This window comes from Somniosus microcephalus, chromosome 13 (assembly GCF_052327205.1).
Source record: "Somniosus microcephalus isolate GS21.2 chromosome 13, FLI_Smic_1.0, whole genome shotgun sequence".
NCBI lineage: Eukaryota > Metazoa > Chordata > Chondrichthyes > Squaliformes > Somniosidae > Somniosus > Somniosus microcephalus.
Window position 1 is genome coordinate 174,154,779 of NC_140999.1, and position 144,179 is coordinate 174,298,957.

The 144,179-nt window shown below is 45.2% G+C and overlaps 3 long non-coding RNA genes across 5 annotated transcripts; 1 reads left to right on the forward strand and 2 right to left on the reverse strand.

Annotated features, from left to right (window-relative positions):
- Positions 1-55,209: 55,209 nt before the first annotated feature.
- Positions 55,210-70,155, reverse strand: LOC147108784 (uncharacterized). The gene is made up of 3 exons (XR_015080647.1): positions 69,602-70,155; positions 67,942-68,313; positions 55,210-55,693 (listed from the first exon to the last, which is right to left on the reverse strand). It is a non-coding gene; the product is annotated as an uncharacterized LOC147108784 (long non-coding RNA).
- Positions 70,156-70,264: 109 nt separating this feature from the next.
- LOC147108785 (uncharacterized) lies at positions 70,265-96,135 on the forward strand. 2 transcript variants are annotated; one of them, XR_015080649.1, is made up of 3 exons: positions 70,265-70,868; positions 94,575-94,810; positions 95,433-96,135. It is a non-coding gene; the product is annotated as an uncharacterized LOC147108785 (long non-coding RNA). The 2 variants fall into 2 exon arrangements; XR_015080648.1 differs by lacking the exon at positions 70,265-70,868 and adding an exon at positions 71,314-71,885 and having other exon boundaries at positions 95,433-96,134.
- Positions 96,136-106,772: 10,637 nt separating this feature from the next.
- Positions 106,773-112,314, reverse strand: LOC147108786 (uncharacterized). Of its 2 annotated transcripts, XR_015080650.1 has the most exons (4): positions 112,228-112,314; positions 110,693-110,832; positions 108,703-108,767; positions 106,773-106,871 (listed from the first exon to the last, which is right to left on the reverse strand). It is a non-coding gene; the product is annotated as an uncharacterized LOC147108786 (long non-coding RNA). The 2 variants fall into 2 exon arrangements; XR_015080651.1 differs by lacking the exon at positions 110,693-110,832 and having other exon boundaries at positions 112,228-112,310.
- Positions 112,315-144,179: the final 31,865 nt, after the last annotated feature.

Here is a 144,179-nt window from a genome sequence, read left to right on the forward strand (position 1 = left end):
TGAAGTGTTTCGAGAGACTGGTCCTGGCTCACATCAAAGCCAGTGTTCCCACCTCTCTTGACCAGCACCAGTTTGCCTATCATGCAAACAGATCAACGGAGGATGCAATCACAACTGCTCTACATTCGGCACTGAATCACTTAGATGGTAAAGAGACCTACATCAGAATGCTGTTCATAGACTACAGCTCAGCATTCAACACTATCGTCCCCAACAAGCTGGCCACCAAACTCCAAACTCTTGGCCTGAACACTTCCCTCTGCAACTGGACCCTGGACTTCCTAACAAACAGACCCCAGTCTGTCAAATTAGGTAACCACACCTCCCCCCCCGCCGACCCTGAACACGGGGGCCCCACAAGGATGTGTGCTGAGCCCCCTCCTCTACTCCCTCTTCACCCGCGACTGTGTGGCTGTTCATGGTTCCAACACCATCATCAAGTTTGCGGATGATACCACGGTAGTAGGCCAGATCACCAACAACGATGAGTCAGCCTACAGGGAGGAGGTCCAGCATCTCGTGAAGTGGTGCGCCGATAACAACCTGGCCCTTAACATCAAGAAAACCAAAGAAATCATTGCGGACTTCAGGAAGTCTAAAGGCGGAAGTCACACCCCCATCCACATCAATGGGGCTGTGGTGGAAAGGGTGGACAGCTTTAAGTTCCTCGGAGTCCACATCACGGAAGACCTCTCCTGGTCCCTCAATACCTCCTCTCTGGTGAAGAAGGCCCAGCAGCGCCTATATTTCCTAAGGAGGCTGAAGGGATGTAACCTGTCACCCCTGATCCTCTCTAACTTTTACCGCTGCACAATAGAGAGCATCCTGACAAACTGTATCACAGTATGGTATGGCAGCTGTAGCTACTATGACCGGAAAGCCCTGCAGCGGGTAGTCAAAACTGCCCAACGCATTACCGGCACCCGGCTACCGACCATAGAGCACATATACCAGAAACGCTGTTTACGGAGGTCACGGTCCATCATCAAAGACCCTACCCACCCCAGCCACAGTCTGTTCACCCTCCTGCCATCTGGGAGATGCTACAGATGCATTCGCACCCGTACGACCAGATTTAGGAACAACTTCTTTCCCAGGGCTGTCATCCTACTGAACTCCACAAATAAACTCTAAAGCCTGCACATCTGCCAATGCACTTTATTATGGTTATGTTTATGTTAATGTATTACAAGCCAAATGTATGTTGAATGTTTAAATGTCTTCATCTACATGTACACTCTCGGGAGCCGCAAGCCTACATTTCGTTGTACTGCACTTGTGCCCTAACAATGACAATAAAAGTTGATTTGATTTTGATTTGATTTGATTTGATTCTGAGTCAACTACTTCATTCTCCATCTTAATGAAGAATTCGATCATATTATGATCGCTCCGACCCAAGGGGCCTCGTACAACAAGATTGCTACCTTGCACCTCAATCCATCCCTCTCTATCTACATTATCACTTCCCCATCTCACTATCCACCCCTCACACTCACGCTCATCCTAGTGCAATCATACCAACCAGCAACACACAAGGGTAGGCACTTGTGTGTTTTATGCAATGTTCATATAAAGTTTCTGTTAATGTGGTGTCAAACATTGAAACCTTTATTTTCAACACTTTGCGTTCTTGGACAGATCTGTGTGCACCTTTGGAAGTGGCTTAGTGAGTTGCAGTGAATGGTGAGACATAACGGTACCCCCTGCAATAGTGGTGAGTGTGAAAGGAATGGCTTGGACATTGTCGGGATACTTTATGGTGTTGGTGTGGGGTGGTGCCAACCTGGTGCATCATGTGGCAGCCAGAGTGTACAGCGTCAAGTGAAGTAAATGTGGCCATGATGAGGCCATCCCTGGCCTCTAGGGCAGCAATGTGATCGGGTGCTGATGCCCTTTATCCTGTGCAGTTGACTGTGGAGGAGGATGGTGCTGTTGTTGGTGCTGCTGGTGTGCCTGGTTCTGCTGGTGTTGGGGCTGATTGTGGTGGGATTCTGAGGACAAAGGTGATCCAAGTTTCAAGGGCACCGATGCTGATGTACAGGAAACTCTTTTTTATCCGGCATCGACAGGACCGGCGTGGTGCCGGTTGATCAAAAAGTCCGGATTACAGAGAGGTACACTTACCAAGGTATGAGAGCCCCATACACGGCCACTTCTGCAGGAGTCTCGGTTACATGGCCACAGATCCAGGTGTCCCTGTTGCACGGCCACAGGTGCAGGAGCCTCGGTTACACGGCCACAGATCCAGGAGTCCCTGTTACACGGCCACAGGTGCAGGAACCCTGGTTACATGGCCACTAATATATAGTAAAACTTACCTGAACCTACTCCTGAATTTTGCCGGTTAAGAGCGATTTCCAGATATTTAGGTGCCGGTTAAAAGAGAGTTTCCTGTAATAGATGTCAAGTGAAGTAGAGATGACAGAAGCGATCTGTCACTGGCGAGAGAGGTTGTTCCAATGAGGTGACGCAGGATAGAGTTTTTACTCCAAACACCTGCAACCTGCATAAAGCACAATCTGTCTTCCAAATGCAGTAAGCAACAGCTTTTGAGCTTGGAAAGTGAACAGCTGTGAGTTGGGAGCTTTTATAGCACATTTGCAGCTGTCAAGTAATGAGATGATTCCATGGGCATATAACTCCTGACCTGCTTACCTAACGTGATCCCCGCGCAGCATGGATCCTGTGGGTGTCCTCATAAAATGTAAAGGTGAGCTCAAAATACTTCTTAATGGGCTGTTAACAAGGTCATAATGACCTGAATTGCCTCCCCCGCCGCTCCGTGTTGGGTCTGGTCAGCGCTGACAGACTTGACATCTGGGAAAGGCCTGTGGCGGCCGGTTGGCAGCGGGTTCCCAACCCGCTGTCTAAAAAAAACATTTCCCACCCAACCCACCACCAAACGTGCCCGCTGACCCCCCGAAAAATTTCCCCCCAGGGATCAGTCTCATGTCTCCTCTCTGTACTCCAGTGCCTGACTGTTTCCCTTATGTCCTGGTGCTAGAACTGATGTTCTTACTCGAAGTGTGGTTTGACCAGAACACTGTGCAGTTTAAGCATGATTTCCTCCAATTTGTATTCTACTGTTTTCACTGTATATATCATGCCTGATATTAGTTGATCATTGCTTGATGAATGGTCCAACCCAAAACAATATACTATTTTTCTCTTTCGAATTGCTGATAGACTCACTGTGCATTTCCTGAATTTTCAGTTACTATTTCAAATTTCCAGCATGTATGGTATTTCTTTTCATTATTAAAATGAACACTTGTTGAATTGATTGCAAACAACAACAACAACAACTTGCATTTATATAGTGACTTAAAGGTAGTAAAATGTCTCAAGGCGCTTCACAGGAGTTTTATCAAACAAAATTTGACACCGAGCTACATAAGGAGATATTAGGACATGTGACCAAAAGCTTGGTCAAAGAGATAGGTTTTAAGGAGCGTCTTAAAGGAGGAGAAAGAGGTGGAGAGGTTTAGGGAGGGAATTTGGGGCCTAGGCAGCTGAAGGCAATGGTGGAGCAATCAAAATCAGGGATGCGCAAGAGCACCAAGATCTCAAAGGGTAGGAGAGCTGGAGGAGGTTACAGAGACAGGATGGGGCGAGGCCATGGAGGGATTTGAAAACAAGGGCGAGAATTTTAAAATCGAGGCGTTGCCAGGCCGGGAGCCAATGTAGGTTAGCAAGCACAGGGGTGATGGGTGAACAGGACTCGGTGCGAGTTAGAATACTGTCAGAGCAGTTTTGGATGAACTCAAGTTTACAGTGGGTGGGAGGTCAGCCAGCAGAGCATTTGAATCATTTAGTCTATGGGTAACAAAGGCATTTAATAAAACCAGCATTTTATTATTAGTTAATTGAAGTATGAATCAAAGGCTTCACTGCAGGGATGAAGTAAATGAGTAAAAAAATGAAACTAAAGGTGAGGATGTATTTTCAATTTCCACGGTGTAATGTTGAAGCCTATGAATATTTGACTTAGTTCTCCTGATTACTGTTGTATCAAGAAGTTGCTTAAGATAAGGCTCCTTGTCAACAATGTTTAAGTCAGAACTTGGCTGGGTAATGATCGATTAGCACCAGGCATGTATGGAATTTGTTTCTGAAATAAAGATCAGTGTCAGATTTGAGGAGCTAATTTGGCCATTGGTTAATTATGCTCAGAAATCGATTTCAAAGTAGTCCAAGGTCAGATAAAAGAATTCCTTCCTTTCAGTATTGTCTGAGCACAGATGCTTCTTCAGAGAAAACAAACAGCATCACTCTCGCTTTTAAATTCAGTTTCATTGATTTTGCTGCATGTGGATTGACAGAGGCAGACTCTGGACTAGTTGAACCTAGACTGATACCAGCAATGTCCAATTTATAGCAGGGTTCGGCTATAGTTAACCTCCAAGTGTTGATTATATGTTGGTACTGTACTGACTTCAAATGAAAAGCAATGCTACAGCAACTCTGATTCAATTTATATAATGGGGTGACATATTTCCTGTTCATGTATGACATACAAATTATTCAGTAAGAAAATTTCTAATTATTCTAATCTGCGGTGATTAAATATAGCCTCTGAGAAAGCCTGTGTTGCAGACACTAGTGGCTGAAAATGACAGAATAGTTTATGAGTTACTTTAATGTTTAATATCCTATGCTAAAACTGTCTGCTTTATTCAATACGACATCCATCATTGGTGAATAAAAGCCCATCAATGACCTGAGTATGCCAATTAATGTTACTGGCCAGTGGTACAATTTTAAACATTGGATGGAGCCAGGATATTGGTAAAAGGTGGAGAACATATTAAAGTGATATCAGGGTTGCCAACGCTTGTGGTAAATTAGCCCCGATTTTAACTCCAAGTGGATTCTCCGCTCGGGCTGGAGTTAAAATTACAGTCAGGTCTCAATGATGTCATCGGGTCACAACATGCATATGTAAAGAAGGACCCTGTTGGCTCCGGGCGTGTGTCCTTGCTGCCTGCTCAGGAGAGTAGGTTAAAATTGCAGATGTTGCGATCATGGCAGCTTTCGGACAGGTAAGAGCCAGGGCGATTTTAACTGCCCATCCCCCATGTTCCTGCTGAGCGAGTAGGGTTAAAATCGCCCCAAATATGTTGATTTTGAACTATTGTTTTACTGTGTACAATACACAGAGATAGAGAGGAGAGCAATTTATAGTTTCTCTCTCTCTCTCCCTCCTAGCCCCGCTTCAGGACTTGAGCAGATAAGCTCAGCTGATGCAGTGCAGTACTGAAGGAACGCAACATTGTTAGAAGTGCTGCCTTTCAGATGAGATGTTAAACCAAGGCTTGTTAAGGCGGATGTAAAAGATCCCGTACCCCTTTTTGAAGAATAGGGATTTCTCAGGGTGTCTTGGCTAGCATTTCTCTATGAACCAACATCAACAAAAATAGCTCAACTGGTCAATTATCTCACTTGCTGTTTGCTGGACCTTGCTGTGCACAAAATGGCTGCCATTCTTTCCTGTTTAACAACAGTGACTACACTTCAAAAAGTTATCTGTTGGATGTGAAATGTTTTCGGACATCCTGAGAATATTATAAGGGTATTTATAAGGTGGTGTTGAGGGAGAAATGTTGCTCAGGACACTGGGATACTCCCTGGTCTTCTTTCTTTCTTTATTCTCCATGAATCACGTGCATCAATACAATAGTGCAAAATCAATAAATTGTTAATGGAATTGTGCGTGTTAACAAAGCTAGTGTTAAAATGTCAGAAATGTATTCACAGAAGTTTCTGTGGAAATTAAAGAAAGCACTTGATACCTTTTAATGTCATTTATTTTCATAATTAATGATCCCTAACCCTCTATTAAATATCAATTAACAACAACAACAACTTGCATTTATATAGCGCCTTTAATGTAGTAAAAATATTCCAAGGTGCTTCACAGGAACGTTAGCAGACAAAATTTGACACTGAGCCAAATAAGGAGAGATTAGGGGAGACGACCAAATGCTTGATCAGAGGTAGGTTTTAAGGAGCATCTTAAAGTAGGAGAGAGAGGTAACCGAGGGCAAAACAGACATACAGGTGAAGATAGGTCTTTGTCAGAATTTAACAAAAATCATATCCACTTCTATCAATCATTCTGGATTTGATTCTTTTTAAAATCAGTAAATGCCTAATAAAACACAAGTATGATCCATGTATTAGTTTCCTTTTGTTTCTCCACTTTTTAACTGTATAAAAAGCTTTGAGTAGCTCCTCACCCTAGTGCAGAAGGCTGTATATACAGATAGACATGCACACAGCAGCTGACAGACTCCCATTTCTACATCATTTATATATAAAGCCTGTAGCAACTTCCCCCATGCTTAAGCTTTCTTTGATACTCTTTTATATAGAAGAGGAATGTTGGAAAGATTGTTTTTATTTCAGAGTTCCAGCATTTGCAGTTTTTTTTTCTTTTTCTATCAGTCTTGCTTTTTGTTTTACTCAATATAGCTTCTGGTAAATGGACTTAAAATGTTTTCCCTCTAAAACAGTTAGCAGTGGCACAGTGACAGACCATGTTGGTATTTTTGGCATAGTTCACCCTGGAGCATTCCAGTCCCGGTTCCCAATCTTGATCGTAGCATTAAGGCACAAAGCTGAGGTCAGGCACTTCCCCACAGGGAGAGAGGAAGGCAGAGAAATAGCATGAGAAGACCTACTGGGTTTCCTATTACTAAAGGTGTTGAGTGTTAAATGGAATTAGCACTCTATATCACTTCAAGCAAATTTTTTGTGATATCGTGCTGTATAACATAGAAACATAGAAGATAGGAGCAGGAGTAGGCCATTCGGCCCCTCGAGCCTGCTCCGCCATTCAATTCGATCATGGCTGATCATCCAAATTCAGTACCCGGTCCCTGCTTTCTCCCCATACCCCTTGATCCCTTTAGCCTTAAGAAATATATCCAACTCCTTCTTGAATATATTTAATGAATTGGCCTCCACTGCCTTCTGTGGTAGAGAATTCCACAGGTTCACCACTCTCTGGGTGAAGAAATTCCTCCTCATTTCTGTCCTAAATGGCTTACCCCTTATCCTTAGACTGTGTCCCCTGGTTCTGGACTCCCCAACCATCGGGAACATCCTTCCTGCATCTAGTCTGTCCAATCCTGTCGGAATTTTATAAGTTTCAATGAGATCCCCTCTCATTTGTACAAGATCAGTATAAATGTGAAAATGTGCGCATGATTCGTTCGAAAGTCACCTGTTCCACAATGGCTGCCATATGACAATTTAAAACATACACATTGACCTTTTTCGGCTTTGCTTATGGATAAAAGTAAAATTTGTGTCCCAGACCAGTTAGTCTAACATCAGTAGTAGGGAAAATGCTAGAGTCTATTATAAAGGATGTGATAACAGGACACTTAGAAAATATCGACAGGATTAGACAAAGTCAACATGGATTTATGAAAGGGAAATCGTGTTTGACAAGCCTACTGGAGTTTTTTGAGGATGTAACTGGTAGAATAGATAAGGGAGAACCAGTGGATGTGGTGTATTTGGATTTTCAGAAGGCCTTTGATAAAGTCCCACATAAGAGGTTAGTGTGCAAAATTAAAGCACATGGGATTGGGGGTAATGTACTGGCATGGATTGAAAATTGGTTAACAGACAGGAAACAGAGAGTAGGAATAAATGGGTCTTTTTCAGGGTGACAGGTGGTGTCTAGTGGGGTATCGCAGGGATCAGTGCTTGGGCCCCAGCTATTCACAATATATATCAATGATTTGGATGAGGGAACCAAATGTAATATTTCCAAGTTTGCTGACGACACAAAACTAAGCGGAATTTTGAGTTGTGAGGAGGATGCAAAGAGGTTTTAAGGCGATTTAGACAAGTTGAGTGAGTGGGCAAATACATGGGAGATGCAGTATAATGTGGATAAATGTGAAGTTATCCACTTTGGTAGGAAAAACAGAAAGGTAGAGTATTATTTAAATGGTGATAAATTGGGAAATGCTGATGTACAAAGGGACCTGGGTGTCCTTGTACACCAGTCACTGAAAGCAAACATGCAGGTGCAGCAAGCAGTTAGGAAGGCAAGTGGTATGTTGGCCTTCATTGCAAGAGGATTTGAGGACAGGAACAAGGATGTTTTCCTACAGTTGTACAGGGCCTTGATGAGATCACACCTGGAGTACTGTGTGCAGTTTTGGTCTCCTTACCTAAGAAAAGATATACTTTCCATAGAGGGAGTGCAGCAAAGGTTCACCAGACTGATTCCTGGGATGGCAGGACTGTTGTATGAGGAGAGATTGGGTCGACTAGGCCTGTATTCACCAGAGTTTAGAAGAATGAGAGGGGATCTCATTGAAACGTATAAAATTCTGACAGGGCTAGACAGACTGGATGCAGGAAGGATGTTTCCCCTGGCTGGGGGGGTCTAGCACAAGGGGTCACAGTCTCAGGATACGGGGTAGGGCATTTAGGACTGAGATGAGGAGAAATTTCTTCACTCAGAGGGTGGTGAACCTGTGGAATTCTCTACTGCAGAAGGCTGTGGAGGCCAAGTCACTGAATATATTTAAGAAAGAGATAGATAGATTTCTAGACTCAAAAGGCATCAAGGGGTATAGGGGAGAGAGCAGGAATATGGTATTGAGATAGAGGATCAGCCATGATCATATTGAATGGCAGAGCAGGCTCAAAGGGCCGAATGGCCTACTCCTGCTCCTATTTTTCTATGTTTCTATGTTTATGTTCCCATTTTATCTATCTCTCTTTTTTTCCTTGCTTCTGTCTGTATGGGTGTGAGTCAGCTTTTCCTCATGTTGTCCCTGTATCTATCCACCATCAAATCCTTTTCCTGTTTTCTGTAAGTCTGTCCTTCCCTTTTTCTCTTCTCTCTTCTGTACATGGTTCACTCTCAGTGTAGCTGTGCCACGAGGTTTGTGTGTCTGCTAGGATTGCCAAATCTGATTGGAGGTATTCCTGGGGGTTTGATCACGTGACATCGGGCCATGTGACACCTGCTCACATGACATCTGATCATGTAACGTCTGCGAGTGTTAGTGTGTTTATCTGGGTTGGGTCTCCAGTAGTTGAGTAGCTTTGCTCGTGGTTTACTGCCAGCAGCTATTGTGCAAGAAGTTCCGATAACCAGGAGGCCATGAACAAGCAGGCGAAGAAGGGAAACCGAGGGCGGGGGAGGGATTATCAGGGCGAAAGCAGAGGTGAGAGGAACTTTGATTCCACCAGTAACTAATAGTAACCCACTAAAATTGCACCAATAACTAATAGTAATACTGGTAACACTCAAATTCAACTCACAACCAACAGTAATACCATACCTCACTGATAGTCCATATGTTACTGGTAGTAATAGGTGTAACATTTAGGACTGAGATGAGGAGAAATCCTATTACCTACTGATATTTATCCTGTAACTACTGCCAGAATTCCCCGGTGTGGTCAGGCTTCTCAGTCGATGCCACTTTTAACAGGCCCCCATCTCTCTCCCTACCTCCTTGGTCTCTGATTTGGACACAGATTCTGTATGAAGCTGACAACTCAGAACTGGGAGCCTCAGCCAGAGCCAAGCAATACTTGGTCTTCATACGTCGAAAGTGGCCGGCACAGACCGACCTGAACCAAACTGAGAGATCGCACAAAGGGCAACGGGCTTCCTGTTTGGGTACTTCTCTGGCTACATCGTCCTAAACTCAGCTCAGCAACAACATTTCTAAAACACACCCTGGGCTGAGTTTCAATAAAAGAGAATGATTGGAGGAGGCCATTTCACCCCTGGTACCTGCGCCAATGTTGGCGTTCTTTCCTGTAACAGTATTGCTCCCAGATCCTTTTATATTTCTCATTTTCAAATACTTATCCCATCCCCTTTTAAAGGATGTTCTAGTCTCTGTCTCAATAACCACTTGTGCTGAAACAGCCTGTTGTAACCTGGGAGGTTATGAGTAACCTGATCCACCAGGTGGTGCTGTGGCAATTGCTCTCCTGAGTTAAGTCTGATCTGTACTGGTTGTACTCTTTGTTTTTGCTGCCTCATGGCAGAAGTTTTTATGTGCAAGTGTTGATTAAACCATGTTAAGGAGTTAACCTGTGTCTGTCTCCATCTATGGCCACCTCAAGGTACCACATATGGCAACGAGAATAAAGGACGGAAGAGTTTTGGAGTATTCGGAAGAGGTGCTCGGGTTGGTTAGCAAACTAGTCGGAAAAGCACGAGGCTAGGCCGCAGGAGTCGAAACGGAGTTTGATTTTTTGGCTGAAGTGACCGGACTCCAAGAATGGCAGGAACAGTAGGCTCCGTGGCACCTTTTGACAGCAAGTCGCAGTTTTGGGAGGAGTATTGTGAAATACTGGGCCATTTCTTTATGGCAAACGAGGTGGACAGTGCTGAAAAGAAAAGGGCCATTTTACTGAGTTGTGTGGGAGCGCAAACCTATACACGGATGAGGAATCTGCTGAGCCCGGAGCGGCCAGGAGAAAAATCTTTTGACGAGTTGGTGAGTCTACTAAAGAATCATTTCAATCCGAAACCTAGTGAAATAGTACAGAGATGGAAATTCAATTCGAGGATTAGGAGGCCAGAAGAAAGCGTTACTGAGTACGTGGAGGAGCTTCGGAAGCTCGCACTGGACTGTAATTTTGGAAATGCGCTCACAGTCATGTTAAGGGACAGACTAGTATGCGAAGTTAATGACGACAGTATACAGCAAAGGTTGCTGTCAGAAGAAGGATTAACGTTTGAGACGGCACTTAAAAAAGCACAAGCCATGGAGACGGCTAACAAGGACATTGAGGACTTAAACAGTATGAGCAAGGAGAAATGGAGTAAACCAGTGGGAGGAGCTGTTTTCAAGATGGAAGCTGGCGCGAAAAGTCCACCAGTCGGGGTTGGGGATTGCTACCGATGTGGCGGGACGAGCCATTATGCAAAGGACTGCAGGTTTGCAAAGACAAAGTGCCACAATTGTGGAAAAATAGGGCACTTAAAGAAAGTCTGTAAAAGGGCAGTGAGTGAGAGAAGCAGTGCTAAAGGGGCAAAGCATGCTAAAGGGGGGAGGGAGAAGTACACAAAGCGGGCAAATTACATACAAGAGGAGGAAGAATCTAGTGAGGAGGTTTTCACTATATACAGTATAGACACTTCAAGGCCCAACGTACCCCCTCTCACTCAGTATTTGATAGTGAACGGAGGTCAAGTAAAGTTTGAGATTGACACCGGATGTAGTGTAACCATAATGTTGCAGACTGAGTACACCAAGCTATGGGGGGAAGCAAAAGTACCAGAGCTAGGTACATGCCCCATTAGTCTCAAAACCTACACAGGACAGAAGGTGGACATTTTGGGGGCGGCCGAAGTACAAGTGGAACACAAAGGAGTCACCAAAGAACTTATGGTGGTAGTGGTAGCAGGGTCAGGGCCAAACCTGTTAGGGCGAGGGTGGATCAGTGAGTTGAGTGTGGACTGGCAGGCAATGAATAAAATGGAGGACAGTACAGAGGCACTGCAAGAAGTGCTGATGAAGCATGAGTTAGTGTTCAAGGACGAACTGGGCACCTTAAGGGGAGCCACAACCAAGATTCATGTAGCCAGTGATGCCACGCCTCGTTTCGTTAAACCAAGGTCGGTACCTTTTGCAATGAAAACCAAGGTTGAGGCGGAACTAGATCGCCTGCTAAAGGACAAAGTAATAGAACCAGTGAAATTTTCAGACTGGGCGGCACCAATAGTCCCGGTATTGAAGCCCGACGGTAACATAAGGGTGTGTGGTGACTATAAGTTAACAGTGAACAGAGTATCATCACTGGAACAGTACCCCATTCCGAGAATGGAGGACATGTTAACATCGCTCGCTGGGGGAGAAAGATTCAGCAAACTGGACATGAGTCATGCGTATCAGCAGATATTGCTAGATGAAGAATCAAAAAAGTTTGTCACGGTGAACACGCACAAGGGGCTGTTCACGTATGCCAGGTTACCATTTGGTGTCAGTTCTAGCCCAGCAATATTCCAACGGACTATGGAGAGCATTCTGCAGGGCATTCCAAAGGTGGCCGTGTACTTAGATGATATTCTGCTAACAGGAAGTGACGATCAGGATCACTTAAAAACACTGGACAAAGTGCTACAGCGGCTGGAAGAGGCGGGGCTATGCCTGAAACGGAGTAAGTGTAGTTTCATGGAGAAGGAAGTTACATTCCTGGGACATCGGGTGGATGCCACAGGCCTCCATCCATTACCAGGGAAAGTGCGGGCAGTGCAGGATGCACCGGCACCCACCTCAGTGACTGAACTGAAAGCCTATCTAGGGCTCCTGAATTATTATAACCGGTTTCTTCCAAACTTATCGATGCTGCTGGCACCCCTGCACAAACTGCTGAGAAAGGAGGAGCCATGGCGTTGGGGGCCAGAGCAAGCGAAAGCGTTTCAGCAGTCAAAGGAGCTACTTCAGTCCAGCAGGGTGTTAGTGCATTACGACGAGAAGAAGGAGCTAATAATGTCCTGCAACGCATCACCCTATGGAGTGGGGGCAGTGTTGGCCCACCGCATGCCAGATGGAGCGGAAAGGCCCATCGGGTTTGTTTCACGCACGCTCACAGCTGCGGAAAAGAACTATTCACAACTTGATAAAGAGGGGTTGGCCATTATATTTGGAGTAAAGAAATTCCATAAGTACATATATGGGAGGAAGTTTGTAATCAGTACTGACCACAAGCCTCTTATTAGCTTACTGAATGAGATGAAAGCAGTGCCTCAAATGGCATCACAGAGAATAATGAGATGGGCAGTAATACTAAGAGCCTATGAATATGTGATCACGTACAGAGCCGGCAAGGAAAACGGGAACGCGGATGCTCTCAGCTGCCTGCCCCTCTCAAAATCTCCTTGCAGTACTCCCCCTGAGGAGCACGTCCTGATGCTGGATCAGGGGATCAATCCCCTGATGACTTCAGCGCAAATCCAGGGCTGGACAGCCAAGGACCCCGTTCTGTCAAGGGTCCGTGAGTATGTGTTGAAAGGCTGGCCAGATCACCGTGAGGGACCGGAGTTCGCGCCGTACAGACAGAGACAGCACGAGCTCAGTGTCCAAGATGGATGTGTGCTATGGGGAGCACGCATCATAGTCCCAGAGCGGGGACGCTCTACTTTGATGGAACAGTTGCATCAATCGCACCCAGGAATGACTAGAATGAAAGGACTGGCTAGGAGCTACCTGTGGTGGCCTAACTTGGATGCTGAAATTGAGTCAAAGGTAAAGTCATGCACTATATGTCAGGAACAGAGGAAGGCACCTGCCGGGGCACCACTCCATCCCTGGGAGTGGCCCAGCAAACCCTGGAGGAGAATTCACATAGAATATGCGGGACCTTTTATGGGCAAAATGTTTTTGGTGCTGGTTGACGCTCACTCAAAGTGGATCGACGTTTATCCAGTGAGCTCTGCAACGACTGATGCCACACTGAATTGTCTCAGGAACAGCTTCAGCACGCATGGTATTCCAGAAATGATTGTATCCGACAATGCACAGTGTTTTGTTAGTGAAGGAAGCAAAGAATTCATGGTAAGGAATGGAATCACACATGTCACCTCGGCTCCATATCACCCAGCCTCAAATGGGTTAGCCGAGCGAGCCGTGCAGACTTTTAAGGAGCTCATGAGGAAGAGCTCAGGTGACACCCTGGAGACCAAGCTCAATAGAGCCTTGTTTAGTTATCGTATAACACCCCAAGCTACCACGGGGCTTTCTCCGGCTGAGTTGATGATGGGGAGAAAGTTGCGGTGCACATTAGACCTGATACACCCAGATCTCAAAAGCAAGGTTGAGACAAAACAAACAAACCAAAAAGCGTACCATGACAAACATACTAAAGCTCGCCATTTCGCCATAGGGGACTCTGTGTACACCCGGAACTTCGGTTATGGACCGAAATGGATACCGGGACTAATCCAGGACATTACAGGACCTGTGTCGTACTCCGTGTTACTAGGGGATGGTCGAGGGGTTTGTCGGCATGTGGATCAGCTTTTCAGCCGGCAGCAGGGGGAACTGCCTCAGATGGAACAAAGGGCAGTAGAGGAGGCTGTTCCAGGACCCAGCACGGCTTATAAGGTGCCAGTGGACACTGGTACTGCCAGGCCAAAGTGGGACAGAGTAAAACCAACATCAGAGACTACTCCAATCTCAAGTGCGAATGAATCTGAGAATCCACCACAAGTGGAATTAAGACGTTCACAAAGGATTCACAAGCAACCAGAAAGACTTATACAAACCTGTTAAATTAGTCAGGGGTTAACCATGGTTAGAGCATACTGGTTAATTAAAACGTAGTACCTAGTAAGGGTTATTGTTTAAGAATTGCATATGGCAATCTTAAGGGGGGAGGAGTGTAGTAACCTGGGAGGTTATGAGTAACCTGATCCACCAGGTGGTGCTGTGGCAATTGCTCTCCTGAGTTAAGTCTGATCTGTACTGTGGTACTCTTTGTTTTTGCTGCCTCATGGCAGAAGCTTTTATGTGCAAGTGTTGATTAAACCATGTTAAGGAGTTAACCTGTGTCTATCTCCATCTATGGCCACCTCAAGATACCACACAGCCCATGGTCCAATAGCCCTCATTTCAAGAACATTCCTTCTCCCTTGGTTTTTTTCAGTGAGAATCCTGAGCCTCCATCTCCTTTTCACTCACCCCTTTACTGGCTGCTCTTCTCCTGGTGCCGCTCCCACTCCCCACGTTGCTGTTGCTCCCAGCTCTGTAGGAAATACTGGGCTTCATGCCCACCCCAGTACCCAGTCTCCTTCTCCGCCCCCCCCACCCCCCCTGCCTGAGACCCAATCCCCATTCGCCAGTCTCCCTCTCTACCTTTGACCCTCAGTCTTCTGTCTCCATTTCCCATGCTTCCCCAGTCCGTTATGATTGATCATAAACCAATTTGAACACGATGCTAAATATTTGTAGATGATTCAGGAAAACATCATTGAATTTCTCAAAAGTAGCTCAAAAGGAAATATATTTGTGTTTGGTGGAACAGCCTATGTACAAATTTGCAAAAAGGGGAGGTGTTCCTTTAAGATCTCTGGCCTCTTTCCACATTATCTACATACAAATGAAGACTTGCGCAAGAAAAGAAACTTCATGCAGATTGAGTGAAGGGGTGATTAAGGTTTTTGATGGTCTTCTGAGTGTGAAGATCTTTAAATGGTGTAAATATCAGAACCTTGACAATGCTGCTGGTGCTAAAGCAAGGAGGAATGTTCAATATTCCACTGGGAAAAGCTGCTCGGGGAAAGCCGAGAACAGATCACTGCTGTGATCAGCCCAATTATTGCAGTCAATGACAAATGTTCCCCCGTGTGCTATATCTCACAACTGGAGAAAGGAACTGGCGTCCCCTGTAATTTTTTCAGCATTTTTTTTTTAAAGAACTCTTGTGGTTCTTTAAGGAATGAGAACATTAGGGGCTGTGTATAAAGAAGACCAATGGTCTGTGATTTTGGGAGTAGTGGGTTTCACTTCAAGCAAGGTCGTGGTAGTGCATTAACCTTTACTAGTTAATTTGCTGGATGAGATTTGTTATGGCAACTTGTCAATGACAGCATGCCATGATTAATTGTATATTAAATGCTTCATATGGCAGCTTGTTATTTAGTAAGTTGTCATCACTATTTCATAAGATTGTGTAATAAACAGGCATCTTGGGGATAATACAGATGCAAAAAGATGCTTAAGAGTGTTCAGTTTCCTAAAGTGCCAACTCAATGACCAAATTACTTTGCTCCTTGGCCCCAGTGGTGCATCAGAACTTGATTTTATTGGGACACCTACTAGTAAAATTTTCATTAACTTCTTTTCGCAAGAGGAGCACCTCTCTGAGGAACTGACTATTATATACAATTCATTACTGTTTAATTAATATCATTGTACTGTGGTTGCATTCCATTCTATAGGCTATATTTTTATTGAGCTCCTGAAACCCAATAGATTGGTAAATGGGGTCACTGGGTTTCTAAGACTAATGAAGGCCTTTGCATCCAGCTGTGAAAATTATTTGCTGTGATCTTATTCCCAGATATTAAATAAATGCACTTCGAAGCTTAGAAAAACAAACGCCATAATTTCTTAATGATTTTATTTTAAAATGCTCCCACACTCTTATTGAAAATGTTCAACATTTCACTGATTTTTAAAAAAATCTGTAAACTGTAAAATCTGTAAAACTATTTGTCCTTAGATGTATAATCCTGTTTTATTAACTTTGAAATACGTATAGTTTGTGTATTTTTAGTAGACCAGTAAATCAGATAAATAACAATTTGAACACCTAGTGCTGCAGTTCAAAGGCTACAAGGTAAGAAGATCAGTGAGTGGAAGAAACATTGCCCAAATTCCCCAGTAAACTCATTCAAGTTTGTTTATTCAACTCGGCAGGTGGTAGTTGTCTGGATTTCAATTAAACAATTATTTGGTTAGAACTGTGGGAAAACCGTTTGGTTTGGAGAAAGCTAGAAAGTCTTGCGTCAAACTGATTAGTATTTCTTGCACGAGACTAGAGGGAATGCACCTGACAACCTGCTTGGGCCTGAGGTTTCAGTCCTTTTATGCTACTGGAGTAAATTTGTAATTGTTGTCATGGATTTTTTCCACACCATTTTTCCACCCTCCCTGCTTCTCCTGATGACTGCTTATTTCCACTTCTGCAACACTGTTCATCACCACTCAGTCCCTTTGCTGCCGAAACCCTCATACATGCCTTCAATAACCCCAGACTTGAGTACTCCAAGGTTGTCCTGACTGGCCTCCCTTCTTCTACCTTCCGTAAACTCCAATATGTGGAAATCTCGGCCACAAGCATCCTGCCCTGCACTATCTTGCTCGCTGATCACACCTATCCTCACTGACCTACATTTGCTTCCCGTTCCCAACGCTTTAATTTTATAATCCTTGTTGTCATCTGTAAATCGCTTTATTGCCTTCCTCCAGGTGCCTTACCCCACTCTGACTCTGCAATCTCCTCCACCCATATATTTCCCCTACCCCCGAACATCCCATTCATCTGAATCTGGTCTTTTATGCATTCTCCCCTTCTTTCGTCTTCCCATTGACAACAGAGATTTCAGTTGCCTGGGTCCTATTCTCTGGAATTCCCTCCCTGAACCTCTCCGCCTCTATCTCCCTCCTCCTTTAAAAACCTTTCAAAAACATGTCCTTTTGACTAAGGTCCTGGTCACACCTCTAACTGCTTCCTTCCTAGCTTGGCATCCATTTTCCTTATGCCCATTTGTGAAACACCGCAAGATGGGGTAGATTTTGACTCTGTGCGATAGTGTAAAGCGGGTGATAGGGAGTCGGCAGCCCATTTTACATCCACTGCCTTCGCTGTCAGTAGAGAATGGGCTACCAGTGGGCCAGATGTTTTTTGTGGGGCCTGGAGGAGCACTCCTGAGAGGTTGGTTAGGCCTCTCAATGCCTGAAGAAATGGGACTAGCATGCTTCACCCATTTCTTCTTAAAAATTACAATTGGGATCCTACAATGGGTGTAGGACCTCGATTTGTATATCTAAACAGCCTCCCACCTGTTTTGGATGGGAGGGCTGGGTGGCCATTTAATGGCCTGGGCAAAATGGGTGCACAAGATCCCCACCAGACTTTCAACTGTTGATCGCCTGTTTTTCAGGTGAGAAACAGGTGGCCAGCAGTTGAAAGTCTCCCCCATAATTTCTGATTACTGTCAGGTGTCAAAACAAGCAGGTTATTATGATGGGGTAACTGCCAGATACAAGCCATTTTTCCTTTGTCGACAAGTGTGTGAAGACTATTAGGGGGAGAAATTCAGTCTCGCCCGTTTGGGGTGCTAATTTTTGAAATGATGAAAAATTAGCGCCAGGGGCTAAGGATTCTGAGCTTCTCCTAAATTGGCTGTTAGCACTCCAGGAAAGACCTGGAGCGCTAAATCAAGCACTTAATGACCTCTGTAGGGCGCTACAGAGGCGCTACCAGCAGAGCGATAATGAGTTTCAGGTGCAATGCAATCAGGAATGATCCTTCACACTGGCTACTTCCAGCTCTTAAAGGGGAGGTTGCATCATTGTGCCGATCCTCATTATCAGCATTGCGGGCTGTGAAGGTGACCTGCAACCAACTCAACCCCCTGATCATGAATGCTGCTCCCACTCCTGGGGAGAGAGCTCGTTGTTTCACAGACGAGGCATTGGAGGCATTGGTCGCGGGAGTGGAGCGAAGGAGGGCAGTGCTGTTCCCGGACACTGGAAGGAGGCCATTGCCCCAGGTCTTCAGGGCAATGTGGAGGGAAGTGGCCCAGGTGGTCTCGGCCAGTAGTGTGGTGGAACGCAGCCTGACACAGTGCCAGAAGAAATTCAACGACCTCACTCGGGTGGTCAAGGTGAGTACATGCTTCAACAGGTCCTACATACCAGCATCTGAATCTCAGTCTGCACACACTGCACAAACCACCACACACCCAACACTCATCCACGAAGCATCTGCACCTACTCAAATTCACATCCACAACCTACGCCTTGCCTACAATCACAGCTATTCAACTATGGCAGGCATATCTCCCAAGCACATAGCTGAACTCTGACTCACACACATTTGTTTCTCTTGCAGGCCAAGGTGGCCCACAATAGGAGGGAGCAGCAGAGAACAGAGGCAGGGGTGATGCGCAGCTCCAGCAGCTCTCAGACCTGGAGGAGCGAGTGCTGTGACTCACTGGGCACCGTGACCGTCAGCAACGTCGACCCCCTTGGGGGCAACAACGGTATGTTCAGCCCCTCTCCTTCTCTCATCCCACTTCCCCCTCACACCACAAACCTTTCTCACTTTCCACCTCCTGAGAATGTCTGCATTCCTTGCTCCATTCCTGCCCCCTGCCCACACCTTAACGCGAGTGTTGTGCCTTTACACTTTCAGAGAATCAGCAACCAGATGACCAGCCTGTCCCTGAGCCCCCCACTGAGAGTGAGGAAGGAGAAGAGGAGGAGGAGCAAAGCACCGCGTCACTGCATCTCTCACCCACAGGCGTCACCTCAGATACTGGCACTACACGATCTTTAGAGGCAAGTTTAGCAGAGGGGTCTGCACTGAGTGATGCACCGGGGACGAGCAGGCTGCAGCAAGGCCAAGGGGAAAGGGTAGCTCGGGGCCAGCTCCCTGGAGGGCGAGTTCGCGCACGAGTTCTGCTGCACAGGTCTCAGATGAGGACCTCGATGGGCAGGCATTCACAAGAAGGGTGGTGGCCATGCACGTCGAGATGATAGGTGCAAAGGTAAGGGTGCCCGAAAGCCTCTCGGCAATGGTAAGGAGCGTGGAGGAGTCCACCTCCAACATTGCACAGATCTCTGTGCACACCATGGAGCCCATCATTTACATAAGACATAAGAACACAAGGGCCCAGTAATTCCTCTCCCAACGCGTGAGTACGGACGGGGTACTCACGCGTGTGCCCGGAGGAATTGCCGGTTTTCAGCATGCACAGCGCATGCGGGGAAAACCGGCATTTCCTCTCCTCTGACCCAAGGGGTTAAGAGGCTGAACGCGTGCGACTACACAGGCAGCGCGTGCGACTTGGACTTCCTTTATTTTTAGAGAGTTGCGCATGTGTAAAGGCCTCCGGTTTTTACGCATTGAAAAACCACACGTAAGTACTTAGTTTTACAGGTAAGTGGTCTATTAATACAATTTATAATTTTTTTTTCCACAGGTTTATTATTTTTAAAGAATTTACAGTAAGGTAAGTTTAGTTTTAGCCCCGATTTTTTTATATAATAATTTTTTTCAAATTTTAAAATTATTGTTTAAAATAGTTTTTTACAGTTATTTATGGTTCATTTAAGTAGTGCAATGTTTTTTTTAAATTTTCTTTCAAGTTTATGTAGTGTTTTGGGGCCAGGAGTTTTCATGAGTTTGACAGCTCTCACTATCAAACTCATGAATGAACTTTTGCAACCTCCCATTGGTTGCCCTGTGCTCACGTGATCCCAGCCGGCTCATCGCACTAAGTACGCCATTGGGTCACGCACGCACAGCGCGGCAGGACCTCAAGCGGGCCAGTGAGAGGAAATGCAATGCGGGCCAGGATTGAAATGTCAGAGCGCCGGGTAAGTGCACATCGGGGGCTTGCACGCGCGGCGAGCTCCCGATCCTAATTTCAGGGCCAAGATGTATGAGCAGGAGTAGGTCATTTGCCCCTCGAGCCTGCTCCGCCATTCAATAAGATCATGGCTGATCTGATCTTGGCCTCAACTCCACTTCCCTGCTCGCTCCCCGTAACCCTTGACTCCCTTGCCATTCAAAAATCTGTCTATTTCTACCTTAAATATATTCAATGACCCAGCCTCCACAGCTCTGAGAAAGAGAATTCCAAAGATTCACGACCCTCTGAGAGAAGAAATTCCTCCTCATTTCCGTTTTAAAAGGGTGCCCCCTCATTCTGAAATTATGTCCCCAAGTTCTAGATTCCCCCACGAGGGGAAACATCCTCTCTGCATCTACCCTGTCAAGCCCCTTCAGAATCTTACATGTTCAATAAGATCCCCTAAGATTTCCACTCTGCAGAGGATGGTGGACTCCCAAAGAGACCGTGTGGATCCAGACCTCCTAACGCGTGTCATGGAACCGGTTCTGGGGGAGATGGGACCAGTACAAAATAGACGGATTGCACCTGGGCAGGGCCGGGACCGATGTCCTAGGGGGAGTGTTTGCTAATGCTCTGGGGGAGGGTTTAAACTAAAATGGCAGGGGGTTGGGAACCTGAGCAGTGAAACAGAGGAAAGGGAAACAAGGATAAAAGCAAAAGACAGGAAGGAGAAAAACAAAAGTGACAGGCAGAGAAATCAAGGGTTTAAATCAAACATGGCCACAGTAAATAATAATTCTAAAAGATCTAAGAGCATTAAAAAAACAAGCCTGAAGGCTTTGTGTCTTAATGCGAGGAGCATTCGTAATAAGGTGGATGAATTAGCTGCGCAAATAGAGGTAAACGAATATGATGTGATTGGGATTACGGAAACATGGCTCCAGGATGGCCAAGCCTGGGAACTCAACATCCAGGGGTATTCAATATTCAGGAAAGATAGGCAGAAAGGAAAAGGAGGTGGGGTAGCATTGCTGGTTAAAGAGGGGATTAACACAATTGAAAGGAAGGGTATTAGCTCTGATGATGTGGAATCTGTATGGGTAGAACTGAGAAATACCAAGGGGCAGAAAATGTTAGTGGGAGTGGTATATAGACCTCCAAACAGTAATGCGGAGGTCGGGGATGGCATTAAACGGGAAGTTAGAGAAGCGTGCAATAAGGGCACAGCAGGTATCATGGGTGACTTTAATCTACATATAGATTGGGCTAACCAAATTAGTAACAATACTGTGGAGGAGGAATTCCTAGAGTGTATACAGGATGGTTTCCTGGACCAATATGTCAAGGAACCAACTAGAGATCAGGCCATCTTAGACTGGGTATTATGTAATGAGAAAGGATTAATTAGCAATCTTGTTGTGTGAGGCCCCTTGGGTCGGAGCAACCATAATATAATAGAATTCTTCATTAAGATGGAGAATGAAATAGTTGACTCAGAGACTAGGGTCCTGAATTTAAATAAAGGAGACTACGATGGTATGAGGTGGGAGTTGGGTAGGATTGATTGGGGAATGTCACTCAAAGGGTTGATGGTGGATGGGCAATGGCAAATATTCAAAGATCGCATGGATGAACGACAGAATTTGTTCATCCCAGTTTGGCATAAAAATAAAACAAAAAAGGTGACTCAACCGTGGCTAACAAGGGAAATTAGGGATAGCATAAGATCCAAAGAGAGGACATATAAATTGGCCAGAAAAAGCAGTAAACCTGAGGATTGGGAGCAGTTTAGGATTCAACAAAGGAGGACAAAGGGATTAATTAATTGGGGGAAAATAGAGTATGAGAGTAAGCTTGCAGAGAACAAAAAAACTGACTGTAAAAGCTTTTATAGATATGTGAAGAGAAAAAGATTGGTGAAGTCAAGCGTAGGTCCCTTGCAGTCAGAATATGGGGAATTTTTAATGGGGAACAAAGAAATGGAAGACCAATTAAATACATACTTTGGTTCTGTCTTCACAAAGGAGGACACAAATAATCTCCCAAAGATGTTGGGGAACATAGGCCTAGAAATTCATTGACGCCACTTTTGGGGCGCTAAAGTGCGGCGTCCGCTAAAGTTTGCGGCCGCCGCCAAATCTAGGCCACTTCTCCGATATTCATTTGCTTCGCCCTACTAGTTCGGGCGAGCGCTAAAACTGCTGTTGGACGCCTCTCTTTGGGTGCTAAGCCGGAGGTGGTTATCGATAGCGCCGAGGCCGGGCGCAGCGCAGGTGCGGCCATCTCATGACCGACAGCAGACACCCTGGCGCCGACCAGCTCTTAAGGGGGAAGGGTCGACTGTGTCTGCTGCCATGCCCTGGATAGTGGAGCCCTCCAGCTAGGCCTGAACACTGCTGCTGGACCCAAATAGCGCCTGAAGACATGGAGAAGGCCCGTGAACGTGTGCAGCGCTTCTCAGAGCGTGATCTGAGTGTGCTGCTTGCTGCTGTGGAGAAGAAGTGCCATGTTTTGGACCCGGACAATGGCAAGAAGGCGACGGTCCGCGTCTACAGGAGAGCCTGGAGGCATGTCGCCAGCAAGCTGTCAGCCAACAGCGACGTCCCCAGGACCGGTGCCCAATGCCGCAAAAAGATAAATGACCTCACACGCATTGTCAGGGTGAGTACCCTTTCCAATGACCTCCTCATCCTTGCATGTGCACCTCACATTATGGGCAAAGGGACCTGAAAGCTCTAATGGCCAGCCTTCATCCAGCAGCTATGGCACAGGCATGAACATCAATTGCACATTCTGCACTGAACACACTGGCCAAGCTATTCCACCATGGGAGGCAGTGCACACCAGATCATGGCGACACACTGGCCAGGCTATTCCACCATGGGAGGCAGTGCACACCAGATCATGGCGACACACTGGCCAGGCTATTCCACCATGGGAGGCAGTGCACACCAGATCATGGCGACACACTGGCCAGGCTATTCCACCATGGGAGGCAGTGCACACAAGATCACGGCGACACACTGTACTTAGAGGCCGTCCTTTCTCTTGCAGGCCAAGCTGGCGAATAATCGCAAGAGCCGGACTGCGACCGGGGGAGGACGACCCCATATCCAGCCACTCACCGACCTGCAACATCGCGTGGAGCGCCTCTTGGGTGGCCGGGTGATTGGGCCCGTTGCATGTGGAGATGCCGACCCTGTTCTGGGAAGCAATGGTAAGGACATCACCTTTTGCACCTCTCTCGTCCCACTTGCGCATCAGATCTACATCCTTTGCCACTCTCCGACCAATGCGCTGAATGCCACCACTCATGCATCCCGCACTGACGCCCTCTCCTCACTCTAAAGCTACTCTTGTGCCTTCCTGCTTTCAGATGGTCAAGAGGAGGTCCCTCAACTTGCCAGTGACAGACCCTCCGAGGAGGAGCAGGAGGAGGAGCAAGAGGAAGGCGGCCCATCAGGGGAACCCTCAGCCGCGGCCACCCAGGCCAATGTAGGGGACACGTCTTCCCTGGAGGGCAGCGTGGCGGAAGTGTCGAAGGGGAGGGGAGCTCCTGGGACCTGCGTGCTGCAGAAAGGCGGGAAGGGGGTGGAAGCTCGGCGGCCTTCTCCCCAGAGGGGGGATGCATCGGAGGGGAGTCCAATTGCTGGGCCCAGCGGCCTCCAGCAACGCAGGAAGGGTCGGCCAGCTCGGCGGCCTTCCCCCCAGAGGGAGAGTCCGGCCTCCAGTCAGGAGATGCTCTTCGCCGAGGAGATGGAACGCCTCGAAGACTTGTCCGCGGACTCGGAGCGCCGGCACACGGAGCTCATGGCGGCAGTGGCACGGTTGCCTGAGTCCATCGATTCCCTCTCTCGGAGTGTGGCCGAGTTCGGGCCCTTAGAGGCCACCAGTCGGGCGGAATACCGGGCAGATCTTTCAGCGACTGGCCAGGTGATTAGTGGTGCCGTCCAGTCACTGGCTGCTCTGCTGCGGTCAGTGAACAGGTCAACACGGGCACTCACTGCTGCCACACTCGCTGTGTCAGCCAGGCATTGCCAGGGCACCCGGCGCGCTGCAGCAGCACATCGGTCTGTCCCTCGGCAGATTGGTGCGCATGCTGCAGTGCTGGCCCGGGCGAGTGCCAGTGTCTCAGGCGACCAGCGAGCGCCTGCCATCCGCCAGCTTGCCGCCATTCCTCCAGCGGCCACTGCCACTCCCCCAGTGGAGCTGCCAGGAGCTGCTGCAGCGACTGATGCTGGCCAGCCACAGCTGCAGCAATCAACAGCCGGCCGCTCGACGCCCAGACCTCGACTAGGCCGACCCCCAAGGGCATCTGCCGTCACGACATGTGCCCCTCAGGAACCTGCCCCCAGCCTTGCAGCAGGCAATGGCCTTACTTTGAGGCGGAGCAGCAGGGCGGGCAGGGGCCACCCAAAGATGGCCAAGGCATCGCCCTAGCGGGCCAAATAGTCGAATGTGTGGCCATTTGTGTTTGTTTCTTGAGGCCGAGAATTGGATGTTTGTTTTTTGAAGGCCGATGATGTGATGTTTGTTTTGGACGAAGGCCGAGAATGACGGCCATTTTAGTTGCCCTATTTTGTTAATCCTCCCCAGGTTGTGGGAGCGAGTAATGTGTTTGAGTGTTTTTTGGGGGTTTCCTCTGTTTTTGGTTTTCATGTGGGAAGGGCCCAGAGTTTGTACAATAAAGCATTTTATTTATTCACATTGTCCATGTTTGATCTTTGAAGTGTTTGTTGCCTTAACCGGCTGAGGGCTGCGGAGCGGCTGCAATCATGTTCTATCATTGGCACAAGCCATTCCCTGACAGGGGGCCTAGAAGTGACGTTCAATAAGCCGCCGACGGGTGGCCCTTGGACCTTGTGCGTCCCTCCTGGGCTGGTACTCCTTGTCCTCGTCGTCCTCATGTTCCTCCTGCTCCTCCTCCTGAGGTGGTGGTCCAACGTGAGGTGGCAGTGCCTGAGTCCTGCGGATAGCCAGGTTGTGCAGCATGCAGCAAACGACGACGAATTGGGAGACTCGATCCTGCGAATACTGGAGGGCTCCCCCGGAGCGGTCGAGACAGCGGAACCGTTGCTTGAGCACGCCGATTGTTTGTTCTATGAGGCTCCTCGTCGCTTGATGGCTCTCGTTGTATGCCTCTTCAGCAGGGGTCGTGGGCGCGCGGAGCGGGGTCATGAGCCAGGTACACAAAGGATAGCCTTTGTCCCCGATAAGCCATCCTCTTGGGGGAGGCTGTGCCTGGAACATGTCAGCCACAGTTGTCTGTCGCAGGATAAAGGCATCGTGGCTGCTGCCTGGAAAGCGGGTATTGACAGCTAGGATGCGCTGCCTGTGGTCACACACCAGCTGTACATTGAGGGAATGGTAACCCTTCCGGTTGCGGTAATCCTCGGCATGCTCAAGAGGTGCCCGCAAAGCCACATGCGTGCAGTCAATGGCGCCCTGCACCATGGGGAAGCCCGCTATTCTTGCAAACCCCACTGCACGCTGCTGCTGCTTGTCCGGGGTCATGGGGAAGGAGATGAATTGATGTCTCCTTCTGAAAAGGGCTTCGGTCACCTGGCGGATGCAGCAATGCACGGCGAACTGGGAGACGTTAGCGATGTCCCCAGTAGCGGATTGGAAGGAGCCGGAGGCATAGAAGTTGAGAGCCACCGTCACCTTCACTGCCACCGACAGAGACGTCCTGCACATCAGCTGTGGCTGCAGATCTCTCTGAAGCAGCCGGCAGATGTCTGCAACCACCTCCCTTCGGAATCGCAGCCTCCTAACACACATCGCGGCAGACATGGTCAGATAGGAGGTCTGCTGGCGGTATACCCTGCGTGGGTAAGGCCTCAGTTGGCGACGCCTGTTGCCCCCTCTGCGTCTAGCCAGGGCTGCCACTCTCTCACGGCGTCTGTAAGCCCTTCTGGCATAAGGCTGAAATTCAGCGTTGCCACCCAATGCAGCCCCCATTATATGCTGGCAAACACTGAGCTCTGAATGAAGGCTAAGATAATTGGTAAGCTCTGGCCTGAGCCAAAAATACCTGTCCAAGTGTTGGTCCAAACCAGTAAACTCTCCTCCTTGGTCTCTGTCCAAAAAACCGTTGCACAAGAGTGAATGCTGCAAAATGGCTGGCCTTTATACTGCTGGGTAAGTGCCCTTTAATTAGCGCTCCCCCCGGCCCGGCTGGCCTGTTTACCGTTCCACTTCACAGTCGCTCGGGACGCCCGGCGCACAATGGGCCGGCGCGAGTGAAGTTCCGGTTTGGGGCGCACAAAGGGCGTTGCACTATTATATGATGTCATGATCTGCGCGCGCAGCAGGGCGCGCGCTAAGACTTTGCGCCGGCGCTAAATGTGTCCTGAAGTTGGGGAGAGGCGCAGATCGCGCTGCGCCCGGGCGATAAGCGCCTAGCGCTCGAGATCTACTCCCCCTAAGGCGCTAACGGCTGGCGCGCCCAACTGAATTTCTAGGCCATAGGGTCTAATGAAAGGGAGGAACTGATAGAAATCAGTATTTGTAGGGAAATGGTGTTAGGGAAATTGATGGGATTGAAGGCCGATAAATCCCCAGGGCCTGATAATCTACATCCTAGGGTACTTAAGGAAGTGGCCCTAGAAATAATAGATGCGTTGCTGGTCATCTTCCAAAATTCGATAGATTCTGGAACAGTACCCATGGATTGGTGGGTAGCTAATGTTACCCCACTGTTCAAAAAGGGTGGTAGAGAGAAAACGGGGAATTATAGACCGGTAAGTCTGACATCGGTAGTGGGAACAATGCTAGAGTCCATTATAAAGGATGTAATAGCAGAGCACTTGGAAAAAAGTGACCGGATCGGACAAAGTCAACATGGCTTTACAAAAGGTAAATCGTGCTTGACTAATCTACTGGAATTTTTTGAGGATGTAACTGGTAAAATAGATAAGGGAGAACCAGTGGATGTGATGTATTTGGATTTTCAAAAGGCTTTCGATAAGGTCCCGCATAAGAGAATAGCGTGTAAAATTAAGGCACATGGTATTGGGGGCAAGGTATTGACTTGGATAGAGAACTGGTTGGCAGCCAGAAAGCAAAGAGTTGGAATAAACGGCTCTTTTTCCGAGTGGCAGGCAGTGACTAGTGGGGTACTGCAGGGATCGGTCCTTGGATGCCAGCTATTCACAATATATATTAATGATGATCTGGACGAGGGAACTAGATGTAATATTTCCAAGCTTGCAGATGACACAAAGCTGGGTGGGCGTGTGTGCTGTGAGGAGGATGCCGAGAAGCTCCAGTATGATTTGGACAGGTTGGTGTAGTGTATGTACCTTTAAGAGCCCCTGTGTACTGTGAAACCGGTAGTGCCCACTCAGGTATATAAGCCTGTGTAGTGTCTTGTATCTTTTAGTTCACCTCCAGACTTTGTTCAGTAAACACCTGTTAAACCAACTCCTGCATTCCATGTCTCCATTAACACACGGATACAACAGTGGCGACGAATTGGAATCGGACTTACCTGCAATTCGGCAGCACCTCAAGGAGATCGATTCCTCAGACGAAGGTCGAAGAGAAAAACAAAACAAAACTGTGGTTTCACCAGCTAGCCAGGCTGGTGGCAGGTACTGCACTAACCCTTCCTGGTCAGCGGGCTGGGGCTCGATCGGGTGGCTCTGCAGCGGGACCGAGCAGCGAGTCGGAAGGCGGAGGCAAACAGAGACGGAGGGTGGAGCACTCGGGAGACGGCCGGCGCTACAAAGCAGGTCAGCGTTTGGACCAAGCAGAGGGAGGGAAAAGTCCCAGAGAGTCCGGCGGGAACGAGTCTCCAACTATTAAAAATATCTGTGTAAATAAAAACCGCGGAGAACAGCGTTGTCAGCAGCGGCAGCGGCGGGAAAGCGCGGGAGGCGCCATTTTTTTCTCGGCAGGGAAGAAAGGAAAGCGCGGGAGGCGCCATTTTTGATTTTCAGGATGCCTAAGACTGGCAATATTACTGCTTTCGATAGTGATATAGAGGATTGGACCACATATGTGGAAAGAGTGGAGGTATATTGCACAGCGAATGAAGTAGAGGATGATAAAAAGGCATCGGTACTTCTAAATCTGATGGGCGCAAGGACATACGGGCTGTTACGAAACTTAATCACTCCAGCCAAACCGATGGACAAGAATTTTAAGGAGATTGTTGATACCCTACAGGAGGACTTAAACCCAACACCGCTGCTGATAGCGGAATGATTCAAATTCTTCAGGAGGAATCAGCACAAGAATGAAAGTAACGCTGATTACCTCACCGAATTAAGAAAGCTGTCAAAGCACCGCCAATTCGGGGCAGGACTGGCAGATTCTCTACGAGACAAATTCATCTGTGGTCTCCTAAGTGAAGGAACACAGAAAAGGCTACTTTCTGAGAAAGATTTGACACTGGACAAGGCTTTCAGTGTGGCTGTATCATATGAAGCAGCAGCAAGAGGAGCTGCAGAGAAAGAGCAAAAGCCACAGGACTTCGGCACCCATGAAATGACACAGGGTTTCGAGAGATGTTATCACTGCGGCAGATCCACCCATGACCAGAGGGACTGCTGGTTCAAGGACAAAGCATGCAGGCAATGCGGAAAGATGGGACACATTGCACGTGTATGCTGATCTGGAAACAAAAAATCCACTGACAAAAAAAAATCAATAAGAAAAAGTACAGAAAGGTACAAATGATGACGGACAGTAGCTCCGAAGACCAGAAGAGCGATAGCGACTCCGGAAACAAGAGACTAAGCTGCCTCAAATTACATAATGTAATTGCCAAAGAAGATTACCAGACCGTTTGGGTTACCCTCACGATAGCGGGGTCCCCAGTTAAAATGGAGCCAGATACAGGATCAGCTCTGACCGTCATAAGTCGACGGGATTACGAGCGGCTATTTCCGCATATACCTTTGAAAGACACATCCATTATCTTGAAGACATATACGGGGCAGAAAGTATACCCCAGAAGGAAAATAAGGGTGTCTGTTGTATACAACGGCAAGGAAATACAGAAGTTGTATTTATACGTTCTGCAAGATGGTGGTCCACCGCTGTTGGGACGTGAATGGATCAGGAAGATACGTTTAGACTGGCACTCCATTCAGGCACTGACGGTGACCATTAAGAAAAAAAATGATGATGATGTCATACCTGAACGATTAAAAGACATCTTGGCCAACGCCAAAGAAGTGTTTCAACAGGAACTAGGAACCTTGAAAGGCGTCACCGCCTCAATAAAAGTGGAAGATGCGGCAATTCCCAAGTTTTTTAAGGCAAGGCCGGTGCCATACGCAATTCGTCCAGCAGTCGAGGCAGAGCTGGAGAATTTGGAAAAGGCAGGCGTGTTATCCAAGGTAGATTGGAGCGAGTGGGCAACACCCATCGTCCCGGTCATGAAGAAAATGTTGAATAATGATAAATCTGAAGAACAGAGAAAAATTCGCATCTGTGGGGACTTCAAGGTGACTGTAAACCCGGTCCTTCACACGGTACAGTATCCTCTTCCGAGGATAGAAGATATTTTCGCCTCACTATCCGGAGGGAAACGTTTCACCAAAATTGACTTGGCACAGGCATATCTACATATGGAGGTTGAGGAGGCCTCTAAAAAGTATCTCACGATAAACACACACAAAGGCCTGTACCAGTACAATCGACTGGTTTTCGGAGTAGCATCAGCTCCAGCTATCTGGCAAAGAGCTATGGAGCAAGTCCTGCAAGGGATTCCGGGGACTCAATGCTACCTAGACGACATCCTTGTAACAGGAGAAAACGACAACGAGCACCTTGCCAATTTGGAGCAGGTGCTCACTAGGCTGAGAGAACGGGGCCTACGAGCAAATCGCCCCAAGTGCGAATTTTTCCAGAAACAAATATCATATTGTGGCCATATAATTAACGAAGAAGGGTTGCATAAGTCACCTGAAAAAATTGAAGCGGTCATAAAAGCCCCAGCACCTGAAAATGTCTCACAATTAAAGTCGTTCCTGGGATTGATAAATTACTATCATAAATTTTTACCGAACTTGTCAACTGTTCTGCACCCTCTTAACGCACTGCTACAAACGGGAGTAATTTGGAAAAGGAGCGAAGACTGTAAACGTGACTTCCATAAATGCAAAGGCTTGATCACGTCCAAGGAAGTGTTGGCTCATTACAACCCATCACTGCCAATCAGACTGGCATGCGATGCATCCCCTTACAGCATAGGAGCGGTATTATCGCATAGATTCCCTGATGGCTCGGAGCGGCCGATAGCTTTTGCGTCACGCTCATTGAACTCAGCTGAGCGTAACTATGCCCAGATCGACAGGGAAGCACTCAGACTGGTGTGGGGGGTGAAGAAATTCAACCATTACCTACACGGACAAAAATTTACCTTGTTGACTGACCATCAACCCCTCGTCTCCATAGTCAACCCTAAAAAGGGCGTTCCCATTATGACAGCACAAAGGCTACAGAGGTGGCCCTTTTCCTAGGGGCACACCAATATGACATAGAATACAAAGGATCAAAACAGCATGGGAATGCTGACAGTTTATCGCGCCTACCATTGCCAACGGTAGAAGAGGCACCTACAGTGGACCCAGTGGAGATGTTCCACTCAACCATAGTGGAATGTCTACCAGTAACAAACTCTACCATTGAAAAGGAAACGAGAAATGACCCGACTCTCTCACGAGTCTACGATTTAACGGTGAAGGGATGGCCAGCACATGGCGAACCACTGTTGCCATCATTCTCGCAAAGAAGAGAACAGCTGTCAGTGTGCCGAGGAACCTTGATGTGTGGATCCAGAGTGGTGATTCCACCCAAACTCCAGGATAAAGTGCTAAAGGAGCTTCACGAGGGGCATCTGGGTGGAGTGAAAATGAAGAACCTAGCCAGAGTGTTTGTGCGGTGGCCAGGTATCGATGGAGACATCGAAGAAATGAACAAGAGCTGTCTAGGATGCCAGAAGGTCCAAAACGCCCCACCACAAGCCCCTCTACATCCATGGGAGTGGCCCTCATCTCCATGGCAAAGGGTACATATCGACTTTGCTGGTCCATTTATGGACTCAATGGCCTAGAAATTCAGTTGGGCGCGCCAGCCGTTAGCGCCTTAGGGGGAGTAGATCTCGAGCGCTAGGCGCTTATCGCCCGGGCGCAGCGCGATCTGCGCCTCTCCCCAACTTCAGGACACATTTAGCGCCGGCGCAAAGTCTTAGCGCGCGCCCTGCTGCGCGCGCAGATCATGACGTCATATAATAGTGCAACGCCCTTTCTGCGCCCCAAACCGGAACTTCACTCGCGCCGGCCCATTGTGCGCCGGGCGTCCCAAGCGACTGTGAAGTGGAATAGTACACTGGCCAGCCGGGCCGGGGGGAGCGCTAATTAAAGGGCACTTACCCAGCAGTATAAAGGCCAGCCATTTTGCAGCATTCGCTCTTGTGCAACGGTTTTTTGGACAGAGACCAAGGAGGAGAGTTTACTGGTTTGGACCAACACTTGGACAGGTATTTTTGGCTCAGGCCAGAGCTTACCAATTATCTTAGCCTTCATTCAGAGCTCAGTGTTTGCCAGCATATAATGGGGGCTGCATTGGGTGGCAACGCTGAATTTCAGCCTTATGCCAGAAGGGCTTACAGACGCCGTGAGAGAGTGGCAGCCCTGGCTAGACGCAGAGGGGGCAACAGGCGTCGCCAACGGAGGCCTTACCCACGCAGGGTATACCGCCAGCAGACCTCCTATCTGACCATGTCTGCCGCGATGTGTGTTAGGAGGCTGCGATTCCGAAGGGAGGTGGTTGCAGACATCTGCCGGCTGCTTCAGAGAGATCTGCAGCCACAGCTGATGCGCAGGACGTCTCTGTCGGTGGCAGTGAAGGTGACGGTGGCTCTCAACTTCTATGCCTCCGGCTCCTTCCAATCCGCAACTGGGGACATCGCTAACATCTCCCAGTTCGCCGTGCATTGCTGCATCCGCCAGGTGACCGAAGCCCTTTTCAGAAGGAGACATCAATTCATCTCCTTCCCCATGACCCTGGACAAGCAGCAGCAGCGTGCAGTGGGGTTTGCAAGAATAGCGGGCTTCCCCATGGTGCAGGGCGCCATTGACTGCACGCATGTGGCTTTGCGGGCACCTCTTGAGCATGCCGAGGATTACCGCAACCGGAAGGGCTACCATTCCCTCAATGTACAGCTGGTGTGTGACCACAGGCAGCGCATCCTAGCTGTCAATGCCCGCTTTCCAGGCAGCAGCCACGATGCCTTTATCCTGCGACAGACAACTGTGGCTGACATGTTCCAGGCACAGCCTCCCCCAAGAGGATGGCTTATCGGGGACAAAGGCTATCCTTTGTGTACCTGGCTCATGACCCCGCTCCGCGCGCCCATGACCCCTGCTGAAGAGGCATACAACGAGAGCCATCAAGCGACGAGGAGCCTCATAGAACAAACAATCGGCGTGCTCAAGCAACGGTTCCGCTGTCTCGACCGCTCCGGGGGAGCCCTCCAGTATTCGCAGGATCGAGTCTCCCAATTCGTCGTCGTTTGCTGCATGCTGCACAACCTGGCTATCCGCAGGACTCAGGCACTGCCACCTCACGTTGGACCACCACCTCAGGAGGAGGAGCAGGAGGAGCATGAGGATGACGAGGACGAGGAGTACCAGCCCAGGAGGGATGCACAAGGTCCAAGGGCCGCCCGTCGGCGGCTTATTGAACGTCACTTCTAGGCCCCCTGTCAGGGAATGGCTTGTGCCAATGATAGAACATGATTGCAGCCGCTCCGCAAGCCCTCAGCCGGTTAAGGCAACAAACACTTCAAAGATCAAACATGGACAATGTGAATAAATAAAATGCTTTATTGTACAAACTCTGGGCCCTTCCCACATGAAAACCAAAAACAGAGGAAACCCCCAAAAAACACCCAAACACATTACTCGCTCCCACAACCTGGGGAGGATTAACAAAATAGGGCAACTAAAATGGCCGTCATTCTCGGCCTTTGTCCAAAACAAACATCACATCATCGGCCTTCAAAAAACAAACATCCAATTCTCGGCCTCAAGAAACAAACACAAATGGCCACACATTCGACTATTTGGCCCGCTAGGGCGATGCCTTGGCCATCTTTGGGTGGCCCCTGCCCGCCCTGCTGCTCCGCCTCAAAGTAAGGCCATTGCCTGCTGCAAGGCTGGGGGCAGGTTCCTGAGGGGCACATGTCGTGACGGCAGATGCCCTTGGGGGTCGGCCTAGTCGAGGTCTGGGCGTCGAGCGGCCGGCTGTTGATTGCTGCAGCTGTGGCTGGCCAGCATCAGTCGCTGCAGCAGCTCCTGGCAGCTCCACTGGGGGAGTGGCAGTGGCGGCTGGAGGAATGGCGGCAAGCTGGCGGATGGCAGGCGCTCGCTGGTCGCCTGAGACACTGGCACTCGCCCGGGCCAGCACTGCAGCATGCGCACCAATCTGCCGAGGGACAGACCGATGTGCTGCTGCAGCGCGCCGGGTGCCCTGGCAATGCCTGGCTGACACAGCGAGTGTGGCAGCAGTGAGTGCCCATGTTGACCTGTTCACTGACCGCAGCAGAGCAGCCAGTGACTGGACGGCACCACTAATCACCTGGCCAGTCGCTGAAAGATCTGCCCGGTATTCCGCCCGACTGGTGGCCTCTAAGGGCCCGAACTCGGCCACACTCCAAGAGAGGGAATCGATGGACTCAGGCAACCGTGCCACTGCCGCCATGAGCTCCGTGTGCCGGCGCTCCGAGTCCGCGGACAAGTCTTCGAGGCGTTCCATCTCCTCGGCGAAGAGCATCTCCTGACTGGAGGCCGGACTCTCCCTCTGGGGAGAAGGCCGCCGAGCTGGCCGACCCTTCCTGCATTGCTGGAGGCCGCTGGGCCCAGCAATTGGACTCCCCTCCGACGCATCCCCCCTCTGGGGAGAAGGCCGCCGAGCTTCCACCCCCCTCCCGCCTTTCTGCAGCACGCAGGTCCCAGGAGCTCCCCTCCCCTTCGACACTTCCGCCACGCTGCCCTCCAGGGAAGACGTGTCCCCTACATTGGCCTGGGTGGCCGCGGCTGAGGGTTCCCCTGATGGGCCGCCTTCCTCTTGCTCCTCCTCCTGCTCCTCCTCGGAGGGTCTGTCACTGGCAAGTTGAGGGACCTCCTCTTGACCACCTGAAAGCAGGAAGGCACAAGAGTAGCTTTAGAGTGAGGAGAGGGCGTCAGTGCGGGATGCATGAGTGGTGGCATCAGCGCATTGGTCGGACAGTGGCAAAGGATGTAGATCTGATGCGCAAGTGGGACGAGAGAGGTGCAAAAGGTGATGTCCTTACCATTGCTTCCCAGAACAGGGTCGGCATCTCCACATGCAACGGGCCCAATCACCCGGCCACCCAAGAGGCGCTCCACGCGATGTTGCAGGTCGGTGAGTGGCTGGACATGGGGTCGTCCTCCCCCGGTCGCAGTCCAGCTCTTGCGATTATTCGCCAGCTTGGCCTGCAAGAGAAAGGACGGCCTCTAAGTACAGTGTGTCACCGTGATCTTGTGTGCACTGCCTCCCATGGTGGAATAGCCTGGCCAGTGTGTCGCCATGATCTGGTGTGCACTGCCTCCCATGGTGGAATAGCCTGGCCAGTGTGTCGCCATGATCTGGTGTGCACTGCCTCCCATGGTGAAATAGCCTGGCCAGTGTGTCGCCATGATCTGCTGTGCACTGCCTCCCATGGTGGAATAGCCTGGCCAGTGTGTCGCCATGATCTGCTGTGCACTGCCTCCCATGGTGGAATAGCTTGGCCAGTGTGTTCAGTGCAGAATGTGCAATTGATGCTCATGCCTGTGCCATAGCTGCTGGATGAAGGCTGGCCATTAGAGCTTTCACGTCCCTTTGCCCATAATGTGAGGTGCACATGCAAGGATGAGGAGGTCACTGGAAAGGGTACTCACCCTGACAATGTGTGTGAGGTCATTTAACTTTTTGCGGCATTGGGCACCGGTCCTGGGGACGTCGCTGTTGGCTGACAGCTTGCTGGCGACATGCCTCCAGGCTCTCCTGTAGACGCGGACCGTCGCCTTCTTGCCATTGTCCGGGTACAAAACATGGCGCCTCTTCTCCACAGCAGCAAGCAGCACACTCAGATCACGCTCTGAGAAGCGCTGCGCACGTTCACGGGCCTTCTCCATGTCTTCAGGCGCTATTTGGGTCCAGCAGCAGTGTTCAGGCCTAGCTGGAGGGCTCCACTATCCAGGGCATGGCAGCAGACACAGTCGACCCTTCCCCCTTAAGAGCTGGCCGGCGCCAGGGTGTCTGATGTCAGTCACGAGATGGCCGCACCTGCGCTGCGCCCGGCCTCGGCGCTATCGAGCACCACCTCCGGCTTAGCGCCCAAAGAGAGGTGTCCAACAGCAGTTTTAGCGCTCGCCCGAACTAGTAGGGCGAAGCTAATGAATATCGGAGAAGTGGCCTAGATTTTGCGGCGGCCGCAAACTTTAGCAGACGCCCCACTTTAGCGCCCCAAAAGTGGCGTCAATGAATTTCTAGGCCAATGTTCTTGATCGCGGTTGATGCACACTCCAAGTGGCCGAAGGTAATAAAGATGTCCTCCACCACCACGGAAAAAACCATCACAGTATTAAGGACCATATTTGCCAGGAATGGGCTGCCTGAACAGATCTGTTCTGATAATGGACCGCAATTTGTGTCCGAAGAATTCAGGAAGTTCTTAAAAAACAATGCGGTTAAGCACTACACGTCCGCCCCATACCATCCCGCCACCAATGGATTAGCTGAAAGGTTTGTCCAGACCTTCAAGAAGGCCATAAAGGCCATGGGTAATGAAGACATAAATCTACAACATAAGGTAGATAGCTTCTTGTTTGTGTACAGGAATGCAACACATGTGGTTACAAACCAAACTCCCGCCATGATGTTTTTCAATAGAAGACTAAGATGCCGGCTGGATTTGATCAAGCCAAACATCAGAAGGGACGTAGAGAACCGGCAATTTCAAGGCATGAATGAAAGGCCAACTAGAACCTTCCAGATAGGTCAACAAGTTTTGGCCCGGGACTACCGTACCGAGAAATGGCAGCCTGGAACTATTTGCACACGACTAGGACCGCTGATGTATACCGTGGACATTGGAGAAAGTATAATAAGGCGCCATGCTGACCAGATCATAGAGTCATCCGAAAAGGGACAACCTACACCACAACTCTATACGCCTAATGATGAAGCAGAGATACCCATAGTATCTACCTCCGATCCGGTGATACTGGAACCAGATGAACCCGACACTGGCATTCAAGCCGAATCGACCTTGCCAAAAGAACCTACTACACCACCAAAAACTACTACACCACCGAGGCGTTATCCGGACCGAGTCAGGAAGCATCCAGAGAGACTGACTTATAATTGATTAACTGCAGCAAATGTGTAGATTATTGTTCTTGTAAACATGTTAATTAATGATTACTTAAAATGTTATGTACCAATTATCTAGGAGGGGAGGAATTGTAGTGTATGTACCTTTAAGAGCCCCTGTCTACTGTGATACCGGTAGTGACCACTCGGGTATGTAAGCCTGTATAGTGTCTTGTATCTTTTAGTTCACCTCCAGACTTTGTTCAGTAAACACCTGTTAAACCAACTCCTGCATTCCGTGTCTCCATTAACACACGGATACAACAGTTGGGTGATTGGGCAGAAGCATGGCAGATGCAATGTAATGTGGATAAATGTGAGGTTATCCACTTTGGTGTCAAAAACAGGAAGGCAGATTATTATCTGAATGACAATAGATTGGGAGAAGGGGAAGTGCAACGAGACCTGGGCGTCCTTGTGCACCAGTCGCTGAAAGTAAGCATGCAGGTGCAGCAGGCGGTTAAGAAGGCAAATGGTATGTTGGCCTTCATAGTGAGAGGGTTTGAGTACAGGAACAAGGATGTCTTGCTGCAGTTGTACAGGGCCTTGGTGAGGCCACATCTTGAGTATTGTGTGCAGTTTTGGTCGCCTTATCTGAGGAAGGATGTTCTTGCCATGGAAGGAGTGCAGCGAAGATTCACCAGGCTGATACCTGGGATGGCAGGAATGACGTATGAGGAGAGATTGGGTCGATTGGGCTTGTACTCGCTGGAGTTTAGAAGAATGAGAGGGGATCTCATTGAAACTTATAAAATTCTAACAGGACTAGACAGACTAGATGCTGGAAGGATGTTCCCGATGGTCGGGGAGTCCAGAACCAGGGGTCACAGTCTAAGGATAAGGGGTAAGCCATTTAGGACAGAGATGAGGAGGAATTTCTTCACCCAGAGAGTGGTGAACCTGTGGAATTCTCTGCCAAAGAAGGCAGTAGAGGCCAATTCATTCAATATATTCAAAAAGGAGTTGGATATATTTCTTAAGGCTAAAGGGATCAAGGGATATGGGGAGAAGGCAGGAACAGGGTACTGAATTTGGATGATCAGCCATGATCTCATTGAATGGCGGAGCAGGCACGAGGGGCCGAATGGCCTACTCCTGCTCCTATCTTCTGTGTTTCTATGTGATGTGGCAGCTTAAATTGCAGCACAGGCAGATGCGACGCAACGTCTTAGTGCTGTAATGCAGTCAATGGTTGCTGCCATCGAGTCTCAGACTGCTCTCATGCAGTCTCAGCTTGATGCAACGCAAGCTCTGGCTGCTGCCATCATCTCTGGGTCCATCACAGTCCACCAGGGATCTCACTGTGTTGCAGCAGGCCAGCAATCTGTGCTCCAACAGATTGGTAGGGATGAGGAGGTGCTGCCCCAGGGGCAGTGGCAGTGGGTCAGTGGAGCAGGAACCTCCTGTCCTCTCTCAGGATGACAGCATTCCTGATCCCACCACTGCCACCCCGCCATTGCACTTGCCGCTGCCTGCCATCCAGCCAGCCCAGACTGCCCCCGCCCATCCTGAGATGGTACAGTGTAGAGCCGGGCCTTCTGGTCAAGGGTGTTCTGCAAGGCCATCTGTAGTCTCTGGCACCAACACTCAGCAGCTTTCCACCAACTCTTCCGCTAGCCACTGGGGAGTCACTACAGAGGAGCAGCACATTAGGAAAAGGCACTGTAAGGAGGGGAAGTAATTGTTTGCATAAGGGTGATTCGTTCATTTTGTTGTTGTATATATGTGATTTCTGATTTTGGATAAATTTAATGTTGCAGAAATGGTGATGTGTCTCATTTCAGCTTTGGGGTGTGGCATGGAATGAGAAATTGATGGATTGATGGGGACAGGCTGAGCAACCAAGAAGTGGCCTCGAAATCATTGGAACCGAAGTTTGATGAGGCAGTCACAGACCGCCCTTCCACAAGGCTGATGGAGTAGCTGGCTTCTCTGTCGCTGCTGTTCGTGCTCCTGTTCCTCCTCTTCCTCATCCTCCTGAGGTGGTGGAGTGATGCCTGGTGGCAATGGCTGCATCCTCATGATAGCCAAGTTGTGGAGCATGCAGCAGAGCACCACGAAAAGGGACACCCGCTCAGCCGAGTACTGGAGGGCTCCTCCCGAGCAGTCAAGGCAGCGGAAACGTTGCTTGAGCACTCTGATAGCCTGTTTGATGATGTTCCTGGTGGCGGCATGGCTCTCATTGTATGAGTGCTGGGTACGAGTGTTGGGGTTGCGGAGGGGAGTCATGAGCCAAGTGGAGAGCAGCAGCAGGCTGGAAGGGTGCTGGATGAAGGTATCGTGGCTGCTGCCAGGATAGTGAGCATTGACGGTGAGGATTTGCTGTGTGTGGTCGCTCACCAACTGCACATTAAGTGAGTGGTAGCCTTTGCGGTTACGGAATACCTCAGGATTGTTATGCGGTGCCCGCAAAGCCACGTGGGTGCAGTCAATGGTGCCCTGCACCATGGGGAAGCCTGCTACCCTGGCAAAGCCACATGCAAGCTCGCACTGCTTCTCTCTGATCATGGGGAAGGAAATGTAATCCCTTCTCCTGCTGTAGAGAGCACCTGTGACCTCAAACGGATGGCGAACTGCGATATGTTAGACATGTCTCCTGTTGCACACTGGAAGGGCGACGGTGACCTTGACTGCCACTGAGAGAGCCGTGGTGCTCCTGTTGTGAGGCTCCAGGTCTGGCTGCAGGCAGTGGCAGAGCTCTCTGACCACGTCCTTGGTGAAGCGGAGCCTTCCATGACACTGTTCCTCAGTGAAATTGACGTAGGAGAAATGCTGCCAGTATATCCTGGGAGTGTAAGGCCTCCTGTTGAGAGCCCTGTTGGCCCTCCTCCCTCTGGCCATATTTTGCAATCTTTCTCTCTGCCTCCGCTGCCTCCGACGTTGACACTGGAGGGCGAAGTCCAGTGCCAGTACAGACCCGTTAAAGTATGGAAATGTTGCACTTTAAAATCTCACCTAACTGAAACTGAATAATATTTCTGAGGCAGAAGACTCCTTCAAGTGAAAAACGCTGAAATCGCTCAACACACCTGTTTGCCTATGTCAAACTGACAAGGCAGCGTTCTTTGCCAACTAAAAATAAACCGGATGTTGACAGCTTTATATAGCGCTCCTCCAGTGCTTATCCGACTGCAGACTGCCTCCTCTGCCTGTCGTTGCTAACGGTAGGCGCTCAGGCAGGGGGCGAGAGTGATTTTCTGAGCTGGGGCATTACCAGGGCACTGCGCAACTGGATGATGTCACGATCTCCGGGTGCAGGAGAGCGTGGCGCTAGCGGTTACCTCCACCGCAAACCTCCACATCAATTTCGCAGGCGTCAGTACTATCGCCGCGCCCGGTTGCAAAGCTGGTAGCACCCCGTTTCCGCCCCCGGAGGCGCTAACGGGAGGCACTAAGGTACCAAATTTCTCCCCCCTTAGTATTTTCTTTGGCTGACTACTTTAAAAGAATTGATTTATTCAAACGTCTCCTGTTCTTACATCGTGGCTATCGTTTTCTTAGCTGCTACTAGCTGGTGTAATGGGAAGACAGGTCACTGAAATAGAAAGTGAAACCAAAGTTGTTTCTCAGATTACCATTAAAAAATGACTGTGAAGGCCACATAAATGGGGAGAGTGTGAGGGATACATGCAGAAAAGAATGTACTTGTTATAAGACCAACCTTCAACTGCTTTCATCTCCATTCCCAGTTGTGCTTACATTCTATGGGGAAAATGATGTGGTGGGTTGGTAGTACTGCTGACCAATCCCCTTTTTGATCAGCTCAACCCTTTCCCAAACTCTACTGGTAGTTTCTTATCATGACTGCTAGAGAGAGCAGATAAACTGGTAACTTGCTTTTACCTCTTCTGCCACTCCCTATCCCTCCTACCACCATCAGAACTATTTAATCCCATGCTTATCCCTCTGAGTCAGAAAGTTGTGGGTTCAAGTCCCACTCCAGAGACTTGAGCACAAAAAGTTAGGCTGACACTCCAGTGCAGTGCTGAGGGAGTGTTGCACTGTCGGAGCTGCTGTCTTTCGGATGAGACATTAAACTGAGGCCCTGTCTGCCCTCTCTGAGGTGGATGTGAAAGATCCCATGGCACTATTTTGAAGAAGAGCAGGGGAGTTATCCCCGGTGTCCTGGCCAATATTTATCCCTCAATCAACGTCACTAAAAACAGATTATCTGGTCATTATCCCATTGCTGTTTGTGGGAGCTTGCTGAGTGCAAATTGGCTGCCGTGTTTCCTACATTACAACAGTGACTACACTTCAAAAAAGTACTTCACTGGTTGTAAAGCGCTTTGGGATGTTTGGTGGTCGTGAAAGGCGCTATAGAAATGCAAGTCTTCCTTTTTCTTTTTTTCTCTTATATCATAAACTGTGCAGACGCGTCTTTATTCATCAGGTTTAAGGTTCATGGCCAACCCCAGACTCCTGTGTTATGAGATGACAAAGTTTGAACTTTCACGCATAACCATTCAGGCAGTGAATTACCAATCTGAAACGTGCTGTTGTTTGGGAGGCACAGAGCATTTTCCCACAGACAGGAAAAATGGGAAGGTGAGTCTCCCATGAGCCTGGACTGCTCCTGGGGATGAAGCCAAGTCCAAAGTGACATCGATGGGGTCCTGGAAACATGTTGCCTGCCTGTCCTCTGGACCAATGCTGGTGTAATGCATGAAAAAAAGAAAGAAAAAGAGGAGAAAATACCTCAAATGCTGGTATATTCTACGGGTAATTTAACATTGCCTAGCTCATACACTGAACTATCGCAGAAAAGATTAAAAATGCAGCGTGAGTATACTGAATTAGTCACCATAAGCCAAAAGAAAATTATATTTGTACAAATTTAAAGCACAATCAGAACTTTTGACTTTCAAAACCGAGCATGGGTTTGTCATAAGACATGAAGCATTTTAGAAAAGTTTAATTTAATCTTTGTACCTACAGGTCTCAGAGTCTGAAGCTGCAGTCAGTGAAATCCTATATTTGATGATTTGGCAGAGTACGATCCAAGTTTAGGTAGTTATAAAAACGGCAAAAGAAACAAAGTGGAGATCACAGCTTTCATTATAAAAGCGGTGCATGTTGTATCACCTATATACTGCAAGCAAAACTGATCATGTTTAATCAGCTTGTTGTAACTGCAAATTAAATCAAGATGACATGTCACTTGCACTAACCATTTATGGAGATAATAAGATTATAGTAATTCTCATTAACTCATTAGTATCACATCAATGCTCATTACAGTTGGACTTGGACTATGTTTCACTTACAAATCACCAGCTTTGGTACCCAAGTTGTGTACATTATATGAAGCGGAAGCCAAGCGCAGGCAGCGCAAGGAGCGCACGTCAACCCAAGCACCCCACCCACCCACCCCTTCAACCACTGCCTGCCCCACCTGTGACAGAGACTGTTGGTCCCACATTGGACTAATCAGTCACCTGCGAGCTCATTTTTAATGTGGAAGCAAGTCATCCTCGGTTCCGAGGGACTGCCTAAGAAGAAGAAGAAGATTATAATATGTTATAAGAACACACTGAGATACTTTCCTCATATTGAGGGTGTCTCTCAAGAGCTCCGCCTATCCAGAGGTGGCAAACATCAACTGAGCAGTTCATGAAATGAAGCCTCTCTCACTGTTAGAAATGTTTTTCTTATTTTAAAAAATATATATAAATTGTTGCTAACAAAATAAATAAGATTGATTCTAAAATCACTTGAACTTCATTCAAACATATTATCCAAGACCTTTGGAAAATAAACTCTGTCCTCAAAGATTGTCATGAGTGTTCAGCAGTCCTTGATTAAATCATTACATGGTCAGATTGAGAGCTGGCATAGAACTGGGATGCATTCTGTGCAAGAGTCTACGGCCGGAATTTTGCCGGTCCTCAGAGTGCGGGATTGGAGGCGGGACCGCTGTCAAAATCACAAAGATCGACAGCGGGTAGGAAACCCGCTGTCAACCCGCCTCCAATCAATCTTCCCAAGTGTCGGGTCCCCGGTTTACGCATGGACCCGACACCTAGCGGCGGGAAGAGGATTTTAGCCACTTACCTGACTGTTAATAGGTACTTGATACTTGTTAATGTAGTGTATGTACTTTGCAGAAGGAACTATATTCTGCAGCCCCTGTATACTGCAGTACCAGTAGTGACCACCCCTGTATATAAGCTTGTGTAGTAACATTTGCATAGTAGTTCCAGGTTGTCTCCATTCAGTAAAGACCTGTTATAACCAACTCCTGCCGTCCGTGTCTCAATTATACACGGACATAATACTGGCGACGAGCAGATACGAACTTACCTGCAGTCTGCACCACCTCATGGGTATCCATCCCTGAAGCGAAGTTATCAGAGGTCGAGGCCAGAAGGAAGAAAGAAACAGAAGAAACGGGCGTCGACCGTGGGCATCCGCCTCTGAGTCAGCAGAGTTGAAGATTTGCAGGAGAGGCTGTCGAGAGCGGGGCTTGGTTATCCTGTCGATGGTGCTTCAGCTAATCGGGCTGGTGGCAGGTAGTACACTGATCCTTCCTGGGCTGCGGCAGTCTAGAGCTCGAGCGGGTGGCTTTGCAACGGGGCCAAGCAGCGTTGTCGGGAAGAGGAGAGAGAGAGAGGGTGGAGCACACAGGGCGCGGCCGGTGCTACGAAGCCGGGCAGCGTACAGACCCGAGAAGAGGGAGGCAAGTGTCCTGCAGGGTTGTTCCGACGACGGGGAAATAATAAAAATTAAACGCGCAGAAAGCTGCGAGGAGCTGCAGTTTACCACGGGAACCGCGGAGAGCGGCGTTAGCAGCAGCGTGGGGGGAAGTGCGCGAAGACCATAGGGCGTCGCCATCAAGGCATAAAACGCCAGCAACAGCGCTAGCAACAGCGGAGAAGACAGAAAGCGCGGGAGGCGCCATTTTGTTAAATCGGGGAAGAAGGCAAAGCGCGGGAGGCGCCATCTTAGATTTCCAAGATGCCGAAGACTGGCAATATCACTGCCTTCGATAATGCAATAGAAGACTGGACCACGTATGTGGAAAGAGTCGAGGTATATTGCGAGACAAACGAAGTAGCCGATGAGAAAAAGGCATCGGTACTGCTAAACCTAATGGGCACAAAACGTACGGCCTATTGCGGGACCTGATTACTCCAGCCAAACAGAAGGCGAAGAATTTTAACGAAATTGTTGCTATCCTACAGGAACACCTAAATCCTACACCGCTGCTGATAGCAGAAAGATTTAAATTCCACAGGAGAAATCAGCATAAAGATGAGAGCAATGCTGATTACCTTACGGAACTACGCAAGCTATCAAAGCACTGCCAGTTCGGAGCAGGACTGGCAGATACCTTACGGGACAAATTTATCTGTGGACTCCTGAGTGAAGGAACCCAGAAGAGGTTACTCTCAGAGAAAGAGCTGACGCTAGATAAGGCATTCAGCGTGGCAGTATCGTACGAAGCAGCAGCAAGGGGAGCTGCGGAAATACAGCAAAAGCCACAGGAATACGGCACCCACGAAATGACACGGGGATTTGCAAAATGTTATCGCTGCGGCAGAACAACCCATGACCAGAAGGACTGCTGGTCCAAGGAAAAAATATGCAGACAATGCGGAAAGATGGGACACATTGCACGAGTTTGCAGGTCTGGGAAGAAGACCAACGACAACAAAAAGGCTACTAAGGAACCGTATAGGAAAGTACAAAAGATGACGGACAATAGTTCCGAAGACCAGATGAGCGATAGTGAATCCGAGAACAAGCGACTAAGCTGTCTCAAACTTCACAACGTAATCACAAAAGAGGATCACCGAACCATTTGGGTCACCCTCACGATAGCAGGGTCCCAAGTCAAAATGGAATTGGATACAGGATCAGCTCTAACCGTCATGAATCGACGAGACTACGAGCGGCTATTCTCACACATACCCTTGAAAGAGACATCCATTGTCTTGAAGACGTATACGGGGCAAAAAGTATACCCCAGCGGAAAAATAAGGGTGCCTGTCGAATACAACGGCAAGGAAATACAGAAATTGTATCTCTACATACTGCAAGATGGTGGACCACCGTTATTGGGACATGAATGGATCAGAAAGATAAGTTTAGACTGGCACTCCATTCAGGCACTGACGGTGGCTGGTAAAAAGGATGACGACGTCACTCCTGGACGATTGTCAACAATCTTAGCTAACGCCAAAGAGGTATTTCAACAAGGACTGGGAACTCTTAAAGGCGTAACCGCCTCGATAAAAATAGAAGAGAATGCAATTCCCAAGTTTTTCAAAGCAAGATCGGTACCATATGCAATTCGCCCAGCCGTCGAGGCAGAGCTGGAGAATCTGGAGAATGCAGGTGTGTTATCTAAGGTAGACTGGAGCGAGTGGGCGACACCCATCATTCCTGTCACGAAGAAAACGTTAAACAATAAGTCTGAGGAGCCAAGGAAGGTTCGCATCTGTGGGGACTTCAAGGTGACGGTGAACCCACTCCTTCACACAGTACAATATCTTCTTCCAAGGATAGAAGATATCTTCACCTCACTATCTGGAGGGAAGCGTTTTACAAAAATTGACCTAACACAAGCATATTTGCAGATGGAGGTTGAAGAATCCTCTAGGAAGTATCTCACGATAAACACTCACAAAGGTCTTTACCAGTATAATCGACTGGTATTCGGAGTAGCATCAGCTCCGGTGATATGGCAAAGAGCGATGGAACAAGCCCTGCAAGGGATTCCGGGGACTCAGTGTTACTTGGACGACATCCTACTGACAGGTGAAGATGACAGTGAACACCTTGCCAACCTAGAGCAGGTGCTCACTAGACTAAGAGAACATGGGCTACGAGCCAATCGCCCCAAGTGCGAGTTTTTTAAGAAACAGATATCGTATTGTGGCCACGTGATTGATGAAGAGGGGTTACATAAGTCTCCTGTCAAAATTGAATCGGTAGTTAAGGCTCCAGCGCCTGAAAATGTGTCGCAACTGAGGTCATTCCTCGGATTGGTGAATTACTACCATAAGTTTTTGCCGAATTTGTCCACAATTCTGCACCCACTGAACGCCCTACTACAAACGGGAGTAGCATGGAAATGGAGCGATGAATGTAAGCGGGCCTTTCAGAAGAGTAAGGACCTAATCACTTCAAGAGAAGTATTGGCTCACTACAACCCATCACTACCGATAAGACTGGCGTGTGATGCGTCTCCCTACGGCATTGGGGCGGTACTGTCACATAAATTCCTTGATGGTTCAGAGAGGCCGATAGCTTTTGCGTCACGCTCGTTAACTTCAGCCGAGCGTAACTACGCCCAGATTGACAGAAAGGCCCTCAGCCTAGTGTGGGGGATGAAGAAGTTCAATCACTACCTGCACGGACAGAAATTTACTCTACTTACTGATCATCAACCTCTTGTCTCCATTTTCAACCCTCAGAAGGGCGTACCGATAATGACAGCACAACGCTACAGAGGTGGTCCCTTTTCCTAGGGGCACACCAATATGACATCGAGTACAAAGGAACTAAACAGCATGGGAATGCTGATGGATTGTCGCGCCTACCGTTGCCGACGGTGGAAGAAGAACTTGCAGTGGATCCAGTGGAGATATTCCACTCGACCATCGTCGAATGTCTCCCTGTGACGAATGCAAACATAGAAAAGGAAACACGAAATGACCCGACACTCTCCTGGGTCTATGATTTAACGGTGAAGGGATGGCCAGCACATGGCGAACCACTGCTGCCAGCATTCTCGCCGAGAAGAGAACAGCTGTCAGTGTGCAGAGGAACCTTGATGTGTGGATCCAGAGTAGTAATTCCACCCAAATTGAAGGATAGAGTGCTCAATGAGCTTCATGAGGGTCATCTGGGAGGGGTAAAAATGAAGAACTTAGCCAGAGCGTTTGTGTGGTGGCCGGGAATCGATAGGGAAATCGAAGAGATGACCAAGAGCTGTACAGGATGCCAGAAGGTCCAAAACGCCCCACCACAAGCCCCACTACATCCATGGGAGTGGCCCTCATCTCCATGGCAAAGGGTGCACATTGATTTTGCTGGTCCATTTATGGACTCAATGTTTTTAATTGCGGTGGATGCACATTCAAAGTGGCCAGAGGTAATAAAAATGTCCTCAACCACCACAGAAAAAACTATCACAGTCTTACGAACCATATTCGCCAGGAATGGGCTGCCTGAACAGATTTGCTCTGACAATGGACCACAGTTTGTGTCTGAAGAGTTCCGGAGGTTCTTAAAGAACAATGGTGTTAAGCATTACACATCCGCCCCATATCATCCAGCCACTAATGGATTGGCCGAGGGGTTTGTTCAAACATTCAAGAAGGCTATCAAGGCAATGTGTAATGAAGATATACCCCTACAACACAAGGTGGATAACTTCTTGTTTGCCTACTGGAATGCGACACATGCGGTTACCAACCAAACTCCAGCCATGATAGCAAAATACTGCGGATGTTTGAAGAAGGGTTCGACCCGAAACGTCAACTCAAATTTCTGTCCACGGATGTTGCCTGACCTGCTGAGTTTTTCCAGCATTTTCTGTTGTTATTCCAGCCATGATGTTCTTCAATCGAAGACTACGATGCCGCTTGGATTTGGTTAAGCCAAACGTCAGAAGAGATGTGGAGAACAGGCAGTTTCAGAATATGAATGAAATGCCGACCAGGAGTTTTAAGATAGGTCAACCAGTTTTGGCCCGGGACTACCGCACAGAGAAATGGCAGCCAGGAACGATCTGTACACGGCAAGGACCTCTAATGTATACCGTGGACGTTGGAGAGAGCATTGTAAGACGCCATGCTGACCAGATTCTAGAGTCACTGGGAAACGTCAACTCCACACCACGATCTGATACACCTGGCGATGAAACCGAAGTACCAATTGCATCTACCTCAGAATCGGTGATATTGGAAGCAGACAAACCAACCAATGACATTGATCCCGACTCAACTTTGCCAGAAGAACCTGATACCCCAAAGAGGCGTTATCCAGACAGAATCAGGAAACCTCCTCAAAGACTGAACTTATAATTGCTTAACTTCAACTAATGTATCTAGCAACTGTAATTGTAAATATGTTATTTCATTGTTAATCGAATGTTATGTACTGTTTAGCTAAAAAGGGAGGAATTGTAGTGTATGTACTTTGCAGAAGGAACTATATTCTGCAGCCCCTGTATACTGCAGTACCAGTGGTGACCACCCCTGTATATAAGCCTGTGTAGTAACATTTGCATAGTAGTTCCAGGTTGTCTCCATTCAGTAAAGACCTGTTATAACCAACTCCTGCCGTCCGTGTCTCAATTATACACGGACATAATAGTTAACAGGCTCTTTTTCAATTTTGCCACTTCTGCCTCGGGTTCTCCAACGTCCAGACACCACGCCGGGTAAGTGTGGTGTGTTGTGAGTCTGCTGTAATGTTTCTGCATTGTTGACAGCTGCAGAAGTGGTGTGAAGGATCAAATGGTGCACTGGTGAGTTTCAGAGGTAAGAAAATGTTGGGGAAATCATTTTTAATGCATTTACACTTTTCTGTAGGAAACAAGTTTTGAATTGGCAGTCTCGTCCCACCTCATTGGGAGAACCTCTCTCACCCGTGACAGATCACTTCTGTCACCTCACCTGCAGCTGCCATCTGTTCTAGCCTATGGAGGGAGTCATTGGAGAGCCTGGGTGCAAGAGCTCATCTTTGTACAGTGATTGTCAGTGTTTGCAGCACCTCAATGCTGTCAAACACTGAAAAATGAGCTGTCAAGGAAAAATTGTGCGTGGTCCTTTTAAGAAAGCCGGCAGATGACGCGTCATCAAATGACGTCATATGACTGGTTTCCTCATAATTGGCCGGCAAGCCAGCAGGGCAGGCTTAACAAGGCCAATCGACGTAAAATCACATCCGTGGGCCGGATGCAGTTGGGGGCGGGACTGGAACCCGGAAACCAGCTGGCCCGCTCCCAAGCCGCATCGATTTGCAAAATCGCGGCCTACATTTCATGTGGCTCTCAGACAGCTGAGAGTATCTTTTTTCATGTGCCAAACTACACACAGATACAAACATATTTTGACAAGGCAAAATGTGGCTCCTGATTGATGAATTATGAAATAAACCATTACTATCTGAACATTTGTGTCTCTATTTGGCACAACCCACAACTCTAAAATTTTGATTTTTTTTTTTGTCGAACCATTCGGCTGCTGTCAGTAGTTGTGCTGGTGCCAAGTGTTTACTTTCACCCTGTTGCCACAATGTGCACAGAGACTGCGGAGAGGAAGGTTGAAAATTCTGTTTTTGAGGCTGTGCCAAACTTCTAGATGATGTAATGGATGGATCAGTTAAAGGGCCCAAAACCCAGCTCTGATCAATTCTCTTCAGAACTGAACTGAATTGAAAGAAAGATGGGTGTACCTAAAATTTCTAATGGTATTGAAAACTTTTGATATGGTCAGAATAAATTTGTATCTTTGGAACATTTTTTCCATATTAAAGGCACTATATAAATGCAGGTTGTTGCTGTTGTCATTATCTTAATTGATATTTGCTTATGATTTTTCCTCTATTTTTGCTCCTATCTGCAAGTAGGAGGAAAGGACAGGCTAGCCAGTGATATCTCTGTGAAATTGGTTCCTACTGCGCCTTGGTTGACTACCTGGAAGGAAATGTACTCAGAATTTTGTGCTTAAACCTGCTCAGATGTTCCCAGGCAAAACAGCTGAAGAGGCAGCTGAGCATGAACGTCTTTGAGAATGGAACTTGAATTCAGGGTTTCTAATCAAAATATCAGGGTTAGAGTTTATAGGTCACTTAAAGGTTGTGTCATTCCTAATTCAGTGATTATAATAGACACCAAAAAAATAAATGTCACACCAGGGTGGTACATGTGTGCAGAATGGTCTATTTAGGAGTCTATTCTTCACCTAATCTCAGTGCACTAGACATATGGAAAGTAATGCTATTTCACTTTAAATTCTCTTTAAATTGCTATTGTTGTCTACTGAGATAGAACATAAGAACATAGGAGCAGGAGTAGGCCATTTGGCCCCTCGATCCTGCTCCGCCATTCAATAAGATCCTGGCTGATCTGATCTTGGTCTCAACTCCACTTTCCTGCCCGCTCCCCATAACCTTCGATTCCCCTGTTTTTCAAAAATCTGTCTATCTCCGCCTTGAAAATATTCAATGACTCAGCCTCCACAGCTCTCTGGGTAGAGAATTCCAAAGGTTCACGACCCTCTGAGAGAAGAAATTCCTCCTCATCTCAGTTTTAAATGGGAGACCCCTTATTCTGAAACTATGCCCCCCGAGTTCTAGATTCCCACATGAGAGGAAACATCCTCCCTGCATCTACCTTGTCGAGCCCCCTCAGAATTTTATATGTTTCAATAAGATCACCTCTCATTCTTCTAAATAGACATGGCATCAGCTTTTCAATTCTATTTCCATTTTAGGTTGTACAACATTATTTAATACATTGGCAATGTTGCTTTCAAAAGCTCCTACCCATGTAATGTCACATAGAAGGCTGTTTGACAAATAAGAGAGTACTGGCTGCTGATGTCTGCATTATAATTTTGAAAGAGTTGTACAAGTTTTTGTGTTCAATTGTCACTAATTCACAAAAGAAAAATTCACATTTTAGCGTATTATGTTATACTTTAAATACAGAATGCCAAGAAATTCTGTGTGCATGCAGCATGACTTATTTGCACATGGAAGTGGCAGTCTAATTGATCTCAAAATGATACCTAATTTACTGTTTTTTCTACCTCCCTACTGTTGACATATTGTACATAATTTATTCAGAAGTTGAATTGCAATTAAGCTAATTTGTTTAAAAGCAACCTTCTCAGACTTGCCTGAATACAAAATGATTGATGTGTCTCAATTGAAAATTTGAGCCTCCCACCTATATTGGGGGAGTTAGGAACTCTAGCATTACCTTGTTTAGTATGGGAGTTGTGTTTACATTCTGCAGATTAAGCAGTGCAAAATTGGAAATGCTAGAGCTTTACGTGTTTGACTGCTGTGGAAGCAAACCTTTCTCATATGTAGTACTAACCCAGTCCAATTCTGGCCTCTTGCGCGTTCCCAATTTTAATCGCTCCACCATTGGTGGCCGTGCCTTCAGCTGCTTGGGTTCTAGGTTCTGGAATTCCCTCCCTAAGCCACTCTGCCTCTCTCCCGCCCCCTTTAAGACGCTCCTTAAAACCTACCTCTTTGACCAAGCTTTTGGTTACCTGTCCTAATATCTCCTTATGCAACTTGGTGTCAAAATTTGTTTGATAACGCTCCCATGAAGCGCCTTGGAACGTTTTACTACATTAAAAGCACTTTATAAATACAATAGTCATTGTTGTATGTCACAGTCCAAATTCATAGCTGAGGTACTTGTAGACTACACTGGATTTTTTTTGTATAAAGAACCAGGTGGAGCACAGAAGATTTAATTAGTCAGCTGAATTATTTCCTTTATAGATCAAGCACTGATCCCCACCATAGTAATTTGTAAAGTTGGAGCAACAGAAGACTTTCAGTGTTTATCTGGGCATCTTGTGTGTTATTGTAATAACACTGTAATTCTCATTTTGTACCTTCTGATTGACTTGGACCAGGTACAGTTTTTGATCTCTTTGCATTATTGAATTACTTTAGCGAAGGAAATAATTGATGAAATAAAGGATACCCTACACCAACCCTTTTCTGTTTCTTCTGAGCAGCTCTTTCTTGAGAATTCTGTACTGATTTGTTCATGAGAAGCTAAAATTCCCAAGTAAAATAATATTTTATGGTGGCGCGAATGGGTCATTTTAGCAGTTAATTGATAATAACCAGGAGTTAGTCAGAATATGTATTATTGTGCGGATATTGCCTGTTGCTGAAGGACCTCCCACGGTGTTGTTCATAAGTAGATTGAGTTCTGGAGCAAGTTTGATCAGCTAACCGGACCAGTCCCGTTAAGGTCATTGTCCAAGTACGCTCTATGGGGAAGGGATCTAAATAGATTAAACTGAGTCATTGGGGGTGATTTTATCAATGGGGACGTGATGGAGGCAAGACTGTTGCTTGTCGGGTTTCAGTCCCGCCTCCATCGACGTCCGGTCAACCCACGCTATTTTCCCTTGACTGACCTTGTTCAGTGGGCTTAGCAGGCCAATTAAGGGAAAGCTGGTGACAGAGAATGTCACCGTATGACGTTTCATCTGTCAAAAGTTTTTGACAGATGAATTGTCATCGTTTGACAGCTTTGAGAAGCTGTCAAACACTGACAATCTCTGTTCTTTGGTGAGTCCTTGTACTCAAGACACACCAAACCTCTTTCCTGAGCAGAAATCAGATGAATGCTGCCATTCTGTGATCTCTGCCCTGGAGATGAGGCAGCTCCGCAGCCTAAAGGGATGAAGCCTGGAGGAAGAAGGGAAGGTAAGTAATCTTATTAAAACACTTTACACTCACCTCACAGACTTACCCCTCCACACCCGCACTCATCACTCACCTGCATACTGGACATTTCGGCCCCGCAGACCCCCGCCGACCCATGGCTCGCCTTGCTGACCCTGGCAAGGTTTGGAGCCGTCGGTTAGCCCACACTTTAAGGCTCAAAATAGGGATTAGCCAAAAAACTTGCCTGTTAACTACCTGTTAGCAGGCAGTTAATTGGCACTAATCCCCTTCCTGCCTCAAGGAGATGGGACCCGGCGCGGGTTGGGGGCGAGATGGGTACCCGCTCCCAGATTCTGCCATTTTCCCGGCAGTCCCGCCTCCATACCCGCCTTCCCAGGGCTGGCAAAATCCCCCCCATAGCAACTGCTTGTACACTTATGAGACCAATTAGAGGGCAATTGTAACCGATTGTAAATTTCTGTAAATGACTGGTTTTCTTTCTCTTTTATCTTAAGATTGTTTTGCATCTATAACAGAGTGAGAGACCGATGGCCCTATGCAAAATGCAAGACTTTATTAGGGTAGATTTGTGTCTTCATCACCTGAACGAGAATCTGGCAGAGTGGAATGATATGAAAATCGGACAGGTTCAAGAAAGGTCGGGTGATCCGCCCTGCCATATGTGAAGAATTTTTATTTATTTATATATATATATTAAGCTGATTGTAATATAATATTTGATGATATTCTTCATATGATTTTGTTTTAATGTAGTGAATTAAGGAGTACAGAATCTTCATTTTCCACTGGACAGTTTAGTTGGACACTATGGGGGGAAAATTGGGTTGATTTGTACCCCTCGTTAGCACCCCCGGGGGCGCTAATGGGGCGCAAATGCCCTAGTGCCCGGGTGCAGTTTTGCTAACGCCTCCCGTGAAATTCAGCGGGAGGTTAGCAGCGGCGGTAGCTGGTAGCGCCACCGGCGATGAAGTCACCGCTATGCCCAGCAGCCTGCTTACGCCCCGGCTGCAAACTTGGGTTGCGCCCCCCCTGGCCTATTGCCGGACGATATGTCCGACAGGGTCAGGGTGACGTTTTTGCAGCCGCGGCGGTGCTACTTAAAGGGCAGGTGTCAGGCAGCCATTTTTTTTGGGCTGACTGCCAGCACCTGCCCCCTTCCCCTTTTTCTTCGGGGTGCCGGCCGCGATCGCTCAGCCCGGCACTCCTCGAGTGCCATTCTGTTTACCCCGGCACTCCGCTCCCCGGTGGTCCAGCAGGACCCCGGTGCGTGCAGCGCTAGGCCCCTCCCCTTTAATCAGGGGCGGGAGGCCTGCAATGACGCGGCGCTACGTGCGATATTCAGTTGTATCGCCCCAAGAAGTAGTTGGAGCGCCTCCAGTAGCGCCCGCCTCCTGCTTGGGGCACTACAACTGAATTTCAGGCAGAGAGGCACTAAATTTCTCGGGGCACTAAAATTAGCGCCCCGGTGACGTTGGGGCGACCCAAATTTTCCCCTCTAAGATCTTAAAACATATGTGTACAAGCTGTGGCCACTTCAAGAGAACAAATTGTTCATCGTTGTGTTTGTGGATTCACTGATGAACAGCCATTATTAGCAGCTTCTGTTGGTTGCTGTTGAGAATTTTTAAAAACACATGAAAAATAATTTTCAAGTTCTCTAGCCTATATTCGGATAAAAATAATGGTTCTTATCCTTGACAAGCCCTAACGTGGATGCATTACAGATGAGATGATACAGTCAGTTTTGTTAATAAGGTGCATTTTTTGTCTTGCTTTAGTATTTTGACACATCATGAATCATGTTCAGTTCTGTTGCTGCTATAATTTGAGAAGCATTGCTGGAAGGTTTGTTGCATTGTAAATTGAGCCTGCACTTCTATCAAGCTTTAAAAGCGATTTAAATCTGAGCTGCAGTTAATTTTGAGAGTTGGAATTTTGGGAGTTGGAATTTTGAGAGTTGGGTGTGTTCTTCTTGCCTTTGAAATGAGCTGAGCATGGACGGATCTAATGAATATTTCGGCCTTCAAGAGTCAGCTAGAACAGTGTGTAATGCACCTCAACAGCAGGGTTGTTGGGCATTCTCAAACAAGCTTGTTCTAACCTGAAAAGATCTTTTAAGGTTGTACGATATAGGAGTGTAGCAGACAGCACAAGTATGGCTCTCCCACCACTGGCAGTACCTGGAAAATATAGGGTAAAATTCTCTGATCCAGCACTCCGCACAGGGAGAGATGCTTAAAGAGAGCACGTATCAGAGATAGTGTTGATTCTCCAACCCACGTATCCTTCACGCATGGCTCCTTGCTGGGAGTATGAGGTTGGTGAATTTACCTTTACAAGAGAGCCCACTTACCTTGTCTTGGCAGCAAGAGAGGCTTACTTTTTTTGATGGGCCTTGTAAATTGTCACTGAATTCACTAGTTCCGCTTTTACCTGGCATCTGATGGAGAAACGTGCTGAATGTAAGTGTAAATAGCGAGAGTGGCCGACAAGATGCCCCTCTCGGCCAACTAGAACTGCAAAATAAAGATTCCTTTCGGCTGGTAAGGTTGCAGCATTCGAACCTGGATCCCAGTACTGAGAATCCAAAACGTCAGAGAGAGAGGAAGCACACATTTATTATCATTTGTGGATGCACCTAGAAATTAATTTGGTCGAGTCATACTTGTTTTTTTTTTTTAAAACATATTGACTTTCCAGGAATTCATAACAGCTCATTGTTACCCATTTGTTTTTGTATTTGCTGATAGGTCGTTGTAAAGTAGGCCAAAACTGTGAAAAGGTGGAACCTTCTGCTAACATGGCTCAACTGACTGGTTGGGGTGAAGATGGACTGGGTGGTGCAGTGGGTTAGATATTGGCTTTTAAGCTTTGAAATCGAAGCTTGGGTTCACATCCAGTATGGACACGCTGGGACATAAACCCCCTCTTGTCTATTGGCTGTAAGGGTACAAAGTGAAATAGGTTTGAGCAATCAGGTTCCGAATGGGCATGGACCCCTGCTACAAAACTAACCCTAATTCAGCACTAATTGCTACTAAACTAGCAATCTCACTTTGAAAGGGCACAATGTGGCTGGTGAAAGAAATGAAAAATTGATGCAGTATGAGGTGATATTATGAGATGGCAGCAGGGTCAGAGTAAGGGAGTTTTACTCTGCATCTAATCATGTTATATCCATCCTGGAAGTGCTTGACGTAGACACTGGATGGCCTAAGTGTTATGTTCCTAACATCCCTCACTTTGATGAGTATAAGAAAAATCCTTGACTATAATGGAAGAAAATTGTTGTAGTGACTCCAGTGAACCAGATAAAAGAGATTAAATCATTTATTTATATAATCAACACACAACTTGTACAAGTATTGATTAACTAATATTACAAGCCAGCTACATAAAAAAGATATTGCTTTGATGCATCATGATTCTCTTGTTGGAGGTGGGGGGGAGACACCTCAGAAGAAAATGCCAGGTTAGAGGTTTCGCTTTCCATATGCTCTTAGATTTGTACAGGCCTGCTTGATGACTAGGGTTCAGTCTACCCGTTTACACATGCATGATGTATTTGCAGATGTCAAGCGTCATAATGTCCCTATTGACAAATGTCTTCATAGCTGTTTATCTTCAGCATTCGTTGGCAGTGTCAGCTCAGGCACGTTCTCTGTCTCCAGCTCATGCTGTGGCGATCAATGCACAGCTACAGCTGGTTGAAGGGGACCAAATCCATAGAAGAGTTGATTTGGTTCCATTTTACCAGCTTTAGCAAAGCATTTGGCTCAAGAAAGGGCAGATGTTTATCTGAAATATTGATTTATCAATTTAAAAATAAATGATACATTCACATTTTATGCAAGAATGAAATCAAACAATCATCTTTTAATCACCATAAAGACACTTGCAAATCCACTGCCATATAGAATAATATTGTACTTATCAATTGCACTGATAAAATTTCAGTCACATCAATCTTTTATTGATATTTTTAGCCTATTACTGCTCATTTCTTATACATGGTTCTCTAAGTATTTGACTGTTTTACATCTTATTTACTAATAGATAATTATCTCCCTTGTGAAAGTTTAAGCACAAAAAAATATTGTATCCTAGAAAGTTGGATGCTGGCACTTTTGTCCTCTTCAGGGTTTCCTAGTCATGGGCAGAAAAAAAAATAGGAATAAAATTAGAAGCAAAAGGTGGTTATTGTTTTCTGCAGATCAGTTTGCGATCTCTGTAACCAGCACCATCTCTTCAGTTGTTCACCTCTGATGAATATAAGAGCTACACATTATCATAACTACCCATCAGCATTAAAACACCTATAAATCAAGAGGTAGCTAAACATATATTCAGATAACATTAAAGTGCTTGTGTTAGACAGTCTCCTCCACTCAAGCAATTAACAGGAATTTGGGAGAAATATATCGCAATTAGGAAAGGCAAAATGGAATAAAATGAATAGTTAAAAAGGAGGAAAAAAAAGTTACAATATCAACATGATGCAGGAAAAGCTATGACATCCAGAAACTGACAGGTGGAAAATGTATGCACATGGCAATTAAGCAGGAAATACATAAAGGGTAATTCACAGAAACAGAAATCACAGAAACGCCACAGTGCAGATAGAGGCCATTTCGGCCCATCGAGCCTGCATCGACACATATCCCACCCAATCCCCGTAACCCCTACACCAACACATATCCCACCCTATCCCTGTAACCCCACGTAGTTAATCCCCCTAACACTAAGGGTCAATTTATCATAGCCAATCAACCTAACCCGCACATCTTTGGACTGTGGGAGGAAACCGGAGCACCCGGAGAAAACCCACGCAAACACGGGGAGAATGTGCAAACTCCACACAGACAGTCGCCCGAGGCCGGATTCGAACCCGGGTCTCTGGCGCTGTGAGACAACAGTGCTAACCACTATGCCACCGTGCTGCCATCTTACATGGTCTCTGCAATTACTAAAACTAAACATGCAGTGCTACCGATTCCCATTCTAGTATGCTATTGAGGTTAAACTATTTCCTTATAGCACAGCACCTTTTTCTGTAATGGCACCCCAGAATAAACACACAAAAATCAACACTAATTTCAGGAAAACACACTCTACAATTAACCTAGGGCAATGGAGAGATTCAGATTGCCACAAAATTAACCAAAACAAATCTAAGACAGTTGTGTGGAATTCTTTGTGGCAATGAACTCTACTTCCTTAACCTTAACAACAAACAACTTGCCTTTAAAGCAAGAACAAAACCAACAGCACTACATTAAGATCTAAGGATAAAAGGACACCAGACCAAAGGAGGAGATATTAGGAGTGGTGACCAAAAGATTGGTCAAAGAGGTGGGTTTTAAAAAGTGTCTTAAAAGGAGGAGAGGGAGGTGGGAGGGAACTCCACAGTGTAGGGCACAGGCATCTGAAGGCAAGGCTGCCAATGGTAGGACGAAGGGTGGGCTTTTTGAGGAAGGGGATGATGGTGGCAGTTTTTAAAATGATGAGGCCAGTGCCTGAGGAGACAGTACCATTTATATTGTCAGCTATCATTGTAGATTAAAAGGGAAGTTTGGTGGATAGCAGTTCAGTTAAAATGGGTTTGAGAGAGCATGAGGTGGGTGTCATGGACAAGATGAGCTTGAAGCAAGCATGGGAGATTGGAGAGAAACTAGGGAGATAAGGGCTCAGGACTAGGGTGGGGGGGGGCTAAGGGAGGTCAGGGTTCATGGGTAAATGGAATGGAGGAAGCAGCAGAAGCAACTGAATGGAAGGACTCTATCTTGGTGACAAATAAATCTTGGCACTTGCTAGAGGTTAGGGTGGAAGATGCATGGGAGAGGGAGGCATTTGGTAGTGTAAAAAAGCAGCTGGGGATTATCTTGGATCTCCAGAATGATCATGGAGAAGTGATTGGTTTTGGTAGAGGATAGTGAGGTTCAGTAGGGCTTGACACAGTCAAATCTGCCAATGGATGACTAAGTCAATTGTGTATCAGCCAAGTTCCAGTCTGTGGCCCTTGAACTGAAGGAGCAAAGATGAGGACTGTTAAATGAAGAACCACCAAGATGAAAGTGATGGTTTTGCTGTGGACAAGGGCATCAAAAGTGGGGATGAGAGAGTGGATGAGCAAATCAACAACTGCAGGCGTATCATGGTGAATCAAAGGCCAACGGCTAGGCAGTTGAGAGTTTGAAAGTGCAGTTGGGAACAACTTGGAGAGTATCTTTCTGGTGTCGACGCAGAAGGAAGTTGGGTTGGAAGGGGCTAGGGGGCTTTTAAGGGCTACTTGCTTACTGGAGTTTGTTCAATTGGCTATTTAATTAGTTAATTTTTATTTTCATAGGTAATAAACCTCAATAAATCTGCTGTGCATAATTTAAGTAAACTACATTTGACGTTCAAATCGGTTTGCTTCATAAAAATGCCATGATGTATGAAATGACATTTTCTAGGAATTGTTGTATATTTTCATGTGATTAACTAGAACATTAACAAGTATAATTAAAATCTATTTGCCACAAATGTGCAAAATGAAAAATAGCAGTTCACTTAAATTGAGTAATCAAGGGGTTAATTTTTCAGTAAGGTTCCACCAACTTAACAGCATTAAACACATTTGAACAGTCTGGAGATCTCCATATCGCAGCACAATGCAGAAGATGTCCTTTTCAAACACTGAAACATTCCTGTGACATAAAATAAGTGAAATTCAGATACATTTTACACGTTTGCTTAAATTGAGGCGGAGATATATGAAATATGGGTAGGTAGGTATATGGTTATTGTATGCAAGGTAAACAAAGTTCCAATATATTACAATGAGCCTAACAGTTTTACCTAAAAAAATAACAAGGATTTCTATTTAAGTACAGATCAACAGTACATATTGAATTATCCAATAACAGTCATCTAAGTTGTCAATTTAATAGTGTGTTTTAAAACCAGTCTCCATCTTTACAGGTAATGTCATTTTATGGTGTTTTAAACTTAAGCAATTCTCTATACATTCAGGAACATTGATAATGGTAGTTCCTATCATTTCAGGCAACTAGTGTCCCTTGTGACTGTACCAGTTGCTAGTTCCTCTTCTCATTTGATAAGGTGCAACTTACGTGGCAAATTGGAACTGCAATGCTCTTTATAATGAGGAGAGCAACATTTGGAGGATGCCAAAATTTCTGGAAACTATTAATCGATCAGTACTGTTAATGAATCTAAAATATCAAATGTACAGTAGGTGGGCTCATACTGCGTTATTCTCCTGGCTTTCTGATATGCATCTACTGGTAAGTTTTGCCACTTATTGTTACTATCCTATTGAAGAAAGAATACTGCTATGTATCTGCCACTACATGTAGTCTGAGGCGTGTGCAAATTATTTTTATACAATGGGTAAATCAGTTACTTGGGCAATGTATCACAATCAAGACAAAATTAATAAAATGGAACATTGATCATCTTTAGGTTTATTGAAATTAATTTTTTACAACACTGAGAACTCGATGGGCTGAATGACCTCCTTCTGTGCTGTTATAACTATGGGGGGAATTTTATCAATGGGGGTGCATTGGGGGCAGGACTGCTCGTTGGGTTTCAGTCCCGTCCCCAACAACGTTCGGCCAACCCATGTGATTTTCCCTTGATTGACCTTGTTAGGCCCGCCCAGCGGGCTTAGCAGGCCAATTAAGGGAAAACCGATGACAGAGGACGTCAGCGTATGACGCATTCATCTGTCAAAAATTTTTGACAGATGAATTGTCATTGTTTGACAGCTTTGAGAAGCTGTCAAACACTGACAATCTCGGTTCTTTGGGGAGTCTTTGTACTCAAGATTCACCAAACCTCTTTCCCGAGCAGAAATCAGATAGCTGTTGCATCGAAGAATGCAGCAGCCATTCTGTCATCTCTGCCGTGGAGATGAGGAGCCTCCGGATCCCCAAGGGTTGAAACCTGCAGGAAGAAGCAAAGGTAAGTAAACTTTGTCTAACACTTTTCACTCACCTCCCATACTTACCTCTCCACACTTGCACCCATCACTCACCTCCACAGCGCACTTTTCGACCCCTCTCACCCCCGCAGACCCACTGCTCACCTTGCTGACCCTGGCGAGGTTACCCCGACGTCGGGAAGCCCGCACTTGTGTAGGTAAAATGGGGTTAATCCTCTTAACTGCCTGTTAACTACCTGTTAACAGGCAGTTAAGTGGCTGTAATCCCCTTCCCGCCTCGAGGAGACGGGTCCCTGCGGGAGTCTGGGACCCGCCTCCCGGGAAGATGGCACGGAGGTGGGTTGGGAGCGGGTTCGGTACCTGCTCCCAGTTTCTGCCATTTTCCCGGCAGTCCTGCCTCCAAACCCACCTCCCCAGGGCTGGCAAAATTCCCCCCCATGACTCTATTAGAAGCATGAATAAAAGGGCATATGGATATTTCCAGTCATTAGCAGAATGATACCAGGGATGAGGGACTTGGAGAGACTAGAGAAGCTGAGATTGTTCTCCTTAGAGCAGAGAAGGTTAAGGGGAGTTTAATAGAGGTGTTCAAAATAATCAGGGGCTTTGATAGAGTAAATAAGGAGACATTGTTTCCACTGACAGGAGGGTCGGTAACCAGAGGACACAGATTTAAGATAATTGGCAAAAGAACCAGAAGAATGATGAGAAGAAAGTTTTTTATGCGGTGAGTTATGATCTGGAATGCACTGCCTGAAAGAGTGGAGGAAGTAGATTAAACAGTAACTTTCAAAGGGGAATTGGATATATACTTGAAAAGGAAATATTTGCAGAACTATGGGGAAAGAGCAAGGGAGTGGTTCTAATTGGATGGCTCTTTCAAAGAGCCGGCACAGACACAATGGGTCGAATGGCCTCCTCCTGTGCTATAAGATTCTATGATTTTCAAAAGTTTGTTGGTAAATTTTACAATAGTAAAGCTGTAACAAGCATTTCAATAATAACAGAAAAGTAGCAATACTTAAAATTTAACAGAATAATTGCTCTTGAATAAAATTTCTCTCTCATAATTTAGAGTTACTTTCAATTTTACATGTTTTTGCACAGAGATTGCTTCAATGGGAGTTTGCCAGCCTGTGATTTATTAACTAATTCATTCAGTGCAACCATTGTAGGGAATACCCCCTCCTGATTTTACCTCTGTGCCTCCAAAATACAACAAATCCTGATGTGCTTTGTACTTTTTCTTGATGAAAACAAATGGATTCTCTCCTTGTGAGAAATAAAATTAAAATACTTCAAAACACGTCCCAGTTTAATGATGCAAACCCATAAAAATGAATGCCACAAATCATATTGCTCTTTGTGGCCAACTAATTGTCAGTTGAATGAAACCCTTTGGTGGCCATACTGTGCCTGTGCAGACACTGTCATTAAGGCACAGAGTTCTGGTTGTTACTTAATTTAAATGTTATCTTTTATTGTGGTGATAACTATTTTCGAATTCTGTTAAAATTCCTCTTGAATTCTACCCTTTTTATTTGTAGTATATTCACCGAATACCAGATAAGGCTCAATTTTGACTGCAAAGAAATAGGAAGATGGAGGCACTGGGGTAGTGCAGTGACACGTTTTTTGACACATCTTTATTGTAACCCAGCTGTGGAGAGACACAAGTTTGAATTCCCTAGGCTGTTCCGCTCCTGGTTTCAGATGTATACTGGAGAAAGACGCTGAATAGAAGCAAAGGAAGTGGGCGGGGTGGCAATTACAGAGTGAATCTTACCTCTTGGCAGTCAACACAAGAGTGGAATGGTCAGAGGTTGGGAGGTCAGCTACTTGACTTCATAGCTACAGTTGGTACAAGGGCGGCAGAGAGCTTGCGTTGATCTTTCGGTCTCATTTATATTTTCCTGAACAAGGGGCAGATCCCTGTTTATATCTCGATTAAAATAGTCAGGCTTCCCATAATCAGCTTTGTTAATGAGAAATAGAGTCAGACTTCACAAGTTTCAGAAATGGCCATTATTGCGTTAGTTGAACCATACCCTTCGACCACTCTTCCACCTCTCAGTGCTTACTCAATAAAAGCTGCGGACATTAGATGCTAAAACCATTGTTCTAAATATTAGCCCATCTTTCTCCTTTAGATGCTGACTGCCCTGCTGTGTATTTCCAACATTTGCTGTTTTAGTTTCAGATTCCCAGTATTCATTTTATTCACCACACTATTTTAAATGCATTTTTAAAGATTATATTGGTGAACTTTTCAATTTAAAAAAAGCATAGAACAAAAATTTAGAACAGAAGATATTGCCCCCAAAATAGGTTACAGACTAAGAAAAGAAAATCAGAGATATTTTGGGGGATTGCGATTGAGATTCCGTCTTCGACCTCAATGCTGGCAGTGTCCAGGCTGGCAATAAAACCTCCCTGTAGGACGACTTAATCCTCAATGTATATCATTCACTATTGACAACCTCTAAACCAAGTAACTCTCCTAATAAGCAAATAGAGTAATCTGTTATAAACAAAGTTGAAGCCCATAGATTTAAAAGGAGGAAGCATGTGATGCACTGAACTTTTCTTTTTACAAGAGATGCACTACATAACTATTATTGTTAAAGGAAGCATTTAAAGCATGTAAAGCATTTCAAATGGTTTCCACCATTAATGAATAAGAAGTGTTACTATTTTATGTTAGCCATTATAGAAAATGCATTTGCAAATGTTTGCACGTGCTGTATGGCAGAAATTATACATTGTTTTAAAAGCTACAGTGGTTTGATGCTTCAGTACTCTTAGGGCTGAAGACTAACAATTTAGACACAAGAAGAACTGCATTTCAAAGATTTTAGCTTTTTTTTGTCATCTTTTAAATACTTATTTTAGGTAAGAAAGCAGAGTGTTTGCTGCAAAATCCATTTTGCGCGATTGACATGGACATTCTTTGTGAGTTAGGTTTTTGGATCACAATGATATCATCAGCTGGGATAGGGCCATTATCAAAGCGCAATGTGTTAATTGTAAAAGGTGAAACTGGTTCCCGCAGCTGCTACCTTGAACATTTATTGAGCTATTATGTTTATTCGAAGAAATGAAATGTTTTTAACCTAATTTTATCAAAATAAGTGTGAATTTGCCTCAAAAAGTAATAGTATCAATTAACTGATAAAAATCCAAGGTAACCTCTGCAGAATGCTTAACATTTCAACCCTTCAACCTTTTCAATGTTTTTTAAAAGGCAAATATAAAACAGTCATTTTTGAGGTCCTTCATAATACTATTACTACCTCTCTACCAACACTTGTTACATTAAATTTTAATGCATAAAAATTACATTAATTTATGAATATGGTGAAGAGTTTCATGTCTGAGACAGCGAATGTTTTAACTTTGAATCAGCAACATCATTTGCTTTATTAATGCAATATGTGCTGAAAAAATTAACTTAACAAAACCCAGGAACTTTTGACTTCAAAAATTCAATTATTTAATGAGAAAGCTGCTCTGATAAAATATTAATTATTCACTTAAAATCTCATGAAAAAAAATTGCTCACAACATTGAACCAAATCAATGAGAAAGCATATTGACTTCAAATGGTTTAAACGAGCACTCAGGACAGAAATGAGCTAGCACATCTATTTTCTGTTGCTCTTTGTACAACGCTGAATAGATTCAGAGTTCCTCCTGCCAACTGGCCTGGATTTGGCTATCAGAGAGCACTTGTACTGTTTAGCTGAACAAATAGAAAGTAGCTACTTCAATAAACTGAAACAGGCCCAAGGAAGAAAAATGCAGAGTTTAAGTGTCACATCTAGTGTGCTCAATTGACTGTGCGGGTGACTTTATCATATAACCGCATAACCCACTGGGCTACCAGCATCTAATTCCAACATATTAAAAAATGATGCTTGTAAAAGAAAGTTGTAAAAGTTTTTCCATACGACCCTTTTAAAGATGACATTGAATAAAGCTTATTGAATGCTATAGTGCAAAGTATGCATTAAATAGGATTGTTTCAGCTGTGTACGATATACCAATCTTGTTAGGCAAATTGTAATCATGCAGAATTTCACTCTAAAGCCAAGGCTATGTAATTCTATGTAGTACTCATTTTGGTTGATATAAATAGGTTAAAAATGACCACAAATAATACAGAAGCTCTTTATAGTTGTTAATGCGTGCTATCTTTTATGTACGTAGTCCTTATAAAATCAGATAGCTCCAACAGCTTTAAAATAAAGAAAAACGTCAATACTTATGATTTAAGTTATTACTTTGGAGCTTAAACATTCAAATATTGCTGGTTTAGGTATGGTAATTGACAGATAATATATATTCCATATATAAAAATTGGTTTTGACAGCTTTAAATTTAAGCCATGATGGGCGACAACAGGAATATTTCAGATTTATCTCACCCAGCTGTTCAGCTACCAATCACTATACACGACTGCATTTGGTTACCATGAAAAGCATCTCGCTGTTCCATTACAGGGGCTGGTTAAGTGGGATTTCGGCACAGAGGGCAGCTGAGAATGAGGACTATTTATATCAGCTGTCATGGCGTTCTTGGACACGCCAGGGTGCTTATTTAGACAACAGCGCACTTCCATGCACTGCCCATATCAGGGCATGGCGAGCTACTTGCTCAGGCAGCAGAGCATTTCATAAAAAGCTGCATCTGTTCAGAACGTCAATCAGGCTTCCAGACAAAATCCTTCAGTTACAACGGTGTCAGCAAAATATTCAGACTGCTACACCTTTTGGGAGGGGGGTGGAAAGAGTGAATAGAGGAGAGGGTGGGTGGGTGGGGGCAAGGGGGAAAGTTAATCACACTGATAGAGAAGGCCCTTAGCAGAGAGTATGTGTGATGCAACTACGCCAGTGTGGTGGAGTGTCTTTGAGGGACTAGCTGGCCTTTTCCCTACTTTTAACCGAATAGAACAGTGGAAATAGGGCAAGATTAAATAGCCAGGCCAGTGTCAGACGCATAAAGAGATACTGCACTGCAGTGCTAATCTTTCTGCAATAGGACGTGCACAGCCTAAACTCTGACTCAGCAGATTTTTCTTTGATTTGTTGATCCAGGTACCGTACTCTCAATTTATGCTAAAACGGCAGCTGGCGCTTCCCTTCTTTAACCTTTTGCCACACATAAAATACACACTTCTGCTAACCCTGGGCATTCTACATCAAACGCCTCCCATCCTTAAATTCCGAACACGTGCTTCTGATTCCACTTGCGCCCCTTTTTAAAAAAAAAAACCAAAATGTCTTACGATTCTCCATCATGATGTGAGAGAACCGATCGACCTCTAATGCAACAGCTGAAGTATCTGTCCTTTGGGTCAATCTAATCATGCTTAATAGTGGTTTACTTCTCAGCACAACATTTTTCACTTCGGGGCGACAGTTTAAAATGAAATTGCTTATGCGCCATTCACTAATGCTTACACTGGGGCAAAGTCTAGGGTTTTAAACACTTGCGCAATAAAATGGTTACTGCTTTTGATAGTTGAGCTATTAAGTTTGAATTGTAAGCTCTCTTATCTTTTGTAGATACTAAAATTTACTGGATTGCTAGTTTACCAACTAACATTCATTGAAAGATCCCATTGGCATTTCTTGGTTGTGTAATAGATGAATAATAAATTGACTTCATAAAGGGTTCCTTTGCTGGATTCACTTTAGATATTTTGCACTGAAAAGCATATCGGATGTGTTACAATTTTGGAATTAAGCTATTAAGTAGGAAAGAAAATCTAAAACTTTAATGAATATAGCATATATTTGAAAAAGCAGTGTAAAGGGCAGGATACTTGTTACAATTATGAGATATTTTGATATGAGATCCTGCATATTGAAATTCAAAATCAGAATTAATTGGTAAATTAAAGATGATGATACAGTCAAGAAAAATGTCTCAAAAGCAGTAGCCTCTACTTTCCCATTAATAAATCATAAATTCTCTGGAGGTGCTGGCACTGAGTAGTAGATAAAATGCATTAACGAAATAGCCCAATATGGTCATAAAATGCTTTTCAATGGCCAAATGGACCAATGCCTTAGCCGAGAACGCAGATTTATTCTGTGTGACTGTGCCTGTCAAGTTGGGTTGAATGTAACCCACAATGCCTTTCTGTCATGCTCGTCAAAGGTCATCCTTTTATACCGCAGAAAGTTCTCAATCTAGTCTCTTTCACACCTGTTGCTGCCGCATTTTCTCTGCAGGGCTTAACACCTGTTCTTTCGGAGAATCCAACTGATATCACATGACGATTGGCTAATCAACAACATTTACACCCTCCGACCTTTTTCAAAACTGGCCGACTTCAAAGCGCAATTGCCTTTCCATAACGGTACATCACAAAACTGATTTATTTTCTTTTGCCGGATTTTAACATCTTATAATCCTGTTTTAGAAATCATTAGTGGTTTTCATTTGTAACTAGCTAGTCTCTTCCTAACTAACGAGTCAAAATCGTAAGACATGACCTGCAATTTAATTCAATGTATACTTCCTAAAAATGCATTCATAGCCATGCCTGATGGAAGCAAACTATGGTAAAGAAACATGCCACATGTAACACATCAACAACAAAAAAATCTAATTCGCAACATTGTATCACAAATACAACCCGATCTTTCCAGAAGGACTTGCAGGGTTTCAATTTCTGTTTTTCAGTAATGAACTAGTTTCACGTTAACATCCAATTAAGGCAAAATCTACCATTTAAAAATGATCATAAAATGCAGTTTAAAATAAAGAAGACTTGTAGTGACATATAGGCATACAATTTTACTCTATGTTCTTTATGTTACCCAAAAAACATCAAGAGTGAAGAGCTACATAATCAGTTAAATCTGGAAAGTCTAGTGCGACTTTGTGGCAAAACTTTTTAATTTGTATACAAGTTGTCTTCTAACTTAGATCAGGCTCTCCAAATGGCACAGCCTCCAATTTGGGAGGAGTGCAACTCTCGCTGAATTGCGTTTTGGAATATACATTAAAAAAGATGTCTTCAAGGTTTAGTAATAAATTAATTTTTGCAAAATATTTGAAAATTTGCTGGGAATTCTTAAATTGCTAATTTTGGTAATAATAACAGCAAAATATAAAAGTCACTATCTCATGCTGAAGAAAAACAGATTTAAATGCATTCTTCCGGGTGCCAAAAGAATTAAGCCTGCTGCTATATGCTGCTAGACTTATCTAGAGATGAGGGTACGCCTGCAATTTGAAGTACGGTAGTACAATGTGGTCACTGCCTGACTAAACACAATTGTCACCATTTACTTGACATTATTCCCCCTTTCAAAATAAATAAAATGAATGCTATTTTGATTCTGGTTTGTTAAAACAAATGTGGACAGAGAGCTTTCCTCCAGCCTTGCATTTCAAAGCACTGCCGCAGTCAGCATATTGAATATTTAATGTCCTGATGAGCAATTCCACCTGCTGACACAGGAAAAGTGACAGAACAATACATGCACTACAACAAGCTCATCAATTGACTTCACATTCAGGCTGCCCTGTCAGGCAAAATTTTTTTTTTCTGGAATGGTCACTCTTCTTTGTTGAACATTCCCTACCAGAAATACATACTTCTTTACATTCCATAGCTTGCAATGTTCATATGGGCATATAAAGAAGTATGTGCTCCAAGTAGGTAATTGCTGGATGCGCATCCTTCATGTAAAAAAAATGCTGATTCAGAATCCTTGCTTCCCAGAGTCTGGGTTACATGCAATGAATTTAAAGCACTTGTTAAAAGTGTTTCCCCACCCCTCCTTTTTGTTTTAAAACTATTGTTAAGAACTACAATATGGAAATGCAGTTTGCTTCACATATTTCCCATGGATTAGTATACAGTAGAGTTTGACAGTGGGGGTTCGGGGGTGGGGGGGGAGGGGGGGGCAAACGGGGATGGTGGGGAAAAGCTACATTTCACAACGCTTTAAGTAAAAGACATTCTTGCAGCCATGCCGTGTTGCATATTTTAATTCATACCAAGATCAAAAAAGACATTTAATTATCCAAACTGGTTGTTCATCACGCAGTTTAGAAAAAAAAGAATTTTGCTTACCTAGGTTAACGTGACAAATTCCATTTATTAGGGGGTCTCTAGTCATTTTTTTGACTGGTGGATGTTTTGTTGCTCCCGGGACTACTTCTTGATTTCAGGGTGCGTGCACTTTTAGGTTTGGCGCAGCTGAAACACACATCTGTTGCCATTGCGGACAGTTCACTCGCAAGTCGCTGTTAGACAGCGAGGCTTCCCCACAAAACAGAGATTTCATAAGGCCGGACGGAGTGCTGGGTTCAGCCCCTCGTGGTTTCAAGTCCCATCCTCTGCTTTCAGTCGCTCTTTCTCCGTCTCTGTCTTTCTCTGTCTGCTGCACAGTCATTCCAGGCTGAGCTTTAAACCTCCCCTAACAATGTGGCCAGAGTGGCGACGCTGAAAATGATGATCAGACTGAATAAAAAGGCTATTATGGGCAGGATTTAGGCACTAAGGCAAAAGCAAGAGGTCACACGGGGCACTTAATGCTCATTCAGCACTGCTGTAATGGTATGCTCTGTTCGTCCACTCACCTGCTTTGTTGACTGCTACTCCGTCCAAGCCTCACAGATCAATACCAATTTACAGGCAAATGCAGAGCAAATGTCTTGGTGTTAATGAATTTTACAATTTCACACATTCTTCTGATCAAAACTACCGGGGAGGCTTTAAACAAACTTCAGCAATGACCATTTAAAGCTGGGAGGAAATAATTCATTTTCCAAAAGAATAAACATTCAAAAAGGCCCTGCTGGGTTTTTTTTCCTTTTACTGTTACTTGTCATTTTTTAGTAGTTCATTTAAAAAGAGAGAGAGAGAACTTGTCTGAAATGTATTTCTATTCATGAACACACTAACTTTCCTCAGATGTCAGGGATAGTTCAGCTGCACTGCATTCTCTCAAACACTGGTCAGCACCTTTCAAATTTCACATGATAATGGAAGCACAGGAAGGTGAAGATGAATGTGTGACAGATTCCTCTCCCATTTGACAAATGAAGAGGGCAGACGATGAGAAACAAATGAAATCAGAAGCTGGCTATAGATGAGCTCACTAAGGAAGCATACATGCAATGAACACGAGGATGGCAGGAAATTGACACAACTCCCCTGCCCCCCCCCCCTTATAAATAGCGTTCTGAGCTTCAACATAAATTTTTAAGAATTCCCCAGGCAGGACGTGGGATGAAAGTTTTTATTAAGCTAAGATTTAAGGGACGTGGGCTTTTACTCACTCTAGTCACATTGTAAGATCTGTTGCTATTAAGTAATTATTATTATTGTTATTTATCACTGTTTATTTTTTAACTACATCACTTCAGTCAGCATCCATCAAGCAGCCTGTCTCAGCATTAAGCATAAAAGGCTTTTTAACCTTTCAAAGTGATCGCATGTCAGAGGTCTCACATTTCTGTTTAGATCATTCCAGTCCATTGCTTGCTCTGCAGTTTTTTTTTAAAAATACGAAATACACCACGGCAGAATTAAACCCTGGCAACCTCCTGCATTCACACACACAGACACACACGGGCTCCCACCATCACACTAAAATATCTACAGATACAGACCCACTGGCACGCAGACACGTATATCTGGGAGCATGTTGTATGGACAAGGGGCTGCCTGAGCCCCACTGTCAGACACAAGTGCAGTTAGAAGAGAAGGATAGAAGAGAAAGACATACCAGATCAGAGATTCTGTTGCAGCAGTTGTGTCACCAGAGCACTAGCTGAAAGCTGAATCAGCTTTGGAGAGTTAGGGATGCATAGAGGAGGGTCACAGTATCACGAGGTAATAATGCACTTCATGCAGCAGCCGGCAGCCTTCTCTCATAGCCAATCTCTTATGCAGAAAACGGGCCCTGTGATGGTATTAGTCCTCAGATGTAGAAATTCTTCTGAATTTGGCAGCCCCCAACTCCTTCTATCCTGCTGCAGCACAGACTTGCCACGTTGTTGGGTGTTAAAAGGTATAGCATACAAGCGGTAGCTGAAAGGCAGAGAGAGACAGAGAGCAAGCGAGAGAGAGAGAGAGAGAGACAGAGACAAGAGAGGCAGACCACGCTGAAGGACAAAACCAGGAGTTCAGGAGAGGCAACCTTCACTTGAATGGATGCTGCACCTTGATACATATGAGCCGCGCTGAACAGGACCGCAGCGGGCTACCTTCTCCCCTCCAGAGGTCAGACAGAAGTAGAGGTCAGGACTCACACACGCAGGAGGGGCTGCTGAGAATACTTTCTAATCAGAAAGTGGGACCACATTTCTAGTACTTATATACCCAGCTAAGCATCTGAAACATGCACTACCGGCAACCAGTCTCTTCAGTGTTGCTCCCTCCCTGACCATATTTAGTTAACCATGGCAAAAAATAGCCCGTCAGCTGCAGATTGCCGAGGCGGGAGTATTTGGAGTTGAATCGCTCGCTCAGCCCATTGACTACTTGTCCTGCAGTGTCCTAACTCTGCCATTTGACTGCTATTTTTAGCCAGGCCAAATAAAGAGGTATCTCATCTTACCACTAACGTGTCCTGGTGATTCAGTAGGTCCCTACTATGTATGGTAAGCATCGATATAATAATAGATATTGACAGAAACCGTGCTGAATCTGTTGAACTTTATTCTTTTTTTGCCGAAGGAAACAATGGAAATGTCTTGAAAGGGTGGAACTTGAAAGGAAATTGATTTTTTTACTTCCCCTTCTCGCTCCTTTCATCTGCTTGTGCGATTAAATGCAAAATACTTGGGGGATGACTAATATTAAAGACACAAGCCAACTGGGCCGGCCACCCCTCTGTGAATTGGGCTTCGTTCATTAGTTTTGTAACGATGTTCCTCAATAACAATGGGATAGCACTTGTTATCCTTGTGGTCGATTACCTACAGTGGCCGGAAGATCAGTTTAGATAGCGCGCTGTGAAAGTTCCCCTTGGGTCCTCCTGAACTGCACTGGTGAGCACTAATCTACTGTAGGACTACCTATCAGAGCTGAATAGTGTAAGTCTCCAGAGGTGGCAGTTTAGGTCACCAGTGATCACTGACCAGGGGAGGGTCTCCAGACTCCAGAACTCTCAGCATTAGGCTCCAAAGATAACTGCCCATGAATAAGACCAGAGGGAATGTTGTGTTTAATGACGGATTCTTTATGCAGAGTTGGGGGGTAACGAGAGCGTTGATTTATTTGTTCGGAACAGCCAGCTGTTCAGCCCTAAGAGAAAGCATGCGAGCAGGGGGTTAAAATGTAAGCGCGTAGCTGTAAAGCTAACGAGGTTTCACCTTTCCCCTGTGAGCCATAATCTATGCAATATTTTTGTAACATGCTCCAAAAGCAGGAGGATTTCTGATCTTCATTATTGGTCCCAGGCTTCCTGTTCTTGTGACTGATTTTATGCCATGACACAACTGCACCATACAACAGCCACAGTACTGCAAATAGCAGATTAATGTTCATCTGTTATCTATGGATTTTGCTATTTTCATGCAAACTGCAAAGTACAGCTGCCTGAACTGGTTTCAATGCATTCAGTCACATTTCGTTATGATTTACATCAATCTTTATACAGTAGACATAAATATAGACCAATATACAAATACACACACAGCCACCTATCTCTACATGCACTAAACTGCTTTAATTTCCACACAACTATCTGCAGCATTTCTGGGAAAGGTAGGCCATCTGGAAAAGCCTATGGATATTTAGAAGCTATGGTGTACTGCAGGAATATATTTAGCACAAACAATGCAGCTAGTTTGGTTTGCATTGCACACAGCTACTGGTGAGATAAATCATACATTTAAGACAACTGAGGTGCATTAGACTGTTCGTGACAAAAGATCTTATTAATTTCCTACCTTTCGCTTTCTCAAGGATATGCACTGCAGAGAAATCTTACTGACTTGGATGGAATGATCTATATATTATCCCCTAATGATTCCCGGTTGAGGTGGGAAGAAAGTAAAGCATAGGTAATAATTTTAATACCTGATTTTTGCAATGCCTATATTTTAGAAATATAATGCGAGATTTATAGTAAGGCCGGGAACATGTCAAATATTATTTATTTCCTGAACAATAAATTGCCGCTTTAACCCTTAAGAGAGTGTGTTGAACAAAAATTGCACTGCTTTAATATGCTCTCAGATAGATCTATTAAGAATTGCTGTGTCCCATGGCTTCGAAAGCACGGCCACTAATTTTTTTCCATCCATCATTTATATGGATAATTCATTACCTTTTTCACAGGAGAATTGATATCACACACTGAAGGAGAAATGTTTATTTCTGATTTTTCCCCTGTTCATTAGACAGTAAACATTCATAAGCAGAGGTGTACCTTGTTTCTGAGATGCATTTTACAGATTTCTCTTCAGGCCAGTTTTCATATTAAATGTTGTATCATTCTCAAAGAAGGGAAACAAAGGAAAACTGTGTGCATAATTTGTCTGCATAACACACTACTATACAATGTGTACGAACAGCAACCTTTATTTCAGTTTCCATATTGTGCAGGGTGGAGTGGGAACGATACTTTAATGGTATTAAAGGGTCTGTTTTATTTGGGATATTGATTCTCTTGCAGCTATTCATAGAATGCTGTCTTTACTGAATGCAGGTAGAAGGAAATTAAAATCGAAGAAAAATAAGTAGGTGGAGGAAAGGCAAAAAGGAGGTTAGAAATATTGTTAATGTTTACTTATGTCAACAGTCACTGAGGGATTCTTAAAAGATCTGTTTTTATTCTTTCCCTGACTTTTCATCATTAGAATTTTAGTTTGGATTTATTTAGTAATACAGTTTTTACCAGTTTTCTATTTTCTCCCTTTTAACTGCACCTAACAAGACACTGATTCAACCAGAAGTAAAATCTCAGTATGCTTATTTGTTTCCTTGAGAATGTAGCTGAAACTCAGGAATGTACATTACTAAGGTCCTTGAAATAAAGCCGACAGTATCAGTCATTCTTTCAACTTAATTTATGTCTTGAACTTTGTGGTAAATCTGAAATTGATAATACAGAATTGATTTTATAGCAATAAACAGTTACATTAAGTCCCATTAATACTTGTACCCTGTGTGACTCCAGTATGAGGCACTTCAGGTACCACTGAGATAAGGTCTAAGGTCAGGCAGATGGTAATGCAATGATATCATACCATGTCACCACACTGGCATCCCTTATTGTCTAGGGATAAGCAGTACAGCTGCAATGTGGACTCTAATATCACACTGAAACTACATTTCCATTGTGTTAAAACTGATGTAATAATCCCACAGCCAAGAGGACTAGATTTTTGAGTTAGCGGGGTCATTTTGTCTTTGGGCGATAGTGTGAACCGGGCATGAAAATCGGGAGAGATGTATAACGGCCGCCTAATCTGATATCACCTGTTGTACACCGTCATCCAAAGTCAAAATTACTCCCAGTGTGTGTTGCGTGGAGTTTTATAAAACGCTTACCCGAGAATTGAATCAGGCATTCTCTATAGAACAAAACACATATTTTAAATGAGACTTTGCTCCCCCAATAGCTGAAGTGAGCTTATCATTGAGCTGTTGAACCATACGCACTAAGTTTGATCTCTGAGCAGTGCTGAATAGGCTGAACTCAACTGAGGAGACAGTAGGGGCTCTATAATTGGCTTCAGCATGCATGGGCTAAAGAAGATGGGACTGGCTCAGGCTTCAGTGCAATACTGCTGCTTCCCATGAGTGAATAGCCTGCTGACATTCACCATCAAGGCTCAGATCTGAAGACTGGTCCTTTGGCCAAAATTGGCAGGTACTGATGGAACTATACCACAGCAAAGAGCCATCTTAGGAACAGGACAGCCTAACATTGCTGAGAAATAATGGCACTTTATGCGCTCCTAATGGTCAATGGGTAGATGTACCATCTGGTATGGCACTGGAAGTCCTAGGTCTGTATAGCTTAGTTGGGCATTGAGGGTTGGGGGGGGGGGGGTGGTGGGGACAGAGCTACAATTACATAGAAACATAGAAGATAGGAGCAGGAGTAGGCCATTCAGCCCTTCGAGCCTGCTCCGCCATTCAATGAGATCATGGCTGATCATCCAAATTCAGTACCCTGTCCCTGCCTTCTCCCCATATCCCTTGATCCCTTTAGCCTCAAGAAATATATCCAACTCTTTCTTGAATATATTTAATGAACTGGCCTCCACCGCCCTCTGTGGCAGAGAATTCCACGGGTTCACCACTCTCTGGGTGAAGAAATTCCTCCTCATTTCAGTCCTAAATGGCTTACCCCTTATCCTTAGACTATGGCCCCTGGTTCTGGACTCCCCAGCCATCAGAAACATCCTTCCTGCATCTAGTCTGTCCAGACCTGACAGAATTTTATAGGTTTCGATGAGATCCCCTCAATCTTCTAAACTCCAGTGAGTATAAGCCCAATTGACACAATCTCTCCTCGTACGTCATTCCTGCCATCCCAGGTATCAGCCTGGTGAATCTTCGCTGCACTCCCTCCATGGCAAGAACGTCCTTCCTCAGGTAAGGTGACCAAAACTGCACACAATACTCAAGGTGCGGTCTCACCAAGGCCCTGTACAACTGCAGCAAGACATCCTTGTTCTTGTACTCAAACCCTCTTGCTACGAAGGCCAACATACCATTTGCCTTCTTAACCGCCTGCTGCACCTGCATGCTTACCTTCAGCGACTGGTGCACAAGAACACCCAGGTCTCTTTGCACTTCCCCTTCTCCCAATCTATTGCCATTCAAATAATAATCTGCCTTCCTGTTTTTGCCACCAAAGTGGATAACCTCACATTTATCCACATTATAGTGCATTTGCCATGTTTCTGCCCAACCACCCAACCTGTCCAAATCGTACTGGAGTTTCACGACATCCTCCTCACAGCATACCCTCCCACCCAGCTTTGTGTCGTCTGCAAATTTGGAGATATTACATCCAATTCCCTCGTCCAGATCATTAATATATATTGTGAACAGCTGGGGTCCTAGGACCGATCCTTGCGGTACCCCACTAGTCACTGCCTGCCACTCGGAAAATGACCCGTTTATTCCAACTCTTTGCTTTCTGTCCGCCAACCAGTTCTCTATCCAAGTCAATACCTTGCCCCCAATCCCATGTGCCTTAATTTTGCACGCTAACCTCTTATGCCTCAGTATCCTCAGCCTAAAACAGCAGTGGGGTGGAGGGTGGAAAGCAACGAAGTTTTTCACTCCTAAATGCTTTCCAGTGACCCCCTGGTGGAAAATACACGTGACTATCAAGTGAGGACAGAATCGGGCTCAATTATGATGCCTCACTATTGACACTCACTGTCTAGGCTTGCATATGAAGAATGACCACTTGGGCAATGTATTTGAGACTTACTGGTACCATAAAACTGCGCCCCACTAATGCCTTTGGGAGAAATAGGCAGTAGAGAAAATTAGAACGAAACAATAAATGAGACTTTGAATTGAAATCCAGACTATAGCCATCTCTATCCACTATATATAGCTTCTGATGTTACTGAAAGCCAATCAAGAATAGTATAAAATAAAGAATACAACTGGGCAGGGAAGAAATGATTACAAGGGTTGTTTCAAATTAGTAGAACAGTAATTCCTAATCAGGCTGTAATATATATTCTATTAAATTTGATCCTGGAGTGGAGATCAGGCTATTTTATCATGTTTAGGATCCTCTATTCCAGAATAGGACCAAATGGATCATTTATTTTAGTTATTAGCATATATCCTACTGAAATTCAAATCAATTGAGAAAAAAATAACGCAGATTAAACTGCCACTTATAACATATCAGCTTATATATTTATATTTATTAATCTATTTGTTAATATTTAATGAAGTGTGTACAGGGTGAAAATTGCTCCTTTTAAGTACCTATTGCAGCTGAAAAATTGGATGAAAACACTTTTAGTACTGTTCCTGATTGCAAATTTTTCTTGTATGAGACACTCAAGTGAGCATCACCAACAATGACAAAAATTTGTATTTATATAGCACCTTTATAATAGTAAAACATCCCAAGATGCTTCACAGGAGTGTTATTAAACAACATTTGACACCGAGCCACATGAGATTTTAGGGCAGATGACCAAAAGCTTGGTCAAAGAGGTAGGTTTTAAGGTGCGTCTTAAAGGCTTAAAGGAGGAAAGAGAGGTAGAGAGGAGGAGAGGTTTAGGGAGGGAATTCCAGAGCTTAGGGCCTTGGCAGCTGAAGGCACGGCCACCAATGGTGTAGCGATTAAAATCGGGGATGTTCAAGAGGCCAGAATTAGAGGTGCACAGATATCTCGGCGAGTTGTAAGGCTGGAGGAGATTACAGAGAATAGGGAGGGACGAGGCCATGGAGGGAATTGAAAACAAGGATGAGAATTTTAAAATCAAGGCATTGATTAAGCGAGAGCCAGCACAGATGGGTGAATGGGACTTAGTGCGAGTTAGGACACGGGCAGCAGAATTTTGGATGACCTCAAGTTTATGGAGGGTAGAACATAGGCAGCCGGCCACGAGTGCGTTGGAATAGTCAACCAACAAGAAACCAGGGTGATCGAAAGCATAACTAATATAGTTCTCATTTATTAAAATGGAAAAAAGAAAATCTAACAATGGTATGTTAAAATAAAAATGAAAGAACAGGAACAAAACATTTCTGTGGTATGCGGGAAACTCTCTAACCGGCACAATTCTCACTCCGAAAACTACAGTATACAGTCGTTTATAAGTTTTGTTTTACTGTTAAGTAATTAAAGAGTTATGGATTACCCTCAACTGGCATTACTGTACTTAATCAAGCATCTTCCACCATCCATTTAACACAACATTCTGTAGGTGAGTACCCAATTATACTGCACATTTCTTGATTTTTTAATTTTTGTTTGTTAAAAATAGCCTCGGATAACCCTCTCCGTTATCCAGAATTTTTTATCAACCGGCACCATCCCGGTCCCGTCGGTGCCGGATACCAAAGAGTTTCCTGTAGTATGTTTTTGTCCTAATGAGTTCTATTTTTTTTATTATGGAGTCATTGGTATCCCCATATTAGTCATAAATAAGCACTTGAGACACTTTATCATCTGAAGAAGGAACCGCTGAGGTTTCAAAAGCTCACTTGTGCTATAAAATATGTCAGTGTTACAAGAGGATTCATGGTTATACTATCAGTATTTTTATTATCATCTTACAGCATCAGACTAGCATCAATGCTTACTGCTCTTAGCAGGACTCCTTGTGGGGGATCTGAAACAATCCATTTAAATGCATATCGTATGAATGTATTATTGGGAACTTGTATAATACCCAAGCATCAGCTGATTGTGTCCTGAAACCGCCTGCCTTGTTGTATGTTTTATGGATTAAGTAGCTTGCTGGCAGTATGAGGTGATGCATTAATATCAGGACTGTAATGAATGACCAAGGATTTCTTGTGCTGTCAGTTCTGCAGCATTGGAGATTGGTAATTAAATTGTCAACATATCCAATTATGCTTATGATTCCTACTTATCAGTGCTATTTAAGTTATTTAAAGTAATGTTTGATTTTAGAGAAGCCAGTTGATAATTTCAATAATCAATAACTGACTAGGTATTATGAGCAGGAGTAGCAAAAAGTTGATAAATGCAAATTAATAGGCATATGGGGGGTGAGTTAAAAGGCAATAATTCAATTGAGGAGGTGTAGGCAACATCATACAGAGATTGGAGCATAGCCTTTTAACTCACTCCCAGGGATTTGTTATTTTATGTATTGTCTGCTAATAGGGTAAATTTAGTGATCCCGCACTCCCAGCGGGAAGCTTTGCTCAAAGGGAGCACGGATCAGAGAATTGGCTCGGCTACAGCCCTATCTCTGACGTACACTTCCCCTCGAGTGAGGCTCCTCACTGGCAGTGCAGAGCACTGAATTTGCTTCATAGTATTACTGCTTTTTGCACTAAGTTTACTGAGCTGATGATTGCATGGTTGAGAAATGCAATGTTGAATCTAGGAGGTTGCTGATTAGAGTCTTACTGTTATGTTTCAGGACCTGTAGCATTAGTACACTTTGCAGCAGCACTTTTCTGGTCATTAAGTTACACAGTGTATATATTATAGAAATCGATTTTTGTCATCTTACACAAGCTTTTTGAAAATTTTTTGGTGATTTATCGATGTTCAACCTTTTACGTCAACTGGTTCTACAAATGCTCACAGCCTCAGTTAGTCTTATTGAACGAGCCAAGTAAAGGACCACACTATGCTGTTACTTCAAATAAATATACTGCTTCTTTAGTTTGCCAATATTATAAGATAAAATGAATAAAGCATAATTTGACCAACTGCAATTAGAAAGAAAGACTAGCATTTATATAGCTTCTTTCACAACCTCAGGAGGTCCCAAAGTGCTTTACAGCCAATTAAGTACTTTTGAAGTGTAGTCACTGTTGTAATGTAAGAAACGCAGCAGCCAACTTGCACACAGCAAGCTCCCACAAACAGCAATGTGATACTGACCAGATAATCTGTTTTTTAGTGATGTTAGTTGAGGGATAAGTATTGGCCAGGACACAGGAGAATTCCCCCCTGTTCCCCTTCCAAATAATGCCATGGGATCTTTTATGTCCACCTGAGAGGGCAAATGGGGCCTCAGTTTAACGTTTCATCCAAAAGACGGCACCTCTGACAATGCAGAACTCCCTCAATACTGCACTAGAATGTCAGCCTAGATTTTGTGCTCAAGTCTCAGGAGTGGAGCTTGAAGCCGCAACCTTCTGACTCAGAAGTGAGAGTGCAATCACTGAGCCATGGCTAATACCTGGGCTGACACTTAGATGAAACTGTACATGGATTATCACAGTGGTGTAAAATGACTCTTGTAAAAGAGCCAGGTTATCAGTTCTACTTAATCAGCCTCTGCAGGAACACTGGCTAGTCAACAAGTGAACAATTCACCATCTAAAGCAATGCTGAGCTGCCCCATCGGAGCAGCAAGTGAACTTCCTTCTCCAGTACACCAGTCACTTAAACCGAGCTGTTACTGAATTTATTACACCTTGAGTATTGTGTGCAGTTTTGGTCGCCTTATCTGAGGAAGGATGTTCTTGCCATGGAGGGAGTGCAGCGAAGATTCACCAGACTGATACCTGGGATGGCAGGAATGACGTATGAAGAGAGATTGAGTCGATTAGGCTTATATTTGCTAGAGTTTAGAAGAATGAGAGGGGATCTCATTGAAACTTATAAAATTCTAACAGGACTAGACAGAGAAGATGCAGGAAGGATGTTCCTGATGGCGGGGGAGTCCAGAACCAGGGGTCACAGTCTAAGGATAAGGGATAAGCCATTTAGGACTGAGATGAGGAGGAATTTCTTCACCCAGAGAGTGGTGAACCTGTGGAATTCTCTACCACAGAAGGCAGTAGAGGCTAATACATTAAATATATTCAAGAAGGAGTTGGATATATTTCTTAAGGCTAAAGGGATCAAGGGGTATGGTGAGAAAGCAGGGACAGGGTACTGAATTTGGATGATCAGCCATGATCTTATTAAATGGCAGAACAGGCTCGAGGGGCTGAATGGCCTACTCCTGCTCCTATCTTCTATGTTTCTATGTTTCTCTTGGTATGCCCGATGCATGTGGGTGCTAACCAAAGTATAGTGTACCAGGAGCACACATAAGAAGAGCAGTCTATTGTCAAGTCAATTATTATCATGCGTCCAAGTGACCCAGCAGTTTTAGCGTTCTGATGTACCCTTTCATGCCTCGGTGGAATGTTGGTAGGTATTTGACATCCTATCGCACATGGATATGCTAAATAGTAGCTGCGGACACATGCTTTGGCATAACTTCAAGCACTAAATACTTGTCCAAATGTACTCCATGGATGTCAGGAAAAATAACCATAAAGCTTTCAATTTCACTAAACCATCAAAACTCCTCCGAGAAAATGTTCAATATGCTATAGGCAATAACAGCTGCAAGTGGAAATTTAAACTGGAAGTATAAATGTCATCACACACAGCATTGTCATTGGAGAATGTAGAACACAGATGTAGAGGATAAGTCATGGCCAGCAGCATTATATGATAAATATCTTCACAAGTGAGGCTGACTGGTTATGGCGAACCTCACAGGAAGAGAAATCTGTCACATCACACTGCTGGCTATAATATTATATTACATACTTTTACTATATTTTCAAATAAAATTGAATATTAAAACTGTTTAAGGGATATTAGTGTGATGGAGACTGGAGCATGTTTTAGTTAAAATCATAGAATCCCAGATCATGAATCGCATGGTAAGATGCAGAGTAAAACTCAGCCCCAACCCTTAGAAGAGCACATATACTGCAGCAGAGTAAAAAAATATATATATCAATTTCCCACCTTTGTCATCCTGTGATCTCTCAAGTAAGATTGCCAATTAGTCCTGAATTAGGGGCAGCTTTGTGCTGTGCAACCACACCCACTAGGAGCCAGATCCAGCTCCCATGTCGTCTGCCATATTGAACAATTTGGCGCCCGTTTTATGCCTGAAAAGTGGTTGTGGCGCGATCAGCTTTCTCGGCCAAAGTGCTGATAAATGACCAACAGTGCCTTGGTCTTCAGTGAAACTGCATTGAACGCTGTGAAGTTTCTGACTGATAGACGGTTTAATCCATTTGTTGACCAGATGAGTTACTGCCACTGCTTTTGGCATGGCAAGTATTAAGAACACAGGAAATTGCGCAATGAAGGAAAGCCATTTGGCATATCGAGGTCACTCTGTTATTTTGTATTGCAGTACTCTGTGCTAATATCTTATGTGAATGCTATTCAAACCTCTTGGAGTTAATGTTGTCAAGAGGGCATTTGGTTCCAACCTCTATTTAGCTTTCTGTCAGTGAAAGGGCTTAAACGAAGGAATAATGCTGAGATGCAGGCTTTTTTAAAATGTTGAGGGAGCCACTGACACAGAACTTCTCTCAGACTTGTCCCTTTACTAGCCTAGCCACCTGTTCCCTTTCTGCAATAGAACTAAAGTAAGTGCATCCTTATAATTTTTGGGCTACATTTTCTGTGACCTGAATGTGAATAAATGTTTCCACCACTTCATTGTTTTCAACACCAGCATTACACACTCCCTTTTTAATGTCATACACACCAGATGGCTTGCAGTTAAACTATTTCCCTTCCCTGGGTACTTTTATCATTTAGTGGTTCATCTATAAAAGCAGTGTCATTGGATTGATTTCACAATTCTTCCCAACAATGTAGTGTCAATTGGATAACCTACGTTTACTTAATCTTTAAATTAGTGCCCATATCTATTGATGTTACCAGTCACAGTATTAGCTGTTAGTTCTATGGGCAGGTCCAGGAAAATTCCAGTCTCTCTTGTAAGATTTGCAAAATTTCTACATTTCCCCAAAGGTTGTTATTAATAAAAATGACCCTACGTCGACATTTTAAATCAAAAAGGGTACCCAAGATGGTGTCCGTGCCTCGTGGCAGAAAGCCTGTGAGATTTTAAAACTGGACTCTGCAACGCAGACAGCTTGTGGATCAAAACCAAAGCTGCAGTTTCTGTGAAGAGAGACTTTGTATTTTGAAACCAGACAGGACTTTGAATTATGTATTAGACCGAATCTAAATTCAGTTAGGCCTATAGTTAAGGCCATCAAGCAGTTTACATATATAATCGGAAACAGATTAAGAGAGTCATCGAGGCTGGACAGGCCCATCAAGGAACATTCATGACAAAACAAGTCAATTATCGGGCCGGTAGATGCGATTACTGGCCATCTAAAAACAGTTAGTATAGATTGCTACCATTATTTAAAATAGCCTGCCAAGATTAAGACAAAGCACTAACCTGATTTGGCGCGCAGATAAGGGTTTTCGAAAAGAGTATAATTGAAGGCCCCAGGTAGCAATCACTCTCTTCTCTTCTTCTCTGCTCGGCTCTTCTGTCCCTCACCCTCGTGGTTGTTGCTCTTTCCTCATCCTGCGCTTACCCCCTGGTCTTTGCCCGTGCCTTTTGCCACTCCATCTGGAAATTGCCCCGGCACTGCATCGGGCGGACACGGACAATTCAGGCCAGGCGAGCGGGACGCGATGAGGGGAGAAGGGAAGACCAACGGAGGGAAGACCAACGGAGGGAAGACCAACTAAGGAAGACCGACTGAGGAGATGAACTGAGGGTAGGCTTCAAATCATTGGGCCTTCAGTCTCAGCCAACCTGCGACTATCTTTATGCAAACTCAAACTGTCGGCCGAAGAAGAGGAATCATCCCTGCAAGGTAAAGTACCCAAACAGAGACTTTGACTTTGGGGTACTTGAACCTGGACAACACCCTTGCAGCGCCTGGAGACCACGTGATGACGGCAGGTTCCAGAGAGCACCAAGAGCGAACCCCGAACCCCACCGCTGTTTTGAGTCCAACAAACCCTTTTGATTGGTGAGCATAAATTCTGGCCCCTCATAGCTTAATCTAGTTAGGTATAGGGGGTGGGATAAGGATAAGGGGATTGTTAAGATAGTTGTTTTCCCTCGATGTGCCGTGTGTTCCCCATTCCCTGTATAAGTATAGTTATTTGTATTTGCCTGTAATTTTATATACTGGTAACTTCTCTTAAGACTGTATTAATTTTTCCTGTTTAATAAAATCCTGAGTTTTGCTTACATCCAAACCACCTGTCTACTCAAGTCTTTTCTGTAATACAGTCTTAAGAGAAGTTACCAGTATATAAAATTACAGGCAAATACAAATAACTATATCAATCAAAAGGGTTTGTTGGACTCAAAACAGCGGTGGGGTTCGGGGTTCGTTCTTGGTGCTCTCTGGAACCTGCCGTCATCACGTGGTCTCCGAGTGCTGCAAGGGCGTTGTCCAGGTTCGAGTACCCCAAAGTTAAAGTCTCTGTTTGGGTACTTTACCTTGCAAGGATGATTCCTCTTCTTCGGCCGACAGTTTGAGTTTGCATAAAGATAGTCACAGGTTGGCTGAGACTAAAGGCCCGATGATTCGAAGCCTACCCTCAGTTTGTCTCCTCAGTTGGTCTTCCCTCTGTTGGTCTTCCCTCCTCCCCTCATCGCGTTCCGCCTCGCGTGGCCTGAATTGTCCGTGTCCACCCGATGCAGTGCCGGGGCAATTTCCAGATGGAGTTGCAAAAGGCACGGGCAAAGACCAGGGGGTAAGCGCGGGACGGGGAAAGAGCGACAGCCACTAAGGCGAGGGGCAGAATAGCCGAGCAGAGCAGAGAGAGAAGATAAGAGAGCGATTGCTACCCAGGGCCTTCAATTATACTCTTTTCGAAAACCCTTACCTGTGCGCCAAATCAGGTTAGTGCTTTGTCTTAATCTTGGCAGGCTACTTTAAATAATGGTAGCAATCTATACTAACTGTTTTTAGATGGCCGGCAATCGCATCTACCGGCCCGATAATTGACTTTTTTGTCATGAATGTTCCTTGATGGGCCTGTCCAGCCTCGATGGCTCTCTTAATCTGTTTCCGATTATATATGTAAACTGCTTGATGGTCTTAACTATAGGCCTAACTGAATTTAGATTCGGTCTAATACATAATTCAAAGTCCTGTCTGGTTTCAAAATACAAAGTCTCTCTTCACAGAAACTGCAGCTTTGGTTTCGATCCACAAGCTGTCTGCATTGCAGAGTCCAGTTTTAAAATCTCACAGGCTTTCTGCCACGAGGCACGGACGCCATCTTGGGTACCCTTTTTGATTTAAAATGTCCACGCAGGGTCTCTTTTAGTAACAACCTTTGGGGAAATGTAGAAATTTTGCAAATCTTACACTCTGAGCCAACCTCCTCCCCTTCCCCATACCAACGTTTCTTTCCTCATCTCCAGTAGGCACAGGCTGATGCTTGGGTATTGTTGCATAGGCAATAAGCCTTTCAGTACCATGCCAAATTCACAGGTCTTCATGTGTGAACCCAGACAGAATGCGTTGGCAAATTCTTTGACCACAGGGGGAGTTATATATAACTGATCCGGATCCTATCTTTACCTGATGTCTACACGTCCTCACTTTCCAGCAGGATTCATGGAGGAGAAACTGGGAGTGGGAACTGGAGCTGATTTGTCCCTTCAGTAGACTAGCAGCTTTAAGTTTTCAGCACACTGTCATGTTGAAAGAAATGCTACTATTACAGTAATAAAGCTACCATACACTATGAATCAGTTAATCACTGTGATATTGCCCTTATATTTGTATTAGAACTTCACTTTAACTGGATTTCTGTCTAATTTAACCAGTTCTAGCAATTCTATTTCTTTCCTTAAGAAATTGAAAGAATTTGCTTACTTTCTTTATTAGCCTCCTGTGTATATCTTAGAATTGGGAACAACATTGAACTAATCAAGGTCTAGAATTCTGACAAATGACCTGACATGATTTCCTTGTATCAAATAGACTCAATACTGCTGGGTGAGTTACCTTGTACATAGTGCTGTTAATACATGGCAAGAGTTAAATGCATTTCTATTTTGACCTCAAAGTCTATGGCCGGAATTTTCCAGCTGCCGTGCGTGCGGGATTGGAGGCGGGTCGGGAGTGAAAGTTGAATAAAAGTGGAACGGGTCGGGACCCCACTGTCATCCCACCTTCTCGCGTCTTTCACTTGGGCGTGTTTGCTAGCGTGGCCGTGACCTGAACGGCAGAGGCGGCCGAGCTAACTTAGATCATTATTAGGTAATTGACAGACCCTTAATCGCCTTTTTCACCCTAACTTTCCAATTTCACTGCATGAGCACGGGAATTACGCAGCTCAGGAACCACGTCTGTGAACCTGAGCCAGAAGTTCAGTGGCCATTGATGGAACCCATTACTGCACAGCATGGAAGGCACAATAAATACTCCCACCTGACAACTGGTTACTTTACTAAGGCAGATGCTGTTGCTGAGTGCATTGTCAGCACAGATTTAGCTTTCCAGAGGTTGCAATGTTTTAGCAAATTCTGCAACCACTGTCACCTCATTGGTACAACCTATCACACCATTGACAGATTGCTTCTCTGATCTCTACTTGACCTGCCTTCTATTACATCAGCATGGGTGCCATTGATACTGTCTCAACTTGGTCCTCAGAATCGGACTGCGATGAGCCCCAACACTAGCAGCACCAGGCACACCAGCAACGCCAACAACACTACCAACCTTCTCCTCAACGACCTGATGCTCCACAGGACAGGGGGCATCCGCGCAGGGCAGCACCACGCCAGAGGCGATACCACCAACACAGGGTATACAAGCAGAGGATGAGCTTCCTCAACATGACTGAGCAGCAGTGCCAAAAGAGGCTCAGGCTCTCGCACTATGTTGTCGCAGACACTTGCAGCTTGCTGGAGCAAGACCTGCAGCCCAGGGGGCCTGATGGACATGCCTTGCCAGCGTGTCCTCAACTTCTTCACCCAGAGATGCATCACCCAGGTCACCGATGCCCTTTTTGACAAGTCAGCCAATTATATCAACTTTGCCACTGATGAAGCCAATGTTACTGAGCGGACGCTCAGCTTTACCACTCTGGCTGCCTTCCCACGGGTGCAGGGCGTCATCGACTGCACCCATGTGGCCATCAGGGCACCCCATCATCACCCATGAGTCTTTGTCAACTGCAGAGCTGGGAGCGTCCTGCACCCTCCGACAAAGACTCTCCACTGCTGTCCCTGTCTCCACCATCTCCCACTGCTCACTTGTGACTTGTGAGACACCAGGTGACAACACTACTCTATCTCGCATGGAACTCACCAAGGTGTGCGTATCTGTGCTGGTGCTGGGTGTGCTTAGGCCTGGTGACAGTGCATCCTCAGAGGCTGGAGGCTCCTCTGAGGAGTCGTCTTCCTCTTCTTCCTTGAGTGGGGAAGGCTCTTGATGGACCTGTGGGAGAGTAAAGAGATGATTTAGAAATGTCATATCAAGAATGGGTAATGATACCATTATGCACATGATGAACATTCACTGGCTGCTGTATGCCACGTGGCTGTATGAGATGTAATTCTGTCACCGGGTTGGTGAGATGTCCCCCTCTCTCTGTCTCCCACTGCCAGCTGCTCTACGACTCCTGATACTTCCAGGGCGACCTCATCTGCTGCAGTTAAAGTCGCCAATGATGGTAAGCCATCTCCGGTTCTCTTCCTTTCCCTTTTATTGTGGGCTCTCTTCACCTGCAAGGAAGGAAAGAAGAGAAGTTTGAGTGAGGGTGATGGAATGAGTATAAGGAATGGATGGGTTACATTTTTAGAGGGTGACTATGTTGGATTGGGGTAGCAATGCCAAATGGCCTCCTTGTGTGGTGTTAGTTGGTATGATTGCATTAGGATGAGGGTGAGTGTGAGTGGTGGTTAGTCAGATGGGGATGTGATAATGTAGATAGACAGAGAGGGATGGGTGGACATGCAAGGTATGTTGGTGTGAGGAATGAGTAGGCTTGGCAAGGCAGAGTGATGGGGATGTGATGAGAGGCAGAGCAGGATGAAGTGTCTCACCTCCTGACTCCCCAAAGCCTTTCCACCATCCACAAGGCACAAATAAGGAGTGTGATGGAATACTCTCCACTTGCCTGGATGAGTGCAGCTCCAACAACACTCAAGAAGCTCGACATCATCCAGGACAAAGCAGCCCATTTGATTTGCACCCCATCCACCACCTTAAACATTCATTCCCTCCACCACTGGCGTACCGTGGCTGCAGTGTGTACCATCTACAAGATGCACTGCAGCAACTCACCAAGGCTTTTTCGGCAGCACCTCCCGAACCCGCGACCTCTTCCACCTAGAAGGACAAGGACAGCAGGTGCATGGGAACACCACCATCTCCAAGTCACAAACCATCCTGACTTAGAAGTATATCGCCGATCCTTCATCGTCGCTGGGTCAAAATCCTTGAACTCCCTACCAACAGCACTGTGGGAGTACCTTCACCACACGGACTGCAGCGGTTCAAGAAGGCGGCTCACCACCACCTTCGCAAGGGCAACTAGGGATGGGCAATAAATGCTGGCCTTGCCAGCGACACCCAGATCCCATAAGCAAATAAAAGAAAAAGGATGAAGTTGAGTGTGGCTTTGCACTCACCTTTCCTGATCTAATGAGATCATTGAAACGTTTCTGGCACTGCACCCACATCCTCCTGACAACATCCTTGCTGTTGACCTCCTCTGCTATTTGAAGCCAGGCTCGTTTTGGCTCCTGGGGAGGTCTTTCCGCTCATCAGAAGGGAAGAGGACCACCTTGCGTGCGCTCACTCTCTCCACTAGCATATGGAGGGTGTCATCTGAGAACCTGGGTGCAGCCCTCTGCTGCTGTGGAGCCACGTGTGCAAGGCTTAGCAACACTCAAGTGCTCCAATACAGTGCCTGCTCACTTTTCTAGATGAACCTTCAAATGCAATGTGGCCAAGGCTCCTTTAAATATCCTGGCTGGAAATGAGTCATCGGTGATGCCATCAGACCTGCACCATTTAATAGGGCCAGGTAACGCGCAGGGCTGCCTTAATAGGCCGCATTAAGGGAAAGTCGCTCTGAGGAGCAGCATGAAATGGGGAACGGGGTCGCAACCCGGCATGCCGACTGCCCGCACCTGACCCGCCCAGGTAAACAAAATTCCGGCCTATCTCTTTTGCTTGCTCTGGAATTTCAGAGCCTCAGTAGCCTAACGTTTACGCAAATGCTTCTAATTTACGTTCCTGCCATAAGGACATGTCATTTTTCCACTAGGTACAGTATTGTTTGTGATCTTTTCTGTTTAATCATATTTAAATGAAGATATTGTGCATTAGAACTGCATTAATATATACAGTGCCAGTTTTTCTGCACAGTGTACAAACTGAATGCTTTTTCAGGTCAGGTTTATGTTTTCCAAAATGTTTCCAAAAATACGTAATTAAATTTGTATCTTGCTGTGCGCATGGGAGGGTGAAATTCGCCTCGGTTGGTCGCACAAAACGGGCGATAGCGAACCTGCAATCTGTTTTGCACTCGATTTTCTTTCCATTTAAACCAACAAAATATAAAATTGGGTGGAGTCTAAAATGGACTGCCGATTCGCTCTCGCCTGATTTTTGCAACGCCCGAGATAAATTCCATCCTCAAAGTGTTTTTTTTTACACAAAAAATGTAATCATTTAAAAATCTAACTGGCTACAGCCCATAAACAAGACCAAATCTTTCTCAGTGTTTATCTGCACATATATTTGGGTGTGAACAATTTAAAGAATATTGTCTGATAACCTTCATTCAACTCAATGATGCACTACTTTGCGTAGGTGTGTTGCTAACAAGGTACTGAAGGAGTGAATTGCTAAAATATCTTTACTTTGGTCCTTGGATCTGTAAAAGTGGGATTTATGCTCTTCCACCCATTGAGGCCCAAAGGTTTTGAATTATTTTTGAACTTAATTAAGTGATTGTCAGAAGTGTTCCAGGTAATAAATGGCTTCTACATTCGTTGAATGTCAAAGGCAGGTATCGAAGCATCTGAGGAAAGAACAGGAGATATTTATTAATAATAGTAGATCTCCTGTGACGTTGCTAATGGGCAGCTTGAAGTGCTGTTTCTGACGTTTATTGTGGCGTCGCTTCAACCTAAACATGACAGCGATTTGTCCATCACTGGAGAACAGACAATTTACTGAGGTAATATATCACTTGACTGTCATGAGGTAAAACATTCCACGCATTACATATTATGATAGATAACAGGTATAATATTTGTGATACAATGAGGTCAATTTTAACAAGAGGTGCGATTGGTGCAAGATAGGGCCTGAAGCAAACGGTACACCTGGAATTCGGAAACTAAGTGAGTCTGGCCGAGTTTAATGGCCTGGCCTCATTACATAAAGATTGGTGGGCAGGCCGGCCAATTGCATCAGCCCACCGACTTAGACTCCGCCATTTCCAGCAGGTGTCCCAGGCCACTATTTAAAGGGTGGAGGCAACTCTTAAAGGGAGGTTGCCTAAGACTGCTTTCAGCTTGCCATATTTGTTGAGTCTGTGTTTTCAAATGTAGTTATTATGCTGAATAACTGGACACAGACTACAGAAATAATTAAATAGGTCTTTAGTGGTTGAGGGTCAGGGCTGAACTGGGATACACTTTGCTCCACAGGGTTTATATACCGGTGTGGTCACCACCGGTACTACAAAGTACAGGAGCCATCAAAAAGTCCATCACCTTAAGGTATCCTCTTAAGGTGGTACTCATTACATACACTACAATTCCTCCCCTTTTAGCTTAACAGTGTACACCCCAATTTAAACATTACATGGATAACATATATACAACTTTCACACAAAAGCATGGTGGCATAGTGGTTAGCACTGTTGCCTCACAACGCCAGGGACCCGGGTTCGAATCCGGCCTTGGGTGACTATCTGTGTGGAGTTTGCACATTCTCCCCGTGCTTGCGTGGGTTTTCTCCTGGTGCTCCGGTTTCCTCCCACAGTCCAAAGATGTGCGGGTTAGGTTGATTGGCTATGATAAATTGACCCTTAGTGTTAGGGGGATTAAATACGTGGGGTTACGGGGATAGGGTGGGATATGTGTTGGTGTAGGGGTTACGGGGATCGGGTGGGATATGTGTCAGTGCAGGCTCGATGGGCCGAAATGGCCTCTATCTGCACTGTGGGGTTTCTGTGATTTCTGTGATTCTGTGAAAACTGTTCAAAGATTCAGTCTCTGAGGAGGCCTCCTGATCCGGGCCGGATAACGCCTTTCAGGGGTCTCTGGTTCTCGTTGCTGGGGTGACTCATCCATTTGATCTCCTATGGATTGAACATCATCATGTACGTTCGAGTCTGAGGTAGATGCTACAGGCTCAATAACTTCTTCAACTGGTGTCTCTGCCGTAGACATGGGGTCGACCCTTGTTCTCGATTCCACAAGTTGGTCAGCATGACGTCGTATTACGTTCTCTCCAACGTCTACCGTGTACATCAAGGGTCCTTGTCGGGCACGAATTGTTCCGGATTGCCATTTATCATTCCTATAGTCTCTGGCCAACACTGGTTGTCCTATTTCGAAACTCCGAGTGGCCTTGTTATTTACGTGCTGGAATTGCTTGTTTTCGACTTCCCTACGCACATTGGGTTTTAACAAATCCAACCGGGACCGCAACCTCCTGTTATAGAACATTATGGCAGGGCTTTGATTTGTCACTGCATGCGTGGCGTTTCGATATGCCATCAGGAAATTGTCCACCTTGTGTTGTAGTGGAATATGGTCTTCGCTCATGGCCTTTATCGCCTTTTTGAACGTTTGTACAAATCTCTCGGCCAACCCATTTGTAGCCGGATGATATGGGGCAGATGTATAGTGTTTCACCCCATTCTTTTTCATGAATTTCTGGAATTCTTCTGACACGAACTGTGGTCCGTTGTCTGAACATATTTGTTCCGGCAACCCATTCCTTGCAAATATGGTTCTTAGAACTGCGATCGTCTTCTCCGAGGTAGTGGTCGACATCTTAATCACTTCTGGCCATTTAGAATGTGCGTCTACTGCTATCAAAAACATGGAATCCATGAATGGACCTGCAAAGTCGATATGCACACGTTGCCATGGGGTTGAAGGCCATTCCCACGGATGCAGCGGTGCAATTGGAGGTGCGTTTTGAACTTTTTGGCACCCTGAGCAGCTTTTAGTCAGATCCTCTATTTGTTTGTCGATACCTGGCCACCACACATAAGCCCTAGCAAGGCTTTTCATCTTGACTCCCCCCAGATGACCTTCATGCAATTCCTTCAGAACTCTCTCCCTTAATTTAGGAGGAATAATCACCCTTGTTCCATACATCAATGTTCCTTGACATACGGACAGCTGTTCTCGTCTGGCTGAGAATGCTGGTAACAGTGGGTCGTCATGTGCTGGCCATCCCTTCACTGTCAAGTTGTAGACCTGAGACAGTGTCGGGTCATTTCGGGTCTCTCTCTCAATACCCGCATTGGTGACTGGTAAGCATTCGATGATGGTCGAGTGAAATATCTGGACAGGGTCAACTGCCGGTGCCTCTTCCGCTGTAGGTAGTGGCAGGCGCGACAGCCCATCAGCATTACCATGTTGCTTTGTACCTTTGAATTCGATATCATATTGATGGGCCCCTAGGAAAAGGGACCATCTCTGAAGCCTCTGCGCCATCATTACCGGAACACCCTTCTTAGGGTTAAAAATGGAAACCAACGGCTGGTGATCTGTCAGCAGCGTAAACTTTTGGCCTTGCAGGTAATGGTTAAATTTCTTAACTCCCCACACGAGGCTGAGAGCCTCCCTATCTATCTGAGCATAGTTGCACTCTGCGGAGGTCAATGATCTGGATGCGAACGCGACTGGCCTTTCCACACCATTTGGAAACTTATGTGAGAGCACTGCCCCGATACCATATGGAGAGGCATCACAAGCTAAGCAAATAGGCAGCGTTGGGTTAAAGTGAGCCATCACTTCCTTAGAGGTGATCAGTGCCTTGCTTTTTTGAAAAGCCTGCTTACAATCATCGCTCCACTTCCATGGTATTCCCATTTGCAAAAGAGTGTTCAGCGGGTGTAACACCGTGGATAAATTTGGAAGAAACTTGTGGTAATAGTTAACCAACCCAAGGAACGACCTCAACTGGGATACATTTTCCGGAGCAGGAGCTTTCACAACAGCTTCGATCTTGTCAGGTGACTTATGAAGCCCCTCCTGGTCAATGACGTGGCCGCAGTATGAGATTCGCTTTTGAAAGAACTCACATTTCTGGCGATTAACTCTGAGCCCATATTCTTTCAATCTGGTGAGCACCTGCTCCAAATTCGCGAGGTGATCCTTATCATCATCTCCTGTAATCAGGATGTCGTCCAGGTAGCATTGTGTGCCTGGAATTCCCTGCAATACCTGCTCCATGGCCCTTTGCCAAATCGCTGGAGCCGATGCCACTCCAAAAACCAGTCTATTATACCGATATAAGCCCTTATGTGTGTTGATCGTGAGATACTGGCGTGACACTTCATCAACTTCCATCTGTAGATACGCCTGCGCCAGGTCTATCTTGGTGAAGTGTTTCCCGCCAGACAGCGAAGCGAAGATATCTTCAATCCGCGGAAGCGGATATTGCACCGTGTGAAGAACCGGATTAACAGTGATCTTGAAATCGCCACAGATGCGAACCTTCCCAGGTTCCCCCGGCTTGTTGCTCAACGAACGCTTCATGACAGGAACAATGGGTGTGGCCCATTTGCTCCAGTCCACCTTTGACAGTACTCCTGAACGTTCTAGCCCTTCCAGCTCTGCTTCCACAGCAGGTCGTATCGCATAAGGTACTGGTCTGGCTTTGAAAAATTTTGGGTTTGCATGTTCTTCAACCTTGATGTTTGCCGTAATTCCTTTCAGTGTTCCCGGTCCCTGTTGGAACACCTCCTTAGCATCGTCCAATATTTTGGACAGTCGTTTAGGTTTGACATCGTCCTCTTTACAGGAATCTACAGTCAGTGCTTGTATGGAATGCCAGTCCACATTTATTCTCCGGATCCATTCCCGTCCCAGTAGTGGCGGACCTCCATCAGGTAACACATACAAGTCCATTTCCTAACTTTCTTTGCCATTGTAGACCACATTTACTTTTATCTTTCCGATGGGGCATACTATTTGCCCCGTGTATGTTTTCAATACAATCTCCGTATCCCTCAGGGGAATGTGCGAGAATAACCTTTTGTAATCTTGCTTATTCATGACTGTCAATGCCGATCCAGTGTCCAATTCCATCTTCACTTGGACTCCTGCTATCCGAAGCATGACCCAGATAGTTTGGTGGTCTGCTGCGTTACCCACATTATGTATTTTTAGACAACCCAGTTCCTTACTGCTGGAGCCTGAATCCATCTTCTGTTCATCCGAACTGTTCTCTGTCACCTTGTGTACTTTTTTGTACTTCTCCTGCGGCGACTTTTTGCTGCTGGTCTTCTTTCCTGACCGGCATACTCTCGCTATGTGACCAAGTTTGCCACATTGCCTGCATTCTTTATCTTTGAACCAGCACTGGTTCTGGTCATGCGTTGTCCTTCCGCAACGATAGCACTTTACTGCGCCCAATGCCATTTCATTGGTGCTGAACTCCAATGGTCTTTGCTGTATCTCTGCAGCGCCTCGTGCTGCTGCCTCGTGCGATGCTGCAATGCTGAAAGCTTTGTCCAGCATAAGATCCTTTTCCTCTAGCAGTCGCTTCTGGGTACCTTCCCTTAAGAGCCCACACACAAACTTATCTCTCTGTGCGTCTGCTAGTCCTGTACCGAACTGACAGTACTTTGATAACTTGCGCAGTTCGGTTAAGAATTCAGCGTTGCTTTCTTCTTTAAGTTGAATTCTTTTGTAGAATTTAAATCGTTCCGCTATCAGCAGCGGCGTGGGGTTTAAATGCTCTTGCAGGATAGTAACAATATCCGCAAAACTCTTCCCTACCGGTTTATCTGGTGTTACAAGGTTCCTTAATAACCCATACGTCTTCGCACCCATCGAGTTTAATAGGGTTAGTGCTTTCTTATCCTCCGGTACCTCATTCGTTGTACAGTAAACTTCGATGCGTTCCACATAAGTGGCCCAATCTTCCACATCGCTATCAAAAGCCGTGATGTTACCCGTTTTTGGCATCCTTGTTGAGTTTCCTTTCCTTCGGATATGATTATTATTTTATTTTATTTTATTTTTTATTTTTTTCAAAATGGCGGCTTCCCGCGCTTGGCGGCTTTTCCCGCGCTTGTCTTCTTCCCCCGCCGACTAAAAATGGCGATTACCGCGCTGTTGCCGTTCTCGCCTCCCAGCGGTCCTTTATTTTCCCCGACGCTGCTGCTCTTGTTCCCCGCCGCTCCCGCGGTCCTTGTGGACATAAACGCCTTTCTGGCTGCTGCGCGTCTCTGCCCCGATTGCAGTCCAGCCCCTGACACCGGCTGCGGTTGTGTTCTCCGCCCTTTTCGTCGTTTCCCTCCCCTTCTCTTACTGACAACTCGGCCGACTTCCCCCCCCCACCCCCGTGACGCTCGATCGGGTTTACCCGCCGCTGTCGTCGAAGGGATGTTCACTGATGTTAGACTTCGTGGCCAGAAACCAACCCGGGTTCCCGATGGCCTCCCGTGCTATGCAGTGCCCAGCAGGATGTTGAGGGTGGATGGCCTTGTTCGACGCCCGTCTCAGAGGCGAAGCTTCCTTTGATGCAACTGCCGCTAGGTAAGATCAGACTCGTCGCCACTGTTGAGTCTGTGTTTTCAAATGTAGTTATGCTGAATAACTGGACACAGACTACAGAAATAATTAAATAGGTCTTTAGTGGTTGAGGGTCAGGGCTGAACTGGGATACACTTTGCTCCACAGGGTTTATATACCGGTGTGGTCACCACCGGTACTACAATGTACAGGAGCCATCAAAAAGTAGTCCATCACCATAAGGTATCCTCTTAAGGTGGTACAGGTTACATACACTACAATATTGCTGAGCTATAGTTAGGAGATGACTGGAAGGAGGGGTTAGGGTGCCTCCCTGGAGGTGTTGCTGGCAGCAGTCAGAGCCAAGAGTGAAGTGCTGTTCCCACAAAGTGACAAGAGGATGTAGAATGAGGTCGATCCGCAGAGGCTTTAATTTTCCTTTATTATGGAGCAGATCTTTCTTTTCGTCTCCTGTGTCAATGAATTACAGGCTGTCATTTGTCTTTTCAGACACAAGGCCACCGACCGTCCGCTCATGCAGCCGCACATTCTCCAGAAACTCTTCCACTTCGGTAACATCGCTGCTTGTGTTCCAGTTCTTCTTCTTGTTCTTATTGAGCTGCCTGCACAGCCTGACCAAGAAAGCCTGGGTGGAGGTGGCAGAGGAAGTTTGTAGCAGGAGCATCACCCAGAGGACCTGGATCCAGGGCTGCAAGAGATTTAATGATATCACTAGAAAAGGAAAGGTGAGTGAACCTTCTCCTATCCCCATCTCTTGCTTGCACTTGCTCACAGTCGCTCTCCTCCCTCTTCCACCATTCAGACCAATCACTACCCCTGCATTACTTCCATCACCACTAATCACAAGGGAACCCTGTACTACAACTCATGCTCGTTCCAACCACACTCACCTGCCGCTTGCTCCTTTCACTGCTTCCACTAATGCTGCTTCCACTATCATGCTCTTCTCACCTACTCTCAATTGATGAACATGCACCTCCTCTCATGACTCCTTCTTCAATGCACACTCAAGCCACTCACCTCCCATTCAAGACATCCCCATTCTCCTAACATCTTGTTTCTTTCCCCTCTCAGCTTATGCACTACATGTGCAAGCCCCACACATCTCCACTTACCTTCTCAGTAGCCACTCAGAACTCTCTCCTCCCCTTCTGCAGGAGGAGAGCAAGCAACACAAGGGAGAGAACTAAGAAATAAGTAAGGCTTGAGGCTCACTTTCCCAATCTGCTTATCCTTTGTGTCTAAATATCCCAGCTATATTCCTCTCAATGTTCTCCTACACTCCATTTTTGTCTCCCAGCTATTGTTCTTGCACTCACTCCTGTACTTTGTTACTCTTCTCTACAGGAAAGACCTGAAGAAAGATGGTGTCCAGGCTATGAGAGCATTATAAATTGCTCATCCACAAGCAAAAAAAAATCTCAAAGAATGGTTGACTGAGCCAAGGCGTGCAACTATGACTAAGTACAAAACTGTATTGCCTGGACAGTACATTCTTCATCATATACAAGGCAAAAGAACTATGTGGAGACTGATGGGGTTACAGGAGAATAGGGTGGTAATATAAGAACATAAGAACATAAGAAATAGGAGCAGGAGCAGGCGCAGGCCATTTGGCCCCTCAAGCCTGCTCCGCCATTTAATGAGATCATGGCTGATCTGATCTTGGGCTCAGCTCCGTTTCCCTGCCCGCTCCCCATAACCCTTCACTCCCTTATTGTTCAAAAATCTGTCTATCTCCACCTTAAATATATTCAATGACCCAGCCTCCACAGCTCTCTGGGGCAGAGAATTCCACAGATTTACTGTAAAGTCTGTAAGTTGTGCAGTAAATAACTTCAGAGACTTTAGGAGTACAAACAAAACAGGTCTTTACTATTCAGAGGTCTGGGCGATTTCTGCCCTAGTTAACGTATCACAACCCTTATATACTGGTGTGGTCACTATCGGTATTACAGTATACATGAGCCAATAAATAGTGCCACCCTGAAGTAGTGCTCTTAAAGGCGAACGGTCACATTCTATAGTTCCCTTAAAGGTAAACGGTTACATACACAACACTCCTCCCTTCCTAGCTTATTACTTACAGAATCCCGTTAAACATACAATCTTCAATTTTATATAAACAGGTTGCAGATATACTCTCGATGGAGTCAACGTCATATAACAATTTACAGATATACTCTCGATGGAGTCAACGTCATATAACTTCATGTTTAACATAACATAATAACATATATATCTTCATGTCAAAACAGATCACAGATTCAGTCTCTGTGGAAAACAGTTCATAGATTCAGTCTCTGTGGTGTAGTCGGTTCACATTGCTGGAGTGACTCATTCAATAGTCCTTCCATGGGTTTAACAGTTTGAACTTCCGAACTGAATTGGCTCCGTTCGGAGGGACCACGTGTGTGATCTGGTAGAGGTAATCATGGTTCAGATGGGTCATCTTCTGTTTTGACTTTTCCTTTTCTGCTTCTTGGAGACTCTCTGGGCTCCACTGTCAGCTGCCAGCTGCATGCGCAGTTCCTCCTTCTCTTCCTCCTTTTTCCGTAGTAGAGCCACCTTCTCCCGATGTTCCGTAGACTTTCGGTGCTCCTCCATGATTTCTGTATGGTGGGAGTCGAAGTTACAAGTTGGGCAGGACAGGACATAGTAATATTCGGAGTCGTCCTGAGCTAGGCCAGCGAGAGGGTCTTCTATGTCCTCCCTACCCAGCTGGACATCAGCCAGCTTTTGTTCCAAATCCAGACATCTTTCCTGAAGAGACTTCTTCACGTGTTCCGCTTCCTCTAACTTTTTCTGGGCTTTCAGCAAGTTGTTTACTAATGACCTCATTTGTGATTTTAATACTTCAACTTCCTTTGGAGATTGATTGATCGGACTATTCAATCCCTCTACCGGAGCAGTTGTTTCAGCGTTCTGTTGTTCAACCTTGACATGAGTCAGCGTACTTTTGGTATCTAAGGGTTGCTCTGCTGCCATCTTCTCAGTCTGTGTTGCAACCTCGGCTATTTCAATAACTTTTGAGAGCTCCAAACCCTTCTCCTCTGACGATTTAAGCTCATGTTCATGGCCCATTCTTACGGTCTCTGTGTTTCTTACAGTTCCCTTTTCTTCCACTGAAAAGATTTCCAGTTGCATCTGTTCTTCAAGTCGTTGGACCTCGGCCATTGCCGCTTCATATTTATTTTGTGTTTCCTTTAATAATTTAACGAGTTCTTGGACATCCTGTATTCCCTGTTCTGGTATGTCTTCCACCACTAATTTTTTTCCTATGGATTGAATCCCTAACGATGAGTCAGCCTTGGCCTGAAGCTCATCAAACATTTCCTGCAGACTTTGTAATTCTTGCTTATGGTCAACCTTTAGTCGTTCATGTTCTTTCACTAACACGAGCTTTTCGGAAGTTGCCAAGTTAACCCCTTCCAGGATTGTAGTCCGAGCCTGTTCATACTGTTCTTTCAACTCGTTACACTCTGCTTGCAACAAGTCGTAGAGGTGAACTGGAATACCATCCTGACTTCCTGAAGATTCCTCTTCCTTTGGATCGTTCTGTGTATATTCTAGTTCCTGAACAGCCTCAGGGAGATGTGATTGGTACTTGACCATGATGGCTCTATGGTCGCTCTCTGCTTGAGCGGGCTGTCTCTGTTGTCTTTCCAGGGACTCCCATTCGGTGTCCCAGAACTTTTTCACCTTTTCCATCTCTTGTAGGAGACGGGCACTCAACTGTTCTAATTGTCGTTGTACTTTGACATAACGTTGAGTTCTAGCCCGGTGTTCCTCCGTAATGCATCTGTCTGTAGCTTGAACAGACTCAGAATTCTCTGTCTTTATGCACGCCATCGATTTCCCAACCTTAGTCCGTGAGTTCATGTTAATCTTGTTTTTCATACATAAGCTGGACTTATCGTCTTCCGGCTCGGAGTCTGAGCTGCTTGTCTGCACCGAGTCCTCACTCGTCATTGCTTGTCGGTAGTGCCATTCCATGTCTATTTTCTTGATCCACTCCCGTCCCAGAAGTGGTGGTCCTCCCTCAGGTAGTACGTACAGATACATTCGTGGGTGTTCTTTACCCCTATCTCTCACCTTGACTCGTATTTTTCCCAGGGGGTATACATGATGCCCCGTGTATGTCTGTAATACGAATTTTGTATTTCTTAAGGGTATGTGAGAGAATAGCCGGTGATAGTCCTTTTGGTTGATGACGGATACAGCTGATCCCGTGTCCAGCTCCATTCGTACTTGGACTCCCGCTATTTTTAGTGTGACCCAGATCAACTGTAGATCAGTTACTTTACCCACATGGTGGATTCTCAGACTATCCAGCTCCTGGCTGTTTGGGTCTGAGTCTGAATTTTGTTCGTCTGAACTCTTTTCAGCCACCTGATGCACCTTGTTGTACTTTCCTTGTGGTGGTGGCTTCCTTTGCTTGTTGGTCTTCTTTCCGGACCTGCATACCTTCGCGATGTGACCCAGTTTGCCACATTTCCTGCACTCTTGGTTCTTAAACCAGCACTGATTCTGGTCGTGCGTTGTCTTTCCACAACGGTAGCATTTGGGAGTGCTTGTTGTAATTTGGTCCACCCCGAGTGCCGCCGCCTTTAGCTGCATTTCCGCCGTCCCTTTCGCTGCGGCTTCGTGCGATGAAGCTATGAGGACAGCCCTGTCCAGTGTGAGGTCGTTTTCTTCCAGAAGTCGCTTCTGCGTTCCTTCTTTGGCCAAGCCGCATACGAACTTGTCCCGCAGCGCCTCTGTCAAATTCCCTCCAAACTGGCAGTATTTCGCTAGCTTACGCAGTTCGACTAAGTATTCCGCATTGCTTTCATCTTGCCTCTGGGTTCTGGCGTAAAATTTAAATCGTTCAGCCAGCATCAACGGTGTGGGGTTCAAGTGATCCTTCAACACTGTTACGATCTCTTCGAAGGTCTGGTCCACTGGTTTAACTGGTGCTATTAGATGTTTCAAAAGCCCGTATGTTTTTGCTCCCATCGAATTTAACAAAGTTATTGCCTTGTTGTCATCCTCAATTTCGTTGGCTACGCAATATATTTCTATGCGTTCCACATACGTGGCCCAGTCTTCTATTTCTGCATTAAAGTCATTAATATTTCCTCGCTTAGGCATCTTCTTCTCTTTTTGAGAACAGTACAAGTATTACTTTACTTATTATTAATTTTCTTCTCTCTTCTTGAGAACACACCAGCCTTTCTGAAAAATCTTATTACTTTTCTGAAATTCTTAATAATTTCCAAGATGGCGGTTTCCCGCTTCTTCCTTCTTCTTCGGCGGTTTTCCCGCGAAAAATGGCGGCTTTCCCGCGCTTCTCGGCTCTCCCCGCCCACTTTAATGGCGGTTTTCCCCGCGCTTTTCTGTTCTCCCCGCCCACGGCAATGGCGGTTTCCCGCTTCTTCCCCTGGCGGGAGGGGTACACTTTCCCCCGCGGGCGACGGCCGCTGGCTACCGGTCCCCAGCCTGTGCGTCGGCTTCAGCGCTCTCCGCTGGCTTTCAGACCCCCAGCCCGCGCGTCGGCTTCAGCGCTCTCCGCTGGTTTTCAGATCCCCAGCCCGCGCGTCGGCTTCAGCGCTCTCCGCTGGCTTTCAGATCCCCAGCCCGCGCGTCGGCTTCAGCGTTCTCCTTCCCGCGGCAGGCAACCGGCTCCGGGTACCCCCGATGACGGCGGACAGTTACAGCCTCTGAACTGGCTCTCGGCCAATTCCCGATTTCTCGGCTCTGTCTCACCCGGCCTGCTCCCGGTCTCAGCGCCTCTGGACCCGACTTTGTCTGGCTCCTTTCCCCCTCGACCGTGGTCGAGTGTACCGCCCTTATCCTCTGGTTTTACTCCTTCCTTATTTTCTTTTACTGTTCCCTTACTCACAGTCCGTGGCAGCCTTGCCTCTCTTGTCGATCGGCTCGCTCCTCACTGTGGCAGAAGGGACCGTCAGTGCCTGTTGCAGATGGAAGTTTTCAATGCCAAAATCTTCCTCTTTGCTATCGCTGCAGCCTCGAGTTTTCACCCAGCAGAACGACGAGGGCGGGTGCCTCACTTCGACGCTCCTTAGTTGCTTAGGAACTACTGTTGCCGCAGGGTACGATCGGCCTCGTCGCCATTGTAAAGTCTGTAAGTTGTGCAGTAAATAACTTCAGAGACTTTAGGAGTACAAACAAAACAGGTCTTTACTATTCAGAGGTCTGGGCGATTTCTGCCCTAGTTAACGTATCACAACCCTTATATACTGGTGTGGTCACTATCGGTATTACAGTATACATGAGCCAATAAATAGTGCCACCCTGAAGTAGTGCTCTTAAAGGCGAACGGTCACATTCTATAGTTCCCTTAAAGGTAAACGGTTACATACACAACATTTACGACCCTCTGAGAGAAAAAATTCCTCCTCATCTCAGTTTTAAATGGGCGACCCCTTATTCTGAAACTGTGCCCCCTAGTTCTAGATTTCCCCATGAGGGGAAACATCCTCTCTGCATCTACGTTGTCGAGCCCCCTCAGTATCTTACATGTTTCAATAAGATCACCTCTCATTCTTCTAAACTCCAATGAGTATAGGCCCAACCTGCTCAACCTTTCTTCATAAGTCAACCCCTTCATCTCAGGAATCAACCTCGTTAACCTTCTCTGAACTGCCTCCAATGCAAGTATATCCTTCCTTAAATAACGAGACCAAAACTGTACGCAGTACTCCAGGTGTGATCTCTCCAATACCTTGTACAGTTGTAGCAGGACTTCCCTGCTTTTATACTCCACCCCCTTGCAATAAAGGCCAACATTCCATTTGCCTTCCTGATTACTTGCTGTACCTGCATGCTAACTGTTTGTGTTTCATGCAAAAGGAACCCAGAGATCCCTCTGTACTGCAGCATTTGTAAGCTCTCTCCATTTAAATAATAATTTGCTTTTTTATTTTTCTTACCAAAGTGGAGAACCTCACACTTACCCACGTTATACTCCATCTGCCAGATGTTTGCCCACTCACTTAGCCTGTCTATATCCCTTTGCAGATTCTTTGTGTCCTCTTCACAACTTGCTTTCCCACCTATCTTTGTATCATCAGCAAATTTGGCTACATTACACTCAGTCCCTTCATCCAAGTCATTAATATAGATTGTAAATAGTTGAGGCCCCAGCACTGATCCCTGCGGCACCCCACTAGTTATTGTTTGCCAACCAGAAAATGACCCATTTATCCCGACTCTCTGTTTTCTGTTAGTTAGCCAATCCTCTATCCATGCTAATATATTGCCCCCAACCCCGTGATCTCTTATCTTGTGCAGTAACCTTTTATGTGGCACTTTATCGAATGCCTTCTGGAAATCCAAATACACCACATCCACTGGTTCCCCTTTATCCACCCTGCTCATTACATCCTCAAAGAACTCCAGCAAATTTGTCAAACATGATATCCCTTTCATAAAACCATGCTGACTCTGCTTGACTGTATTATGATTTTCTAAATGTCCTGCTAGTGCTTCCTTAATGATGGACTCCAGCATTTTCCCAATGACAGATGTTAGGCTAACTGGTCTATAGTTTCCTGCTTTCTGTCTCCCTTCTTAAATAGGGGCGTTACATTTGCGGTTTTCAGTCCGCTGGGACCTCTCCAGAATCTAGGGAATTTTGGTAGATTGCAACCAATGCATCCACTATCTCTGCAGCCACTTCTTTTAAGACCCGAGGATGCAGGCCATCAGGTCCAGGAGACTTGTCCACCTTTAGTCCCATTATTTTACCGAGTATTTTTTCTTTAGTGATAGTGATTATTTCAAGTTCCCCCCTCCCTATAGCCCCTTGATTATGTATTATTGGGATGGTTTTAGTGTCTTCAACAGTGAAGATTGATACAAAATATTTGTTCAAAGTCTTTGCCATTTCCCTGTTCCCCATTATTATGGTGTCTATCCTTTCCTTTTTCAGCTCTTTCTCGCCGGGTCTATTTTTTAGATAATCTTACTTCCTTTTGAAGAAGGAATTCCTTGAAACCCATTTTTTTAACTTCCTTAACTAGCCGCTGTTGCACTTCATATATATTAACAATCCTTTCACACTTAACTTGCACCGATTATAGGGGTGAAAAATCAGTTGGTTTGCGCCTCCCGTTAGCGCCTTAAGAGGGCACTAATGCGGCGCAAAGCAACTAGCGCCCGGACGTGGCGATATCTGCGCCTCTCGTGAAATTGACCAGACATTTTGTGGTGCCGCTAAACAATCCCGCCCAATTTCCTGTGCACGCAGATCTTGACGTCATTCGAGTGTGCAACGCCCTTGTGGTGCCCCGGAACAGAAATTGAGTGGCGCCCCCCTCCTTTCTGCCTGGCGCAACCAACGACAGGTAGACTGGAATGCTTCCCAGTTTCTGTGGGGCTGGGGGGGCGCTATTTAAAGGGGGCCTCTTCCTGGCTTTTTGTGTGGTAGACATTTTTGCACCACTCGTTCTGAGAGAGAGAGAGAGATTCTGAGAGAGAGAGAGAGAGACTTCTGCATTGAGTCAACACTGTGTGAAGTAGTTTTGGCTTCTGACCATAACTTTGCAGGTACTTTGGTTTTTGACCTTCATTACTTTGATTGCCAAGAGACTATGGGGGCTGCACTAATTGGGGGCATTGTCCTGCGTGAGCAGATTCGGAGGCCCCAGAGATGCAGAGAGAGAGTGGCAATCATGGCCAGACGGAGGAGGGCCAACAGGCCTCTGTACAGGAGACCTTACCCTCCCAGGGTATTCTGGGAACAATTCTCCAATATTAATATGTCTGAGGAGCAGTGTTTGCGAAGGCTGCGCTTCAGCAAGGTGGTGGTCACTGAGCTCTGCCACCTGCTGCAGCCAGATCTGCAGCCTCAACTGAGGAGCAAGGCGTCTCTGTCGGTGGCAATGAAGATAACAGTGGCTCTCAACTTTTATGCCACCGGCTCATTTCAATCAGCTACTGGGGACATCGCCAATATCTCCCAGTTCGCGGTCCATTGCTGCATCCGTCAGGTCACAAATGCCCTCTATAAAAGGAGACGAGAGTACATCTCTTTCCCTATGACCCCGGCCAAGCAGCATGAACGCGCTATGGACTTTGCGAGGATAGCGGCCTTCCCCATGGTGCAGGGCGCCATTGACTGCACGCATGTGGCTTTGCATGCTCCGCATGAGAATGCAGAGGATTTCCGCAACCGAAAGGGGTTCCATTCCTTAAATGTGCAGTTGGTCATGACCACAGACAGCTGATACTCGCTGTCAATGCCTGCAATATGGCAGCAGCCACGATGCATACATCCTGTGCCGGACTACTGTGGCAGAACTTTTCCAGGCACCACATCATCCAGGTGGTTGGCTTCTCGGGGACAAGGGATATCCACTGTGCATCTGGCTGATGACACCACTCCGTACGCCCAATACCCCTGCTGAGCTGCGGTACAACGAGAGCCATCAAGCTACCAGGAACATCGTTGAGCACACAATCGGCATGCTCAAGCAACGGTTCCGCTGAGGTTGAGATGGAGGGATGGAGAGGTATTGAAAAAAAGCCACTCACACTGATGACCTGAGTGAGGTAATTGAACTTTTTTCTACATTGTATTTGGGTCCTAGGCACCATGCTCCTGGAGGAGACGCTCTGTGCCACCTCCCTCCACACTCTTCTGTAATCGCGCAGCAAAGGCCTCCTGCCACTCTCTGGGTACAGTATTGATCTTCTGCGCTCCACTGCGCCAACCAGAGCCTCCAAGACCCGCTCGCTGAAGCGCTGTGCTCGCTCCCTGGCCCTCTCCATAGTCCTTGGCTGCAAGATTTAGACACAGGTCTCTCCAGGCCGAGATTCAAGGCTCCAATGAGCAGGGTGTGGCTGGAGAGCAAGATCGACCCTCCCCTTTAAGAACTGTCCGGCGCCAGTATGTCTGTGTTCCATTGCTGACTGACATCACATGAGCTTCGCCAGCGCTCTGAGGTAGCGCCTCGCTCCTCGGCCTTTGCGCCTTAAGAGAGGTGTGTAGCACCTGATTTAGCGCTCCAATCACCTCCAGGGGCGATCAAAGCCAAGTTTGCCGTCGGAGGCGATAATTAGCGCTAGGCGCTAAACTTTGCGCACGGCCAATAATCGCGCCCCAAACGGGACAATACTGAATTTTTCCCCCATAATCTTATACCCATTATAATCAATTACTGCTGCATTTCCTTTCATGTTTCAGACATTCCTCTTTTTACCCAACTTCTTTTGTTTGGTTTACTTCTCATTTTATATTCACATTGAATCACATAAAACGCTTTCCTTAAATAATACTTTGTTTGTGGGCTGAATGACATCTTTCTATTTTATGTTCTCTTATGCTATATTGCATTAGCCTCTTGCTGCAAAATCCGCTTCCATTAAGACTTATGTTGGTCAGTAATATGTCATTTGGTTTATAATGGTTCCTGGGACTAGGGACAGGGTCACTGGCAAGTGCTTGGAAGCTAAGCGAGAGCCAGGCCTGGTTAGTACCTGAAGGGGTGACCATCAGGGAAGACCAGGTGCAGAAGGTCACGGAAGGAGCCCCGAGGAGGGGCGGTTGGTGAGAAGGTCACGGAAGGAGCCCCGAGGAGGGGCGGTTGGTGAGAAGGTCACGGAAGGAGCCCCGGGAGGGGCGGCTGGTGAGCAGGCCCGGGCGTTGGGCTGAAGATTGTCGGACAGGAGGAATGGTGGAAATGGAATGGCGGCGCGCACAGACGCCAGTGGCTTTGCTTCTCCCAGGACGGTGCTATTTACGTTTAATGTTAATGTTATTTGTACTGGACTCATGGGAGCTTGCAAGATCACATTTCGTTGTTCATGTACTTGTGCATTGTACAATGACAATAAAGTTGAATTATTATTATTATTATTAATAAAATGATGTTTGATTTGGTGGAATGCATGTTTAAATCTGGTGTCCTTGTTCCCAGGTCCTTTTCCTCAGGTGTTTTTGCTGAGCTGGTAGGCCGGGAAAATGTGGACATTGCCTCCTATCCACACACAGCAGTCTTTCTTCACTTGATCATTATACAGGAACTATCTGACTAAAAAAAAAACCAGAATAGAAAAGAAACCGTAAAAAGTTTTTTTTATATTATTCACGTGATGAGGCCATGGTGTTGTGAAATGATTAAATGCCCATATACAGATCTGTACTCTGGAGATTAATCTCCATTGTTTTAAGCAAAATTTCCAGTTTCTGGATTTCTCTCTTGATCTGTGAGGGATACAGTCATTGAGTTCAGTGTCTGAAATTGCCGTGGGTTTCTCCAGTGTGAGATCGGCGGAATTCCCGGAGAAATGGTATAAACAGTTAAAAATGGCCGTTTACACCATTTCTTTAGAATTTCTACTATGGCAGGTGATCGGGAGAACCCCATGGAAATTCAAGACTGAGGCTGTTTCCATCTATTCAGATGGACATTAAAGGTCCCACGGCACTATTTGATAAAGTAAAAGCTGTGTTTCTGCACAAGAGTCACTTCAAAAAGTACTTCATTGCGTATGAAGCACTTTGGCATATTTTAATGCAATAAGGCACTATTGAAATGAATATTACCACTATGATATTATTAAGAAATCAAATGAAAATATTCAGGTGGTGTGCTTTAGTGGGTGCTAGCTGCTTACAGATACCGCACTCAAGTGATCATTGCACATGTGTGAGTCTACACAGTGAGTGTCAGCAGGCCTTTTGATACTGGAGACCCTTTTCTGTTGTCCACACATATGCATATGTCAGCAATGGTCGTTCAATAACACAATTCCAAGCCCAACAATACTGAGGCCAATTGTCATGCTCCATCTGAGAACTTGGCTGAGATCAACTAATTCAATACAGAACAGGGTGGAACATTCTGGTCTGTTTGGCTCAGTACCACACAGGATGTTGCATTTACCCATAAAGGGCCGCAACAATCTAGTTTTAAGATAATGCCACTTTAAATTGATTGAAATCACTCTGGTTGAAATGATATGGTATGAATCTAGGCATTTTGAACAGTGCTGCACAAACAATACTGCTTTGTTGGAGAGTGACAAAGAGTAATTTGATACCATGCATCCCATAATTTAGGGTAAATACTGGAAGATCAAATTCTGTTTAATCTTGTGATTTGAACTGAATCCTAACACGAACATTATTAATGAGCACTGAAACAGATGAATGGCTATTTAATCATGTAATTGTAATTAACTACTGTTTAGTTACTTCATAGGGAATGATGCACTGCTACTCCCTTGATTTATGTGGAACAACTCGTAGTGTTTGTGCAGTCAGACCTTCCATTTTGAATGAAAACCTCAAATAGTACAGTACATCACAAATCTCTTAGCACTACTCCAGTCCACAGAACTCACTCCAATCCACAGAACCCACATGAATAAAAGCCCCATTAGATGGATTCATTCATTCATTCATTTTCAGAGCCACAGAGCCTTCTATTTTTAAGTTTTGGCTGAGAATTATTTTGGTCATTGATGAAAATTGGGCATTGTTTCACTCTCAATGTTTTCCTTACTTAGATGGAAGTGCCGAGGTAACAAATAACTCCTTATTTGTTTGGATGGCAGATGCTGTTAGTCAATCCTTCCCCAAACTAAAGGCAGAACATTTTGTAGAGCCAATTGTATTTCCCTCAATTTGAGATGCTTGATGTGTCATTTAGACTGAGATGGAAGCCACTTGCCTTGTATCCAGTTTCCTTGGTAGTGAGTTTCCTGTCCTATCAGGGATGCATCTGACATAATTGAAAGTTGAAGCTAAAGCTATCCAGAGAAAAACAGGAGGCTCTGTGGAGGAATAAGTAAAGAACCACACTTAAAGGCATTGCTCAAGGATGCTATCCCAGATCCTGTATTACCAGGGGCATTGGTGAATGATTGATTAGGTTTATTATTTTCTGTATTTGAGGAGGAGCAGACATGTTCTGTAAATTGTGGTCATTTGCAAATTGTTTATTGCTACTACTTATGTTATTATTTCAACAAACCAGTTCTGTAGTTTATAGCTTCAGCCACAGTCCAGTAGAATGTTTATTCTACTGCTTTCCAAAGTCTGAGAGATCATCATAAGATAACTGGAGATGTATCCAGTAAGCTAAATACACTGACAAGGGTTTCTGTTCAATCTATGACATTGCTATTTTACGAGGTATTAGGTGTAGGAAAACATTTTGTGAATTGTATAGAGTAAAGGCCCACTTATGGGAGTGGTCTTTGAAGAGCAGCACTAGAAGAATATGAGCAAAAAAATTAAAATTGTAGCAGTTCATTTTTCAGCATTGCTGTGTGCCAAAGAGATTAACGTTGAAGATGGCAGTGATAGATTTGTCAAAGCTACGAACACTGATCTGGACTTGGAGCCTGAAGCAGATTATCTTTGTACTCCCCTATCATCGGTTTAAGCACTCTTTTTATATTTATTGGATCTGTCATGACCATTCCACTGAAGGTCTGAGTTACAGATCCCTGTCCTTATGGGTATAACATGAAAACTTGATGCAGAGTTGGCAATTATAAGGGTTGTGATCCAGAGACAGGCACTTGAGGCAAAGATCCTGCCCATCCATCAGAAAATGGACTTTCGTAGTTCTTGGAGTGTTAAAAACGTTGACAGGAGGTGATGCAGCTATTCCGTTAGATTAGAAGGTGACCACTTCACATGAAGTGGCTTTGTTAAATCAACATCTTCTCACTTTTATTCTGTTGTTGAAAAAAGGATGGTTGATATTCTTCATAGCAAAGCCAGAAATTTGAGGTAATTCGAATGTTGTTGGTTAATTAGAACTCAAGTCTGGCTCTGGGGAAAATAAGTTGATTATCGGGCACACTGCCTCCCTTTTATGAATGGAAACAGCCAGATCACACTTATGACATCTGCAATTGGATGAGGGCTTGATTCTGCAGAATGTTGAAAGAAGAGTTTGATCATCATATTAGCTTTTAAAATAGATTGCAGTTAAAATGGCCGCGGTATCTAGGCTCAGAAAATTCCTTTTTATTTATTTTGTGGATTTCCACTGGAATAAGTTGCCAGCAGGTGTAGTGAGTGCAAATTTGCTGCAGACATTCTGGCCTTGCTACAAGATTTTCCTATGAAGGTAATCGAGCCTTAAAAAGTGAGCTGGATGAGTTCTTGAGAGTGACTAACATATCTACAAACAGAAGGTATGTGGTCATTGGTGGTTGTAACATTCAAGCACCATGATCTCCTGGAGCTTGCCCGATTGCCTTTGGGGGTCAGAGAGGAATTTCGGAGAGTTTTTTTTCTTCAATTGCCCTAAGGTTTTTTCGCCTCTCCCAGGAGATTGCATGGCTGTGTGGGTGGGGGAGTGATGGTGCACAGAAATTACATCATGCCGGGGTGTGACAAAAACCGATGGACCAGCTAGTTTTACCTGTCCTTCTTTATCTTATGTTCATATGTTTGTAAGATTATTAACTCTTTCAATTCCATTCTGTGTTTAGATTGAACTACTTCATGCAGACAGTGATGAGCATATGCAATGCACTGCTAAAGGAAAGCAGTTATGGACTTATTGCATCAGCAAATTCGATATAGAGTTGGATAGGTATCAGGTGAAAAGTGGGTATAACAGGTATTGTGAAATACAATACTTACTAGACATTGAGACCAGCCTGATGGGCTTCAATGGTCTTTCCAGTGCTGTACATTCCTATATTCTCCTGAAGGAAAACAATGAAGTCTAATTATAGTCAAAATTGAAAGAATTCCTGATACATGGAGGATATTGGATAGCTCAAGGTAAATTATAAGACAATATTGCAGTTGAGGAGAACTGTTTACATCATCAACCTTAAGAACTAACCTTAAATGGTTTAATGCTATCACTTAAGTCTTGATCACTGCCATAAAACTATAGAAAATTATCAGTTATTTTGTTTATATTAAGTTACAAATTTTCTTTATAATTGTTTCTTGTCACTATTATGGTGTCACATTTCTGTTTCGGTTGATGAGATGTCATATCACAGAATCACAGAAACCCCACAGTGCAGATAGAGGCCATTTCGGCCCATCGAGCCTGCACCGACACATATCCCACCCGATCCCCGTAACCCCACATATTTAATCCCCCGAACACTAAGGGTCAATTTATCATAGCCAATCAACCTAACCTGCACATTTTTGGACTGTGGGAGGAAACCGGAGCACCCGGAGAAAACCCACGCAAACACGGGGAGAATGTGCAAACTCCACACAGACAGTCACCTGAGGCCGGATTCGAACCCGGGTCCCTGGCGCTGTGAGGCAACAGTGCTAACCACTATACCACCGTGCTGCCCATATGATCTAATGGAACATCAATTTAACAATATGGGACTAAAAAGACATTACGCTTGTGACATAGGCATATACCATAAATCAGACTACTTTCAGGAGAAATCACGGCTTTGCATGTATTATAGTGCTGATTTTACACAAGACGATGCTCCCCATGGGCAGCGGGCATTCATTAACTTGGCCTCTTAAAAGTAGACCTTTACAATGTCCCACTTCATAAGGTTTCTTCAGCAGCCCAAAACTCCTAGCATAAAGCCTCGTTTGATGGAATTACGAGTCAGAGAATCGGTACTACAGAGTTATAGCCCTGTGGGTAATGTTCGTCTTTACTATTTGGGTAGTAATCTGGTGGAGCAGATAGCCAACCCGATCAATTATCACTCCACGATGGAATGCAACTAAATTAGTTAATAAGGACTATTTAATGTTCAGAAGGCATTTGATAAAGTTCCACATGTAAGAATTTTACAAAAGGTTAAGGCTGATGGAATCAATAGCTGGCTAGCTGGATTAAAAACAGACTTGGTGACAGGAAGCAGAAAATTGCCATAAATGGAAAAGACTACCTGGAGAAAACTGCCCAATGGAATCTGTGGAGGCTTGTTCTGGGTCCCCTACTATTTGCATTATCCATAAATGATTTTGAGGAGCATGTGGTCAAATTACAAGTCCAAGGGACCTCAACAACATTCAAGAGATCAGACCAATGGCTAATAAAGGGTGGACAGCTATTAATGCAGATAATTGTAATGTAGTGCATATTGGAATAGGAAACATGAAGTTGATGTACATTGAAAAGGTATTCATTAACAAAGCTAGATAATGATTTGCATGTAAATATTGGTCTTTTATTGAAAGTTTCCAATCATTATACTGCTGCCATGAACAAAGCTGATCAAATACCAGGACTGATCTCATGGGCATTTGACTGTAAGCCAAAAAGGTTTGTCTAAATCATTAGTGAGACTACATGTGAAATATTATATGGAATTTTTAGACATCCTACATTCAAATTTCATTATTCTAACAAAGGTGACCACTGGGCTGTTTAGAGCCCCATGTTGTTTTCACTTACAGTGGCTCTCCTTTATTCATTGGAAGCCAGCTCTGCCTGCTGATATACTTGATTTATCTTGCTGGCAACAGATTCTACAGAAACGATTTAGTTCCATTGAAGTGTTTTGTCATCTTTGCAAAGCACAACGTTTTACAATCAACATGTCTAAGTTTATCTTGCCTCCTGCCCACTCAATAAAGTTTCCAGGGTTCCTATTACACATCACATGTATGACTCTACATTCCTTACTGAAATAGATGAAGGATTGCCTCTCTCTCCTTCATCAGACTCACGGAGGTGAAAGTAACAGTTGTTCGGAACTTGCTAATGGCTCTGCCTTCTGATTTTTCATTGCCTTCTTTATACCAATATACTGTCCAAAGTCACCACTGTTTCAACAGAAAGAATAGAATTGCTACCTGTTACATTGCTGAACAAACTGTAAAGGACTTAATTTGCCAAGCATGTACTGTAATCCTCAAAACTGAATGTTACTATTATGTTAAGTTGAACCCAACTGATGTTATGATACTGTAATTCAGAACTTAGCTTCTGCATATTAAGTTGAACCCAGTGATAATGCAGGTTTGAAAGCAAATTATTGTTTTGCTGTCAAGACTTTGTTGAAAATATTATTATTGCCTGTGCAGATGTAGTGAAATAAAATGGTTGTGAGTTATACATCAATTTGTGTCCTGTTCAGTCTTTGATATATTTCAGATGAACTGAGTTAAATAGTATGTCAACCAATACTTTACTGCATTTATTTCAAAGGCTAAAATATTTGTGTTCGTTTACTTAGAATTACTCAAGCTAAATTAGACATCAGAATAATTCCCAATCCATGTATCCTACAAATCTCCCATGCATAGTTGCTTCAATCACTAACATTCAGGCACTCATCAAGATTCTTAAGAATGCTTCACAGACAACTATCCTCACAAGTCATTTGAATCCAATTATTTCATTCTGCTCCAGTGGGTATTTCCAGTAGGCTGTATGAGGTGAACCCTAAAGGTATCACCTCTGCATGGCAAACAAGTGTGCCCAGAAGGGTGGTTTTACTAGCAGTTGGTCCTGCCAACTTACCCAGCACTCACTTGTGCCTCCAAGCGTGCCACACCCTAGGATCTTGCCTCGTTTGCCATGCTAAACCTAGTGAGAGTAGCCAAGGAGTAATGGTCGAACACTTGGCAAATTCCAGACTTCTGAAACCAAATTCGGCCCCATCATCACTGCTGAGATAACGGACGGGAATTTAGTAGTAGTAATAGTTCATAGTAACAAAAGACTTGTCCAAAACAGTTGTGACATTCTTCACAATTCAGTTTTGATTGCATGTTATCACAATGACTATTACAGCAATTCAGATTTTCAGGAGTCCATCCCCCATCTATCAACTTTTATGACTGTTGCCTCTTCTCCCTCATAAAAGATCTCCTAACTATCATTACAATTTTCTTGCTAATTTGTGTAGGTTGTCGTTAGTATGACTGCATAAGGAACATGAAAAATAGGCTCTCTTTTGGCCTACTTCAATAATTCATATTGTTATTTTATAAATTTAATCCCAAAGTCTCCTTACTGTTCTGTTTTGGGCAGATGGGATTTCAAACTAACTGAACAACTCAAAACCTTGGCTTTGCGCCATTTGATTTGGCTAGACTATCAGTTTCACAGAAACAGCCAAAATTCAGATGCCCTTACACATCTTTAAAAATATATTGGCCCAGAAATTCGGGTCGGAGGCTTCCCGCGGGTGCAAGCCTCCGACCTGCACTTACCTTGCGCACCGGCCGTTGAGCTGTGGGCCCCCGTGGAATTCCGATCCTGCGCCTCCTCCAACTGCTGGCACGCAGTGCTTGCGTATCCTAGGGGTGCAGTTAGTTTGATGCATCCCCTGGGATCACGTGGGCCATGGGGAGCCAATCAGAGCAGGGAATGCTTCATTCGTAAGATTGACAGGAAGGGCTGTCAAACTTATAAACACTACAAGCCCCAAAACATTACTAAATCTTCAAATACATTTTTTTTAAATCCCATTTTTTAAATAAACTATAAATTACATGAAATAACTATTTTAAACAATAAGTTAAATTTTTGAAAAAAGTAATTTTATTTTCTAACGGGGCTAAAAATAAACTTACCTTTCTTTAAAGTATTTAAAAATAATAAACCTGTGGAAAAAATGTTTTCATTTTAATTAATTCACCACTTACCTTGTAAAAAGCAGGCCTTGCGACTGCTTTTTAAATGTTTAACTGCTGGAGACTTACCCTCCCAGGAAAACCTGCAAAAAAAAACGTAAGTTGGATGAGCACGCGCAGCCTCTCCTGCGCACGCGTTCGACTTCTGAACCCCTTCTTTCAGGGGAACGGAAGTGCCGGTTTCCCGCGCATGCGCAGTGCATGCAGGAAACCGGCACTTCCATTGGGCTTACGAGTGAATACCTCGTGTGTATTCACCCGTGGAGACCCGAATTTCTGGGCCATTAAGAAACACATTCATTGTAAAGTACCTTATCTCAGAAACTCTTAAAGTGCTTTTCATACAGTTAACAAATTTCAAGTGTTGCAGGCAACTTACCTGATTTAGGATTTTCAGAACCTGAACCTAGTTTCCTAATCAGTGAGATAAAACCTGTACATCCTTCAGGGCTCAATAACTGCTATTTGTTTGGATACTTTATCAATATCCAACGAGGTTGAGTGCAATCAAGTCCTGGATAAACCCATGCTGTTAGATACAGAAATCAATATCCAAAAGTTTGCCCCAGACTGAGGCTGGTATTCTTTAGTCATGATGAGTTTACAGTGAACTACCATTTTGATATCTGCCAAATGTTTAGGTTCTTATAACTTCCATAATTTCTATTAGAGAACCTCAGGTTGCTGGTACATGCAATGGAAATTTATTCATTGTAAAATAACTATGAGTTTATTAATAATGCATCTGCAACATTTTCAGCATTTTGCATTAAGTCAAGAGTTATCCTGAAGATTTAAAATTGTAATAAAAACTTCTACGATAGGATATACTAGAGACAATCATACCAGCTGTAATATATTCAAGTTGACAATTTCAGTTACGGGAGAGGCAAACAAAGGAGTAGGAGTCTTTACTGCACTTTCTTTTATTTGTTTGCTCTCAGCTGAAGTACAACTCATTGGATAATGACAAAATAGTCGACAAATCAATGCTCCCGTTAGGACAAGACCAAAGCCCGCACTGTCTGAGGCTGAACCAGACAGTTTGCAACCTTGGCGTCCTATTTGACCCTGAACTGAGCTTCTGACCCCATATCCGCTCCATCACCAAGACGCCTACTTTCACCTTTATAACATTGCACATCTCCACCCCTGCCTCAGCTCATCTGCTGCTGAAACCCTCATCCATGATTTTGTTACCTATAGCCTCGACTATTCCAATGTTCTCCTGGCTGTCCTCCCACCATGTACCCTCCATTAACTTAAGCTCATCCAAAACTCTGCTGCCCATATCCTAACTCACACCAAGTCCCAGTCATCCATCACCCCTGTGCCTGCTGACTTACATTGGCCTCGTTTTAAAAATTTTCTTCCTTGTTTTCAGATCCCTCCATGGTTTCACCCTCTGTAACCTCCTCGATCCCTACCCTCATCCAATTACAGCCTCGCTCTCCTCCTTTACAACAACAACTTGCATTTATGAAGCACCTTTAACGTAGTAAAACATCCCAAGGTGCTTCACTGGAGCATTATCTAAAAAATTTGACACCGAACCACATAAGGAGATATTAGGACAGATGACCAAAAGTTTTTAAGGAGCATCTTAAAGGTGGAGAGAGAGGTTTAGTGAGGGAACTCCAGAGCTTAGAGCCTAGGCAGCGGAAGGCTGCCAATGATGGAGCAATTAAAATCAGGGATGTGCAAGAATTTTAAAATTGAGGCGTTGCCGTACCGGGAGCCAATATAGGTCAGCAGGCACAGGGATGATGGGTGAACAGGACTTGGTGCGAATTAGGATACGGGCAGCAGAGAGTACGCTCCTTAAAACCTACCCCTGACCAAGCTTTTGGTCACCTGTCCTAATATCTCCTTATGTGGCTCGGTGTCAAATTTTGTTTGATAACGCTCTTGTGAAGCGTCTTGGGGCGTTTTACTACATTAAAGGTGCTATATAAATGCTTATTGTTGTTGATTACCAAGATTGTACAGTTAATACAGAGAATTACAGGTGTTGGCTTCAAAAAGTACTGTTTTGTAGCAGATATAGGCTTATAGAAATTATTCCATTCATTAGAGATTTAATATATTGCACTGATTTGTCAGACTGGAAAATTAAGTGATATCATTGATAAAAAGAGGTGGAATTATTTGGTTTCCTTTATCACTGATCAAAGTGCCTTTGGTATAGCTGCTGCACAAAGCTTGTGGTAAGTTTAAATGCGCCAAGTAGATTGAGGGTAAAGGAGTTTATTAATCTGCAGACCTTTCCGAAGACAAATGCCAATTTGTACCAGAGCATAACTGACAGTTACAGAAATAAATCTGCCAGGGACCGCCACTTAAAGAAGAACAGTCACAATCTTATTAAATATTATTTTAATTACAACCCATCAATCGTTTGAGAACAAAAATATGCTTTAGCCACATGGCTCAAATCTTGTTTCTTAATTCCAAATTTTATTGCAATAGGCTCATAACCAACGCAAGAATTATTCTATCGTGGTGATCCAAATCACTCAGGATCGCAGCAAGGTGACAATCAATCAGTTCATCATGCAGAGCTGCCACACAAACAGCTTTAGCACTGTTCACTCAGTTATCAGCTGAAAGATAGAGGAGCTGCTGTCTTTCCAATTTAAAATGTCCAATCTAGGTTTGGAAACAGAAAATAATGGAAACTCAGCATGTTAGGCACTATCCCTAGGCTTTGATGCAGAAAACACTTTGGGCTAGATTTTCAGTATAGACAGTTTTGGGGCGCTAACCTTAGCGCCCGCCCGAAGTTAGCGCCCGCCCCAAAGTAGCGCCCCGTTGCCGGAAATTCAGTGGCTTCGCCCTAAGAGGTTGGTGGAGCGCTAAAAGAGGCGTTCCACTACTATCTTTAGGCGCTAAGCCGGCGGTGCAGAGCGCAACACCCGAGCTCGGGCGCAGCGCACGGCAGACACTCTGGTGCCAGTGAGCTCTTAAAGGGGAAGGGTGCATGTGTTTTTTTCAAAGGCAGAGTCTGGGGGGGGGGGGTAAACAGGAGTAGTAGTAGTAGTAGTAGGAGGAGGAGGAGGAGGAGGAGGTGGTGGTGGAGGCCGGAAACATAAATACACCGTTCACAACAACACACTGGATCCTTCCACACAACACATGCAGACTGCCTTTTATAGTGCAGGAGGAGTGCCCTTTAATTTGCGCTCCCCAGGGTGTGTTGCGTTCCATTTTACAAACGCTCTGGACGCCAGCCGCACAATGGGGCGGTCCGACTGAAGTTTGGATTCGGGGCGGCCAAAGGGCGTTGCACGAGGATGTGATGTCATTTTCTGCGCGCGCATCCGGGCGGCCGCTAAACTTTGCGCCGGCACTAATGGGCAACTTAATTTGGGGCGGGGCGCAAACTGCGCTGCGCCCGGGCGCTACACGCATAGCGCCCGAAAATCACTTCTCTTAAGGCGCTAACTGCTGGCGCAAGCAACTGAAAATCTAGCCCTTTGTCTAACTTTCAGTGGTGTGCTATGAGAGCCAGTTAACTGGGTCAGCATAGAATCATAGAAAGTTACAGCACGGAAGGAGGCCATTTCAGCCCATCGTGCCGGCCAACAAAGAGCTTTCCAGCCTAATCCCACTTCCCAGCTCTTGGTCCGTAGCCCTGCAGGTTACAGCATCCCAAGTGCATATCCAAGTACTTTTTAAATGTAGTTAGGGTTCCTGCCTCTACCACCCTTTCAGGCAGTGAGTTCCAGACCCCCACAACCCGCTGGGTGAAGAAATTTCCCCTCAAATCCCCTCTAAACCTTCCACCAATTACTTTAAATCTGTGCCCCATGGTTTTTGACCCCTCTGCTAAGGAAAATAGGTCCTTTCTATCCACTTTATCTCGGCCCCTCATAATTTTATACACCTCAATAAGGTCTTCCCTCAGCCTCCTCTGTTCCAAGGAAAACAAACCCAGTCTTTCCTCATAGCTAAGATTCTCTACTCCCGGCAACGTTCTTGTAAATCTCCTCTGTACCCTCTCTAAAGCTATCCTATCTTTCCTGTAATGTGGTGACCAGAACTGCACGCAGTACTCTATAGCATTTGTAACATTTTCAACATTTCCCCTCCCCCTGCCCAGCCCCCTTTCTACCAGGGCACTTTCACTTGTTGCTTCGTGCAGTTGTTGTTATGCCTTTTAACTTTCCCAGTTGCTGTTCTTCCTGTTTTTTCTAAATTCTGGTTTTACTACTTCTATTATTACCTTTCCTCAAATTCTGCTTTTAGCTTTTACAGGTAGACTATCCTTTATCCGCACTTCTGAAAACCGAAAACCTCTGAAAACCGAACGCTTTTTTGTGGAGCGTAAGTCGTGCGCACGACATAACCCGAGTGGCGCCAAACATGACCCGACGCGGCCGATGCTTATTTGACCTGATTTGCGGGCCAGCTTAGCGTAGGAGTCAGCCAATATCCGGCTTTCCCACAACTGGCGGCGGCAGTCGAGCCCCAGACCCCCGCTAAGTCAAGGAATTCAGATACGGAGCAGGGGGAGCTGTAAACAGACTGGGAGCAGCAGCACAGAGAAGCAGGAAGGGGAATGAGACACGCAACAGTCGCAAGAGGTAGCCTGAACTTTTAAAATTTATATTAACTACAAATACTAGTTACCAAATTAATTTAATGTTCAGAGTTTCCCAGTCTGAAATAATGCCTTCTGAAATCCGAAAATTTCCGAAAACCGAAACACAGCTGGTCCCAAGGGTTTTCGGATAAGGGATAGTCAACCTGTATATGAGAGTGCCCTTAGCTAGCACAGATTTAGAACCTGAGAAATGTAGTAGTTATCAGCTTCGTGTTATCTTCGGTTGAAACGCCAACTTTTTCAGTCATTTCAATTCTGCTTCAACTAACTTAAGTCTTCTTATTTTTAGAGTAAGAAGATAGATATTTCAATGTAAATTAATAACCTATTGATCTAGATGTGATCTTTGAATTCTTTGCAAATTTTAGCAGAATCTGAACTTCCTCTATCTGGTAGTGCCTGCTGAGATTTTGCAGTCTGAGCATACAACCTATTTTCATAGTTTGATTTGCATTCTGTTCAAAATCCATACTTCCAAATTCATATTAACTGTCCCAGTTTATTTATTTTAAAGTTTTAAGGTATCTGCTACATTGTTTCTTTGCAGTGAACTGACTAAGCTTCTCTTTTAAGGTCTTGGTTGGACTTGTTTAGCTTTTCCAATAACAACCAGTTTGCAACCACTCAAGCTAATTAACCACTTGTCCACATCACACGTAATTCTCAGCTGTTGAGGCAACTTTGATTCCATTTTTAGTGGCAGGTGACGTAGCTGTTGCTGAGCTAAAACATATTAAGGTTTAATTAAAGCAATACTGTTTGCTATGACAAATTTCAACTGAGTTTCTATTCCTTTGCCTCCTTCAGTACTTTTAGTAACATCTATAATTACTGCACTTTCTATTTTGGTCTAAACATGTCAACAGGTTTACCCTTTGCTCTCTCTGCATTGAGTTAATGAGTACTTTGTATATTAATGAGGGGAGACTATTCATTCTTCTGTTTCTGATCTGCAGATGATCATTTTCAAAGTACAAGTCTCGTCCTCTCCCTGTCTTTTGTACCTGACCTTGTAACTCATTTTGTTTATCCACTTGGGAATGTTATGCTCATTAGGCTGTCCATGTTGGTGACACATTTTGATCCTGGTGGCTACACCACCTTCTTTTAGATCAGCTGTAATATAACATAGCTTAAATGAAGCTTAAAACTCCTCCTATGTTGCCCCAACCTCAGAAAAACATGCTTTAAAGCAGGGGTCCCCAGGTTTTGTGTCTTTTTCGGTTGTGTAGGTGTCTATCATGGATCCTCGGGGGCTACACATTAAGTTTAATTGACTTGCATATTGCAGTGTATGTGCTTTAAGTCAGAACTACTTTTTACAGCTCCTGTATACTGTAGTACCGGCAGTAACCACACCGGTATATAAGCTGTGCGCATGCCTCTGTACCCCAGTCTAGCGATGACCCTCCTCCAGTAAAGACCTGTTGTTTGTTTAAGTACAGCATCCGTGTAATTCTTTATCCACTGAACCACGGATCTAACAGTGGCGACGAGTGTTGATGCGAATCTACCTGCAACATTAAACAAAAATATTTTTAAAAATAGTCGAGTCCAGGAACGCGGGCGTCAACCGCGAGCAACTGTCCAGCAGTCAGGCAGAGATCCAACTTTGCTGGGGAGGCTGTGGAGAGCCGGGCTTGGTTCCCCAGCCACAACGAGCAGTAAGAGACCGAAGACAGGTCCTGAGCAGACCCTTCCCGAGCAGCGGCGGCTGGAGCCGACCGACGGCAGAGAGAGAGAGCCGGGCAGCGTCGACGGGGTAAGAAAAAGGGTGAAGAGAGCAGGGCGCAGCCGGGGGTTGATCACCGAGCGGCGTCGTGGAAAAATACTGCAAAACCGGAGAGAGAGAGGGTAAGAAACAGCCGGGTTCTAGACTGAGCGGCGTCGACAAATATCAAGAGAAGAACACGCAGAGCACAGCCAGGGATCACGGGCTGATCAGGGTCCGCGGGGCAAAGCAAGGGGAGACGCCATTGAGCCGTGGAGAAGCAGGGAGAGCGCGGGAGACGCCATTGAGCGGCGGAGAAGTGGGGAGAGCGCGGGAGGCGCCATTGAGCCGCGGAGAAGAAGGAAGAGCGCGGGAGATGCCATTTTGCGAAGCCGCAGCGGAGAAGACGGGCGAGCGCGGGAAGGAAGGAAAGCGCGGGAGACGCCATTTTGTGCCAGCGGAGAAGAAGGGGAAGCGCGGGAGGTGCTATTGGTGATAGTTAACGCACAACCAAGGATGCCGAAGAGTGGCAGTATCTCTACGTTCGACAATGAAGTCGAAGATTGGGCGACATATGTGGAACGTATTGAGGTGTACTGCAGGGCGAATGAAGTGCCAGATGCTAATAAAGCACTGGTTCTGTTAAATTCCATGGGTGCAAAAACTTATGGGTTACTGCGAAATCTAATAACCCCAGAGAAGCCGGTAAACAAGAATTTTGAAAGCATAGTAGAAATCCTACAGGACCACTTAAACCCCACACCGCTGCTGATAGCAGAACGATTTAAGTTCCATAAAAGGAACCAACACAAAGACGAAAGCAATGCTGAGTACCTAACGGAACTGCGCAAGCTATCGAAATACTGCCAGTTTGGAGCGGGACTAGCAGACACGTTAAGGGACAAGTTTGTGTGTGGGCTACAAAGTGAAGGAACCCAGAAACGGCTTCTATCAGAAAAGGACCTTACGCTGGACAAAGCTTTCAGTATGGCAGTATCACACGAAGCAGCCGCAAGGGGCGCTGCAGAGATACAACGGAGACCGCAAGAATACGGCACCAACGAATTGACCTATGGAACAGGGAAGTGCTATCGCTGCGGCAGAACAACACATGACCAGAAAGATTGTTGGTTCAAGGACCAAGTGTGCAGACAGTGTGGGAAAGCAGGACACATAGCAAGGGTCTGCAGGTCTGGGAAGAAAACCAACAGTAAGAAATCTCCACAGGAGAAGTACAAAAAGGTACACCAGGTGATGGACAGTGGTTCAGATGAACAGAAAAGTGACACAGACTCCGGAAGCAAGGAGCTGGGCTGTCTGAAACTACATAATGTAACCGAAAACAGGATCACCAGACTATCTGGGTTACACTCAAGAAAGACGGAGTCCAAGTGGAAATGGAATTGGACACAGGGTCAGCTTTAACAGTCATAAATCAAAGAGACTACAAGCGGTTATTTTCACACATACCCTTGAAAGCTACAGAGATTGTCTTGAAGACGTATACGGGGCAAAAAGTCTACCCCAAAGGAAAAATAAGGGTGAAAGTGACATATAAAGGTCAGGAAATACCTAAAATAGATATATATGTATTGCCAAATGGAGGACCACCACTGCTAGGATGTGAGTGGATCCGGAAGATACATTTAGATTGGCATTCCATACAGGCACTGAAGGTGGAGGCCAAAAAGGATGATGACGTCACACCTGGACGACTGTCAAAAGTGCTAACTGACGCAAAAGAAGTGCTCCAGGAGGGACTAGGAACACTAAAAGGAATAACAGCAACAATTAAAATAGAGGATAATGCAAGCCCAAAGTTTCTGAAGGCCAGACCAGTGCCTTATGCGATCAGACCAGCGGTTGAAGCAGAGCTGGAAGGGTTGGAACGTTCAGGAGTACTGTCCAAAGTGGACTGGAGCGAGTGGGCTACACCCATCGTCCCTGTAATGAAGAGGTCGTTGAGTAATACGCCTGGGGAACCAAAGAAGGTTCGCATCTGTGGGGATTTTAAGGTGACAGTGAACCCAGTCCTTCACACGGTGCAATATCCGCTTCCACGAATTGAGGATATTTTCGCCTCGCTATCTGGTGGTAAACGCTTCACCAAAATTGATCTAGCCCAGGCGTACTTGCAGATGGAGGTAGAAGAAGCTTTGAAGCATTACCTTACGATCAACACCCATAAAGGTCTCTATCAATACAACCGGCTGGTGTTTGGAGTAGCCTCGGCTCCGGCTATCTGGCAAAGGGCGATGGATCAGGTCCTGCAAGGGATTCCAGGGACCCAGTGTTATTTGGACGACATCTTGGTTACGGGCAAAAATGACGGTGATCACCTCGCTAACTTGGAGAAGGTGCTCGCCAGATTAAAGGAATATGGGCTACGAGCTAATCGCCACAAGTGCGAGTTTTTCCAGAAACAGATCTCGTATTGTGGCCACGTCATCGATGAAGAGGGGTTACATAAGTCCCCTGACAAAATTGAGGCAGTAGTCAAGGCTCCAGCACTGGAAAATGTGTCACAACTGAGGTCGTTCCTCGGGCTGGTAAACTATTAACACAAGTTCTTACCAAATTTGTCTACATTACTATACCCGCTGAACACCCTACTGCAAACAGGGGTACCATGGAAGTGGGATGACGAACGTAGACGAGCTTTCCAGAAGTGTAAAGAATTGATCACATCAAAAGAGGTGTTGGCCCATTTCAACCCAGCACTACGAATTCGTTTGGCATGTGATGCATCACCCTACGGCATTGGAGCGGTGCTGTCGCACAAATTCCCAGACGGGTTGGAGAGGCCAGTGGCCTTTGCGTCTCGGTCACTAACCTCAGCCGAGCGCAACTACGCCCAGATTGACAGGGAGGCCCTCAGCCTAGTATGGGGAGTAAAAAAATTCAACGATTATCTGCATGGGCAGAAGTTCACCTTGCTGACTGACCACCAACCACTTGTCTCCACCTTTAATCCTAAGAAGGGCGTGCCAGTAGTGACTGCACAGCAGTTACAAAGATGGTCCCTGTTTCTAGGGGTGAATCAATATGAAATAGAATATAAAGGCACGAAACAGCATGGGAACGCTGATGGGCTATCGCGCCTGCCACTGCCTACGGTGGAGGAAGCACCAGCAGTGGACCCTATCGAGATATTTTATTCGTCGATAATTGAACGATTGCCAGTAACAAACGCGGATATAGAGAAGGAGACCCGCAATGATCCGACGCTGTCACGGGTATATGAATTGACGGTGAGGGGATGGCCAACACATGGCGACTCACTGTTGCCAGCATTCTCATCCAGAAGAGAACAGCTGTCAGTATGCCAGGGGACAGTGATGTGTGGATCCAGAGTGGTGATTCCACCCAAGTTAAGGGAGAGAGTGCTAAAGGAGCTACATGAAGGTCATCTGGGGGGAGTGAAAATGAAAAACCTTGCTAGGGCTTATGTGTGGTGGCCGGGAATCGATCAACAAATCGAAGACCTAACTAAGAGCTGCTTAGGATGCCAGAAGGTCCAAAATGCACCACCACATGCCCCTCTACACCCATGGGAGTGGCCCTCCTCTCCATGGCAACGGGTGCACATTGATTTCGCTGGTCCATTCATGGACTCAGTGTTCTTAATAGCAGTGGATGCTCATTCAAAGTGGCCTGAGGTGATAAAGATGTCTTCAACCACTACAGAGAAAACGATTGCAGTCCTACGGACCATATTTGCCAGAAACGGTTTGCCAGAGCAGATCTGCTCTGATAATGGACCACAGTTTGTGTCCGACGAGTTCCAAAAATTCATGAAAAGGAATGGGGTAAGGCATTACACATCCACCCTGTATCATCCAGCCACCAATGGATTGGCTGAGAGGTTCGTACAAACCTTTAAGAAGGCGATAAAGGCCATGTGCGACGAGGAAATTCCACTACAGCATAAGATGGACAATTTCATATTAGCCTACCGAAACGCGACACATGCAGTTACCAACCAGACCCCGGCCATGATGTTCTTTAACAGAAGGTTGAGATCTCGTCTGGATTTGCTCAGACCAAATGTGCGAAGAAATGTTGAGGACAAACAATTCCAGCACATCAATGAGAAGCCGACAAGGAGCTTCAATGTAGGGCAACCAGTCTTGGCCCATGACTATCGAACAGAGAAGTGGCAACCCGGAACGATATGTACAAGGCAGGGGCCATTAATGTACACCGTGGATGTCAGGGAGAACATTGTGAGACGCCACGTCGATCAGATCTTAGCCTCACAGGAAGGCGTCAACCCCATGTCTCGAGTACCTGGGGATGAACCCGACATACCGGTAGCATTTACTTCAGACCCAGTAGCAGTGGAACCCGATGAACTACCCGATGAAAAGGGGTCAGAATCGCCTCTGCACCAAGAACAAGAACCTCCGGAAAGGCGTTATCCCGAAAGGGTCAGGAAGCCGCCCCAAAGACTGAATCTATAAATGGACTTTTTGTTGTTGAATGTAAATGTAAAAATGTAATTGTTATTTGAATATTAAGATGGTATTATTAATCTAAAAAGGGAGGAATTGTAGTGTATGTGCTTTAAGTCAGAACTACTTTTTACAGCTCCTGTATACTGTAGTACCGGCAGTAACCACACCTGTATATAAGCTGTGCGCATGCCTCTGTACTCCAGTCTAGAGATGACCCTCCTCCAGTAAAGGCCTGTTGTTTGTTTAAGTACAGCATCCGTGTAATTCTTTATCCACTGAACCACGGATCTAACACATATACCTCCAGCTATGGATATTAACAGACCTTGGGATGTAGATAGACTAAGTGAGTGGGCAGTAAGGTGGCAGATGGAGTATAATGTAGGGAAATATGAGGTTATTCACTTTGGTAGGAAGAATAGAAGAACAGATTATTTTTTAAATGGTGAGAAACTTTCAAACGTTGGTGTTCAGAGAGATTTGGGTGTCCTCATGCAAGAAACACAGAAAGCTAGCATGCAGGTACAGCAAGCAATAAGGAATGCAAATGGCATGGCATGTTGGCCTTTATTGTAAGGGGGTTGGAGTATAAGAGTAAGGAAGACTTGCTACAATTGTACAGGGCCTTGGTGAGACCACACCTCAGGCACTGTGCACAGTTTTGGTCTCCGTATCTAAGGAAGGACATACTTGCCTTGGAGGTGGTGCAATGAAGGTTCACTAGATTGATTCCTGGGATGAGAGGGCTGTCCTATGATGAGAGATTGTGTAGAATGGGCCTATACTCTCTGGAGTTTAGAAGAATGAGAGGTGATCTCATTGAAACATACAAGATTCTGAAGGGGATTGACAGGGTAGATGCTGAGAGGTTGTTTCCCCTGGCTGGAGTGTCTAGAACTAGGGGGCATAGTCTCAGGATAAGGGGTAGGCCATTTAAGACTGAGATGAGGAAGAATTTCTTCACTCAGAGGGTTGTGAATCTTTGGCATTCTCTGCCCCAGAGGAGTCTTTGAGTATATTCAAGGCTGAGATAGATAGATTTCTGGACTCTAGGGGAATCAAGGGATATGGAAATCGGGTGGGAAAGTGGAGTTGAGTTCGATGATCAGCCATGATCTTATTGAATGGTGGAGCAGGCTCGAGGGGCCGTATGCCCTACTCCTGCTCTTATTTCTTATGTTCTTGTTATTATCAATAATTTATCCAACATTGAGGCACCAGCATTAAATGAATTCTTAAAAAAAAACTTTCCAGGTTGTTACAGTTCAAACACGATAAACTCACAAATAAGGAATATACGCACAAATAGGACTGGACTTCAAGGGCCAGATTGCCTGGGCTTACAAGCCACATATGGCCTATGGGGTGCAGTTTGGTGCCCCTATATTAAAGTATGGTCTTCTGATTGTTGCATAATTGTGATCCTCAAACAACCTGCTCATTCGGATTGAAACACTGAAATATTAATGAACTCTGCCAACTGGAATAACATCGCCATATTAATATTAAACTGTGTGCAAAGACTCATTTTATTTAGGATTCCATTTTTAGGGATGTGTAGACATTCATTTAATTGGCTTGAACAGAATCAAGATCCTAAAAATGGAAGGATAAGAATTTAAGCATTCTACCATCCAATACCACTTGGTTTATATTTCTTTGGAGATGTTCACTTTTTGACCAATGCTATCTGCATCTCCTGCTTTTTTCCTGACAGAGTTTTATTTTCCAGACAGGCACTTCTTTGGCTGAGCATTTTCTTTCAGTTGTAATCCTTTGTCACAATTGTCCCTTGCTCATTGTCAGCCAACTCTATGCTTCATGTTGAAATTCTCTCTCTTGTCTCTGACTAACAGAATGGAAAGGATGTTAATCTTTCTTCTTTTATTGATTGTTCATGAAGTCCAGAAGCTTTTGGCAGTTGATTCTGGTGACAACAAACTGTGTGTGAAAATGGCTGATCTTCTGTCTCCTCAAGACGTTTACAATCAGCTTTACTACTACTTTTTCATCTTCAATATAATGCCAACAGAAAGATTTATTCTACTCCTGAAATTGAATCAGCAGTCTTATAAATGATATGTTGGTGATATGACTGCCTGTTTCAATGATAGAGTTTTAACTGTCACAAGGTGGCTTCTGTGAAGGTAGTAACATTCCTTTTGCTGAATGAAATGCTGGCCCTGATTTTAACTCCGGGCAGGTTTTGGGCGGGCGATGAGCGAGGGGAGTTGGAAACTCACCCACTGCTGCAGTAATCAGGCCCGGGCTATTTTAACTCCCGACCCTCATTAACATGCTGCCGGTCCCCTTCCTGCCCAGAATACGTGGGAAATGGGCCAGGAAATGGCTGCCGGCCTCCGGAAAATTGGGCGGCCCACAACCACCTGCTGGCACGCAGGTACGTGCGGGCAAGGTGGTTCCATGAGGTATCTTAGCGGGAGGTAAGTGGGGAGCCTGTGGTAGGGTAGGCCTAAACTTTCCTTGTGAGCCCAAAGGAGAACTCCTACTCCTTCAACACAGAAAAGAAAGGACAAAACATACCCGTTTGGGCCTCTTCAACTGCCTGGCAGATCGTGACTCTCTTCAGCCTGTTGGAAATGACACAGCGGCTTTCCCGCTCAGGCCTGATTAAAATTGCAGTCATGTACACCCTGCTCTGTATATATAAAGAAGGACCCATTACCCAAGATCAACTTGTTCAGCAGCATTAGGCTCCATCACATAATACCCAGAAACTGTGAATACACAACTGGAAACCTACCAGCTACAGCAAGCTTCGTCTAGTTTATCAATTAACTAAATATCTCACATACATGTTTTCCTTTACTGACACAGTTACACAAGTGGTAAATCACTTTAGATCAATCAAAATGCAAAATAGTGCAACTGCTGTGAAATTAAAATATTGAGGGAGAAATTAGCAGCAGTGTATAAAAACCATGGGCCCAGAAATTCGGGTCGGTGTCTTCCCGTGGGTGCAAGCCCCCGACCTGCACTTACCTAGCGCGCCGGCCGTTGAGCTGTGGGCCCGCGTGGGATTCTGATCCTGGGCCTCCTCCAACTGCCGGCGCGCAGTGCTTGCGTATCCCAGGGGCGCAGTTAGTTCGAAGCATACCCTGGGATCACGTGGGCCATGGAGAGCCAATGGTAGCAGGGAATGCCGATTCATAAATTTGACAGGAAGAGCTGTCAAAGCTATAAATACAAATCAGCCCCAAAACATAACTAAAACTTCAAATAATTATTTTTTTTAATCACATTTTTAAAATAACTATAAATTACATAAAATAACTATTTTAAACAATAATTTAAATTTTTGAAAAAATTAATTACGGTTTCTAATGGGGCTAAAAATAAACTTACCTTTCTTTAAAGTATTTAAAAATAATAAACCTGTGGAAAAAATGTTTTAATTTTCTTAATTCACCACTTACCTTGTTAAAAGCAGGCCTCGCGACTGCTTTTAAAAGTGTAACTCCTGGAGACTTACCCTCCCGGAGAAACCTGCAAAAAAAAGTAAGTTCTAGGCGCACGCGCTGCCTCTCCGGCGCACGTGTTCGACCTGTGAACTCCTTCCTTTAAGGGAACGGAAGTTCCAGTTTCCCGCGCATGCACAGTGCATGCACGAAACTGGCACTTTCGTTGGGTCTACGGGTGAGTGCCCAGCGCGTACTCACCCGTGGAGACCCGAATTTCTGGGCCCATATGATGTATGAACTTTACATAAATCCTGCACTCCAATGTCACTCTATGGTCTCACTCACATGTTTCACCAATCAACTTTGTATTACCAGTAAATTCAGTTTATAAATATAAGTAATTTTTATATGCAAGATGGTAATGGGAGGGAGAGACTTCAAAAACTTGCTCCACAGAATCATCTAGGGATTAGAGTCTTCAACATAGAAACATAGAAGATAGGAGCAGGAGTAGGCCATTTGGCTCCTCGAGCCTGCTCTGCCATATAATGAGATCATGGCTGATCATCCAATTCAGTACCCTGTCCCTGCTTTCTCCCCATATCCCTTGATCCCTTTAGTCTTAAGAAATATATTTAACTCCATCTTGAATATATTTAATGAATTGGCCTCAACTGCCTTCGGCGGGAATTCAGCGGCAGCAGCGGGGCTATAAAAGGCTCCAGAGACCAGGTAAGGCTTACTAATCTCTGAACTCGGAACTCAGAGGGAAGGAGAGAGGTAAAAAATAATTGAAGTGTGATGTCACCAGAAAGCAGGTAAGTGATTGGTTGGTGAGTATTTCTCTCTTTTTAAACTTAAACTCTGTGGTTTAGAGTTTCTAAGGTGTGATATTCATCATCTAGAATCGGGGCAGAGGGTATTTAAAAATAATAATAATAAATTTAATTAATTACATAGAATGGGAGAACAGGTGATGTGTTGCTGCTGCAATATGTGGGAGCTGGTGGACACCATTGATGCTCACGGTGATCACATTTGCAGTAAGTGTTGGCTGCTCGAGGAATTCCGGCTCCATGCTGATGAGCTGGAGTTCGAGCTTCAAACACTGAGACACATCAGGGAGGGGGAGAGTTACCTGGACTCTGTTTCAGGAGATAGTCACACCAATTAGATTAATTAATTCAGATATAATCCGTGGCCAGGGACAGGATGGTGTGACTAGAAGTGAGGCAGGTACGGGGATCCAGGAGGTAGTGTTGGAGGAGCCGTAGCCTTTGCTCTTGTCCAACAGGCTTGAGGCTCTTACTCCCTGTGAGGATCGGACCAGGGACTGCGGGGAGGATGAGCAACCTGGCCACAGCACCGTGGAGTGGGCGGCCATTCAAGTGGGGGGAGTTAAAAGAAATGTTGTAGTGGTAGGGGATAGTATCATTAGGGGGATAGGTAGGGTTCTTTGCAGCCAAGAGCGAGAGTCCCAAAGGCTGTGTTGCCTGCCCGGTGCCAGGGTTAAGGACATCTCCTCTGGGCTGGAGAGAAACTTGGAGTGGGAGGGGGACGATCCAGTTGTCGTGGTCCATGTTGGTACCAACAACATAGATAGGACAAGGAAAGAGGTTCTGCTGAGGGAGTTTGAGCAGCTAGGGGCCAAATTAAAAAGCAGAACCACAAGGGTAATAATCTCTGGATTACTACCTGAGCCACGTGCAAATTTGGCTAGGGTAAATAAAATTAGAGAGTTAAATGCGTGGGCTCAAAGACTGGTGTGGGAGAAATGGGCTTTGCTTCTTGGGACACTGGCATCAGTACTGGGACGGGAGAGGGCTGTTCCGTTGGGATGGACTTCACTTGGCCAATGCTGGGACTAGAATCCTGGCGAATCGAATAACTAGGGCTGTAGAGAGGGCTTTAAACTAATTAGTGGGGGGGAGGTTTTAAGAGAGCAAAAAATAAAAATGACAGCGGAGAAGGCAATAGAGCAAGGTAGCAGTGGGGGAATTAAAAACCAGAGCGTGTCAGGAAGGGACAGAATGTATAATGATAAAGGTAAAGTAGTAAAAGGGGTAAAAGCAGGAATAAATTGTCAGAAAACATATTTGAAAGTTCTTTATCTGAATGCACACAGCATTCGTAACAAAATAGACGAGTTGACGGTACAAATAACTACACATGGGTATGATCTGGTGGCCATTACGGAAACATGGCTGCAAGATGATCATGACTGGGAACTAAACATACAAGGGTATTTGACAATTAGGAAGGACAGACAGGAAGGAAGGGGAGGTGGGGTTGCTATGTTAATCAAGGATGGAATCACTGCAATAGTCAGAAATGATATTGGGTCAAAGGATCAGGATAGTGAAACAGTTTGGGTGGAGATAAGGAATAATAAGGGGAAAAAGTCACTAGTGGGCATAGTCTATAGGCCTCCTAACAGTTGCAACTCTGTTGGTCGGAGTATAAATCAGGAAATAGTTGGGGCTTGTAATAAGGGAACAGCTATAATCATGGGGGATTTTAACTTTCATATTGATTGGACTAATCAAATTGGGCATGGCAGCCTTGAGGAAGAGTTCATAGAGTGTATTAGGGACGGGTTCCTTGAGCAGTATGTAACTGAACCAACCAGGGGGCAGGCAATCTTAGATCTGGTCCTGTGTCATGAGACAGGATTAATAAAAAATGTCCTAGTAAAGGATCCCCTTGGAATGAGTGACCATAATATGGTTGAATTCCAAATTCAGTTTGAGGGTGAGAGAGTTGGATCTCAAACCAGCGTACTGAGCTTAAATAAAGGAGATTATGAAGGTATGAGAGTAGAATTGACTAAAGTGGACTGGGAAAACAGATTAAAGTGTAAGACGGTACAAGAGCAGTGGTGTACATTGAAGGAGATATTTCACATCTTTCAAGATAAATATATTCCACTGAGGAAAAAGGGGAGTAAAAGAAAAGACAGCCATCCGTGGCTTAGTAAAGTAATAAAGGATAGTATCCGACTGAAAACAAGGGCATATAAAGTAGCCAAATCTAGTGGGAGGATAGAAGATTGGGAAGCATTTAAAGGCCAGCAAACAATAACTAAAAGATTAATTAAGAAAGGGAAGATAGATTATGAAAGTAAACTAGCAAAAAATATAAAAACAGATAGCAAGAGTTTCTACAGCTATATAAAAAGAAAAAGGGTGGCTAAAGTGAACATTGGTCCATTAGAGGATGAGACCGGGAAACTAGTGGTGGGGAACATGGAGATGGCAAAGTCGCTGAACAAATATTTTGTATCAGTCTTTACAGTAGAGGACACTAAAAATATCCCAACACTGGACAAACAGGGGGCAATGGAGGAGCTAAACACGATTAAAATCACTAAGGAGATGGTACTTGGTAAAATAATGCAATTTAAGGCGGATAAATCCCCCGGACCTGATGGCCTACATCCTAGGGTCTTGAGAGAAGTGGCGGTAGGGATTGTGGATGCATTGGTGATTATTTTCCAAAACTCCCTGGACTCAGGAAAGGTCCCGGCAGATTGGAAAACTGCTAATGTAACACCCTTATTTAAGAAGGGAAGTAGACAAAAAGCTGGAAACTACAGACCAGTTAGCCTAACATCTGTGGTTGGCAAAATGTTAGAGTCCATTATTAAGGAAACAGTAACAGAGCATTTCGATAAACATAATTTAATAGGACAGAGTCAGCATGGTTTTATGAAGGGGAAGTCATGTTTGACAAATTTGCTCGAATTCTTTGAGGACGTAACATACAGGGTGGATAAAGGGGAACCAGTGGATGTAGTGTATTTGGACTTCCAAAAGGCATTTGACAAGGTTTCACACAAAAGATTACTGATCAAGATAAAAAATCACGGGATTGGGGGTAATATACTGGCATGGGTGGAAGATTGGCAATCTAACAGAAAACAGAGTTGGAATAAATGGTTCGTTCTCGGGCTGGCAATTAGTAACTAGTGGTGTTCCGCAGGGGTCAGTGCTGGGACCCCAACTCTTAACAATCTATATTAACGATTTGGAGGAAGGGACCGAGTGCAACATATCCAAGTTTGCCGATGATACAAAGATGGGAGGGAAAGCAGTGAGTGAGGAGGACATAAAAAACCTGCAAAAGGACATAGACAGGCTAAGTGAGTGGGCAGAGTTTTGGCAGATGCAATATAATATTGGAAAGTGTGAGGTTATGCACTTTGGCAGAAAAAATCAAAGAGCAAGTTATTATCTAAATGGAGGGAAACTGCAAAGTGCTACAGTACAAAGGGATCTGGGGGTCCTGGTGCATGAAACACAAAAAGTTAGTATGCAGGTGCAGCAGGTGATCAGGAAGGCCAATGGAATCTTGACTTTTATTGCAAGGAGGATGGAGTATAAAAACAAGGAAGACTTGCTGCAGTTATACAGGGTATTGGTGAGGCCACACCTGGAATACTGCATGCAGTTTTGGTTTCCATATTTAAGAAAAGATATACTTGCTCTCGAGGCGGTTCAGAGAAGGTTCACTCGGTTGATTCTGGAGATGAGGGGGTTGATGTATGAGGAAAGGTTGAGTAGGTTGGGACTCTACTCATTGGCGTTCAGAAGAATGAGAGGCGACCTTATCGAAACATATAAGATTGTGAGGGGGCTTGATCGGGTGGATGCGGTGAGGATGTTTCCACTGATGGGTGAGACTAGAACTAGGGGGCATAATCTTAGAATAAGGGGTTGCCCTTTCAAAACTGAGATGAGGAGAAACTTCTTCACTCAGAGGGTAGTAAATCTATGGAATTTGCTACCCCAGAGAGCTGTGGAAGCTGCAACATTAAATAAATTTAAAACGGAGATAGACAGTTTCCTAGCAGATAAGGGAATTAGGGGTTACGGGGAGAGGGCAGGGAAGTGGACGTGAGTCTAGATTCGGATCAGCCATGATCCTATTGAATGGTGGAGCAGGCCCGAGGGGCCGTATGGCCTACTCCTGCTCCTACTTCTTATGTTCTTATGTTCTTATGTGGTAGAGAATTCCACAGGTTCACCACTCTCTGGGTGAAGAAATTCCTCCTCATCTCTGTCCTAAATTGCTTACCCCTTATATTTAGACTGTGAACCCTGGTTCTGGACTCCCCCGCCATCGGGAAGATCCTTCCTGCATCTAGTCTGTCTAGTTCTGTTAGAATTTTATAAGTTTCAATGAGATCCCCTGTCATTCTTCTAAACTCCAGTGAATATAAGCCCAATCGACCCAATCTCTCCTCATATGTCATTCCTGCCATCCCAGGTATCAGTCTGGTGAATCTTCGCTGCACTCCCTCCATGGCAAGAACATCCTTCCTCAGATAAGGCGACCAAAACTGCACACAACGACTTCATGGCAGTCAGCATAGAAAAATTAAATGGGCAAAGTTGACAGAAAAGCACGATCAGAAATTATGACAACTGGATCTAAGTCTTGTGGCCAGAAAGCACTATTTACTACAGGAAACTCTCGTTTAAACGGCACCTAAATATCCATAATTCTCTATTAACTGGCAAAATTCATACTCCGAAAACAGCACCTCAATAACCGGAAATGTTGCCAAGTCCGAGTCCCCCGCGGTGGCTGAGTTAGTCACTGGGGGTAGTTCTCCAAACTGCCACTACTTGGCTTCTTGGCGCTGTCGGAAGTCCGAACACCTCAATAACAGGAGTTTGACTCTCCTGCGCTGCCGGTAGTCTCTTCCGATCCGCCATTTTTCTGTGTGTCTCCCATTTACTGTATAAGTTTTGTTTTACTGTTAAGTAATTAAAGAGTTATGGATTACCCTCAACTGGCAGTACTGTACTTAATCAAGCGTCTTCCACCATCTATTTAGCACAACATTCTGTAGGTGAGTACCCAATTATTGTATACTGCACATTTCTTGATTTTTAAAATTTTTGTTTGTTAAAAATAGCCTCGGTAGATAACCCTCTCCGTCATCCAGAATTTTTAATCAACTGGCACCATCGCAGTCCCGTTGGTGCCGGATACCAAAGAGTTTCCTGTACCTTGCATTCTTCCTTAGTTAGAAAGTTGAGACACTCTGGACCTTTTCCATGATTGGCGAACAAAAGATATTTTATCAGAAAAAAAGATATTGACGAACAGAAGATATTTAATCAGAAAAAAAGAAAGACTTGCATTTCTAGAGCACCTGTCACGACCTCAGGACATCCCAAAGTGCTTTACAGCCAATGAAGTACCTTTGAAGCGTAGTCGCTTTTGTAATGTAGGAAACACGGTAGTCAATTTGCGCACAGCAAGCTCCCACAAACAGCAATGTGACAATGACCACATAATCTATTTTTTTAGTGATATTGATTGAAGGATAAATTTTAGCCAGTACACCGGGAATAACTTCCCTGCTCTTCTTCGAAATAGTGCCATGGGATCTTCTATGTCCACCCAAGAGAGCAGACAGGGCCTCGGTTTAACGTCTCATCCGAAAGATGGCACTTCTGACAGTGCAGCACTCCCTCAGTACAGCACTGGAGTGCCATTCTAGATTTTTATGCTCAAGTCTCTGGAGTGGGACTTGAACCCACAACCTTCTGACTCAGAGGCGAGAGTGCTACCAACTGCGCAATGGCTGACTTGAAGTTAGGATCTTCTCAATTTCCACTCACCGTTCTGCCTTGACCATTTGGCAATCATTTTAGGGTCTTAACTAAGAATTGACAAAACTCCCCTAAATGAGTTAGACTGATAAATAGCCCTTGGAAGTCAAGTCATGAACTTCTGGTTGGAAGTCAAGTGCTTGAACGCTGAGCTCCTGGGCCATCGATTATCTAAATCATTTCGGAAGTGATATTTGTCAGAGTTCTGTGGGTATACTGCATCCAACTTGAACAAAGCACTCCAAGTAAAAGAAAACAGCTGACAGGCAACTTTTGTGACAACTGCATTCCGACTGAATTAATGACTAAGAAATCGAACAGTATCCCTCCATTTAATCATACACTATGACAAAACTTCCACCAAATGCTGTTACTTTACAGCTGAGACATATCCTTCAATAGTAAAAGCTATAGAATTGATTTTTTTCCATTTGATGTATTGCAATAATATTACTGCTGGTGTTAATCAATGTACCTGAAAAATAGTTTTCATAGGAACAATCAAATATTTTCATATTCAATTGAAATGAATCATCAAAAGTACCTCAGGAAAACATTTATTTTGAGAAGTTACAGTTAAAGATCTAAAACTGAAACAAACTTAAGAGTTTCAGAGTGATATTTTGACTCTCAGGTGCTGAAATTCTTTAAACAATCATAAGTTAGTAAATTTCTTTACTTACTGTCCAGGTTGGAATATCACAACTATCGAAATACAGCAGGTTAATTTAACACTGGCGATCAAACAGCATTTCACATTATTCAAACCACAACAAATCAAAATGAGGCACCTTATATGTGCTATTCTCTGCTAACAGATGTTATTTCATGGCATGAGCCAATAAAAAGAACACAATGACAGCGAGGGCACTGTTGAAGCCACCATGCTTTACTGAACCTGCACTGTTAGTGTTAATTGAGCAATTTGCTATCATCTTAGCAACTAAACTATTTATAAGCTTATTATTCCTCAACCAACATCACTAAAAGAAACAGATTATCGGGTCATTATCTCATTGCTGCTTGCAGGTAAAGGCTGCACAGGCAGGAAGGGAATGGGTGACCGCCAGGCAGAGTGGTAGGCGCAGGCAGGTAGTGCAGGGGTCCCCTGTGGCCATCCCCCTCTCAAACAGATATACCGCTTTGGATATTGTTGGGGGGGATGGCTTATCGGGGGAAGACAGCAGCAGCCAAATTCCTGGCACGATGGGTGGTTCTGCTGCACAGGATGGGAGGAAAAAGAGTGGAAGAGCTATAGTAATAGGGCATTCTATTGTAAGGGGAATAAATAGGCATTTCTGCGGCCGCAAACGAGACTCCAGGATGGTATGTTGCCTCCCTGGTGCAAGGATCAAGGATGTCTCGGAGCGGCTGCAGAGCATTCTGGAGGGGGAGGGTGAACAGCCAGTTCTCGTGGTGCATATAGGTAGCAACGATATAGGTAAAAACTGGGACAAGGTCCTAAAAGCTGAATATAGGAAGTTGGGAGGTAAATTAAAAAATAGGACCTCAAAGGTAGTAATCTTAGGATTGCTACCAGTGCCACGTGCTAGTCAGCGTAGAAATAGAAGGATATTTCAGATGAATACATGGCTAGAGGAATGGTGCAAGGGGGAGGGATTCAAATTCCTGGGACATTGGAACCGGTTCTGGGGGAGGTGGGACCAGTACAAACTGGACAGTTTGCACCTGGGCAGGACCGGGACCGATGTCCTAGGGGGAGTGTTTGCTAGTGCTGTTGGGGAGGGTTTAAACTAAAATGGCAGGGGGTTGGGAACCTGTGCAGGGAGACAGAGGAATAGGAAACAAGGATAGAAGCAAAAGACAGGAAGGAGAAAAGGAAAAGTGGCAGGTAGAGAAGTCAAGGGTTTAAATCAAACATGACCACAGTAAATAACAGTTATAAAAGGCCTAAGAGTGTTAAAAAGACAAGCCTGAAGGCTTTGTGTCTTAATGCGAGGAGCATTCATAATAAGGTGGATGAACTGGCTGTGCAAATAGATGTAAATGGATATGATATGATTGGGATTACGGAGACATGGCTCCAGGGTGACCAAGGCTGGGAATACAACATCCAGCGGTATTCAATATTCAGGAAAGACAGGCAAAAAGGAAAAGGAGGTGGGGTAGCATTGCTGGTTAAAGTGGAGATTAACACAATAGTAAGGAAGGATATTAGCTCTGATGATATGGAATCTGTATGGGTAGAGCTGAGAAATCCCAAGGGGCAGAAAACATTAGTGGGAGTTGTATACAGACCCCCAAACAGTAATGCTGAGGTTGGGGATAGCATTAAATGGGAATTAGAGATGCATGCAATAAGGGCACAGCAGTTATCATGGGTGATTTTAATCTACATATAGATTGGGTTAACCAAATTAGTAACAATACTGTGGAGGAGGAATTCCTGGAGTGTATACGGGATGGTTTCCTGGACCAATATGTCGAAGAACCAATTAGAGATCAGGCCATCTTAGACTGGGTATTATGTAATGAGAAAGGATTAATTAGCAATCTTGTTGTGCGAGGCCCCTTGGGGCGGAGCGATCATAATATGATAGAATTCTTCATTAAGATGGAGAGTGAAGTATTTGACTCAGAGACTAGGGTCCTGAATTTAAATGAAGGAAACTATGATGGTATGAGGCACGAGTTGGGTAGGATGGATTGGGGAATGTCACTTAAAGTGTTGACAGTGGATAGGCAATGGCAAACATTTAAAGATTGCATGGATGAACTACAGAATTTGTTCAACCCAGTTTGGCATAAAAATAAAACAAAAAAGATGACCCAATCGTGGCTAACAAGGGAAATTAGGGATAGCATAAGATCCAAGGAGAGCACATATAAATTGGCCAGAAAAAACAGCAAACCTGAGGATTGGGAGCAGTTTAGGATTCAGCAAAGGAGGATAAAGGGATTAATTAAGAGGGGGAAAATAGAGTATGAGAGTAAGCTTGCAAGGAACATAAAAACTGACTGTAAAAGCTTCTATAAATATGTGAAGAGATAAAGATTGGTGAAGTCAAGCGTAGGTCCCTTGCAGTCAGAATCAGGGGAATTTATAATGCGGAACAAAGAAATGGCAGACCGATTAATTACATACTTTGGTTCTGTCTTCACAAAGGAGGACACAAATAACCTCCCAGAGATGTCGGGGAACATAGGGTCTAATGAGAGTGAGGAACTGAATGAAATCAGTATTTGTAGATGCATTGCTGGTCATCTTCCAAAATTCTATAGACTCTGGAACAGTTCCCATGGATTGGAGGGTAGCTAATGTAACCCCACTATTTTAAAAAAGTGGTAGAGAAAAAATAGGAATTATATACCGGTAAGCCTGACATCAGTAGTGGGGAAAATGCTAGAGTCCATTATAAAAGATAAGGGAGAACCAGTGGATGTGGTGTATTTGGACTTTCAGAAGGCTTTCGATAAGGTCCCGCATAAGAGATTAGTGTGTAAAGTTAAAGCACTTGGGATTGGGGGCAAGATATTGACTTGGATGGAGAACTGGCTGGCAGACAGGAAGCAAAGAGTTGGAATAAACGGCTCTTTTTCCGAGTGGCAGGCAGTGACTAGTGGGGTACCTCAGGGATCGGTGCTAGGGCCCCAGCTATTCACAATATATATCAATGATCTAGATGAGGGAACTAGATGTAATATCTCCAAGTTTGCAAATGACACAAAGCTGGGTGGGCATGTGTGCTGTGAGGAGGATGCCGAGAAACTCCAGTATGATTTGGACAGGTTGGGTGATTGGGCAGATGTATGGCAGATGCAGTATAATGTGAATAAATGTGAGGTTATCCACTTTGGTGGCAAAAACAGGAAGGCAGATTATTATCTGAACGGCAATAGATTGGGAGAAGGGGGAGTGCAACGAAACCTGGGTGTCTTTGTGCACCAGTCGCTGAAGGTAAGCATGCAGGTGCAGCAGGCAGTTAAGAAGGCAAATAGTATGTTGGCCTTCGTAGCGAGAGGATTCGAGTACAGGAACAAGGATGTCTTGCTGCAGTTGTACAGGGCCTTGGTGAGACCACACCTTGAGTTTTGGTCGCCTTATCTGAGGAAGGATGTTCTTACCATGGAGGGAGTGCAGCGAAGATTCACCAGGCTGATACCTGGGATGGCAAGAATGACGTATGAGGAGAGATTGGGTCAATTGGGCTTATACTCGCTGGAGTTTAGAAGAATGAGAGGGGATCTCATTGAAACTTATAAAATTCTAACAGGACTAGACAGACTAGATGCAGGAAGGATGTTCCCGATGGCGGGGGAGTCCAGAACCAGGGGTCACAGTCTAAAGATAAGGGGTAAGCCATTTAGGACAGAGATGAGGAGGAATTTCTTCACCCAGAGAGTGGTGAACCTGTGGAATTCTCTACCACAGAAGGCAGTTGAGGCCAATTCATTAAATATATTCAAGAAGGAGTTAGATATATTTCTTAAGGCTAAAGGGATCAAGGGATATGGGGAGAAGGCAGTGACAGGGTACTGAGTTTGGATGATCAGCCATGATCTCATTGAATCCCTTTGTCCTCCTTTGCTGAATCCTAAACTGCTCCCAATCCTCAGGTCTGCTGCTTTTTCTGGCCAATTTATATGTCCTCTCCTTGGATCTTATGCTATCCCTAATTTCCTTGTTACCCATGGTTGAGTCACCCTCTTTGTTTTATTTTTATGCCAAACAGGGATGAACAAATTCTGTAGTTCATCCATGCGATCTTTAAATGTTTGCCATTGCCTATCCACCATCATCAACCCTTTAAGTAACGTTCCCCAATCCATCCATCGCACCTCATACCATCGTAGTTTCCTTTATTTAAATTCAGGATCCTCGTCTCGGAGTCAAATACTTCACTCTCCATCTTAATGAAGAACTCTATCATATTATGTTCGCTCCGCCCCAAGGGTCCTCGCACAACAAGATTGCTAATTAATCCTTTCTCATTACATAATACCCAGTCTAAGATGGCCTGATCTCTAGTTGGTTCCTCGACATATTGGTCCAGGAAACCATCCCGTATACACTCCAGGAATTCCTCCTCCACAGTATTGTTACTAATTTGCTTAGCCCAATCTATATGTAGATTAAAGTCACCCATGATAACTGCTGTGCCCTTATTGCATGCATCTCTAATTCCCATTTAATGCTATCCCCAACCTCAGCATTACTGTTTGGGGGTCTGTATATAACTCCCACTAATGTTTTCTGCCCCTCGGTATTTCTCAGCTCTACCCATACAGATTCCACATCATCAGAGCGAATATCCTTCCTTTATTAATCTCCTCTTTAACTATCAATGCTACCCCACCTCCTTTTCCTTTTTGCCTGTCTTTCCTGAATATCGAATACCCCTGGATGCTGAATTCCCAGCCTTGGTCACCCTGGAGCCATGTCTCCGTAATCCCAATTATATCATATCCATTTACATCTATTTGCGCAGCTAATTCATCTACTTTATTACGAAAGCTGCTCGCATTAAGACACAAAGCCTTCAGGCTTGTTTTTTTAACACTCTTAGACCTTTTAGAATTATTATTTATTGTGGCCATGTTTGATTTAAACCCTTGATTTCTCTGCCTGCCACTTTTGCTTTTCTCCTTCCTCTCTTTTGCTTCTGTCCTTGCTTCCCTTTCCTCTGTCTCCCTGCACAGGTTCCCAAACCCCTGCCATTTTAGTTTAAACCCTCCCCAACAGCATTAGCAGACACTCCCCCTAGGACATCGGTCCCGGTCCTGCCCAGGTGCAAACCGTCTAGTTTGTACTGGTCCCACCTCCCCCAGAACTGGTTCCAATGCCCCAGGAATTTGAATCCCTCCCCCTTGCACCATTCCTCTAGCCACATATTCATCTGAAATATCCTTCTATTTCTACTCTGACTCGCACGTGGCACTGGTAGCAATCCTGAGATTACTACCTTTGAGATCCTATTTTTTAATTTACCTCCTAACTCCCTATATTCAGCTTTTAGGAACTCATCCCATTTTTTACCTATATTGTTGGTACCTATATGCACCATGACAACTGGCTGTTCACCCTCCCCCTCCAGAATGCTCTGCAGCCGCTCCGAGACATCCTTGACCCTTGCACCAGGGAGTCAACACCACCATCTTGGAGTCTCATTTGCGGCCGCAGAACCGCCTATCTATTCCCCTTACAATAGAATCCCCTATCACTATAGCTCTCCCGTTCTTTTTCCTCCCGTCCTGTGCAGCAGAACCACCCACAGTGCCAGGAAGTTGACTGCTGCTGCCTTCCCCCGGTAAGCCATCTCCCTCAACAATATCCAAATTGGTATATCTGTTTGAGAGGGGGATGGCCACCGGGGACCACTGCACTACCTGCCTGCACCTACTACTCTGCCTGGTGGTCACCCATTCCCTTCCTGCTTGTGCAGCCTTTACCTGCGGTGTGACCAACTCCCTGAATGTGCTATCCACGATGTCCTCAGCATCGCGAATGCTCCAGTATGTATCCATTCGCAGCACCAGTGCCGCAATTCGGTCTGTCAGTAGCTGCAGCTGGATACACTTCCCGCACACATGGTCGTCAGTGACACAGGAAGTGTCCCTGATTTCCCACATAGTGCAGGAGGAGCATGCCACCGGGCCGAGCTGTCCTGCCATGACTTACCCTTTAATTAATTTAAATTAATTTAAATCAAATCAATACCACTAATTACACTACCATTAAATAATATACTCAAGGACCCTTGGTTACTAGCACTCCCCGATACACAACAGGGACCTTCGAAACTATAACCACAAAAATTAAGATCTTCTAAATTTTATAAACTATGGCCTAGAAATTCAGTTGCTTGCGCCAGCCGTTAACGCCTTAAGAGAAGTGAATTTCGGGCGCTATGCGTGTAGCGTCTGGGCGCAGCGCGATCTGCGCCTCGCCCCAAATTAAGTAGACATTTAGCGCCAGCGCAAAGTTTAGCGTGCGCTCACCTGTGCGCGCAGAAAATGACGTCATATCCTCGTGCAACGCCCTTTGTGCGCCCCGATCCAGAACTTCAGTGGGACCGCCCCATTGTGCGGCCGGCGGCCCGCACGCTTGTTTAGTGGAACGCAACAGAGCCGACGCGGGCCCCGGGGAGCGTAAATTAAAGGGCACTTACCCTGCACTATAAAGGGCAGGCATTTTGCAGCAAACACTCTTGTGCAACGGATTTCTGGAGAGAGACTGTGATAAAAATAATAACTTCCGGGAAGTTATGTCATCACTTCCTGTGAACTGTGAACTGTGAACTATGAACTATGAACTGTGTACATACCTCACTTCCTGTCATGTGTCACTTCCTGTTGGACTGGTATAAATACTGGTCTGTTCAGTATTGTAAGAGGCTTCTACCAGAGGCATGGTAAAGACCTCTCTTGTATATAGTGTGTTTATAAGTTACTTAAAGCTTACTTTAAAGTTACTTGATGGTAAGCCTCCTTTTTCTTACATCAATTTAAGTAACTTAGTATTTACACTCACGAATACTAGACCTTCGGACAAACTCGGAATTAAGGATCCAGGGAACCACCCATCATGGAGAAAATCCTTAGACCTATTCGTCTGGACTTGGACCCGAATGCACCAGCAGCTGGCAGGGTATGGAAGCATTGGTACCGTACTTTTGAGAATTTTCTGGATGAATGTGAAGCGGATGCTCCTGCTAGATTGAAGATACTTATCAATTATGTGACCCCAAAAGTGTTCGAATATGTTGATGAATGGGATAATTACGATGAGGTGATTCGGGCACTTAAGAAACTGTATGCCAAGACCCCAAATGAGGTCTATGCTAGACATCTACTGGCCACAGCCCGACAAGGGCCAGGGGAATCAATTGACGAATTCCTGCAAGAACTTCGCAGGCTCAGCGTAGATTGTAACTTTCAGGCAGCCTCAGCTGAGCTGTACCGCCAAGAAATGATTCGTGATGCTTTCATCTGCGGGATTGCCTCTCCATTTATACGCCAGCGTCTACTAGAAAGTAAAACACTTGAGCTACAAAAAGCTTTTGACCTAGCTTGTTCACTGGATTTGGCAAAGAGAAATGCAGACCTCTATCAGCTGCCCAGATCTCGATCTGCTGCTGTAGCTGCAACCAGACAATTCAAGCGGTCTCAGGTGAACCCTATCATGGGGGAATCTAATTCTGATAATTCTGATGAAGAAGAGGAGGACGACCCCACTTTAGCAGCCTCTTGGCAATCTAGGAAGGAATGCTTCTTTTGTGGAGATGCTTTTCACCCTAGGAAAACCTGCCCTGCTCGCAATGCAATCTGCAGTTATTGCGGGAAAAAAGGACACTTTGCTAAAGTTTGCCTATCAAGGGCCTCTACGAGGGCCAATCCAGCTAAGGCCTACCGAACTGCCCCAATTAGGGCCTATCAAGATGCTCCAGCTAGGACCTATCAAGCTTCCTCTCGAGCTCTCTCCCGAAGAAGCACACCGAGAGTTTTAGCCACTCTCTGTGCAACGACACCAATTACAGCTGCTTGCCCACAGAACCTGTCTCATGCTGCCACAAAAATTTCAATTAAAGGGCATACCTTAGATGCCTTAATTGACTCAGGAAGTACTGATAGTTTCATTAAGGAACAGATTGTTGCGAAATTGAAACTACATGTCTTCCCATCGGACCAGGCAATTGCGATGACCCAGTCATCACTTAATACCAGAATCTCCGGCTTTTGTGTTGTTGATATGACACTTCATGGTCGTATGTATCCCTCCACCCGACTTTCGGTGCTCAAGGACTTATGTAGTGATCTCCTCTTAGGACTGGACTTCCAAAAACAGCATAAGAAACTCACCATTGAGTTTGGTGGATCCAAACCCGGACTTACTATTTCTAATATACCGTCTAAATTACCATTTTGTGCATTATCAGCAGCTTCACTTGATGAACCCTCATTATTTGCCAGTATTCCGCCTCAATGCCAACCGATAATAACGAAATCGCGGCGCTTTAATCAGGAAGACCAATCTTTTTATTGCGGCTGAAATCTCTCGACTTCTAGCAGAGGATATCATTGAACCATGTTCGTCGCCCTGGCGGGCTCAAGTCGTCATTGTCAAGAACCCTCTGAAACCTCACAAACAGCGACTATGCATCGATTATTCGCAAACCATCAATCAATATACCGACTTGGACGCCTACCCATTGCCACGCATTGATGATATGGTTAATAAACTGGCCGAATACAAAGTGTTCTCAACTTACGATTTAAAAAGTGCCTATCATCAGTTGCCCTTGAAGGTCTCAGATAAGCAGTACACAGCCTTTGAGGCTAATGGACGGCTGTACCAATTTCGTCGCCTCCCATTCGGGGTTACTAATGGAGTGGCTGTCTTTCAACGGGCAATGGATGGCCTGGTTAAGCAGGAAAACCTAAGGGACACTTTTCCCTATCTTGATAACATTACCATTGCAGGTCACGATCAACAGGAACACGACTCCAACCTCCAAAAATTTCGGGATGCCCTCCATCGCCGTAATTTGACCCTGAATGAATCCAAATCTGTTGAGTCGCAACCGACCATCAACATCCTTGGCTACTGCGTAGGCAATGGTATCATTAAGCCAGACCCAGAAAGACTTCGCCCGCTCCAAGAGCTCCCGTCACCTAAGAATCCGGCTTCTTTACGTCGGGCTCTCGGTCTGTTTGCATACTACGCTAAATGGATTCCTCATTTTTCGGACAAAATCCAACCCTTGCTGCATGCTAGATCATTTCCACTGGGAACAGCGGCTGTTGCAGCCTTTAACCTTCTCAAAAAACAGTTGGAGAAAGCGGCTCTTCACTCCATTGATGAGAATCTCCCTTTCGTGGTTGAATGTGATGCCTCGGAGGTGGCGATCTCGGCTACTCTGAATCAGGAAGGTCGTCCTGTAGCATTTATGTCCAGGACCTTACAAGGTGCCGAGCTACATTATCCTCCGGTTGAGAAAGAAGCCACAGCCATCATAGAGGCAGTACGGAAGTGGAACCATTTTCTAGCTCGCCAGCACTTTACATTGATCACGGACCAACGATCAGTCGCCTTCATGCTCGATAATCGAAAACGAACCAAAATTAAGAATAATAAAATACAACTTTGGAGGATGGAACTGGCCTCTTTTGGTTATACCATTCTCTATCGGCCTGGCAAGGAGAATGTGGCCCCGGACACCCTCACACGGGCATTCTGCTCCACTATGTCATCCTCCACCCTCATGGATGTCCACAATGGTTTGTGCCATCCTGGCGTTACGCGCATGCTACATTTCGTACGATCACGGAATCTCCCTTTTTCCACTGGAGATGTAAAGAAAATATGCTCAGAATGCCGGCTTTGTGCGGAATTAAAACCTCAGTTCTTCCGCCCCTCAGATGGTATACTCATACATGCAACCCAACCGATGCAACGACTTAGCATCGATTTTAAGGGCCCAGTGCCCTCTTCAACTCGGAACACATATTTGCTCGCCATGATCGACGAATATTCACATTTTCCGTTTGCCTTCCCCTGCTCCAATATGCTGGCGTCCACAGTAATCTCCTGCCTTGAGCAGGTATTTTCTCTCTGTGGCATGCCGGCTTATATTCACTCAGATCGGGGTCCATCCTTTATGTCGAGGGAACTCAAGGACTACCTCTCAGAACGGGGAATTGCTACAAGCAAAACAACACCATACCATCCCATCGGAAATGGGCAGG